The sequence below is a fragment of the Gymnogyps californianus genome, chromosome Z, assembly GCF_018139145.2.
Source record: "Gymnogyps californianus isolate 813 chromosome Z, ASM1813914v2, whole genome shotgun sequence".
Classification (NCBI taxonomy): Eukaryota; Metazoa; Chordata; class Aves; order Accipitriformes; family Cathartidae; genus Gymnogyps; species Gymnogyps californianus.
The window spans coordinates 19886347-20030525 of NC_059500.1; the positions used below are offsets into that span (position 1 = coordinate 19886347).

The 144179-nt window shown below is 39.5% G+C and overlaps 2 protein-coding genes across 5 annotated transcripts in view; one reads left to right on the forward strand and one right to left on the reverse strand.

Moving 5' to 3' along the window:
• Positions 1-2175: 2175 nt before the first annotated feature.
• PRDM6 (PR/SET domain 6) lies at positions 2176-75604 on the forward strand. The gene is made up of 7 exons (XM_050913555.1): positions 2176-2701; positions 11995-12302; positions 50597-50724; positions 54435-54559; positions 57691-58033; positions 68226-68402; positions 75490-75604. Exons 1-7 carry the CDS (start codon positions 2176-2178, stop codon positions 75602-75604), a joined length of 1722 nt encoding a protein of 573 aa, XP_050769512.1.
• A 44114-nt stretch (positions 75605-119718) lies between these two features.
• Positions 119719-144179, reverse strand: part of CEP120 (centrosomal protein 120) — a 41298-nt gene continuing 16837 nt past the window's right edge. For all 4 annotated transcript variants that reach the window (XM_050912992.1, XM_050912994.1, XM_050912993.1 and 1 more), the window contains 10 exons: positions 143467-143649; positions 141025-141121; positions 140783-140935; positions 140011-140100; positions 139432-139524; positions 137612-137773; positions 133844-133966; positions 132272-132370; positions 122558-122703; positions 119719-121874 (listed from right to left, as the gene is read on the reverse strand). In XM_050912992.1, the coding sequence (XP_050768949.1) occupies positions 121634-121874; positions 122558-122703; positions 132272-132370; positions 133844-133966; positions 137612-137773; positions 139432-139524; positions 140011-140100; positions 140783-140935; positions 141025-141121; positions 143467-143649 (1387 nt within the window). In that variant the 3' untranslated portion in view covers positions 119719-121633. The remainder of the gene's footprint in view (positions 121875-122557; positions 122704-132271; positions 132371-133843; positions 133967-137611; positions 137774-139431; positions 139525-140010; positions 140101-140782; positions 140936-141024; positions 141122-143466; positions 143650-144179) is intronic.

The following is a 144179-nucleotide window of genomic DNA, read 5'->3' on the forward strand; positions in this document are numbered from 1 at the left end:
AAATGTCCTGCCTTAGACACAGACAAAGTCTAAACAGCAGCAGCTTTCCCAGGCTCTGCGAGAATGAAGGGTGGGAAAGAAGTAAACTAGAAACAGGGTGGGGGGAATGGCAAAAACAGTTTACACGCGCCCACATTATGTTTGTAAGCAAGTGTGCGTTTACTGGCAGCGTGACACCTGACAATGAGGGCTCTTCTGACACTAGAGGGACGTTTTGGTGACATAAACACTTTGTGTATTTTGTCTTAAATGCATGGGATACTATGTACATGCGATATACGTAAGAGATAATAGTTCTCGTCTAGTTTTTCATACGGTGTAGGAAAGAAACTGAAAAAAACCTGTTAAATACTCACTGATATGTGAGGTCAACAACTGGGCAGCGGGGCGGAAAAAGCCAATTTTTAAGCAAAGTGGGAGAGCAAAAGTCGCTAGAGAAGTTTCTCGCCACAGGTTGCATCTCCGTCTGCATACTTCTTGCTCCGTGCTGTAACCGAGTACAGAGAGCAGGAAAGAGACGTGCTGGTGCTCGAGGGGACAAGGTCTGAGGAGGGAGAAATTCTGGGGCGGTGAGTTCCCTCATCTGAGTTGGGACCTCCTGGGGCAGGTCTCAGGTAGCCGAGGGGAACGGGAGGCAGGTCATCCCAGGAGACATGTTAGGTGCAAGTAGGTGGGACAGTATCAGGACAGCGAAACGGGCCAGGAAGGTCTCTAAAATCCACCTTAGCCCCCGAGGGACAAAAGGCAAGTGAGGCAAGGCCACGGCTCCCGGGAGCCTGGCAGGGTGCGAGGCGCTCGCCGGCTCGGGCCGCCGCGGGCCGGGAGCTGCCGCCGCCGACCCTCCGCCCGGCGCTGGGGACCGCGCAGCGGCGCGGATCCTGCTCAGGTCTGCGCCGGGCCATTGGTCCCCTTCCGCCAGGATAAAAGCCCAGCTCTTCCCGGGGCGCTGTGCTCCCGGAGCTGGGGAGGGAGACAGAGAGGGAGGGAGAGAGGGAGGGAAGGAGGGAGAGAGGGAGGGAGGGAGGGAGAGGGGGAGGGAGGGAGGGAAGGAGGAGGGAAGGAAAGAAAGGGACACCTTTAAAAGTTGAGCAAGGAACAAAGTGGGGGAAGTTGCCAAAAAAAGGGCTTTGCGTTCAGGCTCGCTGGTGACTTCCCGCTCCCTCCCCTCCCTCTCGTACACACCACACACACTTGTATTTTGCGCTGTCGTAAAACCCACGTGTCTAGCCCGGAGTCTGCCAGAGCCGAGCAAAGAGCCCGGGCGCGACTGCGATGCGCAGCCACGGCAGAGGGAGCCCGGCGGCTCGGAGCTAGCCGGCCCGCCGGTCCGCGGCACCTGGAAGAGGATCACCCCGCTTCCCCGTGGACAAAGACCAGAAAAGTCTCTCCTCTCAACCCGCCCTCGGCTCGAAGGCTCCCGGGGCTGCCTACACCTCCGCACGCCGACCGCGCAGCAGCCGCTCCGGCGCACCCCGCTCAGGTAAGGCAGCTCCGGGCCGGGGCGCCCGGCGAGGGGCGGCCCCGGCTCCTCCGCCTCGCCCGGCACGGCCAGCCCAGCCGGGGCCGCGGCGGAGTACCTTCACCCGGGGGTAGGGTGCTGCCGGGCCGTGTCCTCCTCCTGTAGACGCTGGTGTGGAAAGCGGGAGCCTTCTCCGGAGAGAAGGGGCTTGCACGTGTGTGCGTGGGGCTGAAGTTCCCTCCGCCTGCTCCTCCCTGTTGTCAACTTTGAGAGTCGTTCGCTCCCGCGGAGAGAGGGAAGGGAATGAAAGGGAAAGACACTGCGTGCGCCGGGGGCGGGCTGCGCTGCGCTGCGCGCCTTTCGGGGCGGCTGGCCCTCCGGCCGCGGGCGTGGGGGGCTGCCCGCCGCCGCGCTCGTCCTGCCCGCGCTCCGGGGAAGGCGGCGGGGGAAAGCCTTGCCGTCCCGGCCGGCGCGTTTCTCGCGTGTCCGCCCTGGGGCTCTTCGGGCCGAGGTTTTCTTCCGCCGAGCCTGGCACGGGCAGGGAAGCGGGGCCGGGACGGTGCCGCCGCCGACCCCGGACAGCCGGCGCGGGGAGCCCACGCGTGGGCCGGCGTGTCCGAGCGTGGAGAGCGCCGCGGGGTCGGGGCGGCCCGGCCGGGGCGGGGCGGGGGTCTCACGTCTGCTGTCCCCTTCCTCTCCGCTCCACAGGCAGCGCGATGCTGAAGCCCGGCGACCCCGGCGGATCCGCGTTCCTGAAGGTGGATCCCGCCTATCTGCAGCACTGGCAGCAGCTTTTCCCGCAGAGCAGCCAGCTCAAGAGCAGCGGGGCCCTCGCCCAGCTCCAGCCGCCCGAGAGAGCCGAGCCTCCGGCTGACAGCCTCCGCCAGCGCCCGGCCTCCCTCTCCTCCGCCTCCTCCTCCTCTTCCTCGTCCACTCCGTCTTCCTCCTCCACCTCCTCCTGCGTCGCCGCGGCGGCCGCTTCCCTGGCCGGCCTGACCTCCCTGCCTGTGACCCAGCTCCCGGTCTTCGGACCACTGCAGAGCTCCGAGCCCCCGGCCGGGGGAGCGCCCGCTCCCCTGCAGGGCAAGGACTTGTGCGGGGCCGGCAGCGGCGGCAGCAAATGCGGCGAGCGCGGTGCCGCTCGGTTCCGGTGCACGGCCGAGGAGCTGGACTACTACCTGTACGGGCAGCAGCGCATGGAGATCATCCCCTTGAATCAGCACACCAGTGACCCCAACAACCGTACGTATCGTCCCCCTTCTCGCGGTCCCCGACCCCTCATCCTCCGCCCCTCCCCGCACCGGGCCGGCCTAGGGACGCTCCAAGTTGGGGGACCGCAGTCGGTGCCTGCACCGCTCTCGCCATGGGGAGCATCCTCCGCCCTGCCCTTCCCTCCCTTGAGCTGCTTTTGCGTTGTTCCCAGTGCTTTCGGGAGGCGGGCGGTAACCCCTCGGTAATAGCTTTTCTTGTCTGAGACCCAGGTCCTTCCCTGGAAGGCACGCTTCACCGGGAAGGCTGCTGTGGGGGTAGATTTCTCTCGGAGGGCTGCTTAGGAAAATGGATTTAGAAATAGTTCAGAGCAACTTGCTATAAAGCCGGTCCTTTCTCGCCTTGCTTGTCTCACTCCGTTCCTGCCTGGGAAGCCCGGGCTTCGCTGAATATCAAGAAATCAATTACTCCTCCGAGCTGGGCAGGGGAAAAGTTGCAGTTTTCGTCAGATCGACTAGGGCAAAGTTTTCCTCCCTCTTATCTCGGAGTATCGTTTTCCTTTCAGACCTCGTTAACACCTCGCTGGTTTTAGTTTTCACCCCTACGGAAAAGCATGACATGGTCATTTAATTAGAAAAGCTGGTTTTCTAGACGAAAAAGGTCGTCTGCCTGAGTGTCAGAATTCACTTACGACTTGGTGGTTAGAAAACGTTTAATACTGCTGTTGCCAATTATAGAGGTTTGGGGTTTTTTTTTGGGGGGGGGGGAGGCTATTATTAAGCATCTGTATCGACTAGACGTTTGTGATTTTAGAAATTGATTCTGCCTGTCTTTTGTTCCTGTATCTGTCGATACTACGCAACCGAGGAAATTCACGGGCTGAAAATAACTAGATGAACTATATTAATTTATCAGATTTATTACTAACATTCAGAGCACACGGATCTGTCCCTGTTAAAACACTGGAACATGGCTTCAGAGTGTGCACTTTTTTCCATTGCTTCAAACACCCTCTCTTAGCCTAAGGTTTCTTAAAATTCTTCATTTTTGTTGTCCTTCCCCCCCCGAAATGTCTGTTTAAGGAAGGCTGTTGAACAGACAAACGATACCTCAAACCAACGATCCGTAAGCACATGCCCAAGCAAAACGCGGATTCGTTTAATTTAATTTCAGATGCGGAGTTTGTTTTGAAAGTTTCCATGAAACTCTGTTGTGTATTAATTAAACTGCGTGGATGCTAGCATAGTCTTAATCATTGTGCGTACGTCTTAAAGAGCGAGAGGAAAGCTGACTCTGAGTTTGGTGGGGATTTCCCCCCCCCCCTTCTTAGCATTGCAAATCTTTCTATATTGGATACCGACTCTGTTTTGAGCGACTTCCTCATGCTTAGTTTTACCCTGTAGTGAAACATGTTAGAGTATTTTCTATTCTCGGGTGCAGAAAACGTGATCTCATAAATTACATGCACTTAATGGAATCTGAAATGCACTTTTAATCGCCAACCGAACCGTTCAGACAATACATGTTTTACTTCTCGGAGCAGCTCTGTAAATCTGCAAGATAAAGGTTTTAAAAAGAGAAAGGAAGATAAAAAAGCGATTTGGGGGGAGTGTTTTTAAGGAGTGAGCGGAATAATAGCACGCCGCAGAGTCGCAGGCGAAGCCTGCATAGTTTCTTCCCGACCGCGATATTAAAGGTGGATTCGAGAAAGCACACGAGTCGATTGCAGAAAGGACGCTAGTGACTCGCGTCCGGCTGGGACGGGGCAGCGCTCGCTGTCTGAAGGACAGGGCAGGGTGCTGCCAGCACGGTCTCTCCCCTTTTTTCTGCAGCGAGATCTAGAAGGTCTTATCATTGAACTTGTTTACAAGGCGACTTTCGCTCCAGCGGTTATTAGTTGTCTCTGAGCAAAACTTTTAACCCGAGTGTTTCAACCTTCTGGGACCAGGTGCGTTTGCTTTGGGCAACTCGTTCTTAAATATAAAGAAAAATGCAAACTGTAAGTGAGGAAGGAGTACGGGAATTGCAGTCCGCGCCGTGCCACTCACTCCACTCACTCGCACGATCAGAGGCTCAGCAAAGCAAGCTGCAGGGCACCGGCCTGGCTACCCCTGCGCGGCTCCCCGAGTGCCTCGGGGGTCACGCGAGGAGTCCGTGGGCAGGCGGGGATTTGCAGCCGCTTCGACTCCGTCCCTCACTCCCCGTTCTGCACCGGAGGTGCCCGTTTGAGGGAAAGGAGGTCGGGGTTGCGGGTGAGGTGAGGAGCGATCCGACTATTAGTTTGAGTTATACTTGCTCGCTGCACTTCTGGCTCCGGACAGCCCCACCGAAGCTCCCAGGCTGACAAACCGGCGCCTGGCGGGCAGGGGGCTCTCCCCAGCCTGGCGCAGACACCCACCCGCAGGGCCCGATCCCCTCCCCGAGCGCGGGGCGCAGGGCCGCCGCCTCGGCCTTGCCCGACTGCAGCCCGCCGGTTTGGGACTGGCGGCAGGCCCCCGGCTGCTGGCTGTTTCTCGGCGTTTGATTTTACACCCACCTCCTTCGCGAACCGACCGAGTGCCCCGCTTCCCCTTCTTCCACCCCCCCCCCCCCCCCGACCCCCATCCCCCGCCGAGCATCCCCTTCTTCCCCGGGGCAAACCGCGTCCCCCCCCCGCTCCGCCGGCAGCACCCACCCGCCGGGCTCACCCGCTCGGGAGCGGCGCCTGCGAACTTCGCCCGTGCCTTCGGCCGCTCTCCGGGCGGCCGCCCCAGCGCCGCGGGGCAGCGGGGAGGCGGGCGGGCGGGCGGGCGGCTCCCGCGGGGGCGGCGGCGTCGCTGCCTCCGCGCCGGGAAAGCCCGAGGGGCGGCGGCGATCCCGGCTGTCCGCCGCCCCGCCGGGCCCGGCTCCCCAGTGCCCGGCCCGGCCCGGCGCCGGGCGACCGCCATGGGAAGATGGATGGGCGGCGGTTTCCCCGTAGACACACGCCTTGATCGTCAAGTATCAACGAATATGGCACGGTCGTGGGCGAGGGAGGGGGCGAGGGCCGCCAAGGAGCTGTGGGTTAAGTGTCTGTATGTAATTGTTTTAAATTGAAAGGGGTTTAGTTGGTGGGGGGGGGGGGTGTCGGGCGGAACCACAACCAAGAAACAAAACCCTAATTAAGGCCCTGCAGTCTTTACTCCCAGGAAAGTAAAGGGGATTATGTTAAAACCCTGATAATGTGGCAGGCGGCTGGGGACCGTTTTCTTCCCGGCTCTGAATCTGGAAGGACGAGGGTATTTCTGGGTGCTGGGGGAGGGGCGCTAGGGAGATCTCCTAGGGTGAGTTTGGGGGGTGCGGGGCCGGCTTGCTCCCGTGTAGGCTTGCCTACAGAAGTCTGCGACTCCTCTACCTTCACCAGAAAGCGCCAACCTGCCACTGTAATAAATATGCTGTGTAAAACTAAAGTGTCACGCAAGCAAGCAGTTTGCACGCCTCTTCCCATTCAATTTACGGGGAGACAGTGTATATATAACATGCTGTGAAGTGGATCGGTGTGGGGAATATTTGAATTTTTTTCTCTAGACTGCTGGTAACCTGTATGATTTAGCTATTTTACATCATTAGTTACCCAGCACCCTTAAACATAGCACATAGCCATACATTAGATTGAGGTTAGAGAAGGTGGTGACTGTTTATTTAGGGTGATAAAATGGTCCATCAGCAGTAATCTCCATCGATATGTGCCACCAGGAGATGAAGGATGAGGGGACAAGCCACAATTAATTGCCCTGTAGTTTTGTAGGAGAGAGTGGAGCCGGTGCGGACTGAACTTCGATCTCCTCTCCCAGAGCCTATTCATCATCTCTACATTGTATATGGGGGTCTCTCAGGGGCAGGGGGTGGCAAGGTTTATCTACACACAATATTCTCCTACCCTTCTCATACCTGACACGGAAATTTAATTCATTCATACCTTCAATCGAAGGCAGGGAAAATCAAACCCACCTCCCCCAACCCGCCCCCCACCCGCCTCGCAAAAATAACCCGACAGCCGCTCCGCAAGCGGGACGGTCCCCCCGACCCCCGTCCCACCCCGGCGCGCCTAGGCGGGCCCTCGCACACCGTCTTCCTCGGAGGAGCTGGCTCGGGGTGTGCCTGACCCCCGACCGGGGGGCTCGAACCCCGCGGCAGCTCTTGCGCCGGTGCGGGAACACCGCCCGGGCGGCCGGCGGGGCGCAGCGGGGGCTCCGCTTCGCCTCCCCGCGCCGCGGCGGCGGCGGCTCGGCCTCGGCCGGGGGAGAGCGGGGAGGCGAGGCGAGGGGGTAAAAGCCCGGGGAGGGGGGGGGGTGGGGGGTGTCGGGCCCCGGGAAGGGTCGGGCAGAGCCGGGTGGGGGCGGCCGGGACCCGGGGGCGGCCGGGAGCCGGTGCCGGCCGCGGCTCCCCGCCCTCCGGCGGCCGCTCCGCACCCCCGCGCCGCGATCCGGCCCCTGGGGCAGCAGGCTGGGCTCGGCCCCGCTCTCCGCAGCGAGTATTTAGAACAAATAAACAAATAAATAAAAGGAACCCGAGGGGGAAAGTGCATCTGCGTTTCGTCCCCCCGAAAGCCTGCCTCAAGTCTGGCAGTCTGCGAGAAACTGCGATTAATTTCGCAAAAAGAGATTGATGCCAGCTCGTCGATGAGGAAACTGAGGCACGAGGAACCCGTGAACCCTAGGAAAGCTCCTCCAGCCCTCAGGAAAAGAAAGGGTACTGTCTAACGCAGCCCACCCTCCCTCTTGGCTGGGTACCCGGGCCCAGCCAGGGACGGAGGGCCAGCCGCAGTGATTTATACTTGCAAGTGAGTAATACCGTGTGAAATGATGGCCACTTACACCGGATACCTGCATGCTTGTGGTGAATTATGAAGCAGAGGGTCAGAGGCCACCCTTCTTTAATACCAGCAAACTGCAGGTATCCTGTGTAACTGCACCTTTGAAGCATATTATTGCTGAGACAAAAATGTATTTCTTTCATTTATTGTTACAGCTGGTTTGCTGGTTAAAACACTATGTTGGACCCTACCTTTCACTGACAAAAGCTTTCTCCTCTCAGATTTCCTTTAAAATATGCAGTAGTAGTGTTATTTAGGTTGGAGAGTGTTTAGAATTATATTTGGGGGGCAATGATGTGTCCTTTCCCTTTTGCTTAGGTTTAGTACTTTTAAGTGTACTCACATGGAGTTATAGTGCTGGCATTACACTGTGTTCATTTTTATGGAGGCAAATAAACGATAACATATTGCACTCCTCCCAAAAGAGCCATACCAAACAGCTCCACTAGGAAATAGTTTAATTTTTTTTCTTGCTTCTTCCTTGCCTTAATCCTCCCATCTAGAGAGCATGAAGGTATAAAGTGAGAAACAGATCTCCTTCCAAAGAGTCTGGCTGCATCTGGGCCTGCAATGGAGCATTCCCACTGACCTTACCTTCTCCGTCTCCTGATTTTATCAGGAGACACTCTGCTCTGGCTGCAGTCCTCCTTGCTTTTTCCATTTTCAGCAAATCCCTCAATTTTCTCACATTTCTTGCTTCTTCTTGTCTTGCTTTGGGGCTTGACTGATGCTATTACAGCCAGTGGAAGTATTCATTTCAGTGGTCCTTGGAGGAGGTCTGTACTGACACAGCTGCTCTCCGAGGCCAAAATAGGAGGAAGGGCACAGTACGTCTCTCTTCGTCGCCCTGTGTGGCAGTCCTCTGGAAAGCTCACACTTGTCCCACCATGTCCCTTTTACATGAACTTCCCACATGCGTGTGGGTCTTAACGGTTGCCATCCAGTTTGGAGACTTTAGTGATGTCAGTGAACCACAGCACTTTCCCTCTCAACCCCCCCCTTCTTTTCCATGTATTATTAAGCAAGTTGGTGCACTGTATCACATCCTACTTTGCAGTATCCGTGAAGATGTTGCTGTTGATCCTTTCTGTGAGGTAGGGTAGTGTGCAAGTCCTGAAGTTCTCCCTTTTTTCCCCTATCTGATATTAAGGACTTCTTTCCCTTGTCCTTTGAGGCAGAGGAATCCACTACTTACGGTGACTGTCTTTAAATGGGTGGTATAACATTATTGAAAGTGTGCTTGGGTCGAAGCCTTCCACGCATCATTACACAAAAGTTAGTCACAGAAGACGAAAAGATGCACGTTAACTTTGTACTCAAGGCATGGCAAAATATGTCTCATAGAGCTTCCACTCCTGATAACATTTATGAGGAATTTTTTAGATTTTATTTGTACAATTGCATAAAAGCTAAAGATAGATGTATAAAGCATGCGACTAACAAGAATTTCAGTACTGCTTAGTATTAAAGACAGACTCCTTCCCTCTCAACAACAAGGCATAAGCCAAAACAGTTTCAGAAGATGTCCCATTTTCCAAATTTTCAGCTTTGGCAGGACAAAGGGAAAGGAACACAGCAGGAGATCAGATACTGCCGCTGCCAAGCATTAAGACATTACCAGTGTTTTAGGATAGTGGAAAATAAATATCACCATGTGTGACTTTCTGTAAGGGTAAATGACAGTGACACAAGGTTCATTTATACTCCTCACCAATTTCTTAATTTATTTTCCTTGAAAAGGTAGAAATAAAATGTTTTATCCACAGTCATGCACATGTATTGTCAGGACGAAGTGAAGAAATCCTTGTTCTAGGCAGGTACTAAAAGTTTTGTGCATGAAAAGCTATGCATATCTGGTGGCAGGATGCAGGAACTTGACACTGAAATTGCCTGAGTGGAGTCATGAAGATGCCTTAGCATGTATAATGTAAGTTGCTACAGAGACACGGTGTCTCCAAGAAAGCCATTAATAATCAGGTAGTTGGGAGGAGAGTTACGCATCTAGAAGATGGTCAAACAGTGCAAACAGGTTGGATTCAAGGGCTTGCCCTGGGTGCTAATTGACATCATGGTTAGATACCCTCCCTTTAAGTCCTCAGTTTTCCTGTCAGATGTTTTCTTTCTAACTTGAATCATAAGATGCTGGATTTATTTAAAGTGTACTCACATGCCAACCTGTTTGGGGTTGGGTTTTTTTCTTTTTTTCCTATTTGAGATCCTTTCCTGTAAGATCTCCGATGCCAAACTCCAATGCAGCCCCTGAGATCTTTGGGTATGCCAAAACCACAGGGTTTCTTTGTGACTGGTTTCGAAGAGGAAAGAAAAGATGTTGTGGTGATACCTCACTTTCCTACCTAGCTGTGGAAATAACAACAACAAAAAAACCCCCGGCATGCACTTGCTGCCTTTTATTCATCATGCCCGGGAATGGCCGTAGGAATATCTGCTGCATAATAATCTTCTCTCAGGACTAGCCAGAAACCTTTTCCCTGGGGTCCTGCAAATCTCATCCTCCAGCTACCTCTAATTGACGTGGCTGAGCAAGCAAAACCCCTCTGCAGTTGCGGCTTAACCCAACAAAAGAGCCGTTTTGCGACAGGGATTATATTGTCAGGGAAAGGCTTTAGCCCTCCAGCCAAAAGGCATTTTTTTTTGCCAATATGAGCACGGTCCCCACCAGGGGGCTGTGTCCTGCGGCTGCTCCGGTGTGCTGCAGGGCGGGCCAGGGCTCTGCTTCCCTCCGGCCTTCCTGCCCTTACGCTGCCTGACAGCTTCGGGACGGCATGGGGCGAGTTTCACATGCAGGCCTGCTTCTGCAGGGGCACCCATCAGAGTCATGCACAACTCAGGGCTTGCTTGCTTGCTTTCTGCTGAGATCTGTAATCGATGTTACGGGTAGAGAACTTGAACAGATGAGCACCGAGTAGGGACACGTGCATTTCCTGCAAGACTCAAAGGTGTAACGATGTCGAGGGAACTTAGCTTCCGCATGTAACTTTCAAATATTTTCATATTGCTGAATGCGTCATTTTTGTATGGTACAATTTAAAAGAGGATGACAGGAAACAGTGCTTAGAAAGTGTGTCTAAAATTGGAGAATGCAAATAGAGGCCATAGTTTGAAAATGCAGCTTTATTATCCTTTAGCAGCTTTTACTGAATAGAGAGGAAGGTTTTCCTTTGAAGGCTCTGTAGGAAAAAGGCCTACATAATACATAGTATATCCACCTCGGAAGGAAGAACAGCTGAGTCAGTCCCCCTGAGAATTAAAACTGTGGTTACAGGCAATCTAGCAAGTCTAAATCTGTGGCTTAGACCAAGAAGCTCCAGCCTCTATAGCGAATGCTGTGCTTTATTTTTATAAGAATGGGTGTAGGTTGTATAAAATTATTAGGGGAAAGATCCAGGACTTGCTACATGAGTACTATGGCATAGTTGTTGTTTTTCCTTTGTATTTCTGGAATAAATTTATATGAAAACCTTTACCATGCTACAAAAGTGAAATGTGCAGAAGATGGTAACCTACTTCAATAGATTTATTGTTATGTTAACTCAGCATACTTCCAGAGAAATGGATTTCCTGAGCATGAAACATTTTCCTGGAAGTTGTGCTCAGTGGAAACATTTAACCAAAATTTTCTTTGCTCAAAAAAGAAAAATCACAGTAGGATCTTCCCAAAATAGAGAAACACCATCCGTTATTAAGAGCAGTTAGGGAAATTAACATTTTTACAAACTGGTCTTTTTCATAGGAGCTGCTAACAAAACCAGACATGCTGGTTTTGTTCTTAGCCTCAGCTACATGTAACAGGCAAAGAACATGCATATCCATTCAATAGTTTTTTTCAAAGTTGTGCTAGAAATCAGTAATATTTGCTCCTTAATTTCAATTTAAAGATTAGATTTGACTGTAAGACAGTGAATGTCCATGCATGCTCCAATTTGTCATTCATGAGGTTCTGTTTTACTTATTTTATTTTCTAAAGAGACAGGCAGGCACACACAAGCTAATGTAAAAAGTAGAGCGAACGTTCATTTAAAATAAGGATGAAATTAAATTCTGTTCCAATTAAACCCTTGGGCTGGGATGTGGTAAGGCCAATGAGGGGGACTTGTAAGGCATTATGACTGTGTTTTAAAATGTCTCACCGAAACACACTGGGATGGTTTAAATGGGCTATTTATATTAGTCAAAAAATTAATCTTAAAAAACTGTGTTAAAATAAATGAGTCTTGGCAGGTCTGTGAACACACGAGGCTTGCAAAATGCCGCAGGGTTTCTGCTCAGCCTTTGGGATTTCTTATTAAGGGCTTTGGTGAGATTAAGAAAACCATCCTAAGCAACATGCAAAAGAGCATGGTGTGTATGAGTGCTGAGCTGCTGTGAAATGATAGCAAAAGTAGAGGGATCTGCATAATCTTGCCCATGGCAGTGATCGTGGTGGTGGCCACCAGCACCATATTGACAGTGTTGTTCCCTCTTTGCCCCACAGGATGCGACATGTGTGCTGATAACCGCAACGGCGAGTGCCCCATGCACGGGCCCCTCCACTCCCTGCGCCGTCTGGTGGGCACCAGCAGTGCTGCCGCAGCAGCCCCTCCACCCGAGATCCCCGAGTGGCTCCGGGACCTGCCCCGGGAAGTGTGTCTGTGCACCAGCACAGTGCCTGGCCTGGCCTACGGCATTTGTGCGGCGCAGCGGATCCAGCAGGGCACCTGGATTGGGCCCTTCCAGGGAGTCCTGCTCTTGCCAGAGAAGGTTCAAGCAGGAGCCATCAGGAACACTCAGCATCTCTGGGAAGTAAGTCGTCATCTTTCCTTCCTTGTCAAATGTGACTGTTTTGAAGTAGACATTGAGTGTAACTGTATGTAGTACCAGCACCGTTCGCTAGCTGTGAAAAAAACCCAACACAATTTAAGTAAGCTGACCCAGCAGATTTGAAAATGTAGCCAGTGCAAGCAAAAGCCTTGCTGCACTAGAGGTATCCAGAAAACCAGTGGACACCTCAGAGCTCCAGTTGGTTTGCATAGGAAGAGCAGATTGTTGCAGGTGCTGTAATGTGGAATAGATAGATACGGCCAGAGAAGGCTGAAGGTTACAATACCCAGTGCTCTTTACATTTTGACCTGAATAACAAGAGCTGATGGAGCTCTCAGGTCACAGTACCAGGTGTATCATCTATCTGAGTAGCACATGTGGGTTGAGATGGCGTATGGCACCATCGCTGTGGCCTACAGACAGTCCAAGAAAGCTGCTGAAACAAGTGCAGGAGCCTGTTGTACAGCCCTGCTATTTGCACAGTGAAGGTATTAGTGCTTGTTCACAATTTAGTTCAACTCTACTCCTGCACCGACCGTGCATTCCCCTGATGATGCTTTCAGTGCTTTTGTCTGAAAGCCTCTTTCAGCTCTCTGAAGATGTGCTTTTTTTGTATTTGTCACCATCTTAGAGAGGGTAACAGTGATAATTGATATGAAAACATTTGGGCTGTGATAGTTTGGTTTATTTTACGATGAACACTGACTGTGGTTTGGCAGAACAGATCATAAACCCGCTATTGTATTCCTTTGGCCATACAGGGACATCCATGGCTGTTACTGTTCTTGACCATGTACATTTTCTCCAGTGAAGCACTGGAGTTTTGTGCCTAGGTATAGTTTGTACACAGATGCCAGCAACAGCATCTTGTGGTAAGTTAATTTGGAAAGAAAAGAGAGTATATGCTCGTTTTACACACAGATCTGATAATTAATAGGGAACACATATAATCCCTGTGTGTGTCAGTACTTCTTATTTACAAAAACAGCCTACTGTCTACCTAGTCTTTTGCTATTCATTTCTTCTTTGCTTTGTGCTGGAAGGTGTAATTTCTTAGTTCTGCTTAGTCCTCTGTAGCTGCAGCTTCTGCTCACCTCAAGACTGACTGCTACGGAGAGTCAGTAGAAATGTGCCTGTGGGTCTGCAGGTGATATTTACTCATCTAGACAAAATCCGAATCTTCAAAATATAAGGGGAGGTGCTTGCTGGTTAGAAACCCGACAAGGAGTCCATGAAGATGCAAAGAGTTTTTTGCTGTCTTCAGTGGGTATACAGTAAAAGTGAATGGATTTTTAAAAGATATTTGGAGTTGTGAAGCCAGGATGTTGTATATAGCACTTGTTCACAGAAAACCTGTGAATATTTAGGTTGTCAGCTCTTTGGGACTGATGATTATCTCTTTTAATCATTATGTTCTATTTTTACATACTCTCTAGTATGTGTGACTTCTTTCCATGAGTAGGAGCTTCTACGCATTTCCTACATGCAAACAAATAGTAAATAACACATCAGGGTCTTTGTCTCAAAGTATTTACCCAAAAGAGTAATTGTGGCAAGAGGGAGATTTTCACATTAAAGAGTAAAAGATCAGTCTCAGAACACACCTAAATGTACTCAGTAAAATTGAATGACTTGCAATCATTGGGAGTTTTGTTTCTGCCTTCAGTGGGGATGGAATTTCTTTCTTATAGCAGATATTAATAAATCGGACTTAAATCTGTTCCTACCAAAGCCCAGTGATTATAATGAGAGCATTTTGGGATATGTTATTAATCAATTTTTTTTTATGGAACACTCTATAATGATGTTGGAGGCTTTATTTCCATTGTTGAGAGGGGTTTTGTGGTTTAGACTATGCTAATTGACAGAATATAAAATAATAAAATAAGCTTGCCAGATCATCAAGTTACATAAAACATTGAAATTTAGCTAAAATAAATGGAGTTAGGGAATTTTACGTTATCCTTAAATATTTACATTATAGATTTAAATTTTTTTAAATTATGAATCAGTTTTATGCAAGTTAAATTGCAAATATTAATAAAATCTTTTTTAAATAGGCAAGAATTTTTTAGTCTAATTTCAGATGAACTTAAAAATTGTTTTAAAGCAATAAAAGAAGGAAGAGTGTTGGGGTGAAAGCCAAAAGCAAAGAATAAAATGATGTTAAGTAAAAATAAGAAATAGTACTGATGTATGTGCCAGATTCAGACCGTCCATGGATGTCAGCTGAGTTTTTGTGTGGGTTTGCTCTTCTGTTCTTAACACACAACACAGATTTCCTGTTGGCTGGCAAAATGAGTGTGTGTATTTTAAGTGAATTATCTTAAAAATAACAATTAAATTTAGGTTTTTTTGGGGAGGTATTGTGGGCAGCTCATAGTCTTGGATTACTTCTCTTAACGGCAAAAATTGTTAGCAAAGAGTCACATACTCTAAGCTCTAGCTAAAAGTTTTGGCCGTTTCTCATTTGTTTTGTCTTTCAATTTGGTATGTTTTATCTATCAGATAACTAATGTTTAATAAAGAAAAAGTATAGCAAAAGAAAGTAATCAGAAAGTGTGTATGATTTTACAAAGCTGATCTATGAAAATAAATAAAAGCAATTGAAAGTATGTATCTGAATAGTCTGTATTCTTTTAGTCTACATGGTCTAACAGTGTGGATTAAATCACTGTAAACGTTAAAGGAATGTCTCATCATTGTCCCTTTATAAAGTTGTGGCTTTAGTCAATTCTCTTCCACCAATCTTTTCAAGATAGCTGCAAATACGAGTATGTCCACAAATCAGTTATTCAGCATTAGGTCTTAGGACCTTATAGAGAGAACTTCTCTTTCTTAGGACCGTAAATAGCATTCTAATATTTTTTCTCTCAGCACTGCAAAGTAAAGTTGATAGATATTTGTTTTCATTTACAATTCTTTGTTTTCAGTGTACACTAGATAAATGGAAGGGCTATTGCAAAGACTTTTAAGCATAGTTACTGATTTGGTGGCTTTTTTTATTCTCTTTGTTGTGGGAAACATCAGAAGCACTACATTTGATGTATTTTTCAACGCTATGGAAATATGCTTCAGTCTGTCTGCACAAGTGTTCCCACCATGCACTCAGTGTTTGCTTTGTATGTAATCCATACAGCATAACGTACAGCGATTCAGAGTAAATTACATACCATTCCATTACCTCACAACAGGCCTTGACACCTATGGGTGTTCATGGGAAATTATGGAGTTCTCTCGCAATCAGCCAAGATAATTTTTTATAACTTACAGAAAGATCAGTCCTTCAGAAAGCCAAAAATATTAGTCATTTTTAGTTGTTCTTTTTCCCCCCTTTGGCCCACTTCTATCCAATCCAGAGTTTGCTTGTATTTTATAAAAATACAATAAACTCTGATTTGTTTAAAACAAAAACAGGACTGGGTGTATTAAGTAAACACTCTCTTTGGTAATATGGGCATTTATTCCAGCACTGCTTCATAATATTTCTGATCTTTTTTCTTTTTTTTTTTTCATTTTGAAGTAATGAGAACAATCCTTTTGTTATTGCAAAGAAAACAGAGACTTTCTCAACAATTAGGTCTTACTGATGAGAATGAGATAATTTTCCCCTAATGTGTTTTCTAATAAAGAAGTGAAAAGGCACACTTGATTCCAACATATATGAAAACATTATCTCAATTATTAATGTGTCCTTACTCCCTGGAGATAAATTAATCTAGTTGCACATGGTTTCCCCTTTCTGTTTAATATCAAAATTTAATAAGAGTAGACTTAAGGAATGTATATGATATACACTTAAATTCTATTAGAATAAAATACAGAAGTTTAAAAGGCTTAAACATTCTAGTAGTCAACGTTTTTCAGGCTCCAAACTTTAAACTGTGAATTCTGGAAACAGCTAAATCGTCAATGGTCTTTTCCCCTGCAAATGCAGTTTAGATGAAGAAACTTTTACTGACATGTATCAAAGGATAGAATCTTACAGTTTCCTTTTCTTCATTCGCCTGATAAAGAGTTTGCTGTCTTTCTTGATTTTTTTTTTGTCAGAGGTCAAATATTTTTTTTTCTTGGAATAGCCCAAGAATATCAAATATATTATTTCACTTTATTTTAACTTGACTTAATTTAAGTTTTGCTTTTCTGGAAGAAATGTTTTTCCATATGTTAGTTTTTTTACGGGAATGAGCAAAATACACATACAGCAGGGCGTTCATTAGTAATTACAAAATGCTAAACCTGTGTTACTGATTTTCCCCTTAAATGGACAGGATTAACTGGCACTACTAGAAAGTGTGCATGTCATTTTAATAAAGTACCATTTGGGTACTTATTGGCCTTTTTGTGCCTCAACTGAAGTCAAAGAAAACATTGCCTTTGACTTCATCTGGACCAAGAACAGGCACTTTGCTGGGACGCATGTTGGCCAGAGTCCACGCAGCAGTACTGTACATTTCTGTACAAATTAATACGCAGAGAGAATCCTTACCTTTCAAATGAAGCACTCATTCCAGTTATGGTGATAGATTTGTATTCAAATTCTCAAGGCTGTAGTTTTGGACTAAATTCACTGTTACAGCAAAGCACTGGGGGATAGAATTATGTGCATGCCGTAGTTCTATTAAAGTGAAAATTATGTTTCTGAGCAATCCATCATCTAGTATTCAGGACTGCTTGTCAGCCCTGTTTCAAATATGTCATGTTCATGAAATTCAAATAATTTTGTCCTGAAAAAAACCCTTAATTATATTACTATTATATCTTAAATTATGCAGAGTAACAGCTGGTGCCATTCTGTTGTTGTTTTGCCTTTTCTGAGGATTTTGTGTGGTGTACCACCCTTTCATTTATTCTCTATTAAAAAAGCACAGTAATTTTTAGTTTTACATGGATTTTAAGTTCACATACTGCCTACTGGAAATATTGTTAATGTTGTGTTCAGTAGCTTGCTAAGCTGAAACTTCAGTAAGAGCACATTTAGCGCCACAGCGTCTTTAATTTATGTACCTTAGAAGAAAATTGCGCTAAGCTGCTATAAAGCAGCTTGCTAACATTAGTATTTCTGGATCACTTAGTATCACATTTTTGCAGATAACTTCTGTAAGTTATAGATTCCTTACTTAGGGTCAACTTAAAGCTAGTTTGATCCCAAATATAAAACCTATTTCATGTTGGATAATTCTTATTCTTAGAAAAGCTAAACTAAATCTTGATGTTTCTTTTAGAAACCCTGTGATTTTCATAAGACTTTTTCATGCCTTATCTTCGTGTATCTCCATGTCTTTGGTATGTTTATTCCATGTACACAAGGTATCTATTGTAGGCCTGAGCAGATAAATAAGCCTAAGCACATGTGCAACAAAATAAATCTAATTTGGCACAGGGACTGATTCTCTTCCTATTTAATGAAGTGAAGTTTGGAATAAACTTTGGTGGGGAGTTGGATACAGCCCCAGAATCTCAACTGTGTTACTGAAAACAATAATTCTGTGGACTGCACGGAACATGCACATGTCTGGACACACACTATTCCCAGAAAAAAAATATTTTCTAAATTGCCTGATCATGCAGGGACTGTCTGTTTTCCCATGGCACATATTCTCACCTTGGAGATTTTGTTATGTAATACGCAAAAATACTGAAATGGAACACAAATAAATATAAAAGCTCATTTCTGTCCTTATTTGACCACTGCCTTTCCATATTGCTCAAAAGTGATCCAATCACCAATATTATGGAAATACTTGACCTTTTTTTTTTATTAGTTTGTAAAAGCAATTTCCATTGTTGGATGAAATCTAGTTTGTGAGGCCTGAAATTACTCTTAATTTATGATACCATTAACAGTGAATTATTTCTATTGACTTTTGATTCAAAGTGGGTGAATAAAGGCAGTGTTTTAATGAGATATATGGATATCCAAAATGTGTTGCATACCTGATGCCAATAATATATTGGTTATAGATTTGATAAGCCGAAACTGCAGCATACGCTTTTCAGGGTGGTGGTGACGTTCAATATTTTGCAGAACTGTCTCAATCATGCCTTTATGCATTGTGGTCCCCCAGGTTTCATGGCATCAAATATGCATGAACTTTAAAATGCAGACTTTTAAGTAACTGCTTAATGTAAAAGCTGAAAAATTCAGCCCAGGGTATACTTTCCTTCCATGCATTTGGCACCTTTTTCAGATAAGTTACAGAATTCCATTATCCAAATTGTTACACATGTGTGACAGAGGTTGACCTTTAGTCATGTCAATCCTTTTTGTGTAGGCCTCGGGCTCCAGCCTAATGGCTCAAAGCCTGATTTACTCACTGTAATAAGGGCAGGAGGTCGAGCAATTGTCAGCTTGCCTGCTCGTACTCGTCTCAGAGCCTGGTTGAAGGATGTTAACACAAAGCTTTTCAAAGTGAATTTACAACCACCACCACTGACAGAGGCCAATCAGTACACCATAAATGTCAGGTTAGTGAGATTGAGCAGTAAGTAAAGTACTGGCAGCCCACTATTGGCTGAAATCAATTGCTTAAGGTTTAACTGAGAATAGCAATCCATGTATAACTATGTCTGCAGAACTGGCTTAAGTGTGGAGAGCAAGTTGGAGAGTGGATTAGGTAGAATTACCCACCAGCAACAGCCATGGCACCAAACCCTGCATTTGTTCTCCTTCCATACGAATCGTGCCTGCACTGATGTGATTCATGGTCAAAAAGTTGTTGGACCTGTCTCTTGGTTACAGAAATAAGATTATTCTTTTTTATGCATGGAAAAAAAGGAAAAGTAAAACAGTGTGCTATCTTACCTGGACAAAGAAGGCTAGGAAATTTTTTAATGTATTAATTCAGTAATATTCAACTATTTTTAGTCCTCGGTTCCAGAGAAGGCTTTTTCATGAGGAAACTGTGGCTTTTTGCTGTTGGCTTGTAACTGGAAACTATCAGAGAATTCACTAATGAGTGATTGTGTACCTGATGGTCTGAATATCCATGAGATGTAGTTACCCACAAGACTGAATGTTTTTATCATTTTGTGTAGTGACAGCTTGGACAACAATTCATTTGGCTTTGAAAGCATCAGCATTAAAATGTAGGAATCCATTAAAATGCTGTATGCCAGGGTTTATAAATTAGGCAATTTCCTTGATTATTGCAATCATTTACAAAATTGATTGTCCCAGTGTGGTATAGGCAGATTTCAGCAATGATCATTGACAACAGGCACATCCTCTAATATCTATACTCATTGTTCCCTAAAAGAAAAGCTACTCTACTACGAGGTTATTCTCCATCTCAAGGTCAATTATGCATTGAAAAAGTCTACTAATGTAGAAGATCACACATCTTTAAAGGCGAACCACATCAGCTATTTATAAACTGTAATGATAGACAGAACACGTATTTTTTCTTCTCTTTGTAATTTGTTTGCTGACGGCCAAGGCATTCACTTGAGTGTGTAGTGCATATTCTCTTTGTGATCTGTTATTGAAAGGTAAATAATTTTGGCAAATTGCAGCTGTAAATATTTATTTGATTGAAGATTTAAAAGTCGATAATATGTTTTATTTGTTGCATCTTAAAGTTCTAATTAACCAATAGATATAGTGTATAGTAACTTGATTTGGGTCAATTATTTCTGCAAGACATAATAAAGACATTATGTCACAAAGCAGTGACATAGAAGTTTTCCTATATTAAAACAAATACAATAAAGCCGCAAAATGATAGCCACCAACCACAAAACCACAGTGCTTTCTACTTGCATGAAAATAAGCAATATGCACAGTAAAAACCTATAAATACTAAACCTTAAAATGCAGGTCACTACAGGAGATTCTTTTTGCAAACTGTAGATGAGGTCCAGTCATAGCTGGCAACAAGCTAATTTGTGTCAGGCCTCATGCAGATCATGAGCTTCCAGGACTAATATCCTGGAGTTGTTAATTAGTCCTTGCTCAGACAAGATAGCCATTGATGTCACTAGGAACTTTGATTTAATGAGGTCTTCAGGCATGACTGAATAACACAGTATCACTTTAATCACAATTCTTAAAGCATTTTTTTCGAAGACAGACCAACCATTCTTTCATAACCGCAGAACCACCTGCATATTGTCTGCCACTGTCTATACAACAGTAACACGCAGTTAACATAAAGGTACCCTTGTATAAATACATTCATTTGACCTAAATATAATATTTTACTGTGAAGAAAGGGAGGATTGCATTGCCAGTAACTGTGTAGTATTAGGTAGATAAATATTAGCGTCAGAGAAAAACATTTTTTTTTGGTATCTTGTAAAAAATCTGTAACTCATAAATTTATTGTTTGTACTACATTGCGTATTTGTTGCATGGATTTAGCAAGATGTACGTAAACATTTCCATATTTTAACAGTAATTCAACCTGGTACTTTCTGTGTAGAGACCTACTGATGTATAAGCAAGCAAATTTAGTGACCCCAGGGCATTTCTAAAGATGTTTTGATTTCATCTGTGGAACTACAAAGAGGAGAAAAGTGGTTTTATCATGAGTACGAGAACCTCCTACTGAAATAGAGGCCATATGAAGGCTCTGTTCTTCATGTTGTTCACCTGTAACAGAGCCCTGAATTTGGAAATAGAGTAATGGTCAGTATTTGTTACAGTCATAAACTGGGGGGGGGGGGAAATTCTACATTAAATGAAGTGTCATGTATAAAGCAAATGAAGTAAGCAAATCTAGGGTTCACGATTTTTACCTAGGCTAATCTTTCAGTTGTGTAAAGGTTGGTATTTTTAAAAAAATGGTTTATATGTACTTTTTGCGTGATGCCATGTCAGCATTCACTGTGGAAAGCAGGGTATTAGTTTTCACCAATCTGTCAAAAGAACTTTTATAGCAATACAGATTGGTGACTGATACTATTTTTAGACCACCATTTTACAAAAAGACCTTAACATTGAAGTAAAAATAATTTTAAAAAAGTGTTCTATTTTCTATTTCTATTTCTATTTCTATTTTAAGTTGACTTGAATTCTGTCCCCATTTCCATTGCTCCAGTAAAAGAAGGAGATGAAAGAGATGCATGATTACTTAGAGAAAAATGAGGACTCGAGTATATTTTTTTTATTTGTAAGATCAGTTGCTAATAAAGCACATCTTCATTTCCAAATGGAGATGTGAAGTTTTGCTGAGCTACAGATATTTCCCTGGGTTTGTGTTAATTCATTTTATTGTGACCAGCAAGATTTCATTGACAGCTGCGGTAGCAAAGTGACATTTGTACACCTCTAAAAAAAATGAGTTGTCTTTCAGAGCAAACGTTCTGAGAAGTATTTGACATTTGATGGAAAAAAACCCCAACTTTTTAAAAAATTTGATTCTCATCCACGACATAGGGCCATTCTCCATTTCAGAGCAGGAAAACTGGTGTACAGGTTGGTTAGATGCCTCTAGATGGCACGCATTTGGAAAATTCAGGAAGAAACACTAACATTGCATCAAAATAAATGTTTCTTTTTAACTAATGTGAAAATATCATCAGAATACTTAAGCAAAACTGATAGGTTCCTGCAAAAATGTTTGATTTTTAACAAGATGTTTTTTTCATGCAGAAAAGTGGAGGGTTGCAGATTAGTTTCTGACCAGCTCTAACAGAAATGCACAAAAAGTTACACAAACTTACAAATTTCACTTAAAGCTGCTGTAACCCTTTGGGGCAGTTGGCAAAGTGTACCAAGCTAAGATCTCAGCTGTGTTTTCAGCAGTGTTCTCTTTTCCATGCTCCCAAGCCTGCAAATTGCTAAGTACCGTACTCTGGTTCTGGCATTTTGCTGGTGAGAAGCGCTTCCTGAGAAATCTGAGGTCTTGTTTCTGTGTTGGGACCAAAACTTTTCACCCAGCTGAACCTCTTCTGTTGTTCATGGACCAACAGAGTGGAGTTTAATTTGCTATAAATCTTTCAGCACAATTGAAAGTCAGGTAAGGAGTTTAGGAAGCTCAATTTCAGATGCAATTTTATCACAAAGATAACCAAAGTGAAGATGAACATTGACATTTCCTTAGATCATACGCTAATCATGAAGACGTTTAGGAAAAAAATGAGTACCTTGTTGATGTTGAAATCTTTGTAACAATGTTGTCTCATCTGAATTTAATTCTTTTTTCTTTTCTGATCAAACCAGGATCACATTCAAGTTAGGTGGAATAAAAGGTAGTTTTTTAGGAATATTAACTTTCTTGCTTGTTTGTCCAGAAAGGTACCTGTTGCATCCCCAGACTAGGGATTTGTTGAATTTCCAACAGTGAGAGTTCTCCAGCAGAAACCGCATGGCCTGGGCTCAGGGGTGCCTCTAGCCCACCATATGGTGGAACATACATTAGGGTAGGCTATATATCTGAGCTTGGGTGGGCTCAGACAGTAACTCTGGCTGAGTAGCTATTTGACCTTGGGGTCTGCCATTCCCAACAAAAGATGGCTGAGGGTCAGGCTGAGGTCTGTAGCCTCCCTTTCCTCCAAAGATTACATTTGTCTGTCTCTTTTCTTAACCTTTGTGGGTTTTTGTTTATTTAATAAAATGTTAATTTTTATGCCCTAATTACCCAAAAATGACATGTCCCAGAGGCAATAGTGTTGCAGAAGTTTTACTTCATTGTTTGAAATAGATTTTTCCTTTACTTTTAAAAGGCTAATTTGTGTACAATTTCATTGTTTGCTGCCAAGCCAAATCAGATGGCTTCTTTTTTAAAGACAGAGCAACTGTCGTGTTGGATCACTTTAAGGACTTTGTAGGGTCTTAATCTGCTTAATCCTTCATTCTGAGTTTATATTTCTTCCACATTATTACTTATCTCTTCTGAAATCTCACAGGTCCACATACTATACTTTATGCTATTAATTTCCACTCTATGGCCTGCATGTCATAGTGGCTGTATTTATGATCAGAAATAGCTAGCAATGCCTCTCAGGATGCTATCAATCACAATTTGAAATAACGACGATAGCCACTGAAGAAGTTTGCACAAGGCCTTCTCCCCTTTCTGAAGCTGAGCAGCACACTGCTCCCGTACTGCACCCAGCCACGGGCTGGTGGGTAGTTCAGGAAAAATACTCCTTTCTATGTCACATTTGACTTTCAGATCATCTGTTTTAAGGGATGAAAGACACCAAGAATTTAAACTTGCTGCTGCATCCACGGAGAAAACAGCTGGCTACAGTTATAGTTAAGCCAAAGCAATTCCACGTCTTGGCAATAATTTATGATTAGAGCCAACCTAGTGAAGCTACAGACCACCATGATATTTGTTTTACTATTTTTTACCTTTTCTTACTTTTGTTTTATTATTTTTTTACTTTTTTATTATGTTATTATTAAATTCTTATTCATTTTATTATTTATTACAGTAAAAATCTTACATTAAAAATGCTTTTTGTGATTTCTGAAAAGATGTGCATTTATCTCAGTGCTTTCTACAAAGAGGGCAAACATTCTGGTGTTTCCTTTCTGTGTGGAACGTGATTTAATTTATTTGGAGAATTAGCAGTAAGTTTGCTGTTGAGAGCATCCGTTTCTAGTTCTAGCTGTCATCCCACATTAACTGTGGAAAAAAAGTCTTCTCTTTCACAGGCAAAGCTTGACTGGATGTACAGTAATATTTTGATAGTTAATTCCATTACTTTATTTAAATAATGCTACAGTCAGTCATTGCAACTTGATATTAACTTATCTTATAAATCTCTAAAAGAAATAATGTTGAGAAATTTCTATGTAAGAAAGACTTTTTAGTGCAGCATCCAAGGATCAGATTGCCACAGACTGAAAGCCTGACTGAATTTCTCTCTCCTTCACACTCTTTCAAGGTCTCACCATAAAAATCAGAGCGCTAGGTATCTTATCTTCCACTTTCCTCAGCAAATACCTGTATCTATGGAGGCTGAAAAAGTGGACCTTTAGATCACAGGGAAAATTGGGGCAACAAACAGATGCAGGCTGCTAAAACAGTGTGTTTGAAGAAGATGGAGAATAAGGCGGCCAGGCAATGTAGTGCCAGTGAGTTTGGAGAAAGAGCCAGGGCTCTCTCAGACCGTGACTTGTAGAAGATTACTGGCACTCTTTCTCTTTGTTGTCGAAGATTACAGGCAATTTTACCACTCTCTCACAAACCAGGCTAGACTTGTCTCATGAGCATTACAGTGCTGATCTATCTATTTTTCAGTTTTTGAGCTGGCACTGTCTGATGATGAGTAGTGGATATCCCACAGAACATCACAGGCAACACGTTAAGAAATGATAGCATTCAGAATTAATCATTTTCTCCCTCATGTTCTCAGGGTTTTCTGCTCTGGATTTTTCACACTCTCTTGTTGATTAATTTAAATATTTTATCTAGTTTAAGGTTTAAAAAACTTGGAAATACTACAAAAGGTAACTTTGTGAATATTCTTGAGCATGCAAAGCTTTTGTTGGAGATCTGTTATTGTGTCCTCAGCATTGCAGTAGGAAATATGATATCACACCAAGGGTGGACCATGGGCAGGCACAACTGGGCACAAGCTTGCTATATCTGTGGTCTAAGCTGACCAGACAGAAGCCTGCTGTGGACTGGAAGCCATGTGGGAGTGTGTCTGCTAGCACAGTGCCTTGCCCAAGGGAACAAGTCCTAGCAAGGTTAATTATCTTATGGGCTGAAACCGGATTGTGCCCAGGCAGTGTTTATTACGATTAGAGTGAGCTGGATTTCTGTGCCTTCTGACATGGCTTTGTCCTGTGCCTGCTGGGGAAAATTTTTATGACTATTTGACCAACACCTCAGTAGATTTTCTGAAAACTTAAAGATAAGATAGGCTTCCAGTTTAGCTGCAGGTGATTTATCCTAGCAGTAATACTGACAGGGCTTCTTAGTGGCTCCAAGTCAATCATAAGCAAACGGTGCAATTGCAAATACCAAAGAAGGTCTTATATTGTGTGCTTTTGTCACAGTTTAACCACAGCCGGCAACTAAGCCTCACACAGCTGCTCGCTCACTCCCCTCACAGTGTGATGGGGGAGAGAATCCGAAGAGTAAAAGTGAGAAAACTCGTGGGTTGAAATAAAGACAGTTTAATAGGTAAAGCAAAAGCTGTGTGCACAAGCAAAGCAAAACAAGGAATTCATTCACCACTTCCCATCAGCAGGCAGGTGTTCAGCCATCTCCATCATGTGTAATGGTTACTTGGGAAGACAAACGCCATCACTGGTGATGTGCTGTGAGAGGCAGAAAAGGCCTTGACTCTGTATAAGCACTGCTCAGCAATAACGAAAACATCCCTGTGTTATCAACACTGTTTTCAGCACAAATCCAAAACATAGCCCCATACCAGCTACTATGAAGAAAATTAACTCTATCCCAGCCAAAACCAGCACAGCTTTATAATAGGGCAGTTTTGCACATACACACAAGCCAAGTCAGTACTAACATTTGCTAAAACTGCTCACAAATCCTATAGTTGAAAGTTGAATAGTTTCATATTAATGACCTGAAACCTCCTAGTAAACTTCACTATTTAAACAAAAAAAGAAAATCAATTGCTGTGCCTAACGGCGATCAATTGGGTAAGAATATTCTTCTCTTGTGTGCATGACAGCTACAAATAGTACAAATGGAGGCCTGGGTGCTGTAAGCTCATACCACAGTGTCACTGCATGATTCTGAGCTTTCATTTACTCCCTTCAACTTTGTTGGGAGCTGGTGGTGTTGAGGAGCTTACAGAAAGCATGGAGTAGCTTCCAAGATCAGGACTCCTGAGCTTTGTCCCAATCTCAGATTGCAGGATTTTTTAGGTCTTTTCATTCTGTGTTTCATGGTGATTGTACTTGCTAGTGAATAAAGAGACTCCAATGTTACTTTCCATTCCAGCAGAACAAAAATGGTAGGAGTTTCAAAGAGGGAAAATATTTTAAATTAATGTATCATTCTCTTCAACTTTCCATCCTGGAGGAGTCTGTTGGAAAGGCACCAGGGGATAAGGAGAGAGACCTTGGCTTTGTGCATGAGTATAGGAATTTCTGTTTGAGTTGCCCATGAGCATTATGGCATTTAACTCTCCAGCAGAAGGGTTATGGTAGCTATACATTTTATAAAATGAATAGTATCATGTGACTGAAATATCTTTGAGGAGTTACCTTGTGTCTAGAGACCACAACCAGAGAACTGTGGGAAAAGAGAAGAGAGTATAAGGTGGCTGTAGGTGTGATCAGCTTCTGGGAAAAAAGCCTTTGAATGGAGTTCTTAATGGAACTTACTATATTGTCTTCATTATAGAAGAGGTTAGAGTTGATTTGACTTCTTTGTATGGACACTTACATATGGAAAAAAAAAACCCTGGCAGACGGGCTTTTCTATTCAATGGATGAGATGGGATAGACAAAATATCACAGCTAGAAACTGAAGTTAGACAAAATGCATCTCAAAAGAAGAAGGTAATTATGTTTTGCAGTAGTTAAACATAATATCTTACTAAAAGAGACAGGTACCTTACTTTGACTCTTTAAAAGGTCATTAGATGTGTCCAGTTCTGCGTCTTTGGGTTGGATGATCTGAGCCTTTGCCTTCATGGTCTGTGAACCTCCAAACACTTTGCTTTACCTCCTAGGCCATACATAAGGAGAGCAAGACCACCTGCATCTTCCTTGTAGCACTTTGCATAAGGGTCCCATCTTCAGTGGGGCACTTACTGGGAATTTCTTCCCTCAGCTGTCCAGGTAGATTCTGCTTTCTCTTTGTTTTTTTGTGGGGCCAGAGAATTGTCACAGGTTGAGGTGTTAGTTTTTAATTTCACAACTAGTATATCTGTGCCCTGGATTGACTGCCACCTACCTTGCAGGTTTGTCATGATCTCTGCAGCTTCAGATGTGGCCATCCTGACTTGCTGGTTCATCTGGCCATTTCTTGCCTTAGCAATTCCCTGCCATTATGGGGGCATCAGGTACTTATGGCACACTGGTCCTCTCCCTTTTTTCTGTGTCTTTTCCTGGATGGAAGCTAATGGCCTATGAAGTATAGTCTGGAGCAGATGATTGAACAGTCCCTTCTGGCTTTAAAATCCATGAAGCTATGAAGCCAATCAAGAAAAGTTACTGTGTCTGTGTAAACCTTATCGAAACTGAGCTCTGCTCATTCTCCCAAGTAAGAGTTTCTGTGCTTATAAATTCCTCTCAGCCTCCTTTTCTGACAGAGTGCAGCACATCAGAGGAATTGTCTGATAAAGATGGAGAGAGAGGAGAGGGATTATTATAAAAGTGAGCCATGTGGCTTCTGCCCGGAAGTCTGCATATTTCCCTTATACATGAAGTGGCATATACAGACTGCAGCTTAACCCAGAGCTCCAGAGAAATAGTAATATGGAGAAAGAGCAACAATAGCTCTGAATTTTCTTGCAATGATCCCATTGCAACAACACTGAATGGACATGCAACCATATACCACAACCCCCACAGCTGTCACTTTGGCAAACCTTTTGATGAATTGGATCTTGATATTTACAGAATCTATTAAAATACAGCCCATCATGTGTTTGTTTATATGTTGACAAGATGATGTACACTCTGCAGGTCAAGGGTGATGTGAACTGTTTTGGTGTTCTTGTCAAAACAGCTAAAAAAAGAGCATTTAAATAATTTTTGTAGAATAATTGTCTAAGAATGTAAGAGCAACATACAGAATTCTTACTTTGAAAAAAATCTCTACTGATCTGACACAAAAATCTGAGCTTGTTATCAATCAAAAAGACTTTCCTACTTCTTCTCTAATACGTTAGAAAATTGGCAGCTTAGATAGAAAAACAAATAGCAAAATTAAACAGAAAGGAATTGATTTAACTACTTGGGTGGTTTATCTAGTACCGTATAAAATTTTTCACTTGGGCTTGTCACTTATTAAATACATTTTTTTAACAAATTAGGCTATAGAGCACATACAAAATCTTGCACAATTTTGCTATAAATATTCTAAGTCAGAAATAGCTTTATGAGGGTATGAGATGTATTTCTTTGAACATCATTCATATGTGTTTGATTTTTCTTTGCAGTTATGAAGAAAAAATACTGTCTGAAATTAAATCATGTCAATCTAGTTGTCCTCACAGATATGCCTTGTAAATCCAAATGTGGCTGTATCAAGGGTGTTACCTGTGTAAAATTGGGCTCCAAACTCATATGCTGAAGGATTCCAGAGCATTCTCCCAACTGTATTGTTATTAGATTATATTCTCATGAAGTGGGCTAAGAGCTAAGACAACTTATTGTAGAAGAATCTCTTTCCATCTCACATTTTCATTACTTGTTTTTTTCAGCACCTTGGAGTCATGTGCCTCAGAAATAAGTAATTCCTGTCCCAACATAAATCTAGCACATGGTCATTTCGGTGACATAAAAGAAATCATGGAAGAGAGCAGATAAAGAAGATGAGTTTCAAGGGAACAAACAATATACAGTTTTCTCGGATTTGTTATGTGCATGTTGTCAAATTGTTGAGGTATCCAAATGCTTCACTGTTTTAGAAAGGAATGGGTGCATTTGGAACAAAGAATGGAGCTCGGATGAAAAGCCTGAGGGAGAAGAAGGGTGTGTGAAGGTGAAAAAGAAAGAATGGGTGGATAAAAGGGGGGAAAGGAAGAACTGGATCTAGGCAGTGTGAGAAAGAAGGGATCAGGAGTGTTGCGGATGAGGAACACAAGGTGACTGCTGGACATGAGCTGTCCTGAGATGTTGTGCTGAAGAAGTGGTAGTGTTGGCCCTCATGTGCCCCTTGAGAAGAGGGACATGAGAACAGCTCGTGCTACTTTCAGATTTCCTTTTCCTAAAGGGAACAGGCTGTGCTTGTTTGGCTCTGGTGAAAGTTTATTCCTGGGCCTTGGGGTCCCTCGGAAAGCTGCTCCTTGTATCAGATCTGGGAAAGGAAGCAGAGTAGCCTGTTATTTTATTCATATTACAGAAAGGGGGTTCAGGGCTTTTCTGAGCTGAAATACTGCTAGCTTTTTTTTTCTCTTCTTCTTTTGTTATATATTTCTAAGACAGTTCTGGCAAAGAAAAGTGCTTATAACTTTGTTTCAAAATGAAAGCCAAGAGCCTCCTTCACATATCTGGGAACTTCTCTCTTCCTCTTTATTCCTTCAACTTGCCTTAACCTTGCTCCAAAAGCATTACTTTAAATATTTTTCTCCCCCCCCCCCCCCCCCCCCCCCCCCCCCCCCCCCCCCCCCCCCCCCCCCCTTTTTAATATATTTTCTGTTGGGACTGCCAACAATGAAGTAGTTAGAACTAGTTGTGAGAAAGGCATGATCATCAGATGCTAGTGCCCTTTGGTCACAGAGAAGCTATCTACCCTCTACAATGCAGTGTTGGGCTGAGTTATTTCTGAATGAGCTATTGCACCTGCATGGCACAATATAGCTGAGTTCTCAGTATTGTTAGCCTGGATGCATCATTGCAGTGTGCCCAGGTGTGACACATTAGGCTGCATTGCATAATGTTAGCAAGGTTTGAGATTCTGCTCCTGAAGCCACCCAAGTCAGTGATCAAGGCTCTGAGCAGAACTCAGTGTTTAGACTGAATACAAGATGTTAGTGTCCTAGAAAAAAAAAAAAAGTCTTCCAATTTACCTGTTGTGTTGAGCTGTTTATTATGATGGTCTCTAATCAGATGCCACAGATCTTTCAGGTGCATGATATGTGCAAACCTCAAATAAGAAAATCTGAAACTGGGTGACTTTTTTTTTTTAACTTAGTTTCGAGTGTTAAGCTCACAGCAGAATCAGAAAAATTCATTGTCAAACCAATGATAAAACTTGTGCTTAATTTTCTGGAAGCTTACATTAAGTTTTGATGTGTAACGTTTAAAGCACTTAAGCAGTACAGTGTAAAATAAAGGAAGGAGGTGAATGTGATTTGAAACTGAATGTATATGCAAAAAATCTAATTCTCTTAAACTTTATTTTATGTTGTTCTATTCTATTCTATATTATTCTATTTTTATTTATAAACAGCTAATAAAGGTTGCAGTGTTGTTTATACCCCTGTAAACTGGTACATGAATTACAGACAAGTGTCATACTTGCATTACATTTTCCAGATTTTCCAAGTTTGTCAGACTGAAAGCTCTTTGGACAATGTTTCTGACAGTTTAATTAATTATAATGGAAATATAACAAAATGCTCATGCCTTTAACTGTATTCTTTGGCAAGTATTACACTTTATGAAGAACTTCATAACTCTAAAAAGGAAAGAATCCAATATATCACTTAAGCTTTGCCATTTTTATTAATGGTCTTTGTTACAGAATCATAGAATCATAGAATGGTTTGGGTGGGAAGGGACCTTAAAGATCATCTAGTTCCAACCCCCCTGCCATGGGCAGGGACACCTTCCACTAGACCACATTGCTCAAAGCCCCATCCAACCTGGCCTTGAACACTGCCAGGGATGGGGCATCCACAGCTTCTCTGGGCAACCTGTTCCAGTGCCTCACCACTCTCACAGTGAAGAATTTCTTCCTTATATCTAGTCTAAATCTACCCTCTTTCAGTTTAAAGCCATTACCCCTTCTTCTATCACTACATGCCCTTGTAAAAAGTCCCTCTCTGGCTTTCTTGTAGGCCCCCTTTAGGTACTGGAAGGCTGCTATAAGGTCTCCCTGGAGCCTTATCTTCTCCAGGTTGAAGAACCCCGACTCTCTCAGCCTGTCTTCATAGGATAAGAAGCTTTCTTTTGTAGGAAACACACTTTCAGGCAAGAAGAATGAAAACAAGAAAGAAACAAAGAAATGTCTCTTTCCGTGTCATGCTAATGGGCTCTCCTGACCCTTATGAACGGATTAGCTCCCATTCAGTGAGTGTGCTTAGAAATAAGGAGGTATGGTACAGGATTTAGTCATTGGTTACAGATACATAATCCTTGGTGTTAGGGTCAGATGTTAAAAAAAAAGAAAACAGCCAAGTTACCTACTTGTAGCTGCAGTTGCTTCCACCAGAGGCTACTAAGCTGTTGTCCATGGCTCCCTGGTGGTCTGCAGGACCTTGAAAAACGTTCTCCAGTTTACATGGAGGACTGACTTCAAAGGAGTCTCACTAGGTGGTATAATCGTGAGCTGTATTTCAGCACCATCATGACAGATGCTTTCCCTGACACAAGACAGGACTTGCACCATGCCTGGTGTTGGCATTCCACTAGGATTTCCACATACGCAGTTAAGGATGTCCATGTGCTCATCAGACACTTGTTTGCAAATGTCATATTTGTGTAGGCGGGCACTCCATTTGCCCGTGAAATATTGTCATAGCTGAACGCCAAGTGTCAATATAGAGTATGGGCACAACTCACTTCAACAGGGTAAAAACTGGCCTTACTTGTAGCTGGTTGCACTGTCTGGATAATAAGATTATGGCAAGAGTCACTAGATGACACTATTAAGTAGTTTCACACAGTCTTTTTTCTTAGTGCCTGTGTTCAGTCTTTGAAGATATGCTGTACTGTCTCCTGTTTTTCAGTTCTTGTTAGTTTATACTGCTGCAAACACCAGGATGATTTTCTGTCTGATCAAATCTTTCTGACTAGATTTTGCAGGAGGGCAGAGTTGGTCCTTCATTTTGGACAACACTGAATATAATTTGCACCCCAAAGACCCAATTTTGACAGCAATGATTTCTCCTCTGTTAAGAAAGAGATCTACAAAGACCTCTGCCTTTGAAGAACTCAGAAAATAATCATGTCCACCATGTGACAAGGCCGTGGTGGCGCAGGGACTGCTGGGTGATCTGGTGCAGTGCCTTTGGAGAGAACAGGTCAGCAAGGGGAGCCACGGCTGCTTTACTGGAAGCCCACCTGCCCTCCCAGTTCAACCTGGTTCTGCCATAGAGTCATGGACTGTTTGGAACCACTGTCATCTTTCATGTGGAAACTATACTTCCCTGTGGCCCTTTTCCCGGTGGGAGGGGTAAGAGCCTCTGGTCTTAAGTAAAGCCTTTTTTTGCCTCCATCTGATAGGTTGAAATAGTTAGGCTCACCAGGCTCTATTATTTTATGCTGTCGTTTGCAATGTCAAAATTTTGCTGCAATGCAAGCAGTGGTATGCAATTATTGTCAGGCTCCAGACATACTGATATTCTTGCCACTCGCATACTATCTCAAGGCTTCCAGAGAGTGACTTGAGGCATCCCAGCCAGTCAAGTCTTGAAATTAAAATTGAGTGGAAATGGCACGCTTTTAGGGATTTTTTTTTCACTTTTAAACATGTGTCTGAAAAGCTTTCCCAACACAGTAGTTTTGTGAGCAATATGACAAAAAGTGATCTTTTTTTTCTTTTGCTTTTGCATTGCCCTGCTGGAATCATTTACTGGGTACGAAAGGTCATTTTAGGGAAGCAGCTTTCAGCAGCATTACAACCACAGCTCTCCTAAAACCTGCTGTTGCTGCTGTTCACTGTACCAAAAAAAAAAAAAAAAAGAAGAAAAGAAAAAGCTAGAAGTATATTTTGGAAAGAAACCTGAAATTAAAAAAAAAAAAAGGAAAAAAGAATTATATTCCTTGCATCATTTCTCCTGATTGGTTGACAGCATGCTTTCATAGTCTAGTCATAATGGTGGCTAAGAATTTTTAAGACTGATATGATGCTATACATTTACTTATATATGTATTTATACAAAGAAGCTATTCTTGTTTTGCTAGTCAAAAATGCACTATAATAGTCACACACGAATGTTAAGATGATAAAATTTGTTTATACAATTTTTTTTTTCTTAAAGAGCATGAGAAAGCAACCAATATAACAGCAATATAAAAATGGCTTTTTTGAGCACTAGTCTCAGTGAACTCCATCCAGAGTGTGGCAATTTATAGCAGGTCATATTTCCACTCTCAGTCACTAACATTCGATATTAGTAAGTTAAGTATCTGGTCTAAGTCCGTTAACCTTGCTTATTATGTATTGCCCTCTGATGGTGCCTGTTTCTCTCCATTGTCTCTACAAGGCCATTGGGTAATAAGGTTAGGTTATATACTTAGCCCTAGTTGGTTAATGTTATGTGAAATGAACCCTACCTTCAAGTCACTAACAAACTTCATTTTACACTGCGTGTGAACAAAGGAAATAATCAGTAGTGCCCCAATATTTATTACCAGTTTCCCCTATTGTAAATTCATTAAGGGCATGTTACATTGCAGCCAAAGATGTGTCTGCACCTCTGGGCAGATAGAAGCATTAATTGAGGCAGTTATTTCAGCCTTATGAATAAAGTAACTCCAGCAATACTGAGCTTACCATGGAATGCAAAACTCACAGTAAAGCGTGGTAAATAGCCTTAAGTACATCCCACGCTGCTGTGATTGCCCTGCTGTCATGACCCAGATAGCTAATATACACCTAGAGAACAGATTTTTCTGCATCAGTCCCAGTCGCTTTGATTGCAGTGTAGACATGCTCTAAAGCAGCAGGATTTTTAATCTGTGATTATACTTGATATATATGAAAGTAGAACTGGGCTGGTATCTTTTCCTATGCAATGCATCTGATATGTCTACTAAAGCAAAGGCTGCTTAATTTAAGCATTCTCTGTTTTGCAAATGCAGAGCCACCAGTGTTTTTCTTGGATAACATTTGTTCCCAATTGTAGCCATCAGAAGGTCAGAAGAAGTTCAAAATGTCATGATGGAGTTTATCTATTTGTTTGGAAAAATGATCTGATTATTGCCATAGCAAGTTATATTAAATTGTTTTGGTTGTATGATATAAGATTTTTATATTAATGCCATATTTTAGATGTATTTATAAAACAGTTGAGCTTTGACTATCATAGTTCAGATCTGTGCAGTTTTATAATTGAGACATTTGCAAATTTACAGTTAAAATTATTTTGGCAGGGACCAAACATAGATGCATTGTAAAAGAAAAACTTTGGATAATTGCATCATGATGGATCTTTTGAGTCCTGTTCATTTCTGCTCTCAATGATATTAAATCAATACAAATCTGAGGACTGACTGTATGCAATAAGTGAATGATGTATGTGATGAGGTTTGGATTTTTTTCTCATTTATGCGCACAGTATATGTAGATGTGCCATTGAAGTAGACAGAGTGTTTAAGCAGAGTTGCAATGTTAATGGCATGGTTTACCTCAGGTGTAAAATGGGAATTGCAATACATATCTTTTGTAAAGTGCTACAGTCATTTGTTATGTGAGGTAAGGTCTTCCTGCTCTTTCTCTCCCATCACCACGATCATTTAAAAATCTGCCAGCTATCTGCTTGGTGCTGGTTATTATTCTACTGACTTTTAGAGGACTTACGCCATAATTAAGAGACTGAAGCACAGACACTCTGCATTGTGGAGCATGATGCTTTTTGACACTATTTGTAGTCCTTGCATGGAATTTTGTGTGTTAAGAGTTGCTCATGTCAGTATGATTTTGGGTCTGATTCAGATCCTATTTACAATGTTAAAAACTTAGAAACTGAGGTGGTTTTTTTAGTGTTTGTTGATTTTGAACATTTTTAGAGAAATCGCATTTTAGATTGAGAAAATATGACGCAAAAAATGACATTTAAATTCAATGAATATAAAATGTATCTACAGCTGAACTATGTTATTGCTAATGATTTACCTGTAGTGATTGGAATTGATTTAATTCATAGTCATAACTATAATGCTAGGAAGACAGTAATCCCGCTTTCATTTTCACTAAATTTTATGTAAAAGGTATATAAGTTAAATCTCCTGAAATGTGGAAAAAGTAGCAAAAAAGTAAATGACAACAGGAAATGTCATTTTCTTCTTTCAGGACTGCCAGACATTCTGTATAATACAGGATATCCTGTATATATAGTGAAGTCAAATATGAAAAGCATACAGGGCACACTCTTTTCTGTATTGTCATGGCAACTGTGCTTTTCCAAACATGCAGAAGCCTAAATTTCCAGAGATTCAGGAAAACAGCAACTGCATCTGGACCTATTGCCTGTGCAATTGGTCCAACACCTGAGGTTTGTTGAGCGTGCACAAACTGTGCACGTGAATTTTCTGTCCAGCACTGTTCCAGATTTCACCTTCTTGCTACTTCACATTTCATGATGTGATTTCTAAAAGTAGTTACATACTTTTGGGATGCTGTCGAGAAGATTATCGAAAATGCAGATAAGTATTAATGGGGATCAGCAAAGGTCACTGACCCAATCTATATCTCACTGTTGAGCAAAAAGTACTGGGTTTTTGTGAGCATTTTTTGTCACCACCACACCTCTCCTCTACTTACACATCACAAGGCCAGATATCGCAGGACACCATTCCTCCTGCATCTGCAGTGACAGACTCCACCATACATTGTGCTCTTCCATATGCTGAACTTCCGGTGATATCAGCAGCAGTGCTACGTACGTAATAACTGAAAAATATTTAGATATCAGTGTCATACACTGGAATCAGTGTAGAAGTGGAGATTATTACAGCAGTGAAAGTTTTGGGGACAAAGGACACACATCCATACTAAAACCAGGCTTCATTAGTCCTACTCAGTGAGGAACTAGCCTTTAAATTATGGAATGCTCCTGAATGTACCTCATTATTAAGCCTCTGGTAAGTGTCTTTTCCTCTCAGTCAGTTTGTTTATTCATCCATGATTCCAAGGATTTGCTCAATTTTCTAGTAAGTATAATATATTTCCTATCCAGATGCCACATGGGATTACTAGACAATTTACTTATCTGGACAAAATAAATGTTTTTCCTTTGAAGCCTGGAGTAACTCACATCCTTCTCTGCTCTCTACTGGAGAACGAAAAGTGTTTGAGAAAAAGAAGCAAAATCTTCCACAGTGACATGCTGTCTTATTTTGTTGGATGATCCCCGGTATTTTTTGACAGAATGAGTCAGCAGAGGCTAGAATCATAGTGCATTAACCTCTCCCGTCTCACTCTTCCCATACTCCCAGTTTCTTGGAGAGTTTTTAGACAAATTTGAACAGGCTAAGATGACAGTCCTGGGATTGCAGCAGCTGTTTGGGCTGTCTCAGTATAGTGTCTTATCTAAAGTTGGCCGTGACTCTGTAATAGCAGTGACTCCCTAATGCTAAAGTACTTTTTCATCTTCTCCTCTCACCTTTTACTTTGATTTTTGGCTGAAAACTTTGGCCTCTTTAGTTTACTGTTGTTAGGTGGAGTGAGTTCAAGGTACTAAGCAACCAAGGGGTTTGAGTTTAGGAATGTTTTCAAAATAACTATAAAATATGAAATTTATGTTATCCACAATATGTTGGAGGTCAGTTTGCCCTCAAAACATAATGTCTGACAATTGTGCTTTCTTAGTGTGGGTTAGAAAAAGAATATAGTAGACTTAGGAAAACATCATAATTTAAGAAGTGACACATTTCAACAAAGACATAAAACTGTAGGCAGTACAGAAAAGAAGCAAAACCTTAGGAAACCATTACTTCATTAGGACAAATATTTTATGTCTTTTAAAAGACTCCTTATTAAAAAGGGTGAGCTCTAGGACATTCATGCTTGCATGAAATCATAAATCTGCCATTTGAGAAAAAGAAGTGCTTCTTTCTATGGATAAATTGATTTTTATTACAGCTTCATCAAATTCTTTGAAAATAGTTAATGTGAGTGTATGGCTAAGAGTCAGCACACAGTTATTTTTAATATTCTCTTCTCTTACAAGTGTAGTGGTCAAGCCAGTTAGGAAAGCCAGCACCATACAGTAAATATGCAGTCTGTGAGGCATAAAAAAGAAGCTGAACAAGGGCTCATTTGCTCGCTATTAGCAGGAACATGTTCCTCTTGAGGAACCCATTACATAAAATATACAAATGTACTCTTTTATTTCACACATTCTCCTGCCCTCTCTTTAGTATGCCTTCCCTTTCCCTTTGCCCTCAAATGTATGGGCTAATGTATATGACTTAAAGTTACCTACCTTCCCAATGGACTGGCAGCCAGGGGATACTAGCAGACCAAGAAAGGGCTTAGATTTTAACTTGTCTGCATGTAGATCCAGGGTTTATTTTTTCATGAATGGGAGAGAACTGGTAGAGCTCTGTACCCCACTGGGAAACCCAAGGCTTTTCTCTTCTGGCAGAGGGGAAGTGCGGCAATTCCTGCTTAGCTCAGGAAAACTGTGAAGTTGCACTCCCTATTAATCTCTTTGTATTTAAGCAGAGAATTTTTGTGATTATGCATGAGGGAGAAAGAGAAGGAAAGGAGTGGGGAAAGGTTACACTTTCATCGTGTTTTCTGGGTCTCCCAATTCATTTAGTCTTATCTGAGTCTTTTAGATTGCAAGCTCTTAGGTGCCATGACTGTTTTTATGTATGCCTTTAATAGCCTATCACTGGTGTACAACAGATAACTAGTTACAAATTGTGGGAGTTTTCCAAGGAAACCAATTTTTTTCCAGAGAATGCTGCGAAACTAAAACTGTTTGCATAAAAATGTCAGTTTCAGGGAAACTTCTGATGAATAAAACTTTGGGGAAAATGGTTCGAAATCATCTAAATATGTTGTTCTTACATTTTCTAAACAGAAAGTTCATTTCTCAGTTCAGAACTCTTCAGTTTTAAAGCTCAGTAAGCTTATAATGAAACATTTTATTATGGTTTATAAAATCTTGAAATAATCCATATTACTTTTTAAAAAAAAAAAAAGCAACTTGCTCCGAAACATTTTGTTATTGTTATTGCTTTACAAACATTGTGAGGTTTTGGCTCTATCCAGTAAAATAATTTTGCATGCAGCTCTGCTAAATAGTGATTAATTTCCCCTTTGTGTTAAACTTTGAGCATGGTGGGAAAATAATCAAAATAAGAACTGGTTTATTTTGCTTTGTTTTTAGAATTTAGACTTGGGGAAAAAATAAAACTTGTTTTGGATGAATCGTTTTACTCTTAAAATTTATGACATGGATTATAATCACTGACTCCATTGGTTTCTAATTAATTCATCTGCTTTGAGTTCCTTTGTAAAAAAGTCAATATTTAAGGCCAGTACACTTGCTGCTCAAACTACTCTCCTATTTCTGAAATATACCTGCTGTATCTGTGTTAGCCTACATAAGCTGTCTAAATATTTTCACTGAAAACTGTTTGGGACAAAAAAAATGCCCTTTTACCTAAAATTATTTTGGCACAGAGAGCAGAGTTGAGAAAGGCTGGAAGGATAAAGGTAAGCTGCACAGTGTTAAAGATGAAACAGAAAAATGCAGAATGGAATAGACAAAAAGCTGAACACCAACCTTTGCAGTCAGTCCTTGGTTTTCACTATAATGAGGCATTCTTGGGTATTTTTCTGCTGCCTTGATAAAATGAGGGACAGAAAAAAGGAGCATGATGAGACAGTGGCTGGTGGGAGAGCAGAGGCGAGTAAAGAGAATTTTCAATAACATTGGTTAGATATAGAAGACAAAGTTGGAATTAATAGTAAGAAAAATCTTTCTTAGTCTATTTAGAAACAAGGACAGAGAAGAACCATAATAGCATAAATTATATTCTTGTAACAAGGTGCTATACAGTCATGGAACAGCATAACATGTAGATCGAAATGTAACCATTTATAGAGCATATATATGTGTTGTACGTAATTTTAGGAGTGGCAGTGTTTGATTCATTCCAGGAACAAGGAAACATGCCTTCTGTTGAATTGCGAACACTGTTACTGTCAGCATTTCTGTGTTGCCTGGATATCTCCAGTTCCAGTACTGTCTTTGTTAGATACCAGATAGCTTCTGAGAACTGACTGAAGCCCTGCAGAATGTAGCTTGGCTCCATGCTAGCCTCTTGGAGAGAGGTTAATTTATATTTATTTGTAAATCTGTATCATTCTACAATTTTAAAAACTGAGTTCATGAGTTACATGTAGTGCAAATGAAGAGCAGGCTACAGCTTTACTGCTTATTTCTAGACCAAATCTTTCTGGACTATACTTTTTCTTGGCATGAATCTAGAAGGTGGATACCTAAAGGGGAAATGCTTAATTTTTGTTATCATCCATGTAATTTTCCAGAATAAGTGCTTCCATTCTCATCCATTGAGGCTCTCAGTCAGGTTTTAATTTTCGCAGTGTGAAGATGTGATGAGTACATGAGCAGTTACTCAGATTTGCTGGTCATAGTCTAAGACGAATTACAAAACACAGGTTTGCAACAATGAGCTTGCCAAAATCTATCAAATATCGATCCTTTTCCATGTCAGCAAATATGGAAATGAAAAGGATGAAGGAAAGCTTGAGCTGAAGAGCAGTTGGAACCTGTTGTGTTTCATCCACCTCAATAGATAGGCAAAATGTTGTAATGATGAGTCCACCCTTTATTTACAGTATACACAATTCGTGACAGTGGTTTTTATAACTCTAAAAATTACACTTAATAAATATGAGAAGATACAGGTTTTCTTGATTACTTAAACCTAAATGTTTATTCAAGCTTTCATGAGAAGTTCGTTGTAATTTAAACAGAGCTAGGGCTGCTGAACGGATGCCATTTTTTTGATGTGGACTCAGTACGCATGAAACAAGTTTTAATAACATCCACACTCATTTAACCGGTAAATGTATTCTACAGAGGCTTTGCTTCGGCATGGTTTGCCTACTGCAATCAGAATGAAACTGAAGTCAACTTTTCATAGGTAGATTGTATTTAAGGGTTTTACCCTTCATTTCATGTAATAAAATGATTGCTGACTTTAATCAAAAAATCAGAAGAAACGTGTGTAAATATTACTGTTGTAGTTCACAGCAATGCAGTATTACTTGTATCTTCCCTTTTGGTGTTGATGTTATGTAGAAGTTGGAGACACTAACACATTGTGGATATTGCTGCTGAGAAGGAGAAGGGAAAAAGATAGGCTTGAAACACAGCCTGTGAGATGGCACAAAGCCAACACACTGAAAAATGGCAAACGTCACATTTAACAGCTGGACGCAGAAATATTTCTCTTTAATTTGGAAGGAGAAAATTTTTTTCACAGCAGGGCACTCTCAAAAGAGCACAACATCAAAGAGGGTGGGTCTCCCCAGTCAAACATCATCTGGCTCCAGTGATGGAGCAAAATGAATGAACTGTCAGGACTTTTTTCCAGTGTGTATGTTTTTGCCAAGTGAAAAGTAAAAGGTTCGGTGGCTTGTTCTGATCACAGACCAAATCCTGATAATGGAAAGCTGATTCCCTAAAGTCTTCCTCTGATCAGCTGACAGGCAATGTCTGAAGAAGACCCCAGATTGATTGATGGTCCACTTTGTATTGATGGCCCCTGCCACCCTTAGAGATAAGTGAGATATGCCAAATGCTTAACAGCTCTGGAGGGCTCCTGTGATTGTGACTCAAGCAATGTTCTAATCTAATGTTATAATCCTCACAGAAACAAACTCTCTTCCAAAGAAACTTAACATGATACTTACCAATACCAGACCTGCACTCTGGCAAGAAAAAAAAACATTTCACATTCTCCACCATGCGTCCACTAGCAACACCACCACTACTCCTTAATGCACCCTTTTCATCTGCTTCTTGACTCTGACTTCAGCCCCGAAGAAGCTGCAAACTAACCATCACCATGCCGGTTTTCTGACAATCCTACAATCTAACAAATTTGAAGGAATAATACAGTATAGGCATTTTCTCAACATAAAAATAATGGTGACACAGTTTGTACAGCCATTACTCATTTGTTTTATGAGGAATCTCAAGCATAGTTTATCATATACTTTATTACTTGACCCTTTAATCATCATCTGGGGAACTTAGCATTCCAGACATTCCAAAATATTCCAAACTAAAAATATCAGTGTGCCTCATTATTTAAAACTCACAAAGGAACTAAGTATGTTTTCTAAAATATGTCATTTTTACTGAAGTTCCTCATTTATGGTGAGTCTTAATGAGACATTTAAAAAAGGATTGAAAGAATTATCTGTGGAGTCTGTGCTGTAGTAGTAAATGGGTGCTCTGTTGAGATAGGTGTTCTACACATACACTGTAAAGACAGTCCCTACCCATATTTACTTACAAAGTCAGAGTGAAGATAAACAAATGGTGCACAAAAAAAAGTATCAAAATCCCTGTTTTCTACAGCCATGGGATCAAGACACAGAGTTTAAGTACTTGCTGTAAGTCATGTGACAAATCTTTTTCAGAGCAGGAGCTGAACCCAGGCAATCTGCAGAGCAATTCCAGTGTCTGAACAGAGGTACTTAATGCCATTTTAAATCCTGGAAAGTGTCTAAGACATACAGACAGGGCTGACAGGTAAGGCACAGAACTTAGGGAGATCTGCCTGCCTTCTGGAGCAGTCACTGGAGGCTCAGCAGGATACTCAGGGCCATCAGAAACACTAGTGGAAACTTAAGTTTAGACACCTGAATATAACTCTTTGCACCCTAGTCCAGTGCCAAACCCTTATCAGTGGGTCACAACCGTTACACTAGGCAACAATGCTTTTATCAGAACAAAATAATGTTCTTGACATTGCTTGAAAGGGAGGTTACTTGTAGACAGGCTTTCATTTCAGAGGTTTTTTTTTACATGTAACTAATTTCTGAATTAGGGTTTTTTTTTTCAGTTCCTTCTTTCTCATGGAGTGCCCATGAAAAATGAGTCAGGAATTTCAAAATGAAGGTGGTGGAGGTCATAACTATCTTGTGAGCTGATGAGGTGATCTCCAGAGATCCCTTCCAACCTCACTGATTCCATGATTCCTTGAAGTGCCCCTGACTTCAAATGAGACCATAGCCTCTCATGGCACATGCAAAGGAAACAGAAGAATTCCCTGTCTCAAGGCCAGAATTCTGGCTTAGAAAGTAAGAGCAAATTAGATCTGCTTTTACCTGCCTAAAAAGCAGACAGGCATGTGGGGTTCCAAAGCATCAGAGTCCAATGGGACTTGAGTCCCATTGACTTCAGCGGCAGTTTGAAGTCTAACTTGATAAAGGATTTTTGCCTGTTTTACTACAGGATTGAGAGTGTCTCTAAGAGTTCTGTGCTTGAGAAGATAAGTACCTTTCTAAACTGGTTCTTAAAATGCCTAGGGGGATATGGTATTGGAGCTTTAAAAAATCCTAAAGGTAAAGAAAAGAATGAGAAGCCCCAAGTGCTTCAAAGTGAAAACAAACAAAATCCCTAATCTAGCAAGCTTCCTTTACAGAGTGATAGCTGTGCCATATATTCTATGTGCCATACTTTAATATATCTGAAAGTATCACTAAGCATCGAGGCTCGGATTTGTAAATCTAAAATCTGCTACCTTCCTGGAAGTGCTAATTCACATATAGACACAGTTCCGTTTACAAAGCTATGAAAATACAGTTTGGAACCATGTTTTGCAAATTTACTCAACAGAAATGACAGGAGTGAGGGATCAAAACCTGTTTTCTCCTTGTGCCACCAGCTTCATCTTGGTCAGCAGTAAGGTAAGCCCTGAGTCACATTTGAACAACAGACCTGCCTTGCTCTCCCTGCAACTTCCTTCCTTCTCACATAATAGAATCAGGGCAATTTAGAATGATTTCCATTTATGAGTGTCTTTTGGTCCTGAGTGATTTCTCTAAGGTCACTGAGTTATCAGTAAGTCACCTTAGGAGCTATGTACCCACTCACTTGTTTCAGCTGCATTGCCTAGCTTGATGCTGAGGAATGAAATCTGCCAAAACTTGTTTTTGTACGTGCTGCTTTGGAGTGCTGTCCTCTGTCGCATTACGTTTGTGGTTAGCTATTTTGCCCTTTTAATTCTTTGTCCAACTGGATGGGTGTATTGACTGTATGGAAATAGGCTGAAAGAACATCTCAGCTGAATGACAGAGGACCTTTCTGGAATATTTGGTTGCTTGTAAAAGAATGAAAAAGTATGAAACAAACACTTTTTAATTTCGCTTTGCAATGTCTAAAAGTTTTGAGAAGCTGCAAGAAAATGGCCAAAGCTCTGTCATTACCTTGCAAAGGAACCAATCATATTTTCAGAGGCACCAGGGGCAACAAAGGTCACCATAACTGTCTTGATCCCCTGGCTCAGAATATCGTCTTAGGAGCCTTATTACTGAGTAAATTCAGTGAGGCTTTCCAGATGAGTGAGGGTTTTCAGCATCAGGCCCTTACAGTCTTCTTGTAACTCCCTCCCTGATATGTGTACTGGGATATGCATCTACCAGCCAACTGGTGTGAGAGTCTTCTGTTTGGGTTATTTCAGCTTTGATCATTTGGCTCCCTGTTTTTAAACCATCTTTTCCTTTTTAGTCTATTTTTTTCCTGGTCTCTTTGGATACTGAGCCTGGATTGGCAACACTTTTTCTCTTCATGCTCCATGTCCGACATAAATGAGACTGCAGAGAACAACTTCAGTCTGTTGCCTCCCCATGATCTTCTGCTACCAGGGCTGCATGGGAACAGTGCAGTGAGCAGGGTGGAAACACCAATGCCAAGCAAAAATCCCTCCACAGCAGAATGACCCGTGGCTGGAGCGCCACCGCTTTTTCTGTTCTATCACTGGACCTGTCAGGAGAGTGCAAAAGCACACACTGAGGTGGCCATGTTATGTCAGTGGATACTGCAAGAGCACCAGTCCTTTACAGACCTGTTCGCATGTGTGCAAGTTTCCAACTTCGTGTGTGTTTTTTCTGCTCTGTGTCTTCCCCTTTTTGCCCTGTTGTTGAGTAACACTGCTTTGTGTTACAGGTAATTCTTCCCTATTCCAGGACCTCCATGGGCTAGTGTCAAAACAAACCATTGAGACTTGACTTAAAAAAAAAATAATTTAATGAAATCCACATAATCAGCAGGGCATTGCTCTCATGACACTTTCTGGAATAAGGCCCCAGTCCTCCAACCGCTTACACAGATGCTTGATTTCACACACGAGTAGTCCCATTGAGATCAATGGGACTACAACATGTGCGTAAGTGTTTGCTGGACTGAGGTCTAAGTGAGAGATGAAGCCTTTCACCTAGCACAGACAGTTCAAAACAATGTTTATAGTTTCATATGCTATAATCCTTTGAGAAACATTAAAACTAAATAGCTTTTAATATTAGTTGGCAAGCATTCTCTTTTATAAAAATTGCTAGATGACGCCTGCTAGATTAAAGAGAAAAACCATTAAGCAGATATTACAAGATGTACGCTCCATATCAGATATGGCTAATTGTAGAAAATTACTTTGAATAGCGTGAGCAGTTGAAGACCATTGGCTGTCAGGATATATTTCTGTGCATTTTCATAGAGGTGTTGCATCCCAGGGAGATTATTGCCAACAAATGTCAGAGAACATTTTAGTCTGATTTTAACCAGTGAGGCCTCCTGATGTTTCCTCCTTGCTCACTTATTTCAGATATCTATTCTGTTTATAGCAGTTCAGAATGTTTCAGTGCAGTTAAAAACATTTGGAAATCTTCATGTTAATTCAAAGTATAAAGAATTTGACACCATTGTGCATGTAATACAAAAATTGCAAAAGCAAAAATCATTCTTTAAATGAACTGTTACATTTCCTACATGGCAGCAAAATATTATCCAGTTATTTAAAAAAATAGAAGCACTTCAAAGTAACTAATTATTGACATAGATTTATTTCACATACATGTAAAGACTGTAGTAGCTAGCTTTCACTATCTATATAATAATAAAACCAAAGCGTTCTTATTTCATCATAAGCCAACAAGCTTAGATGTTATCTGTAGCATATTTATATTTTTAATTCTGATATCTGTCCATAAAGAATCTGAAGACATATTTTAAGTGGCAAAACAAATCAGTTAGTCCTATCAAGCAACTGTGGAATATATGAGAAGCATTTCTAACTAATGTCTTTGTGAAATAATGTTCATACAGATGAATAGGGAACCTGTCCAAATATTTCCGCTTATAGTAAAATGAGGTTGCTGACATGTATACTAGTATTTTTTTATACCAGTTTTATGTGTGTAGTTGGTTATTACAGATTCAATAATATTTATTAGACATCAAAGTTAGAGTTATCACAATGTGATGAATAGACATTTCTTTATACTGGCTAAGAATAATTTGCCTGTTTACTGTGTAGGTAATCTAAAAGATAGTATGTCATTTACAAAGTATTTCAATGTTTGAGATGTGGTCTTTGTAAAGGATGTGATTATATAATATTATTATTATCTATCAACATCAGTGTTTCTTTTTAGTTAAGCTATATTTGGAGACTTTTCCATGCATTGCAGTTTGCTTCTGAGTTTCATTATATTTCATATTTTCTTTTCTATAGAGAGACTAAGAGTTGTTCTTAAAATGTTTCCTGAATGGCCTGACTTGGTCACCAGGCTAGTGAATGAAAGGAGAAAGATGTGATGGCTAAATGCATGACTGTTTCTACACAGCTTTCTCATTCAGTGTGTAATAGGGAGAAGATGCACATTCAGAAGGGCCCTCCTCCTCTAAATCAGATGCCCAGCTCCTAGTATTAAAGACATTTAAAGTCTAAAAGCATTCATTCTTCAAGCAGTTGTTATCATCAAATATGAACCCAGCTGTAGTCTGATTTTCAGCCTAAACTATGCTCCTTAAATGTAATCTATTGAGGAATTTTGTCAGTTGTCTTCTCTCTTTCAGTTCCTGCAGCATCTTCTTCTGAACGTTTCAAACTTTCTAGATAATGAGGTCCTTTGGCAGTGTGTTGATTTCAAAGGGAGCTAGGCACCAATGTACTACACAGAATCCAGTCTAAATGAGTAAGTTGTCAAGTCATGCATACAATCCAGTTTGCTTTCAGTTTGACATGATTAGAAACGCTAACAAATAAATAATGTATACATGTCATAATAAATACTAGAGCCCATTGGCATTTCGCTTAACAATCACTGCCTTAGGCAAGTCAAATCACTGAATTTTACTGTGCACTTACCTGTGTGAGTCTTAGAGCTTTTCAGAAAAGTGACTGTTTGCTGTTTCTTCTGCTTTACATAGAACTAACCTTCCTTGTTAAGACAGCTGTAGAGCTCTGTTCTGTCAGTAATGCCACTGGACACTCTCCCCTAATCTATCAAAGCATAAGTGTATTCAGCTTTACTTACAGTACTAGTTCATTCCAGGGGATGAATACAGTGCTGCAAAACAAATTAAACAAACAAAAAAACAACAAAACAAAACAAAAAAAAAGAAAGAAAAGATAAAGAAATGGTAGTTTCCTTCAAAGGAAATATCAGATAGTGCAACCAGCCCAAAAAGGACCGTAGCAGACACACAAATGCTGGGCCTTTTTGCCTCTAACTTTCTTCTCTAAATGTCCAAATGAACAAATGGACAGAGAACACAGCCTGAGTGGCTGAAGAGCTGTGGGCCCTAGGGAGGAAACTGGACTCCAAGGTTTAGGATGCATCAGAAAGATTATGTGTCAGGCAGTGGGTCTTGCTGGCTCTGACAAAGGGACACAAGCAGAGCTGCTCTCTCTAGTGTCAAGAATAGGCTTTATAGGTCCAGTCTCAGAATGTAATCGTCCATAATTGCACACCTTTTACAGACTGTCAGCATAGTACCCAGGCTTATAAACATTGCTCTTTTTGGCATTGTTTTCAACTTCTGTTTAGGGTATAGTCACCTGTAGAGGATGTTGTAGTGTTGTTATGTCAAAAGCAAGGTCTCACAGCAGTGAGACTTGCCTAATGTAGAGATTATTCAGTTCTGATGTCCAAGCCAGTGAAGGAAGAAGCTTTCAGTGTTGCTGTGGCTTGTAGGTTCATACATTGTTATAGAAAGAATATGACTTGTATGGACGCTACCATATCTGACTGACTTGTCAGTCTGTTTGATCAGACTGTTACAACCTTTTTCTCCCTATTACCAGTAGTTTAGAGTACATCTGTGGCTTTTAAATGCACGGCTGATGAGTTATGAAATGTATGTACTCATCAAAAGTACTCCTTGCTATGTTGACTCTTCCCACTGAAGCCAAGGGTGGAACTTCTTGTGGGAGGAGAAGGCTAATGCTGAGTGATTTGAAAATCCTATGACCTTATGCATGTGATGTCAATGACAATAGCAGTGAACAGCAAAAAACAAGATTCTCACTAATGGTAAGAATTAATTCTTGCATGTTCTGTGGTTTTCTTCACATCTCTTTTGATGTCTTGCAACATAAAAAATTATTCTAATAGCTACTTTTACAATATAAATGTACATGCAAAGAAAAATTCCACTTTCAGGACCAGTCGTTTCTCCCTCTGCCTGCAAGGAAAATGAGAGGTCAATTAAATTGTATGCTAATACCTTTTTTATTTGACTAAATGGAAAAATAAAATGCAGGCAGAATTTCTAAAGGCACAATCCTTTAGCAGGCCATGGAAAGAGAACAAAGGAAAGCAACAGATAGAGAGGAAAGAACTCCAATGAACTAACCAATTTCGCTCTTCCTGTCTCTTCTGTGAAACTGTTTTTAATTGCTTCATAGCTTGGCTTTCTCTGCAGCTGTGCTATTACATTTGGGCTCCTTTATTCTAAAATTCTGTGACATCTATACCAGAAAGTGGAACAATAGTCTTTAGCATTGGAATTACATTTGCCCCCATCTATCCAAGTGAGCAGTATGTCAGTACTGAAGTAATTGAGAGTTCTCAGAAGGCTCTTTAGCGCTCTGCCTTGACTGTTAATACTACTTAAATCTTACATGGTCCTACCTAGACTTGGTATGTTGCCAGAGTGACAGCTGTTCCAGCAACTGCTGTTTATTTTACTTAGTAATGGTCGTTCATAGATTTTAGGGCATCACTTATATGAGACACCGTGTGCTTTAGAAATGATATTATTGTTGCCATTATGTGTTGCTATTATCATTGTCATTATAAGTTTCAGTATCTACAGCCTCCAAATAATTATCAATAACCAATCCAACAAGTAATAAATCCAGTCCTTCATATTTAGTTTATATTTGCATGCCATTACAAGATGAACCTGACCAGTGTCTGTACATTGGCATCCTATCTGCTTTTTCCCATATTTCCCTGTTGAAATGTATGCCTAGGTCATGAGGAGTGGCACCCTGTAATAAATTTCATCATATACCTCATGCCTTTCTGCATTTATGCCTTGATTACTGGGTAAACTGGTGTTTGTAAGGGAAGGAATATAAAAAATGGAAAAGAGAAGACTTGAATTGTGCTGGTTATACTTTGGACTTACTTTCTTGGAAGATTAAGCTGTTTCTGTTGTATTCTGAAGTCAAAGGATGAAATTCGTAGAACAATAATATGCTTCACATTGTAAGTCTCTCGATATGTAACATACCAGTAAACTACCCGTAAATGACAGGTTTTAATTTCTCATGTCAGCTCATGACTGTCCATACACACAAAGTTCTGAGTAGGTCCCTGTGTGTCCAGATACGGCTGTCAGTACTGATTATGGCAGTCGTCTTTGTCTTTCCTGTTTCGTATCATCTGGGGATTAGGAAGCTATCAGTTCTTTATTTATGGGAATTGTTTTTGCCTCACGTTAAGCCATATACTGTTATGTTAGTAGGTACCATGTAAACGAATAGATAATGAACACTGTGCTGAGACTGTTTGGATAGATATTGCCAAAATGGTCCCAGCCAAGCACTATTAGTTATTAATTTTTCTTTCTCTTCCTTTTTGTAGGCTGATTTCCTGTAAAACTTTTCCATTTCTAGTACAGATTTTTATTGTTTAGCATATTTTGCTCATATATTCAACATACATTAACATGTTTATGTAAGAATAGGTCCTTGCTGATATGTAACAAGCTACCATATATAAAAAATAAATGAAATCCCTGGTATTGGAGTATTTGTATGCCTCTGAGGACTCCTGATTTCTCTGACTTTATTCCACCACTCAGTGCATGTCGGGGTAGCATCTTTTGCTTCTCCAATCCAGGAGCATCTGGCCAGGTTCCACCTGGTCCTTGCCACAGGCACTCGGGAGCAAATGATAAGGATCTCTGTAGACACTTGATTTCCCTGTCTCTCATGCTCTAGTAATGGATATATTGCTCCTGATTACTCCCAGTCCCTCTTGGTCAAAAGCAAAAGCAAGGCTGGCTCCTGAATTTGAGACTCTCATGTTGTGGAGTAAAGAACTAGATTCTGATTCCTGTGTATGTTTTTGTGTGCATTGTAGGAAACACTCTTTCAATAAATCAGAAATATTGAATATAGTCACATGATTTCTGAGATTATTCTCTTGATATTGAAATAGAAATGCAAGATCATTAATTTCCTTGCTCTAGAAATGTTCAGTTCAAAGTAATAAATGTGCTTCCTCTTTAATTAGCAGAATGAGTACTTTCAAGATGACATCAGTTCAGGCTTATACAATTTCAAAAGGGATAACATTTTTGGGGTATAATTATTAAAGCAGTTGGCATCTGTGGAGGGGCAAAAGATCTGAAGATCAGGTTTGCTTCAGTTAAGCACCTAATTGTTCAGATGCATTTCTGAAGTTTAACAAAGTGATTGCGTAACAGGTAAAAATCTTGTGAGACCATGTGCTTTTACTAGGATTAGCACTTCCTAGATAACGTTTTTTAAGCAGTCAGAAGGGCAGGTGTGCATGAAACATGTATCTTTTCATTTCAGAGCCTCCAGAGCAATTTTATTCTTCGACTTCAGAGGGAGCATCCAGTGCCGAATAGAGACATAATACTGTCTTTTTTTAAAATTACTGTAACTGGCTCTCATGTCCTTAGCAGGGATGTCATGTTTAGGAAAACCATGATTCCCTCAGGACTGATTTCTCATTTACTACTTCAAAAAATTTTATGTCTCAGGGGAGCTTCTAAAGGCATCTTCAACTCTCTTTTTCCTTCTAGTCTCATTTGTTTTGGTATTATGAATCCTACAACTCCCTAATGTATCATGTGAGGTTGCTGAAGTACATGCTCTTGCTGCAACTGAGATGTGAAGGAAGGGATACTTGTTTAGGGATTACTACTGCCCCTTGCTCAGATGTTTCAGCCATTTCAATGCCGGCTTTACAACCAGATTTTCTTGTTTATCTGGCAGTTCATTATTTAAGGCCAGCCTGTCAAAATAGGTTAAATATTCTTTGGGAAACATGGTCACATCTTTGAGACACCACAAATATGTTTAATACAAAAAGATTGGCTTGATAAAAGAAACATGATAAACTTGCATCCCCCGAAATACTTTTCTGCTGTTCCATGTAGATTTCTAAGAGCATCAGTACACAATGACAAATCTCATGGCAATAAATTCCCAGCAAAGGCACAGAGAGACACCAACAAAGCAGTGAAAATGATTGCTGATGATTTGTTCTAACTACTTGACCTTGTGACATCTCCCCCAGATATATGACCAAGATGGGACACTGCAGCACTTTATTGATGGTGGAGAACCCAGTAAGTCAAGCTGGATGAGGTATATCCGATGTGCAAGGCACTGCGGGGAACAGAACTTAACAGTGGTTCAGTACAGGTAAAGTACATTTTGATTACTCAATGCAACAAAATTAAAATGTTTTTAGTGAAAAGTCGGACTGTAACTGTCACCAGTACTATTGCCTTCAGTTGCAAAGACAGTAGCAGGGCTTTTGTGAATGTGCTTTTTCTGGGCAGTACAAAAGCTGCAGAGCGTAGTGAGGATGGGTTTAACTTTGGTTGCCCTGAGCTGAGGCCATTGTAGTAAGCATGCTAGACCTGGAGCTCCTGGGAACAAGTACAGCCCCATGTCACTCGTGTGACCACCACACTGCACAGAGCCCTCTGCATGTTTTCAAATGGTCTGATCAGAAGCAAGCCAACACAAGCCATCTTTCACTCTTAATAAAGATGCATGTGCTACAGGAAGGGGAAAAATGGCAGGAGAGGAGTTTTGAACCCAAAGGCTTTCCGAGAGTGAGTCATGAGACACATATACACCTAAAGCTTATATGTTGAGTGCACCTGCTAGCCAAGATTGCTAGTGCTTATGCCTCTTACGTTGCTGACTAGAGAAAGTCAAAATGTGAAGAAAAATGTAAAGAAATTGTGGTGCGTTTTACTTTGTACTCGCAAACAGATCCAGAAAACCCAGACAAAGCATTACATAAATACATGATCTCAGCTATAAACAAACCTTTTGCCTCAGAATCAGAAGCAACTGCTTGGCCTTATTAAAGGTGGTAGGAAGCACATCAAAGAATGCCCTGAGCTTGCCAGTCGCAGTGAGCAATCCCAATTTTCGCTAGTTGCTTTAGAGAGTGGAGTTTCTTTTCTTTAGGAAGAATCTTAAACTTATTTAAGGTACCTTTAAAATTAAAAATAAAACATACAAAAGCAAGCTAAAATGAAATGTATATAAAGTTTGATTATCCCATAGGGTTCCAATTTAACAATGGTAAAATTGTTCAATTGCATTTTCAGCTTTTTTATTCTCTGGCCAGTTGACTAATAATGCTGCAGTTAAAAAAATAACAATCCTATTTATACATTACAAATCTTTTATTATACTCTTAAATATCTGATATCTATAGCTAAAATCCCATCAGGTTTTAAATAAACACACTGGATAATGAATAAAGATTGCTGTGATGAAAGAGTATTTTTGTAGGTATCTTGTGAACTATTTCTTAGTGTGGTGGTGTGTGCATGCACATATATATATATATATCTAAATAAGAAAAAAAAAAATATATGCGTACATATGTATAGATGACAAACCTAAATAAAAAGTGAGCATGAGAAAGTCATTACACATCTGTCAATATTAAGTGGATTTTACAACTCTCCTTTCATGATGCAGTTTTTACTTAGAGTTCCCTCTGTTGATCTGTTTTCGATTACTTCAGATCTTTATAAAATGAACTACAAAAACACAATTTAAAAAACTGGCATCCATCACCAGTGACTGCATCCAAGTGTAAGAAAATAGAAAAGTTGGACACTGAAAAACCGGCCTAATTTTTATTGTACATGGACGTCCTCCTCACAGAAAGTCAGCTGGTTTAAATTCATTCTGTTATGATTTGTAATATCTAAATGGAATTTTCTTCAAAGTGCTCTTGATTGATTGACCCTTAGCTGAACGTTTTGTTTTTATTTTGAGGCTGACAATAATGTTTGTTGGCATGTGTTCTGCTTCAACTGCGTTGGGACGCCATGAAGCTATCTTTATGAGTCATCCAACCACAATACTAAATACATGTCAGCAAAGGAAATATTATCCGAAAAGGGAAAAATCCCTTTGATGTACTTCAGCATGCAGAGATTTCTGCGAGTTTTGGAAGCTCTGCACGCTTGTAAGGGACGGTGTACGCTTACACTTTTTTTTCCCTGCCTACTCCAAGCCTCACAGACCACCCATTGCTCAAAAACAGTTCTGCTCTTTCAGCGGCAAAGTGTGTCATTTGGTTTTAGCACATTCATTTGCCGGGCTGCTGTGTTTATGTTAAGGGAAGCCAAACTGAGAGATGAAATGTTACAAGGGTGAAGTACAAAGTAGACTCAATTTTTCTCAAGTTAGGAGATGCTGGTAATTTATAGTGTGGCTCCAATTTTCATTTTTATGTAACAGTGGAAAGAATTAATGAAATGCGCAGCTCTGGGAAGAAAGAGAGGGAGAAGAGGAGAGGAGGAGGGGGAGGGAAGGAGAGGGGGAGACACAAAGGGGAGAGTTTTTGTCAGATATTCATAGAAGGGTAGGAAAACCGTTCTGCTTAGCTAGCAGTGCCCTCCTGAGACAGGGTGGCAGTAAGCGAGGAAAATAACAAGATAAATGAAATTTTTGCAGCTGCTAGTAAAATATTGAGAATCTGCACTTTTTTATTGATCTTTATGATCCTGTTGCCAAGAGCCACTTTGCGGTGACAAAATATGTTGACAAGTGCATATCTCACTGCCATGAAAAATGTGGTAAAAGATTCTCCTTATGTCTGCAGTGTTATACAACGAACAAATTGCATTGCTACAGCCAATTCTTTATAGAAAGTCTAAATTTAAGGCCTACCAACCCTAAACACTTTTATCTTGAACTTCAGGCTAATGTTTGTAGCAATTCTTCACTCAGAAAACCGGTTGAGGCCTAACATTTTTTTTTGGTCTGTAGATGTTTTTCTGCCTTACATAAGCTGTTATAAAAAATGGTCATTTCTTGGTACTTTGACTGTATCATTTTGGTATGTAATCCTTCAGCGAGAGTGGAGTGTTCTTCTTGTACATATTGAATTTCTATCCATCTCACAGGAGTGTGTTTTACTGTTCCATGTGAAGCCTAAGGGAAAAGCCACTACAAACTGATAACATTTTTATTTTATCTTGCGCCTGATTCTAATCTTCCACAGTTTTTGCCCCCATGTAGATCTGTTAACTGTAGAAGTATCACTCTGAAGCTATTTGCATCAGTGCAAGATCAGGCTAAGGCTCTTCTTTTCATGGTAGAGACTCTAGGATTTTTCCTTCTTTTTCCCTCAACTCCCAGTTCAGTGGTCTAGGAATATCCACAGTCTTTTTACACAGAGCAGTGTGATAAGATATCACATTTACAGTAACACTAATTTATACTTACTGAAGGATCATCAATGTTACCCTGATGTTCCATACAGGGGAAGATTTCATGGTTACATGTTCAGATTAACCCTATTTTTTTATTTCCCTAAGCCAAAGTCTGTTTTATGCAACAATCCAAGATCTCCCTTTTTGGTGGTATATTGCTGTAATGAAAGGCCACGTCACACTACTTCAACCCTCTTGCTAAAAGAACTTATTCAAATGAAAGAAATATTGTCTATTTACCTTTAAAATATGTTAACTTTAGCTTAGATGACAAATACAAAGGTGTTTAAATGGCTGAACTGTGTGCACCACTCTGATGCTTGTACTGTGTGAAAAAAACATAGCATTTCTAAAATCACTTTAAAAGGGACATTGCAAGAAAATATCCGTCTTTTCATAAAATGTTCCTGCTTGTAAAATCTTAGTGTTTAAAATCTGCTAGGTACAAAGTGCCTGTATGCTTTTTGTTACCCTGTGCTACAGTAATGAAGTCCTTCCCTAATGATAGATTTGATTTTAAAATAATCAGTAAGCTATTCATGTAGTTATCTGCAGAAATGCTTCCAAAAAAATGGATTTCTACTGTAATACTGTGTATGATAAGAGGAGAACGATCTATTCCTAAATTTGGCATTTTTTTCTTTTTCTCTTGATTAGGTCAAATATATTCTACCGGGCTTGTATAGATATCCCCAGGGGCACCGAGCTGTTGGTGTGGTACAATGACAGCTACACATCTTTCTTTGGAATCCCTCTCCAGTGCATTGCACAAGATGAAAATTGTAAGTTCTTCCTTGCATTTCTACGTGTGTAAGCCAGAATTCCTGTTTCATACCTAATCAGCTATATTTCTAGAGTATTTTAAGACATGGTAAATGAAAGTGGTTATATATTTAAGGTAAGCTTGATGTGTACAAAATAAAACCCTGAAGCTGATACACTTAAGCTGTGCAAAATCATGGTATTGTTACCTAAATAAATGGAGGTATTTGGAAGTGTGCAGGTATGTGCAATTAAATAGCAGATTTTCCACCATGGCAGCCCCACATAGCTTGGTAGTGTGTAGCATCACTCTTCCTTATAAGAGATTCATTCCTAGTCTATTCTTAACTGATTTGCTTGGCCCTCTCCATTGTTACCAGACCTATCACAAGACACTGTCTTGCCAAAACAGTAATGCATTGCAGGCCCATGAGGCCTCTGTTAGTGATTCTTCATGCTATTACCACTAAGTATGTTGAGACAAGCTTTGTCTGACTGATTGTAGAGATGAGATCCTTGTGGTTAAAAGGTAAAAGCCAGCTTCTCTAAATAGAAACTGAGGGTGAGTAGCCTGAAATGACAATGAACCTCCATACCATCCTGGCCATCCCCATTTCCATCCGTTCTTCTACCGCTTCTCAATATGTTATTTTTAGTTTGCTAGGAATCATCACAAAATTAAGCATGTAACTTATAACACAGACCCAGTGCAATTTAGTGCTGGATACCTTTGTCTGTAACGGGAATGGGTGATCCAAGCACGCCCTTCAGTTTCACTGTTTGTGTGTGGAACTTGATTAGAGCTTGCATCGAAGACCTCTCTTCCATTTTGACAGCTATGTGTATCTACGTGGTGGAAGGAACCAATAATGGATGCCTGATTGACTTTGGTCTAAAGTAGCCCTGTGGCTGTCCATGCTTAATCAATTACATATAAGATGTATTTTTTTGGTCAAGTACTTGGATACTTAAATAGCAATGCTAGGACGAACTCGTGTCTTGTAGCAACTTCAATACTGAACCATGCAGCAATAAAACAACAAGATAGCAGGGATTAAACTGTCAAAAATAAACATCCTTTTTCATCTTGAGTTTTCAAATCTGTTGGACTCGAGAAAAGTTTAAAAGAAATTTAATTACTGACAGTAATGTTTGCTGATAAAACTCATGCTCTGCAGTGTACAATATAGAAATATTATTTTTTCTTTCATGAGCTGAAGCTTACAAAACCTTTATTTGAAAAGCAAAGCATTATGGCTAAAATCTCTAAATATTGTTACTTGTTATTTTGCTGTGAGAGAAACCAGAGTTTCATCCACAGAGAGACTGACATGAGTAGATGAAATTCATGTCTGAGTATGGAGCCAGCTGCAGGCTGGTATATGACTTAAGTGCCACTTAAGTCCTCAGAGTAGACCTTCTGCTTATCTTCTGCACAGGGGTATTTTCACTCAGTACAAACTCTGCCTATGTTCCTTCGGTCTTTAATATCCTGATCTTATTGCTTCTGTGGACTTCTATGAATACAATTTAAAGAAAAAAAGTGATCTGTTTCTTGTGTGAGAATGTTGGAGCAAAATGAAATTATACAAATTGCCCCTTGTACTGAAGAGACATAGAAGATGTATTAAATGTGGGGAGACTTGTGATAGAGAGCCCCATGGATGTAACTCTATTTAGAAATCAGGTTCTCAGATACTCCAGAGAAGAATAGCCTAGGAAGGACTTCAACTTAAGTAAACTAAATAGCATGTAATATTATAATATTGGAGTCATTATGACTGATGGAAGATATTAGAACATAACTCTGTGAAGTAACTGGCATTACTTAAGGTGTTACCAAAACATTAGTTTGTGTTATATTTTTATTGTATATTAAATAATGTAGGATGATTCCAGCTCACAACTGAAATTTAATTCTCATATATGCTCTTAGAAATCTATCATCATGACTTGACTTACCTTAACAGAGTTGCAGTTTCTAATCACTGGCTTCGTAGGTGTTATGTACCTATGTGTGGATATATACGTGTAAACACTTTGTGACAGTAACTAAATGTGTGAACATATGTAGGCAGACATATGCATACAACATATTTAATATAAAAATCTCCATTAAAATATTATCTCATGAGGTTGAATGTGCCAAAATTAGAAAGCATGAGAAGGTATTGGGGCCAGGTGGCCTAAAGTATGCTTCTTTTTTGCATTGTAGTACAATCTTTCATTAGCTGACCCCATTTTTCTATAGGACCCTTGCTTCATTCACTGCATGATCTAGATGGTACTCAAGGAATGAGGCAGCTGTTCAACTTTCTTCTATATGTTTGACCTCCTGCCTTCCTTATCATGCAACATGCAAATTCAGCACTAAATCACTTCCTTGTGAGAACAGCATATCGCATTTGTTGCTGAAATATCTGAATGCCTCATAAGCCATAGTTAATTGATGATCATAAGACCTTCATGGGACCAGAAACAATTTTTGTTCCTATTTTGTATGTGGGAAACTAATGCACAAAGATATCTCTGCCTATACTTTGCATTGTCTTGTGGTAATCTAACTGGTATTAGCCTTAATCATACAAGTCATGCTGAAGTCACTGGCTTTGTACTGTATTGACTGTGGGACTATTTGTGAGATGTAATAGTATAATATCCTTAGTGGATGCCCTTTAAGAGGGTAAAAGGGAACTGTTGCTGCAGTAGATATTTAAGCCCTGTTGTATCTCAAGGAGTGTCCGAGCAAGGACTTCTTTCCTCAAGCTCTCAAAATTCATGCTTGTCTGTAATACAGCAATTGGACTTGCCGACTGCAACATGCAGAGTCAGGGTATCACAAGTGCAGCAGCATTTTCTTTCAGATGACAATCCCAATGTGCAATACATATATATCACAGTCAGGCTTTTCTGAGTCCTTTCAGTCTCAGACACGCCTTTGCATGTGTTTTTGTTTCAGTGTCACAGAATCAGCATCATCCATTCAGATCACTGTCTCATTCAAGCCCATTTTTTTGTGCATTGTTAAAATAAAGTTGTTTAATTCTAGTGTCAAGAAAATGGATGTTGGTATTTTTTTGGTGTCTCCCAACACTGTATTAGTTTTAAAGGCATAAAAAGGATCTTATTTACTTTTCTTGTTTTCTCCCAGTGAATGTCCCTTCGACTGTAATGGAGGCCATGTCCAGACAAGACACCCTACAGCCATTTAATAAAAGTAGCAAACTATCCCCTGCCACTCCACAGCGATCCATAGTATTTCCACAGACTCCGTGTAGCAGAAATTTTTCTCTCCTGGATAAGTCTGGGTCCATCGAGTCAGGATTTAACCAGATCAGTGTCAAAAACCAACGCGTTCTTGCAAGCCCAACTTCAACAAGCCAACTAAATTCTGAGTTCAGTGACTGGCATCTTTGGAAATGTGGGCAATGCTTTAAGACTTTCACCCAGCGGATCCTCTTACAGATGCATGTGTGTACGCAGAACCCTGACAGGTAAAGCCCAGGCTCTCTTTATTTCTGTATCTACTGATAGCCAGATCCACTGCTTTCTTCTTTTATCAAGCTGTTATCATTTCCAAAACCCAACCATTATTAGGAGGAGCCTGTACGACATAATTCATCTGCAGCTGTGTGAAGTAAGCTGATAAAAACCATTGCTTGACTTCACTATTTGTAAAACATTTGGTGCCTAAATGTGCAGATAAAAGGAAATAGCTAAGGATATAATCTTGTTTTCAGAATGGTTTGGTACATCTGATGGAGGCAACAAAATAGAAGGAAAATTTATGAATATCATAGATGGAAAAATGAGGTCAAGATAATTAAAAGTCTCTCTGTCTTCCAAAGATAATCTAACTTGCTGCTCAGTGGCTGTCACAGTCATTTCAGGGTTCACCTATAGTGTGCAATGTGTATGAACTTAATTAAGTACTAAGAGGTAATGAATTGGAATTTTTTGCTTAGTACTATTTTTCTTCAGAGCATGCAAACCCATAAATCGTGCAAAGCTGTCAAAAGGAAATACCTACTCCACTAGTGATGTGGAGGAAAACAGATGCCACTTATTCAATAAACTAATATCCACACAGAAGAAAAATGTTGACTAGATACCTCAGAGTCAAAGTTGGTTTGAAAGTTTGTCAATACAGAATTTTATGGCCGTGAACTGAGGATGAAATTTAGCTGAACAAGTGAATTAAAATTTCAGGTACTCTGACCGGTGGCACAGTAAATATAATGGAACCATTATTTATGAATCAAAGCTGGTTTATTTGACAATTTTGATAGCTGGCAGAACAAAAGACAAAAATCAAATTAATTCAATAAAAAAGGCTGCCCATGTTTTGTCTTTTCTTCATCTGTGAAGAAGGTTTGAGCAGAATAGCTGAATCCCTGGAAGGTTATTCTAAAAGCAGCATTTAATTGTGAATTACATTTAACCAAAACACTACCAAAAACTAGTCAACAGTGAGTCTGTGCGTGTGTTTGTGTGCATGTCTATGTCTCTTTGTGTACGTGGTTATCTACGTGTACACATATGCTTGTGTGATTCTGTGGGTGTGGAGATACTGGAGCATAAATCCAGTTTTCCAGGAAGAAATGTCAAGCATGCCAGAGGCAAACTAGATTCCATGCAAATCTTCAGAGCATTTAAAGAGTTGATAATATTGTGAATGCAAACGAGCCCTTTCAACATTTTCTGAATTTTATGCTGGCCTTTGCAGAAGCAAACACCATGCTAAGGAAGCTGTAGAACACAACTGCCAATTTTAAGTGCCACAATGTAGAATATAGGTCCCAAAAGGCCCACTCTCCTAAGTTTCATAGACTCTTATGTTTCCAGTAGTAAAGCATCCTAAGCATACCGTAAAGCATAAAGTGCTGCGTCAGGGAGTCTAGAAGAGGTATGTTGTGAGGCTTCCCCGTATACTTTTTCAGTGATTCATCCAACCAGGTGTGATGCCTAGATTTCATCCTTTCCTTCACTTGAACCCATGTCTTCCTTTATAAAGAACAAAGCTGCAGATAATAGTTAATGCAAGAAGAGTCTCCCCTAGTGTGGCTGTTCTGCACTCTAAGGGATAGTTAAATATTCATTTTGCCAGAGAGAGAAAATGAAGATAAGTCTATCCTACAATTAGGTCTGCCATCTTGGAGGTGAGAGAGCTGATTTTTTATTTTTATTTATTTTTATTTATTTTTATTTATTCTTATTTATTTTCTCTCAAGTATCTTGTGTCAAATATTGCCTGAAACACAGGCTGGATTTTAAGTCTTCCACCTTAGAAGTGAACACCCTCATTAGTAGGTTACTGATTCATGACGTCTTACTGTTTTGTCTCTCCCATGCCTACCTAATTTGTCCATTCAGAACAGCTTCAACAAGAAAGTGTAGAGCATTTTTAGCTCAGAATACCCTACAGCATAGTAGGAAAATTAGCTAGGTCAGAAGACAAGTTGGGTCCCCCAGGAGCAAAGAGAGCAAAGGGTGATTAGAGAAAGGACTCAGCAGATTTGGGGAGGATTGGGGTGGAAAGGAGGTAAGTAAAGACTCAGAGTTGTAAATATTGAATCCCAGAAGCTTTCAGGAAGATTTGAAACGTAATAGCTAACGCCTTTTTCTCAATATTAATACTGGCTAATTTAGCTGATTTCCTCTTTGGCTTGTTGGGTTTTGTGAATCCTGTTCTTAAAGTTTTTCTCTTGTGTTATATAGAGAGCATAAAATGAGCTTGCAACGGACGCTTAGGATCAATCTGTTGCATAAATACTAGATAATGCAGTGCTCTGTTCTGTGACACCTGTGTTCCGTCTGTACTGAAAAATGGCTTATATCTCTGTGTTTTCATTAAATAAATTGTGCAGACTCCTCATGGAGGCCAGTTTTGTAATGCCTTCTTTGTTCCCACGAGGTGTGCCATCAACCTAACTGCTGTAAAAGCATTTCCCAATAGGTATTCTTTAGAGCATTATGTGGGATGTCAGTCACATGAATCTGTTTAAGCTCACTGCAATTCATGTTTGAAACGACTAGCATAACTGTTACTGCAGATCATAACTGTCCTAGGATCTGGATTCTCATATCCCTGCTTAGAAATCATTACAGGTTGAGCTTACATCACGGGCAGCTTTTTGTCTTTTAGCGGGTACCAGTAAATCAGCTATTTAGTGATACAGTGGCTGGAAAAGAGATGTCTTTGGTTTCTTAAACGTATTGCATTTCTGCTAAGGAAAAAATCCTAAAGTGTTGTGGAAAATTTCCTGGAGACAAGAAAATACGGTATGATTTCTGAAAGAATACCTGCTTGCCAGCTTGAAGTATTGAGTGCAACTCTCTGGTTTGTATTTTCTCAACAATATCTGTAGCACCACCCGGGCTGATAAACAGCTCCCCATTTGTTGTCAGCAATTTGTGAGCACACCAGCCACTGTATCTTTGATGTGACTGAAGCAGCAGGGCCTGTCTTCTCTAGGAAATGACTTTAGACTATCTGTTCTGGCTTGGTATTTGTTTTTCAACAATGCTGATTACCTACAGCATGAGGTGCAGGGAAAACATCTGTGAATCTATACAGGAGTCCAATTCATGGACTGAAATTTGAGAAAAGCAGACTACCTGGGGCTTGAGAAATTAAAAAAAAGAAATTACTTTAAAGGCACATAGATTCAGAAAACATCTGAATGAGAGCAGACATAAAAAAAGGCCAAAATATACTTAATTCCATTAGGCAATAAGAAAGAAATGGCCCTATTTAACAGGCAGGTGATTTAATAAATAAAAATAATTTAAAAAAATGATGAATCCAAAATAGGGAGAACTATTAAAATCATCTACTGTGTTTGTTATTTTAGATTAAGATTAGGATTTTAATTTAAATTAAAGTTAACTTTAAATTATTTACTGATTTACTTATAATTTACTTCTCCCTTTCCACCAAGATTTTTTTAGCTTGCTATATTTTGTAGGGCTTCTCTTCGAACTTAATGGTAATTGGGGCTGGAGTGAGTGTGGGAGGTGAAGATTTAAATTCATCAGGATTTGAATTCTGGGACATTCTGAGCCTTTGGGACTTTTTTTAAGCCTTGCCCAGACAGCAGCAGTTTGAGCAACTATTTCTTGAAGCAGGAGTCAGAAATCTATTTTCTCTTCTGTTGCTTTTGGTTTTGTGTTTGTTTTTTTCTTCGCCCTGCTGCAGAAATTCCCAACAATCCTATCTGGAGGGGCTTCAGAAAGGGGTAACCAAAGGCCTTTGATCACAGTGAATCATTTTTAGAGCAATATTTTCAATTTTTTTTTTTTTAACAGCAACCACTTTTCTGATAATGACGCAGCCTCTTTTAATGACATCTTTCTTCTTTCTCACTATGATCACCATATTCAGGATGTATCGGTGTTGAGGGAAGGCAGATGGCTGCAGTTCCCAAGAGCTGTCTGTGGCACATTTTAATATACAATATGTACATCTGTGTGATATATATTCTCATTGATTACCATGTATTTAAACTGATAATTTGAGGGAAAACCCACTCTGTAAGTGTGTCCATGGCTGATAGATTGTGGATGTTATCTGGCCCCCGCAATTCTTGTTTACTCAAAAGATATAATTGTACTCATGTTTTGCTGTAGCACCTCAATATTAAATTGTGAGATGTATTTAAACACAGGAGCTTGAAGTTTGAAGTTGCCGATTCAATAGGTCCTTTTCTCTAAGGTCATGGCTCAGCCCATTTTGTGTTTATCTTTTTCTTTAGAGGTTCTGTGTCTTAGATCTTGATGTTCTCCCCAAGTCCATTAATTAATTTAAACATCTCCCAAAACAGACCCCAAAAAAGTAAATGTTGTGAGCAGGAGTTGTCTATTTCTGTTTATAGAGTGGCTGTGGAATACTGTTCAATTAAAGAAAACATCATGCTGAATTTAATGCTTGTTCTTGCATAATCTTTTCACAAAGGTTTGCAAACTCCCAGTACTCATATTTAATAACAACAAAGGGTGTACAGAGCAGCACCTCTCCCTGACAGCCTCAGAAGTTTGAAAATGCTTCAAGTGCACTAGCTCTCTGCTTTTGCTAGTTCCTCCACAAACATTTGTAAGAAACAATCCCAGAACTCCCAGTGGGTCCAGCTCTGCCATCCCTGCTGCTGCATGGGGTACCTGAAGTGCTCAGGGCAGTAGCCATGCTGCCTAAGGGGAACACCAATGCAGTAGAGGTTGTAGAGTCCAGAGGTAGTGAATGTAACCCACCCATGGCCACGCTAATGCTAGGGATGCTTCTATGTGCAAGCTAGCAGTATCCTTAGGTGTCACTTTGTTCTCCAGCCTCTTAGTTCAACTTGCTAGAAGAAGGCATCCCTCCAAAATACCTTTCCATTAGGACAACTGTGACCTAACTTGTCTGACTGCAGCTGTGCTCTTAATGCTGTGTGTTGTATGAAGGCCTGGTCCTGAAAGCTGATGCTGGCCCCATTTCAACGTGCCCTGCTGTCATTTTTTTGCAGAAGCTGCGTGTCCTGGTTTCGGCTGGGACAGAGTTAACTCTCTTCTTAGTAGCTGGTACAGTGCTGGGTTTTGGATTTAGTGTGAGAATAATGTTGATAACACACTGATGTTTTAGTTGTTGCTAAGTAGCGCTTATCCTAAGTTAATGATTTTTCAGTTTCCCATGCTCTGCCAGCAAGCAGGTCTACAAGAAGCTGGGAGGGAGCATAGCCAGGACAGCTGACCCGAACTAGCCAAGGGATATTTCATAGCATAGAACGCTATACCCAGTATATAAACAGGGGGGAGTTGGCCAGGAGGGGCGGATTGCTGCTCAGGCATCAGTCAGCGTGTGGTGAGCAATTACATTGTGCATCACAGTTTTTTTTCCTCCCCCCCCCTTCTTTTTTTTGTTATATTCCTTTTCATTACTATTATTATTATTATTATTATTATATTTCATTATTATTATTATTGTTAGTGTCATATTTTACTTTAGTTATTAAACAGTTCTTATCTCAACCCACAAGTTTTACCTTCTTTCCCAGTTCTCCTCCCCATCCCACTAGGAGTTGGGGGGAGTGAGGGAGTGGCTGCATGGTGCTTAGCTGCTGGCTGGGGTTAAACCACAACACTGTGGTGCGACAGCCTTCCCCCTATCACGCCATGAAACCCTGCCCTGGGTTCAATGGAGACCTGCGTCCCACACTTTGAGACCCTGACATCAATCAAGTTGTTTTTTCACTTCTTCTTAGTCCTCAATAAGGAGAAAAGCACTTTCAACCATATGTCAGGCTCTCTTCTTTCAGCTGGTGCTTTTCTAGCTTTTTCTAAGGGGAAAAAATTAGAGCAATGTGCTATTTTGTCTCCCTGATCTAACAGTGTTTCAATGATAGAGTTAGAGATATTCAGGAACTCCCCATTACAAGCAGCTCCTCTTCTAAGGATTGCACTGGGATTCCACATGCCCCTTGAAAACAGCAAATTCACTTCTGAAGAGGCCTCACTAGAAACCTGTTCACCATAAAGAAAAGAATTTGAAAATTCAGTGGAAAATAATTATAAGATTTTTCAGGATTCTAATAATTCAGACCATGAATTATTTGTGATGTAGAAAATAAGTTTGTATTGGCTGGATGTACTTAGAAGTCAGGAGTTGGAAAGTATATTGTTCTAGCAGAGGAATAGTACAAGATAAATAATTAAAGGCTATGTCACTTTTACTAAATGAAAATCTAAAAAGAATCAATCTAAATGTACAGTCGTCTGTCAGCAGCTATTCCAGGTGCAAAGATATGGATTTTTCTATTGTTATCCCTTAACGTGCTTTGTGCACGTTAAGGGATTGCCATCCCCTGCGCAAGACATGAGCTTTGGTGAGGTTCAATAAACCTCACAGGGAACGCGTTTTTTTTACTGGTCCTATATATGATGTAGTTTCACCCAGAGAAAATCAGCTACAAAAGTGAGAAAACTGTAAGATGGGAAAAGACATCACCAAACAGCAAAATCATTTAAGAGATTCTCTAAATTAGGGAGCAAAAAGTATTCTTGTCTGGTTTCATTTTGAAAATGTAACTTGAAAAACTTGGAAAAGCTCAAAATCTAAATAACTACAAACCCTGAAAACTATTACATTACAGTTACTCCTTTCTGAATTTCACTTTAAATGGCCTGTGTTCCTATAGTGGCCATCATATAGTCAGGGACTCTAGAAAAAGCTGGTGGACTCTACATGTTAGTAAACCTGGATAGCTGATTGATGGTGCATGGGGTTAATGACAACAGTGTAATTTTTCTAACAGGAGAATTTGCTTCTAAGTAAGTAGATTTCCTTTCTTTAAGCTCAGACAGGAAGACAGAGAACTATAAAAATATGTAGCTACGTGTTTAATGAAAAACATTAGAACTGCTTTTGATGGCTCTCAGCACATCATTTTCATCTGCACATTGCTATACATCAGTTTAGCTGTTCTTAAATGTAACTTAAAAATTCTATATGAGAAGATTTTGATCAGGCTTGATTTACACCTGGAAGGGCCTACAAGATCCTTTGTAGAAAATGCAATGATGGAGACATACAAGACTATATTGTTTCTGGTACATGATAGCTGGAGAACAAATTTTTATAGAAAAAAATATTTCTTCAGATAGTCAGCATGTACTCTGAGGCCCTGGTACACCTGTTTCATCAAAGTGATTACTTTCTTGCTTGCAAAGCTGCCTGTACATCTGCAAAGGAATCTTTTAGTTACGTAGGCTTTCACATATGAAGTGACTGACATCCATTTTGTTTGAACAATAATTTTCTGGAGCATCAACACACATCTGGGATGTGACACAGCTATGCTTGTATCCACATGGATACCTTGAAGCTCAAGAAGGTACAATATGTTCTTGGTTATTCCAGTGGAAATAAGTTTTTCTGGGCTGGGACTGCATTCAGTTTAGCAGCACATGTTGAAAATACAGCCTATGAAGACCACCATTTTTGTTGCTATGTCCCTGTTCCTTCTGTCTGCAAACCTCTGCTATAAAGAGGTCACGATCTTAATTCATTGTCCCAGTCCAGACCAAAGTGATGGCAGAAGACATAACCGCTACATCAAAGACAGGCCTGCTCTGCCTGTGTCAATGTATTCACTGAACTGAGCATCGGTCATGTTCAGTCCTTCTGCACCACTTTCATTTTTTTTAAAAACAACATATTGATTTTATTTTCTGCCAAGAAAAATTTCTCAGCACAGTAAAATGGTTACAAGAGAACAAAATGATAACTTTTATACTTATTGAATGACTTTTTTTGCTCTTAGAAAAAATAGTAGTATCCAAAAGTTGTCAAAATTTGGCATATTTGAATCTGCAATAGTGCAAATTAGATACAGCATTTTTAAATTGTTATAGTATTTCAATGCATTTATAGGCTTTCTTTCTAAAACGAGCTTTGTTTAATGTGTGCCATGAATCTAGCTTGAAAAAATTACTTATTCTGCCCATTTCAGTATTAATCAGAATTGCCTGTTTATAAACTGGACAAATGCATCCCCTGCAAAAAGAAGGGTAACTTCTTTAATAGTTGTTCTCCCAAGATATGAATGAACGGAAAAAATACAGTTAAAGTGATATAACAATACGTGATTTTTTACAGGACTCTTTTTCTTGAGTGAAATGTATTCTGAGTACATATTTTAATATCCTTTGTAAACAAGAAATTTGTTTTGAGCTAATGTGGGGGGTAAAAACATTCTACTTGGCATCACAATGTTCATTTACAACTAGTTTGGAATTTTGAGTATTTATAGACAAGTCATGGTGTGACTTTTCACTGTACGAAATTAATCACTTTGACTGTTAAAAAAATAAAAGATTAATTGGTTTTATGTAGTGTTATATCATTTATTGTGGTAGCTGTTAAAAATAGATAACCAGAGGCTAATAGATGTTAATGGTCCCTTTCACTATTAAAAAATCAATATTTCTTGGATACAGAATATCTTAATGTGTTCTTTTTGCTTAAAAGTGTTTGATTTGAAAATACCCAAACAAATAAGTCTGCATTCACAAATGATCTTTGTTTTACCAGCACTTGAATTTTCATGTCAAGTCTGATAAATGTTTTCTGTGCAAATTAATTGTGCACTTCAAGAAAGGAGAAAACTGGGCATGCTACTACTTGTCTTCCAATAAGAAAAACAGATATTCAGTACTTATTTTTTTCTTAAAATATTATTTTACATATATTCATGTATTTTTTTAAGGGCAACATCATCAAGGTTAAGTAACCTTTCCACAGCTTTTATATATTTCTTTCAAACTTGTGGGAGAGCAGTTAGATTTTCAAATATAAGTAATTAAAATTGTAAGCTATTGAGTTATTGACCAATACTGAGCTATTAATCAAGCTAAAAAATTCTACAATCAGGGTTCAGTGCTCTGAAGCACTGTAAAATAATAGTATTTGTGTTCAGTGATGCAAGTAGCCACAATTAAGCAGTTCACTTGACAAATGAGATAGTTCACTTTATTTTGCACTTAATTGAATTGTACATGCTTGGTCACCATTGTCTCCTTCCCTTTAGTTTTGGTTTCTAGCCATTTAAACATACACATTTATTAAAGAGAGAGCAATTAAGTTGCTGTTGACCATTGGCTCTAGAAATGCAGACATTAAGAGCTGTGCCTTAAAATGTTGTGCAGGGTAAAAATCATTAATATCCCTCCAGAAAAATTCTTAATTTTCTTAACAAAAAGTCTGATGAGCATGTAGGACTCTGTCACTAACTTAAATCAAATCTAAAAAGGAAAAAAATCCTGTAGGATGTTGATATTAAGTCACTTTTACCAAACAGAAATATATAGACATTTTTTCTTCACATTTTGTTTTAGTTAGCAATGGTATTTGCATTTCAGCAGTCCTGTCTCACCTTGCTGTCTTGTATCCTTTTCTCTCTATGTTTGCAGTCTGTTTGTTATGATTCTGAATTTGTAACGTATCAGTCAGTTTTGTTTGTTTGTTATGTTTGTTCTTAATAAACTGTGGTGTTGAAAACCTAAGTTCTGGGTTTCATTTCAAGATCACAAGAACAGCATTTTCAGTCTGGATGGGAGAAACGTGTTAATTAAATGCAAATATTTTCAATAGCAGTAAGAAAATAGAAAGGTAATCATAACATAGTGGTTATTTTTTCCAATGTATCTCATTGCAAAATGTGATCTTAAAAAACCTAGATTCCTCCAAAGCAATATGAAGAATTTAATTGTGAACAGTCACAGAATCCACCTAGGATATAGGCATAACAATCAGACATGCATTTGTAGATAAGACTGTAGCTGGCACCAACAGACAGAGGATTTCATGAGTCTCTTAGCTCTGATGTGTGAGGAGTTTTTTGTGACTAAGGAGTACCATGTTGAGTTTGAGAGAAATAAGGCAGGCATATGAGAAGTGCAGGCTCGCTAGCTTGCTGAATTGTGTTTTGTGGAGCATGATGCCCACAGACTCTCAGTTAATTCCTGCACAAGCATTGCACATTTGCTAAAGAAATCATGAAGTTTTGTGTATGTGTCTCCCAAGAAAGCCCCAGAGAAGTGCACCTGCAGTTCTCTTTGGAAATTACTGGGAAGATCAGATGTTCCTGCCCTATGGTTTCCTGCTCATGTCAATAGAAAACACTGACGACACGGTATTTCTCTTTCCCATTGCAGGCCCTACCAGTGTGGTCACTGCTCCCAGTCCTTCTCCCAACCTTCAGAGCTGAGGAACCACGTAGTTACGCACTCCAGCGACAGGCCTTTCAAGTGTGGCTACTGTGGTCGTGCCTTTGCTGGTGCCACAACACTCAACAATCACATCCGGACACACACCGGGGAAAAGCCCTTCAAGTAAGTACTTGAAGCCCGCAGCCTTTGCCAGCTGAGATTAGAGAGGGAAATGCATCTCTGCTGTTCACTAGCATCACTGCTCCTTACCAGCACGTGGCCAAGGTTCCCTTGAAAGCCAAGGTCAGATCACCAAATAAAACCGTTAGTGGTGTGGCTAAAATCAGAATTAAACCAGGCTTGGTTTTGGGTGCCTTGCAAGCCCTGAGCAATTTTCTCTCCTCTGATGAGAACTTGATTGTTTTAATTAAATGACAAGCTGCTGCCAGACAACCATAGCTGAAAATACACTCAAGACTGGGACAGGCTATGCCGTAAGAACATTAACATGATTCTTTGATGTCTATATGCTGAGGTAGATGGAGCTTCACATAAAAGCTAATTTGAATCTGGTTAAATAGGGAGGAGAAATATGCATCTTTTTTTAGTCTCGGAATCACTGCATAGAAAATGCAATTCTTGCTTGTGGCATAAGTTTGGTAAGATCATAATAATAAATTGATAGTGTTCAGCTGTCCAAGATATAAGAAAAAAAAAGAAGTCACCTGGTCAAGATGTTTTTTGATTAAACAGACTCTGCTTATTTCTGCAGTTTCTGTTCACTGAAATTAAAGCCAAGCATACACCTGAGTCTCAGACATTTTCCCTCTATGCTCACCTCCAGCCATAGTACAGCTGATCCAGGTGGATTATACCTTCTGTTGTGCAAGACTCTGCCTACCTAGCAGGAGATGTTCTCCAGGACAGAATACAAGTTTTCTGTATCTGTGTCTGTGCCTTTGCTGAACTGACAGGCACAAATTTTATGGCTATTGTACCTGGAACAATCCCAATTTGGAAAAAAAAAAGTATTAATATCAATGTATAATGTATTGATATCACTTCTTTTGGAAGCTACCTGATGTTCCTAGGACAAATGGTGTAGAATAAGTGTAGAAGAAGGTGTGTGTCTCTCCCAGTTCTCCAAAGACTGTATGTCCTCCGTCTACTTTTCTCCATTTGTCTTTCTTTTTCTACTTCTGCCGTACTGTGCTCTCGGTCTGGTTAATGTAAGAGAGCTCAGCCATGGGGCCTGTCAGAACCCCTCATAACAAGCTCAGTAGAGATACCAGTAGAGATGCTTTGCCTCCATATATGGTTGAAAGGAAGCATGGCCTCCATACATGTCTCTGCTGGGGGCAAGGGGACAGAACCAGGAACCAAATACTGCAAATATAGTACAGAAGAGCTTGCATACCAGAAATCATGGCTAGGATAGTGTTGTAGGTGGCAAAACACGGAAACTCAGAGCATCTAAACATCAACTCCTCTAGAGCCTGTCTGTTGAATGCTCAGAGCCCATAGAAAGTGAGCCAAAAATAGTGTAAGCAATCAGATTGATTTTATCTAGTTGCTGTGTAAATAGATTTTAGTAATTAATGGAAGAGGTTTCCGGGTCAAAATGGAAAATAGATTTCTTTTAATGTTAAGGTGTTACTTATGTGTAACCTTGTTGACTCCACTTAATTTTTTTCCTTAACATCCTGTTTTTGTCATGTTTCCAATAGATCTGCTATTTTGCCCCATTTAGAGTCATTATTTTTCCCCTTTGGTTTAGACATTTTTTTCCCGTTTTCCAAAATGATCTTGACTATGGCATGATTTCATTTGTGAAAGGGCTTAATGTATGTGCTACAATTAGCCAGTGGTCTGGGATCTGTTTGTTTGTTTTGCCCTGCTTATGCAGAAGTATTTAAGTATTCCGGGATGTATCTGCCCATTCTTAAAGCTGCAGGGCAGAGCAACAAAAAATGTGGATGCTTTGTACTGCTTCTTTATGGTGTATGGCATAATTTCAATCTTGTAAGATTTTTATTTAGTTTCTTCCTTAAACTCAAGAAACAGTAGTACCAATCTCTCTCTGGAAGACTTGTTGAAGACTTACTTGCAGTAAGCTGACTGGTAATTTCGCATAAAGCTAAAACTGGAGCTGCAGATCTTCCCATCCCTGCTAGTCAGATAAGGGGACACATACGCCCTGATCCTGCAAGCTGTTCAAAAGGGCAGATTTGCCTCCCATGCGGGACTGCTTGCATTTGAGAGAAGCGGGGCAGAAAACTTATCCAGAAATTGATCCACCCTCTCTGCTGGAGGAAGGAGAGATAGCTGCAGCTCATCTTTATGTCTCATCACCACTTAGATCCTCCTTTGAAAAGGAGGGGTCCAAGACCTGGTATTAAGTAAGCTTAGGAAAAAGCCTCAACAAATTCTGGTAAACAAGAACCATAAATGCGACAAACAAGATTTCTGTCTCTTAATCATGCAATTCAGATTTCAATGTTTGTTTACAAAGGGATTTTGAATGTACATTTTCCAAAAAAAGTGCAAAATTGAAAAGTCCATTGAGATAGAGTGTCTGTACCTCAAAAAAATCTACACTTGTGGTAAAGTACATAGTTCTGTTGAATAATATTTTTACTATTAGTAAGAAAAACCATGCATGGATAGTGCTAAATTACTTAAATTCTAGCGAAGTTATTTTTAAAATAACAGGCATAATTGTAAAAGTATTACTGAGTTCAATTTTGTAGGTGAAAATGGGCAGTCAGTTGGACAGCTAACTTGCATCTACTGTGAATGCAATCTCACTGTTTCTAATACAGTAAGGCAGTTATGTTTGTAATTGGTATTTGGACAAATTACAGTGTGCATGGATTAAGCAGGCAATGTCAAACACTAAGTGCACGTTTGTATGCATATTATTTTCAGCATGTGGTTTTAAAGATGGTGAACATAGGGTGACAATATTTTAAAATATTTCAGATTAATTGTTATTTAAGAGGAAGGCTGTGATTGGCTGAAATGCTTTTTCTGTGAGAAGGCGCTTTCTTTGTAGGTCCTGGGTAACTTTGGATGTATAGTGGAAGACTTTTCTATTTGCTTTTCATTACAGATAACAATGCTAAGTGAGGTTATCTGTAGTCAAAGCTTTAGCTGCATTGCCTGGACTGCAGGTCCAGTTAGAAGGGATTTCTTTTCATGTCATCACAAGCTATCAAGTCAGCCTCACCACTGTAAAGTTTTTGTGTATTCTTATCTTACTGAAGTCTCCGCTATGGCTGCTAGTCTGGGAACAAAGCTCTTAAGTAAATTAAAAGGTAGGAGGAAAAGGAAAATTACTGGCCATCCCCATTTTCTTAAATTCTTCCCCTCCAGTCTCTTCCATTTCAGCAAAATTAAAGAATAGTTAAGGGACTTGCCTGCAGAATCAGGGTTACGCAAACATCTAATATTCGGGAGTCAACCAAAAAGAATTAGAGGAAAGATTCTTTCAGATTGGGATAACCCAGGTGTTTTTCAATGTTTCTTACTGAAATGCAAAACTGGGGAATGTTCATTTCAGGTTGAATATAGATGTTGTACCTGCAGTGACATCTCAGCTTTGTCCTTTTTTTGTTTTTTTTTTTTTAACCCTTTCAAATGAGTTTAAAATGTAGTGTTAAATGTAGTTCTTGAACGAAACCTTAAAATGTTTATTTTGAAAATATCAAATGAAGATATTTTTTCCTAAATTAGAACCTCAGAATTTTCTTCACCCAAGGTCTTTCACAGAGGTTGACATAAACTTGTGAATTAAACCAATCCTGTCTATAATCCTCCATGTCAGTATTTTGAAAGCACTGTGAAGCAAACAAGCAGACCAGTGACAATGAGGGCTATCTAACCAAACTCGGAAAACCCAGTACCTTAGAAATATCCAAAACCCATTGTTGTTCATATTATTTGTGACTTTAAGAACCATTTTGTTTACCACCCCCACTCAAGCAAATCACACAGGGAAACCTTGTGGTAGAATGAAGTCTTGTGTTTGATGAGATTGAATGTTGTAGTACAACATTGCTCCTTACAATTAAAATGAAGGCGCACACACATTGTAAAAAAAGATAACATGGATCCAGTTTTCACTGGTGGCATCTAGTTGTGTGAGGACTTTTAAATTGCTTCTTTGGATCTACATTGGTCAGGGGCTGTTTAAATTACTCTCAAATGCCATCAGATGTCTTAAGTGGAAATTAAGTGGTCTCTCAGTTAATAGGTACCATTATTGCCAATACTTGTATCTACACTTCAGGCTTAACCAAAAATTTGGTGTATGTCTAATAGCTGGGCTTGGGCTCAGCCCCATGGCTACTTTGTAAGTGGTCACATAAGAGGTGGACTCTTTTTCGTTTCTGACTGTTTTGGCTGCTATTCAACCTTCCAACACAACATTAAACGTGTGGCTTGTAGTATAGAAACATGCACACACAAACATGCACACACATGCTTACCAGTCTCATAGACACAGGTCATTGCAGTGGTTATTCTGCTATGACACGCTGGGAAAGGATGGTTGATAGAGGGAAAGAGTACATCATAATTCAAAAGAAAAAATATTGCTGCTTTTCCTCCCATTCTTACCTACTGTGAGATAGTTATGCTGACTGCTGTGGCACTATTATCTTCACCTTTCCTATCAGTCTGTATCTGGCAACAACTCCTCTGGACCACATTGAAAAGACAAGTCAGAGGCCTAATACAGGTCCCTGTCTGTAAGCCAGGTACTTACATATCCAAAACTATAGTCCTGAAAACACTATCCACACCCTTTGCAAGTGCTTAGAAAATACTAGGCACCTGGGGTACTATCTGAAGGTTACTCAGGTACATGAGAAAGCCAGGGGAATTAGGTGCCTTGCCAAAGGCTTTATGCTGACTTTTGCCCAAGGGCTGTATACTGCAGGCAGCACAGCCCGACCAGCAGCAACACTTGGCACCCACGTCCCTCCTGCCCAAAGGGTAGATGCTTGTAGCAAGAGACTTATTCTTTTCTGGTCTCTCTTTAGCATCCTTCTTTCCTGTGTCTGTTTGAAAGTGTCCCAGAAGAGCCTGTAGCTGGGAAGTTAGAGCACTCTCACGGCAGAAGCAGTTTGTGGATAAAGGACAGGAACTCGCATTTTAAAGAAAGACAGCGAACCTTTCTCTGTGCTTTCAAGAGCAATGCAAGGTGCTGAGTGAATGCAGTGCCCAGCTCTAGCCTCCCAGGCAAGCTCCAGAAAGGGTAAGGAGGCCTGCCACAGCTTCATCATCAGCGGTTTTAATGAGTAACTCTGTCTTTTGATGACCTTATATATAGTCTTTCTCTGAGTCACATATGGCCCCTAGGCATCCCGATATAGTATATTTCATTTATTTGGCCAGGCACTTAGAAGTCAGGTGTTGTTACACTTGATTTTGTAGGTTATTTTGTAACTGTACCACTGACAGCTTGGTCAGGCAAGTATCCAAACCTCCTATTACTCAGCAAGCAAAGTGCTTGTCTTTGTGGACATCAAAATAACAAAACTATCAAGTTCAAGTAGATGGCAATATCTCATACAGAGTAAGTTAACCCCCCAGCCTTAAAATTGATTCTAATGCCTCTGTGATAGATAGATAGATATATATATGTATATAAAAATAATACCATAATTTGCCAGTTTGTCAGGCAATGAAAGGTAGTATATTTTGACACACTAATCCAGTAACTAATCAGTTTTCTAATAAACAATCAGCAGTACACTAATGTGTCATCAGCACTTCAGGAGCTCTGGAGAGTGGATGATCTGCACATAGACGTTAATGAATACCCCAAAAATCATTAAGTAATCAATACTTGTGAGTTATTTTCATTGAGCTGATAGGTCTGATACATTAAAGCTGACATTTTACATTTGTCAAGATCACAGTGCAGTTTTTAACAGTGGAACAGGCTGCTAAAAATATTCTATGAAAGACAATCAAAGAAACACAACTTAAAAGTGTTGACATTTTAGATTGGTACAGTAGCTTGGATGAATGACTCTGTAATGTCTGTGCTAAATGTTCCTGAAGCAGAACTTTCTTACTAAAAATTACTAATGTGAAGAACATTCCACAATTATGCATGTGTGTAAATATCTTTCTTTTCTCTTTTTTTTTGTAAGCGCCTAGATCAGTGACAGTTCACTTTCTATCATTCACATCAGCGAAGACAGAAAGATGAATATGAATTAGCTGAGCCCTTTGTTTTCCTCACTTCTCCTTTGAAGGTGAAGAATTCATTGTAGTGATGCTTTTATGATAATCTTCTTTGAAGATAAAACATCGCACAGCACCATTAAATCAAAGGTGGCTTTTGGAGCAAGCGCCATACAAGAAGAATCTGCTGCATCCATATTTGCGACTCATCAAACACCCCTATCTAGTGTTCAGAATGCAAATTAAGAGGGCAGTATTTGGGAGATTAAATACAATATATTCTCTTTCAGAGCAGGGATAGGGGATTCATTCCAAGCTAGCAATAACCCTCATCCTATCCCCTCCGAAGTTCAATGGCTTTGTTCATTTGTTCACACGTTATTTTTGTTGCAGATTATGGTTCTCTAAAGACAGGACAGCGTAGAAAGAGAGACGACGTAAAAGACAGTGAAGCAAACACTGGTGACTGTTATGAGTTCTTGCTCAACCCACAGATTTCTCAAATAGTGTGGATGTTTTCAGATAATTAAGTAACCACTAACTCTATGTGCTTTTTAAAAATGAACCCCACTGCATAGTCATATCAGCTAAACAAAGAGTTTTCTCTTGTTCTAGCACTGAACGATTATTGCGTTGTGATTTCTCTTCCTCCAATAGGCAATTGTGGATTTTAAATTAGCAGAAGGTGAAATTCTATTTGTCATCAATTTCTCCTAGGGGTTACAGAGCAGAAAACTGCAGACAAGCTGCTTCTTTGATGGCTCACTCCTAAAAATCTCTTTTTGTTCTTTATCTATTTGAACTGACAGTGATCAGAGCTACAGCAGGACAGGCCTCTCTGGAGAAATCACCTTCCCCCTGTCTATTGACAGATTCCTCTGTTCTGAATCAGACAGGCCTTGTCCCATCATAGGCATCAAGGCCTTGGAAGTAGCCACCAATTAAACCTCTTGAGCCAGTAAAATCTGAAGCCACTTTTGAGTGTCTGTTCTGATTAGGCAGGATGAGACAAAGCCCGTGACGCCCCCCCGAGCAGCTCCCTGGTCTTAATTTTCTCTCTTGCCTTCACCAGGTGCGAGAGGTGTGAGAGGAGCTTCACACAAGCCACCCAGCTGAGTCGACACCAGAGGATGCCCAATGAGTGCAAGCCAATAACAGAGAGCACAGAATCAATTGAAGTGGATTAACTGATTGACTGGTTGGAATTAAACTGCAAGGAAAGTCATGATTAAATGTCACGGACACTTAAGCAAAACCAAAGATTTCCTCTGAGCAACTTTCAATCAGTCCCAGAAAACCAAAAGCAGTAATAAAATAAGTAAGATGTTAAGAGATATTGATCCTGGCGTGGAAGTGAGACCAGGAAAGAGATTATTTATTTATGACTAGGGATGAGTCTTATTTCAATTGACAAGTTACTTGGGACTGTTAACATTTCAAGTCCTGCTATGTATTGCTTTAATTCTAAAAGCCTTTATAATTGTTATTTAATGCCAAAGTGAGGAATCTCAAGGGTTCTTCTGCCCATAGTTATGACTGAGAATGCACATGGACTTGTTTATTGTTGCACCTTTTTTTGTAGCATGACTCAAAGGACCCAGATGTAATCCATACATTTGGCTGGGCTGGGCTAAGTTGATCTTGACATGGCTATAATAGAAATTGCTGTGTGGGACGGGAAGTGATCAAGAGCTATATCTGGGTCAGTTTCAGCCTCCTCAGACCAAAGGGCATTTCATTTCCATAGTCTCATGCCTCACACTGTGTGCACTTTTCATGCAAGTAGTTTCATTCAACAGCATTGCGTTGGCATAGATATTCTGGGAAAAAAAAGGAAAAAAAAAGAAAAAAAAAGAAAAAAAAAGGAATGTTGTATATCTGCAAATATACATTATATAAAGAAGCCAGTGGGAAAACTATGTTAAACTAATAGACCTCTCAAATTCAGCCTAATAGCTATGAAAGACAGATGTGGTAGAAAGTATTTTAAATGTTTAAGATTCCAGTCTATGGGTAAATCGTATTATGAGGAGCAAAAAATCAAGATGATGTTTTTTGTTTAGGTGATTGATTAAGTAGCTTGCTGATTTCTAGGAAAACTAATCAGAAATCCAAGCTGTAGTCCACTGATATTTTTACTCCGTTGGTTTGGATCAAATTGAAAATGCTCCTGTATTAGATGAAACTTTAAACATACTTGGACTGAGTTTCAAAACAAAAGCTAAATCTGAACTCAGATACTTTGTAAATGACTTGGAGGCTTCATAGTATTCACTTCATGGAAATCTGCCTGGTACATTTGTGAATGTACTTGTGAAAGGAAGCCAAAATATTCCAAACATCAATGTAAAAAGCTCAGATGTTATTACATTGGTTCAATTTAACAACTTCCATATTGGTTTTTTTCAAGCTTTTATCCTTGATGTATTTCTGATTTCATGATTTTGTCTACTCAAAGAATGGTTTTCACTTTTAGAGACCAACAGTGTTTGTTTATATGTTGATTGTCTTGATGCTAGAGCTGTAGTTTGATAAAAATGTAAAAAAAAAAAAAAAAAAAAAAAACCACAAAAAAAAAGAAAAAAAATCCAAAAAAACAAAACCAAACCACCACCACCAAGAAGCAAAACCTAAACAGTTCTGAGGTCATGCTATATCACAAGGTAAAACTGTAAAATAAATTTGTGGAGATTATGGGGATTAAAACAGATTCATTCAGTTTTGCACCAAAACTGAAGTGCTGGGTGGCTCATAAGGGCTCAGTTGATTAAATTAAATATTTTAAAAACATTTATGGGGATGATTTTAAATATGTAGAGAATTAAGTATCCAATTCTGTGAAGGGCTAGACAGAATCAGCTACAAATTTAATAACAGGTTCAGACCATTTATGAATTCTGCAAAGAGCTCAAGCAGAAGAAGAGTGTACAGTAAAATTCAAACACGTTTAAAAGGAATTTAAAAGCTAAGACATCCTTACTTCAGGATGTTTTTTTATTACATTGCAGAAACTGCACTGCAGAATCTGGAGTTTCCAAAGCTTTGCAGGGAATTACTTCAGGAGTTACTGTATTTGTGTTTGGCCATAAAAAATGTAAAATATTGTGGAAAAAAAAGATTTTTTTATCATTGTTCTAGCAAGTACCAGATTATCTCATAAAGAGGCTTTGGCCCTGCGAGTTTTTCAGCTCTGTTTCTCAATGCAGAGATACGGGGAGTAAGCGATTCTGTCGTCACTTGCCTGATTTTATCCTCCAAACTATGAAAGATTCTTAGCTATTATATAAATGTGTTTGTTTGTTTGTTTGTTTGTTTGTTTGTTTTTTAGGCTCAAAGAAGCATGGGAAGATGGGTAGGAAGAATTGTGACTTAAAGGTGACTATTTGAACATTGTTTTGTTCCTAGCAAGGCTAATCAAACAGAAAAAAACAAAATTGGATCCTAAACCTTTCAGACCCTCACACATGGTAGTTCACACCTTCCTTTATTTAAGAGGCTTAATGTAAAGTAACATCTTGGTGGGGCACCAGCTTTTAGTTAACATTTGAACAGCAGCTGTAGATAATTTCTGCAAGCAAATAGATATTCTCACCAAAAAAAAAAAAAAAAAAAGGTGCAGAAATTTATAAATAGAGTAAGTGGGAAAAGAGATATGTCATGCTCTGAAAAGCTCATGTGAGCTATCTGTTAGATCACTGACTTGTGCTGTTGCATTATCTAACTGTGCTCTCCTGTTCAGGGATGTGGTTAGTGGTAGTGCAGAGCACTCAGCCTCTTGCAGAAAGGGATTTATATTTGAATCCTGTAGTGCAAATAGCACGTAAGTATGTGCTTACAGATATTGCAAGTTCCCTGCTGAATATAGATAGGCTTACTCATAAGTTTTTATTTAAACATGTGTCTAAATATTCTCCTGAATGAGCATGAAGTAAAGATCAATTATTTCAAGATTTTACTGGATTTTTAAAAAAATGCACCAGAGTAGGATTTCTGCAGAACTTATATTTTTCCTTCCAAATAATCCTTTCTTGTGTAAGTCACTATGTTGTGCCAGATGCCTAAGCACAATTTCAGTTATTGTATTATTTTATACATGGCAATTTCACAACAGATTTGGCAGCATACAAAAGCAATTTAGTGAAAACCCATTATTTCACAGTGCGTTTTTCTCGAGTACAACATTTGGCATTCTGTTACAATACAGCAAATGTAAAACTAACATGGACAAGCTAAAATACATCCTAGGTTTGGACTAAACAGAATCTAGTTCCTGTCTGCACTTCCCAAATGCTGAGTGAGTTTCTGTTCATGTATCGACAAAACAACCATACATTTAGGTCTATTATGAATACAGTATGTGTTTGCACACAGTAAACTGAAGCAGTAAGTGTAGTACAATTATCTTTAAATGTAGTGATTATGTGCCTGCCATTTCAGAATTTCTGAAGCACTTGGCATCTCTGTTTTGTAGTCTGGTAAATAAATACAGGCTTGTTTTTTTTATCATTTTATCCAACCCTGAACATGTTGGAAGTCGTATTTAAAAATTGTGCCTAGTTCTGTTTTTTTTTCAGTGTGGAATTAAATTTTATACATTCATAGAGTTATTCCTGTCAGGAAGATGTTAGGTCCTTTATGAACCTGCAGTTATAGACCCCAAATATGATCTTTTTTAATACAATTTGATTGTCTTCCCATGAAAGAAAGCTGATTTGGGAATAATGTAATAATTACAACACATTACATACTAGAAACTTACAAGCAATGACGTGTATACCTTTTCTTTTGGTAACATCATCTCTCCTTTTAATTACTATTTATTATTTGTATAGTGCCATTACATTATGTGATGCTGTCTTACAGCTGACAAAATGATGTGATTTCAAATGAATAAATAGGTGAAAGTCCAAAAGTAAGTCCTCATTGCTTTTGAGAGTCATCAAATGCTATGATTTTTTTTTTTAAATTACAATTAGAGCACACTTCTGTTCCATCCGAGTCCTTTCTGTGGATAAGATTCCAGAAAATAAAATATTCTGGGGCTGCATGAATTCTTTTGTTTATATTTTGTCTAGATTTTGGAAGTTTTGACATCATCAAGCCAATCTGAAAAAGTGCATAATTCCACCCAATAGATGTAGAGAATGCTGAAGGGGTCCTCTGTTGTAATAAAAGTAATAATGAAACTGTAATTAGAAAGGTAAACGGCTTGCTTGCATTTTTTAAAGTTCATAAAATTGCATCTTTTTTACTGCAAAGGACCAATTAAGTCATGCATGTAGCTGTATTCTTGTGATATCAACTGTAAAGATTACATTGTGTTTAAATGAAAATAACAGGCACACATTTAAAAAGAAGATGAAGAAATGTAAATATATTTGATTAATAAAACATTTCTATTACTGTATCCTAAGCCTTTGTTTTATGTTAAGATTATGTATGGAATTTTGTGCATGCTACGCAGAAAACCAAATATGCTTAAATGCGTGTGCATTGAACGCAGCCTCAAATAATCACAGTGCCTTGCTGTAGTTTTCATTATGACCTTCCAAAAGGGGTTTCCAACTCGGATGTTGCAAACTGGTTTGCAGTGTGAAGAGAGTGAGATCAAGTTCAGTTTTCTTGGTGACTGGGTCTCAGTACTCCTGCTGATGTAATGTTGAGGGCATAGTGCAGTCATATGCTCAAGCAATTTCTCAACCGTGTTTTGGAATTTGTTTGTATAGGTTTATGATGCAAATCGTGTCATATTGTAACCAAGTTTTTCTAATCTGTCTACTTGAGTGTAGTTTTTTTATGGTTGACGGCCTGAGTCTTGTTTAGTTACCTGAATCCTGATTTACAAGGATCACCATCTAGTGGACTAAGACAGAATTTCAAAACTCCAGTTGATGTGATGGCTGAGCTCATTTTTTAAAAATCATTCTAAAACCAAAGCTAAAAGCACTAACCATGACCCATTGCAAGGGACCTTCAGTGCCTTTTTTAGCATTATTTTGCTGCCATTGTGTATGTCGAAGAGCAGTGATTAGTTCACTAAGTCACCCCTTGTTCCACTTGAAAAAATACCAGTTGAGTATGAGAAAAATATGTCAGTTTCTGTCATTTTTCATGTTATATGACCTTTTACGCAAGCATCAGAACCACCACGGTAGAATAATTGTGCAAAACTACTGTACTTGAGAAAATACTCAGGTAAATTGGCCAGTAGACTGCCTGCTGGTTTGCAAGTAGCAGGGATAGTCAATCATTTGAGGTAAGCTTCTATACATCCAAGGAAAATTCTTTATAACAAGAAATTGTATTGAGTCACGCTGTATGAGATTATATCGCCAAACCCACATAATCTGTCATGAGCTAATGAGACACAAATGTCTAAAGGGGGTGGTGGGTGGAGAAGTCCTTTGGCTGAAAGCCCAATCTACGATATAAAAGAGTCCTGGTGTCCACATTCTTGCAGCTCTTCGGGTGCATGATTTAGAAGGGGTGAGGCTCAGGTCTGCTAATATTTTTCTCTTAATTAATTTACTGAACTTTTTTAGCTGGGCTGAGGGCTAGGAGTTTGCTGGCTTCTTACTTTTGTCCCTGTAGGTGTTCACTGAGATCTGGGGAAGAATCAATCCAGTATCAAAGTACAAGAGACCAGCGGAGCAAGATGGCATCAATTTTATTGTTTGATTGTTGGTATTTTTTATCCAAATAAAGTGGACACTTGCTCCCAGACAAATTTATGGAGATCAGCAGTGACCAAGGCAATGCACACACAACTTAGGTAGCTTCCTTGGCATCACTGAGCATCTGCCAGTTAAAACAAGTCCAGTGGCTGCTTAACGCCACAAACCCACGCTATACTTGAACTGATGACTCGCAGATGTTGGAGATGCACTCTAACCTCCATGTATTGAATGTCAGTTCTCCCAGCCTCAGACTCACTTCTTTTCCTACTTGCTAAAGGACAGTCAGCAAAACATTTTGACAGCAAACTTGGTCAATCTCATCTTCCATGGTTGCAGGGGATCTGATAGGCTTTTGGACTATGCTGATAATGGAGGGTGCTTAGCATACCGAGTTGTCTGGTGAAATAGAAATATACACCAACCAATGTGCAACAATAATTAGGTGCCTAAGAATAAGACCTGTACAAGCCAGTGCATTGGATGGGGGGTTTGTCTTTCTCCTCAGTACTTCCTGGTGGCCATCCTGAGGTAGATCACTGATCAGCTAGTCAAGAGAGAGCCATAGGTAGCTTCTTTGCTCTGAATCTGAATCATTTGCATAGGCATAAAACCAACTAAGAAGACCACAGATAGCTGGAGACAGCCACAGGTGGTTTCCCATTGATGTAAGTAAGGCCATCGATAAACTAATGCTGTAGAAGACCTAGATATCCAAACATGACTGGAATGAGTCCAAGGACATGGGGAGGGAAGAGGAACATATAGTCTAATATAAAAGGGATCAAAATCTTTGAACTCAACTAAGTAGGTCTCACCTTTGAAGACTACATTGGAAAACCTTGATTTTTTTTCCAATTTTTATTTTTATTACACATAACATAACTTGAGAGACACGCACAGTCTTGGAAAGCCATATTACTGAATCCTAGGCCATCCTTTGTAGCCATAGCTGGATCACTCTAGCTTTATCCCAAATGTCTTCTTCTCCACCAACCACAGCAGATAAGTCTTACCAGTACTTCCCCATGGATTTAAACTTTTTCCAATCTTTAGTCTTCTCCCCCTTCCATCTTGGCTGTCATCATTTCCATTTATTATACTTTTATTTTTCTCTTCCCCTCTGACATTACTGCATTCAATCATTCTCCTCATCTCTAGAGTTTCTCCAAATCAGCTTGCAAATGACTAAGGAAAGAACTTGTATTTGTTTATATTGGCACAAGAAGTCACAGAAATACATTTTTTTTTTTCTATAATCTCAGCCTCAATAGAATGAGTCAAACTGTAATAGTCATGCAGAGCTTTCAACCTGGAATTTTTTTTTTTAGGGAGCCAAGAACATTTTGGCCTACAGCACACACACTACTATTGATCAAATATTCTTCTGGAAGCTATTTAGCATTTTTTTTTCATTAGCCTTTTATCGGGGCAATTGTTTTCTGTTTTTTCCCATGGCATAAAAGGTAATTAGATAGCCCGTAAATTAAAATTTTCATATAGAAAATACTTTCTATCAAGTAAAAAAAGAGCACAATTAAATGTATGCACTGAGCCAACTTGTAATGTCTGTATGTTTGTCTGAGTCTTTCCTCACTTTCTCTTTTTTTTCTTTAAAACATAAAAAGCTAATTTCTTCTGCTTACACATAAGATCTTCAAGAATGGGGATAATATATTGCTGTAATACTGCACCATAGTTCTGCACAATGAAACGCTTCAGTAGTGTCTGATCAGTCAGTGATAAGAATACCATGTAACTCCCATTTCAGTTTCTGAAATTGCTTATGTGATGAAGATATATGTTCCACGAGTAGGGAGGCAGATACAACTGAAAAGAGTGTCTGATTCATTACCATCGGGTTGTTTAACTTGTTTTTATTTAATGAGAGAATGATAGAAAGGAGGCTGTACTGTTCTTTAACGGGAGGTAAGCAGATCTGGAAAGTTTAAGCTCTGAAGGAAATTTAGAAGCATATTATATCTGCCTTCAATCTTACTAGTTTTTCTTTGCTCTGTGCTAATAGTAGAGCTCCTAGAGAAAGATTTTCAAAGTGCACATTTTCAATAAAGATTTGTCAGATTGTTTTTCATTTTTCCTTCCCAGAATTTACTCTCTAGAAAAGTAGAGGGCTTGCTTGAAGTGGGGGGAAAAAAAAAAAAGATTTTTCTTCCATAAATTTTAGGAAAAAAAAATTTTAAAATGTCTCCATAAAATGGACTGCTTTGTGCATGATTCCACCTCTTCAAGAGCTCCTTTTCATCCAAAAAGTGTTTTGAGAGATGCTTCCTGTCTAGGCCCAATTACTAGAGCAAAAAATTATGAACATTTGTATACTACAAATCATGGCTCTCCATAGTGTCTAATGGTTGGTTCTTCTGTGTAATCTTCTTAGTAACATTGTTGACTTTTAAATTATTGTTTTACTTTTTACTGTGGCTGAAAAGATCATCTATCTCTTTCAGTCTCGCATGGTCATATGGTCTTAATTCACCCCAAGTCAAGTCCTAATGATGGTACTACATTGTGCAGTTTATCATATGTATTAACAAGTCATACTGTAGATTGTGGAAGAATTTTAAGCCATGTGTAGCTTTTCTCTTCCCTCTCTTTGGTTTGCCAGTATCTTTCTGGTTTAGGATTTTCCTGTGTTGAATAAGGTTGCTGGCTAGCTCCCTTTCTGCCAGCAGCCTAAGTACAAGGGCTCTTTGCCCACAAAATCCAATAGCAGACTCACGGCTACTTCAATATGCTTCTAAATTGACTTCAGACATAAAACTTCCCAGATCTGTTTCCATCACAGTAAAGGACAACATAGCCTCCTTTCTATTATTAGCTCATTAACTAAAAACAAGTTAAGCAACCCCATGGTGATGACCCAGATGTTGATTTTGGTTTTATTTGCCTGATTCTTGCTTTCTGTTGTGATGTTTACCATCATTGAAACCACACATTTCAGAAATTGCAGAAGAGAAAGGGAATCTGCATCACTGTTTACATATGGTTAATCTTCACTTCTTTGTGCCATAATTTGGTTTGTATCCCTCTCACTTTTGAATGTGTCATTAACAGCACAGGAAAAATCACAAGAACCAATACAAATTACCAGGTTGAATTAGGATAAAAGCCTTAATAAAATAGCACACCAAATATATGTTGATATAGTAAAGCCATTAAAAATTATCATTCCTGTTAGGGCAAAGCAGAGTTGTCACTATACTGGAATTTTTTTTTAATCCCTGCAGCTTTTATATATGTAGTAAATTAATTGTCTGTCAAAGTACCTTGGAGTGATGGCTTCATTTAAATTTTTTTTTGGGGGGGGGGGGGCTGTTTTTCACAAAATGCTCAACCTATTCAACCTACTTAGTGAGGCTGAGACGATGCAATCTATCCCCAAATCTATCACAACCATAGCTGTAGTCATTTAAAATAACCAATCCAATCATCCAGCTCTTGATTGTTTGATGTTCTTTCTGGCTTTACACTTTTGATTAAGAGGCTCAGCAAAGAGGTGAAGTTGCAGAATAGCAAAGGGTTCCTTGACCTAAAGAACTTGAAGTCAGCAGGTCACTTATAGTGACTGTGATTTATTGAACAATAAACACAGCCTCACCAAAACCTTTTCTTTCCTCACCGGCCTATTTTTGCAGGCATCATATTCTTGTTCAGAGGATACATGCAGAGAACTTTCAGAAAGGTTTTTTAATCTCGATATCAAATAAAATACATCTGTGATTCTACCTAACCATTATCATGTATTTTAATAAACTGATTCTCAGAAATGGGATAAACTAATAATAACAATCCATGTTACTGAAGAATTTTAGCATACTTTACTAAAACAAAGAAAAATATTAGATCTTATTTCATTAAAGAATAAAACTTCAGCAATGAGTCTTTTCTGGAGAGAACCACATGATATTTTGGTCAGAGAGTAAAGAGCATTTTTCTTGCATAAGATTTTGTTACTGAGGTCTTGTGCGTAGTACGAGAACAAGAGTTTGTAACAAGGAAAGATAACCAAGCCTTTTCAAGCTAAAATATCTTTTTTTTTGTGGGGGCATAAAGAAGAAAATAAATGAAAGAAAAAAAGCAACAGGAAAAAAAATCTTGATTGCATGGAAATAAATGTTTTCACTACTTTGATTCTTGGAAATGTAGTATGATTTATAACAATTTTAAGAGATGGCTTTGAAGCACAAGTAAATTAATCACACTTTACTAAAGATCTAGGCCAGGTTTAAGCAATCAAAACCTATGATGAGTTTTATACTATTTTTGTCTGACACATTTTTCTTAATAAGTGTCTCCTGTAGCATACAGTCTTGCTGATCTATGTAACTCATGGATGACAAGTACAAGCTCTCTTCCCTATGTATGTACAGGTACACATGCAGGCATTCATTCTCATTCTCTCTCTCCCTAATCTATATTAAGTCTTTCTTCTTCAAAAGATCCAAACTTTTCGTAAGTGAAAAGAAAATGGAAATGGAAGGGAAGAAGGTGATAAAATTGAGTGTTCATAAAAACAAGAAGGAAACTTTCTACTAGGAAATATTACTGTCTAGCTTTAATAAGCTTCACCAGAAGAACATGTATATATCACACATAATTTTTTCATTAAAATTACTTTTCAGATAAGTGCTTCATTTGTCTCTGGGTTCAACATACTGCATTTTGCCTTGCATTAAATCAAGGTAATCTTCCACATGATAGATCATCTGGCTGCTGTTCTTACACACAGTAGTACTTGGGACTTTTTGACAGTCTTTACCCTACGTTTAAAATTAAATGCTCCGTAAAGGAATGAAAAATAAGCTGCTTCTAACCAAAACCTTTCCAAGGGAGACGGATGACTACTATTCTGCTCCAAGAGGTTCCATTCAGCACACGCTGCCTCGGAAAGGACAATTGCACCCTTGCTTCTCTGCTGTCCTGCTCCTGGGGGTCTGTGAGCACTCAGTAAGCTCTGGTCCCTAACAGAGTGCCGAGCTGGCTAGATTCTTTCCTAAACGTAAAACTTGCAGAGCAATTAAAGGCACAGGAAGAGAAAGCCCACATACTGCATTCCATCCTAAACTCAACCACATTTAAAATGGACTTGTATATACAGATAAACAAAGAATGCCTTTAAATACCAATCATCTAACAAAGACAATCGTGTTTTCAGCAAGGAACTACAAGGTTTGGAAGCTCAAGCTTTCTGTTTATTTGTTTGCTTGCAACAGTGTTTTAAATGAATGCACCCTAATGCAGAAAGCTGGTAAGCCAGGGGCTGGCTCCACGTTTCGTTCAGGGGCTGTTTGTTTTCTGTGCCCACCCATGTAACTACAGATCTGCAGTGTCTGAGAGGAAATGTACCCACCACCAGTTCTGGGACCACTTGTGTGACATAATTTATGTTCGTAATGCTCTTCCATGGTACCCTTGTGTTTCCAAATGCTTAATGCTGCTAGGAGTAAATGATTTCTTTCCACTACAGCTCGAAGTGCCAGAAGGCAGGAGAAATTTAAACACAACTAAGATCAACATTGTGAGTTTACTTGGCCTTCACATCTAGCAACACAGTCATAAATTTCTTAGGCTTCTTATTTGAGAATTTAAAAGGCCCTACAGATTTGGCAAGTTTTCTATAACAATGCTTCTTCTATATGGCTTATAAATGTTGGAAATCCCAGGAGCTGCACTTTCCATTGTATTTGATCAGAGGGTCACTGTGTGACCAAGCACTTTCTTATTCAGGTGCTGTTTCACTGTTGACCGCTGCAATGGTGGCAATACCAAAATACCGAAACATTGTGGTTTAACCTGTCAGCATCTAACCACCATGCAGCTGCTCCCTCACTCCCCCACCCCGGTCCCAGTGGGATGGAGAGGAGAATTGGGAAAGAAGGTAAAACTCATGGGTTGAGATAAGAACAGTTTATTAACTAAAGTAAAATAAAATACACTACTAACTAAGAATAATAATAATAATAATAAAATAATAGTAATGAAAAGGAATATAACAAAAAAAAAAAAGAAATAACACCCAAGAAAAGACAAGTGATGCACAATGCAATTGCTCACCACCCGCTGACCAATGCCCCAGCAGGGATCTGCACCTCCCAGTCAACTGCCACCTGTTTATATACTGGGCATGACGTTCCATGGTATGGAATACCCCTTTGGCTAGTTCAGGTCAGCTGCCCCGGCTCTGCTCCCTCCCAGCTTCTTGCACACCTGCTTGCTGGCAGAGCATGGGAAACTGAAAAGTCCTTGGCTTAAGATAAGCGCTACTTAGCAACAACTAAAGCATCAGCGTGTTATCATCAACATTATTCTCACACTAAATCCAAAAGCCAGCACTGTACCAGCTACTAAGAAGAGAATTAACTCTATCCCAGCTGAAACAGGGACATGAAAGTAGCAAGGAATGGTGTCATTTCAGTTCCCAATCTGCTTCTTTCAATTATTGTTCATGCTTAGTAGAAATAGTTGCTCTGCTTAAACATCAGATCTTTTTGTCCTTGGAGTTACTTTTGTTTGTCGCCCCTGCTGGGTACACACGTGTCTAAAAGAGTCTTATGACTGACCTTGCAATACTTAAAAACCCAGTATCCCATTAGAACAGGGACACTGTCATTGGCAGGAGGTGACTGGGCATCATTTCTAGTAGGGTCTCCTGATGTGATGAGGATTATGAAAGATTCATGTCACATTTGTGCTGGCAAACCCTGACTCCAGCAGTCAGTCTTGTATCTGTGTCAGTGCAGTGCTCAGCCATCCAAACACTGATAGTTACTTCGCAGTCACCAAACTGCAAATCAATGCAATCTGTATTGCTGCACATCATATAACTAAGGATGTTGTTCTGTGGTGTCTGTGGTAACAGGCAGCCTTCAGATGGGCAACAAATAACACTGGTTTAATTCTGTCAAAGAGCCCTTTATTATAGTAAGTCCATGAAAGCTCCTTTACCCCCAGTTGGATTAGGTTTTCCTCCTTAAAAAACATACAGTGGTAGAAGTTAGTGAAGCGTTTTTCCCAAGTTGTGTATTATGCAATATGGAAAGTATTTCTCAGAGGATCCACTATTGTTTGCTGTGAGTGACTTAGCCCCCTAAGAAGGATAATGCCAGGCATTCGGGCAGTATGAAGAGTGCTTCAGCAGTACTGTCAATAAATACGACGACAGTAATGATTCCTTTCCCCCCCCCAGAAGACAAAGGGGAAACCTGTTCTAAATATAGATCAACATTATTATTGTTACTATTAGAAGTTTATAACTGCCTTAGATGATGCTATCTCAATTTCTGCTGGCCTACCCCTGTAAGGAGTGCAATCCCGCAATTACTGGGCCAGCGCCATGTTGTTACCTAAGAAACAGAGAAGTTTTTAAAAACTACTAAAATCCCTGGTATCTCTCCTTTCCTCAGTCCCCTGTGCATTTACTGAGGTGCAAGAGAACTCTGAGCCATAGACATATTTTTTTCAATCGCATCCCCAGACTTCCCGAGGCCCACGTGCAATGGAAAGGTTCATACAACAGATAAAGAAAAGCACAAAGATTGTCCAACAGCATCCATTAATTTCTTTCACCCCAATGGCATTGACTTCACTCTCGGCTTCATGAGTCATCATTTATGATCTCGGTAATTTACTGCAATGGGCATGAGATATACCACAAAATCAATGAAAACGAAGGCAAATTCAGAACTAAGATCAGGGCCTGTAAGTCACTAATGTTTGAAAATGATGGAGTGAGAATTATTACATGGATTCCTATCGGCCTCAACTGTCCATGGTATAACTTGCCCTATTGCAGCACGCACAGACGCTTTATTGTACAGGAATCAAGCTGCAGTCTCTGCTGAACCACCTGGCCTCCTTAGCACTTAAAGATGAACTGCAAATCAATTATGAAAATAGAGTTTAGTCCATATTTATGGGCTGAATGTCCCTACTAGCCAAACTCTAGGGGACATTCAGAACAGAAATACATTTCAGCTGTTCCTTTAAGTAATTTGTTTTCCTCTGTGAAATCCTTTTGATAATTCTTGGTTCCCTGCAGATATTTCCGAATACATCATCCTGTAGTACCACAAATACAACGAACCGTAGGGTAATGCTGGTGGCACTTAAATGTCTTATATCCGTGAAAAGTATGTTCAGGAAATGCAATTTCACTGTGAAAAGGAAGGCACACACCCTCAGTACTGGATGCTCCTACTTGTCATTCTGTGAGGGCAGTCTGGAAAGACATTTGGGCCTTATTCACTGTTTATATTTCTTTTTCAGATAAACTTAACAACATTAAGAAGCAGCTCTCCATGAAAATTGCACGTTAGAAGTGTTTGCCATTCTCTCTATTAGAGCAAACTGGCAATCAAAATAGACAAGTCTTGGATGTGTCATTAGAAATGGAAAATCATGAGCCATGAGGCCAAGGAATAGTATAGCTGCATCCCAATAGTGTTATTTGTCCTCGCCAGGAAAGCTGTTCTCAAATAACCCCACTCCCTAATGAGGTTATTATGGCTCATGTTCACTAAGGAAGACAAAGCAAAGGAATTAATTGAGAAGATACAGTTCCCATTTTTGCAGCATTTTACTGTTTCTTTTGCTTACTCTCAGTTGCTGCCCGAACTGCACAAAGCACATTCAAACACCATCTGCAGTCTGAAAGACTGTGTCAGTCACTCTCTCCCTCTCCTAATCCCAAGGTCCAGCTGGGGATCTGCTCACAGAACAAAACATGGCAGGAAAGAGGGGAAGGAGAGCTGGTGAGGGTGTGAATCTGATGCAAGAGAAGTGCTTGTTTCAGAAAGGGAGAAATAAGAAATAGGAAACAGATTAAGAAATAGAAATGGAAAAAGTTTGGAGAACACCATTGAAAAGTGTAGGCAGTGGCTGGAAGAAAGCTCTTCCATATGTGGAAAGAGTGAGAAAGGTGTACCATTAGGGAAATTCTTTTAAAGCTAATGTGATGGAAGAAAACAATTTAAAACCCAGTTCAAAGCCTTCATTAACTTACTAGAGTTTAAAACAGTCCTTCAGGCTGTGTCAGGGATAGGTGCCCTGCATGGCACATGCCACACTTTTAGCCTCGTTCTTCACCTGGACCAGGGATGTGGCTGGAGTGTGCAGAGGTGGAAAACCTAAAGGAGAGGGATGAAGAAGGGAAAAGGGGGCCATAAGTGCCTGGACCACATTGCAATTCAGGGTCAGATGGGTCACTGCTGCAGGCACCTGACCTGGGAGCCGGGTAGTGTTACCAGGTCCCTCAGGTTAGGCTGAGGCTTATCATTGGAAGGGTCTTCTTATTTTTTCCCCTACAATGCCAGAAGATGAAAGATATTAAGAACAAATAATTCCAAATGGAAAGTAACATAAAACCAGTACTTTAATAAGCAAACTCTTTTTCTTTTCTTTTTAATCATCTGGATACTAGCTCGGTTACAGAAGCTAATTGGATCCTTAAATCTGTCATAGTTTAAATAAAAAATGAGAAAATGGGGAAAAACTGAAAAGCAAGTCCAGAGTCGAACAGTTATCGAGGGTCATAGGACAGAAGGAACTGTTGTCACCCATTAATTTTCCCTTGCAGGCCATCTTTTAGGAACAAAGTAATTCTCACTGACTTCATTGAGTTTTCATACATTCTCAGAGTTATGCAGCTGCGCTTGTTTGTCGGTAACACAACAACATTTCCTGACTCAGGACCTTTAGTCCACCTTATTGAAAGCTATGCACATGCTTCACAGAATCATCTGATAACACCGACAGCAACATTAGATTGGTTCATAATGCTGCAGGACTCTGAGGGATGCTTGGATTTATATTCTGTGCCCTAACTGTAAGATCTCTAGCCAATATTTTGAGATTATTAGAGGATTTTCATAAGGGAAAACATGCTTTTGGCAAAACCACAACGAAACTTATCCTTTTACCTTCCTTCAAGGTTACTTTTCATATAAATTTGTTTGTTACAGAAACCAAGAAAAAACTAGAGAATAATACTTTTTGAATATTTTCTTCCAAGTTCTGAGTAAAAAAAAGATAAAAGGGAGTGGAAACAAATTATAATCAATATGTTTCATTTTGTACTGCAGAAAGCAAAATGAGTCTGCTAAGAGACTATGCATAAGCTTAAGCAATACCAGATGTGGTACAGAGAGAAGTATTAACTACTCCTCACAGTTTGGAGTTTCTTTCAAGAACAGGTAAATTTGATGGGCAAAAGCGTTATGCCAGAAGAAGCCAGTTAATGAAGCAGAGTCAGACCTGTTAAAAAACAACTACGACACAGGGCTCATGCAATTTGTAAAACGTTGTTATCCTTTGGAATGACGATTCTGAACAAGAGAAATATAGACGTTATTTTTCACAGTTTTTCTGAGTTTTCACCTAGCAAAAGGGAAGTTTAATACAGTTCTCTGAGGACATGACAGTGGTTGCATAAATCACTCCCCTCTTCAGCCCCAATCAGACTGAGGGTACGCTGTTTTGTAACCCACTCATTTGCCAGGCAGGATCCAGAGGGCTCAGCCTGCAAACTCCACATGGTAGAGGAAAGCAGGGAGAAAGCACCCACTGCAACCAGGCTCCCTAAGGGATTTCTACCGCCTACAACCCCCCTTTCTGGGCAGCCACTGTGGGAGTCCACCTGTGCTGCTGCATTCCTGCGGTGCCCGAGTGATCTAGAAGCAATCTGCAGGCACTTTGGAGGTTAAGTGTTTTGTTTTTTTTTTTTTTATATTATGCTATCTATCTGAACTGCTGTTGCCATGTTATTGCTATAGTTTTGTTTTGGAGACTGTTCATGTGTGTCTGTATATTTTGATGATCTGGGAAGTGCTACTGCAGTGCAAATACTAAATTACAGCCTCTATTGTGTTGCATTATTCACATGTCATGCGGTAGTCTTTAATTCTCACCTCAGATGAAAATCAGCTTGGATGGTGGTTAGCAGCTGCTTCAGATCTGTCTGAAACACAGGCTATCATAGAAATAAATAGACACGGAAATCTCTTGTGCCTAGGTATACAGAGAGGTGCTGGAGAGCTGTCCAAATTCTAGTATGTTTCATCCAGACAAAATAAAACATCAACAACAACCAAAAAAACCTCAGATCAACCCCTTCCCTTAAATGGCAGACTTCTCTGGACAAACTTTGCCCTTTTCACTAGTTCTAGATTGTGTTATGAATACTACAAAAACAGACTCCAGGGAACGATCCTTCACAGACAGGCAGACAGGCTAAATGAGGTAAGGTTTTTGCCAGCTGTAATTTTTCTGATCTGTGATCTGTGCAGTATATTCTAAAAAGCCAAAAATATCCACATACTCTCAGAGGATAGGTCAGACCTAGATGGAAGGCCAAGAAAACTCCACAAGTTTCAACTTCAGAGCTGGCCAAGATAAGGGAGCTCAAGCTTATTAGAGCTCCAGCTCTCACATTTGGTTTCTTCAAAGCCCCTGTCTGCAGCTCTCATCTTTTCTCCCATCCCATCCTGTGTGAGCCACTACAGACTCCCTCTGTTTTTAACAAATGGTGACCAAGCCCAGCAAAGCCTCTAACAGATGCTGGGCATGGAAAGTGATATGAAACTGCATGATAATGCAAAATTAGAGTAGGTAACTCAAACATGGCTACAGAACAGCTTTTAAAACCTGCTGTATGACTTCCATAGGACAGCAGTCAGTGAACATGTCTGCTCCAGTTTCAGGGCTTGACTCAACCTTAGTGGAAGTATGGACTCAGAGAGTTACACCAAGGGTGGACTTGGCTGTACATGTAAAGCCTTTTAAAGGCTTCTCTCATATTTCCTCTGTAATTTAAAAAATGCACCCCAGTGCATTTTAATACTGTTGCAGTAGGTCAGCAGCCCAGCAAAACACACAGAATCCCACTAAATGTAATGAATTGGAGTCATCATTCCCTACATATATATTTGTGACAGGCCTGTATTTGTGTGGTCCTGCTCACAGTTGGGAGAAAGTACTAAATAATTCCTGTGTATTCACACAACTTCACTGCCGCCAGAACTTGTTTACCCATTGACCACTCCCAGCGCGTTGCACAGACTGTATTTCTTTCAAAAGGTTCATTTCCCATCTTCCACCTCACACGTATATTTGAGAAGTGATTATTTTGAATCATGTCACTATAGCTGTTATCATCCTCCTACTTCTCCATGGTTTTATTTGAAGAAAAATGGAGGTCTTTATATAGGAAATCATATCTAAATGGTATTCAAGATATTCAGCCTGAATCCTGCAGTCCTCATTCAATCTTTATCCTGGCACAGCTCTTACTCAGGTCAATGGGCATACAGCCTGAATAAAGACTAAAAGCTGTGAGACGGGGCCCACTGGGCAAAATTACTAGAGATGGACAAATTAATTTGTGTAGACTAGCAATGAAACAAAATCTGTGCTCAAAACCTAGACCAAGCTGAAGCCGGTCCTTCGTGTTTAGCTGTGGGTACACCTTTTGTGAATATCCATATTCACAGCTTGGGTCCCTCCTTCCTGGCCTCAAGCATGTGTGAATTCCTATAGCCATCCTTTCTTCTTGCCATGGTGGCCTTGTCGCAGGAGAAGGCTTCCTCCCTGAAGAAGCTCAGTTCAGCAGACAGGCAATTCTGGGACATGAACAAGGCAGCTCTCACCGCAGGACCTGGGGCTGGTCTTCTGCCTGAGAAAATGTTGGGTTTTTTAAAAAAAATTTTTTGAACAGCCCCCCCAAAAAACAACCATCTGGATTTCTGGTAAACGGTGATTGAAGTACACATGTCTTCCCATTGCTGCTTCTGCTTTTCTTTTGCTCCTCTCATCTGCTCACACAGCTCTGCCAGGCCCCAAGAGTTGCCACCTCCAAGGCTCTCTCCGGAGGTCTGTCCATGCCTCTGCAGCTTGCTACCTAGGGCAGAAAATTTACTTTCTTCTGGGTCGGGGTGAGGGACGGAGCTTTTCCCTCTGCAGCCAAGGCACAGGAGAGCTGTGGCGAAGCATCACCAGCCTGTGCCAATGCGAGGTGCTGGGAGTTTTCTTCTGGCTAAAGCAGCACATGCACACTGCTTTGGCCTTTGTGCTTGTCTTGTGCCCAGGAGTGGAGGTAAGACTGTAATGTGCTTCTGCTGACAGCAGGACCATCCACGACAGCAAGATTGCACTGCAAAAACTAGAAAGTTCAGATGAAATCTTGTCGCTGTGAGAAGTCCAGCTGTATTTTGTGACCAAAAACGTTTAGGCAGGCCATAGAAAAAGCATCAGACCTGTGAGTATTTAGAAAATTGGAATCCGCTGCGGCCTGACTTTTGCATTTTTGCTAAATGTTGTAGTACTCTTTGTCTGTGTGCTTTATAGGTAACAAAAAGACTGCCTTAGCTAATTTTCATGCTCTCCTGGTGGAGCTAAAGGACAGCGGATCATTTATATAATTTCTAGTTGGAAAACTTCGTTTAAAAGTCTGATTTTGTGGTTGAGTGACTGGAAAACATTCATTAATATTTTTGAAGGTATTGGAGACAAGTACCATAAATTTGATTTTCAGATATTATGGATCTTTGGTGATAAAATTTAAAAATAAATAATAAAGCATCTCCTCCAGATTATTTAAACTGCAAAGGCAAATGTACCTGCTATATATTAACACTGTCAGCTACCTAGGCATTACAGTGGATTTTTAATGTGTTTCATCAAAACACTTAAAGGCACTTTTTAAAATATATGACCCACTAAATAAAAAAACACAGGACGTAATCTTCAAGGCACACTGATTAATGCAAAATTGACTTGAACAAATGCAGCTTATGGCCATAGTCCAGGAAGCTCTCTTGGTGCTAAAGAGTTTCATACAATAGTTTTCCATTTTCAAAATCACATCAATTTTTACTTACAACGTTTTGAAAACAGGTACAGCAACTTTCAATCAACTGCCCAGCAATAATTTAAAATCCCTTACTATTAAATTGTAAAAGTTTGAGTCATGGGAAGAGGACAATACTGAAGAGAGCTGATTTCCTAACTGTCATCACCCCCAGAGCTGTCAGCTGCTGTGCAGTATTGCCTGTGCGGAGATAGAGATGGAGTGGGCCAAATTATTCATTGCGAATAAGTTATGTGATGAGTTTGTCTCTCTTTTTTTTTTCTGTTCACAGACCAATACTGATTTCTCCAGATATCTTCTTGACAGATAGTCCCAAAATATTTATGCGAGCAAAATTCAGAGCAGCATTTGTGCATGAAATACCCATGGTGTCAACTGATACTAAATTAGTATATAACACTAATCAAATCATATGAGATGCTCTCTGCCTTACCTGTGCAGCACCGCTTTGAGGTAAATATCTGTAATTCTCTTCTGTAATTATTTCCCGTATTAATCTCTGAATGTCTGCAATTAGTAGCAGACACCCCACCGCCAGGTATAACACAAGCAGATATAAACACTGGCTTTCTACCTACAATAAAGATTTAAATTGCAAAGAGCTTAGCAAGCATACAAATGTTGGGAAAATATAGCTAAATATTTCCTGAATAACACCTTCATGTAATAAGACAGTCACAACATATGCACCCTATGGTCAGTCCTGGGGCTTCAGCTTCAGCAGTGAAATCACCAGCACTTCTGCAGACTGCAGCAAGAGGCAAGGTAAGGCTCAGCCAGGAGTGGCAATCGGCTTCTGGCTTCCACTTGGGCAGGAAAACTTAATATGAAATGGGAAATTATGGCACCTGCTCTGTGTGTTGGCTGGAGCCTGACAGAAGCACCTTGTGATGATATCGGCACAAGCGCTTCAGAGAAAGGATGTTTTTCTTCTTGCAAAGCCAGCAAGAAAATCATTCAGTGTATGCACTACCCATGATGCTCTTTCCAGAGGCCTTGAAAATGCTAGAGGAGTTCAAAGTGCAATTTTTCCCCCCACCCAATCTCATGTTCTTCCTCTTCTTTGGAGGAAACAGAGGCCTGATGAAGACATCCCTCACAGGTTCTAAGAGGTCACGGCTGCCTGGTGACCTGCTGGTGGAAATCGGAGATAGGCAACATGGAGGTGTTATTTGAGGCACCTCACACATAAGTGGATCAAAAAGCATTAAAGCTCTCATGAAAGTGTTCACCACATACAAAGAAAAGAAAAACAGGAAATGAAAGAGAAGCAGAGAGAATAAAAGTTCAGACAAAGTTTTCAGGGTTCCAGCATCAATATTCTTTTTATAAGACAAAGAAGTTTGAGTCATTTTTTATGAAAAGAAAAGCCTGTTTTATTGACTGATGAAAGCTTTATGATAGCTCTATGATCTGGTCTATAATTTCTAAATTGTTCCTGAACTTCTCCCTCCAGAGAGTCTCTGACGGCAGCCTGGGGAACTCGCAGCCTCGGAGTCTAATAATGTCATAGCCACCACCACCCCTCTGAAAGAGGGATCAGGGGTACGAGCATGGCTGTGTCTTGCTCGTTCAACCTGTACTGAACACACAGCGTAGGAAAAGACATGGGCAGCGTGGTGTTCAGCGGGGCCTTTGCCAAACAGGAATGATCTTCCACTCTCGGTAAGTGGAGTCGCTGCAAGACTGCTGTAGAGTTTGGTCTTCCAGTGGTCTGTTTCCCATGCAAGGAACAGACTCATGTTTTCCTCGTGTTTTCCACGTGAGGAAAGATGGACATGCTAGAGACAGAGCAGGTGAACCCTTCTAGGATGAGGTTTGCAATGGGGCTTAGAAATGGCTAACATTCTCCATGATCAAAGCAACATATATGCAGTTGGGGCTAATCAGAGCCATTATCTTGTGAAATACAGGCTGTGGCTATTTCAAGCAATTTCAAGAATGAAACTGGCTGCTTTAAAACCGATGGAAGGACATCATATGCAAGCAGCATGTACGCTGGGAGTGTAGCAGCCTACAGGGTTCCCATGTCTGAAGACCAGGAAAGCTTTAAAACCTACACTTTAAGTCTATAATGAAAGACTTGCCCTCACTGGGTTAGGCCTTTCAAAAAACATGCGGTAAGGACATTTTCTACTTCACAGTGATTCACAGCTGCCTCTGGGGGCCACTACAATAAACTGGAAGAACAATCTCGCACATCACAGCCGAAGTAGTGGGTGGGAACCAAGGGTCATCCCATCAAAACCCCATTCTCAGCTGTGCTGGATCACAAGAGCTGAACACTGGAGTTAATGCAAGAGCTACAAAGCTCCTCTTTGCACAAAATGTGTGTTTTAGATCCCCCCACCACCGTGATATAGGAACAGTTCCAAAGAAATGACACGGAGGCTCCTACGTGGCTTCAGCAAAATGTGTAGGGGGGAAGAGAAGATAGAGATGATATATTTTCCTGCATTTTCCACTAATAAGTCTCCAGTCTATGGGAAATCGTTAGGATGTTTTTGTGCACGTGTGCTGTGAGAATGAATGCATCTTTCCTCACAAAGAAAAGTTATTGCTTTTTTGTGTTGGCACAGTAATAGTTAGATGTGTCGTCCAATTTACCCCAGTGCTGTAAACTTTTTTCCTGGTGATTTCTGAGTTCTTCTGGGCTTTGCACTTGTGAAAAACTGGTAACGTTATGCATATTCTGCCCATTATTTTATACAGGGAGGTTAATGAGTGCATGCAACATGATAACTATGGCAGAGAACCTCTGTGGGCTGTTGCCAGCTCAAACACCAGTTGATCCAGACCAAATAAAGTTGTTCTATAGCATCTTGAACTATGTGATGCACTCAGAAAAAAAAGACACATTTCCTTACAGAAAGGACTTTACAAAGGGTGTGAGATTTCTGGGAGCCCTCAGGAGGCCCTGGGGCATGGGTGGTGCCAGGGTGCTGAAGTGCACTCCAGCACGGATGAGGACTGAAAACTTCATGGTAATGGGGTGTTTGGCCCCGAGGCTGTACTCGCTGAGGGATGCTGCTCGCCTTGTCCATCCCCACCAAACAGGACAGCAGTGGGCTCGTGCTGCAGAAAAAGGTCAGGGCTGCCTTTCTGCCTCCCTGCTGTGCACACACAGCACCAGTGTCTTCGCACTGCTTTCGGCTCGTCCGAGCTCAGTGAAGGGAGCAGTCTTCAGCTAGTCAAGGGATTCGTTTTTTCCCAAGCTCTTTATTACCTTTCACCCTATAAACCAGTTTTCATTTCATTGTAGGGCTATAGGCATGGATTAAAGACTCTTTCGGTGCAACTTGATAAGTGCACGGGACGGTTCTTAAGCTCAAGACAGCGGTCTTGAAGCTCTCGCCAAACTTGGCTTGGGTTGCTACTCAGACACCCTTATGTTCATTATTTCAATGGGGAAAAATGAGCTGGAAGTAGCTAAACTTATATAATGTTTTTCTTTCCTTCCCCTGCCCCCATTCCCTCCAATCCTTACATTCTTTTGTGTTGTTCAAGTTCCCCAGTGCTTTATACAAGGATTCAGAAGTCTGGTTCTCTGGAAACAATTGTTATGTCAGCTGACATTAACACAGCGAGCACTTTAACTATTTTTCCAACATATCCATCAAGTGCAACGGCCAAAACATTAATTCTCATTATGCTTCAACAAAGTTTCTCATTTTCGTCTAATTCTGTCACCAGACTGCCTCCATGCAAGACTGCTTTACAAACATATCAAGTCATTTAACTAAAAGGACTTCGGGAAGCTTTATTTTTAGTGACTTTGTGCCTATACATTTGTGGATGTTCTAGGCCATTTATGACACAAATTTGAGCCCCTCCTGTCCTAAGTTAACAAAAACCATGTATGCTTTAAATCAGCCAAAAAATGTAAAATTATATATTGCCGTTACTAGCTTGGAAACTAGGCATAACCCTCTAGGATCATCAGAAAATACAGAGAAAAAAATAGAGACAAACTCGCTGCTGAAACCTGGATCAAGACTTTCTTGCTGCCTACAAGTGTAAGGTCATGTGGGCTGTCCCTAAAGATTCATCAGACAGTTTCAGAAGTCTCAATTCTGAATTTTTGCTCATTGGACAAAGGAAGACATTGTTCAAGGACATTAAACAAGGACATTGTTCAAGAAAGTACAAAGGAAGAACAGTTGGAGTATTACTTTTTTTTTAGTCTTTATTAAACAGTTACAGATATGTATCACTTAATACTGAAGATGGGTAAGTCTCATGTTTGAAAGCTCCAATGTTCAGAGCACTGACAGTGTTGTAACTGGGCTGGTCTAAGGCCATAATGCATATGAAAATGTAACCACTAGTAAATAATGAATGTCCACTATAAGATATCACAGTTTCACAGTGGGCAAAGGCTAAAAAAATACCAATAATATCTCAGATATTATTATAACAATTGATAAATGTTCCCATTTTAGAACGATAATGCAGTAAATGTATTAAGCAGAGTCTGTGCTTACTTTTTAAATGAAGCATGCAGCCCCATCTAACTGACCAAACTGCATTTTTACCTTCAAATATCACCCAAAAAATGTGTGTAAGAACTACAGTTGAAGGAAGTAAGATGCTGATCATGCCCCTAGAGAGAAGAATCATGCCAGATTAACTCCCATGTCCTTTCTCGGTACACTGAAGATTTATAAAATAAATTCCCACCAACATTAAGAGAGGTTAGTATAGGTAATTGACCTTGTAAATCAAGAATAAAATAGAGGCTATAATGTATAATTTTTTGAGGTATTTATCACTTTGCTGAGGCAGACAGGATTTGAGCATGTAAATCGTTATAATGGTAACAGTAATTCTACATCCCCAGGCCTGTGCGGCAGCAAGAGTGCCCCTGTGCCTGCAGGGAGGGCTTTCTCTCTGCACCCCCTCACGCAGCCCCGGCGCTGCTCAGACTGAGGGCTGGGAAGCACTTTCCCGTGGTCCACAGAGACCAGCACAAATAGGACAAAGCGGTACACCGAATTGCATTGCCTTTTTCGTGACTTCTGCAAGTGCACATCTAATTTTCTATGCCTTTTGATCTGCTCACTATCTTCTCTAGATTTCTTCCCAGCTCCAAAGGATTTTCTTTCCTAAAGGAGAAGGTATATTTAGGTTATTCTCACTTCAATCCCATATCATGATAGAAAAATGACATAAGCCATGGCTGAATATATATTCAGAAGATTTCAAAACATTTGAAGTGGGATAAAATAAATAACCCTGAGACAAATGACATGTTAAGGTCTCCAATTCTGCTAATATACTCCAGAAATGCACAATGACTTTAAGAACACATTGCAACCTTCGGATAATTGTTAATGCACGTAAGTGTTTTGCAGGAAAAAAGACATTTTGTGTTATCTGCAAAAAGCCCTCTTGAGTAAGAGTCCATATCTCCAGGTATTTCTTTTAAAGGAGAACAGTTTAATAAAAATAACAAAGCTAGAAACCAAGAACATTAACTTTCACTTTGCCTAGCTACACGCTAGTACTGTTGCTGTAATTATAACACAGAGGTCATTCCAAAGGAATTACCAGCCTTCAAATGATATGAGACAATTATTCTCCAGGGAGTCGGACAAATTTGTAAGACAAATACAGTTGAAATTTCAGACATCAATCTCTTTTTTACCATAGCATGGGAACAAGGGAGCTGTGAAATGTAATTTTACCCTAAGGCCCAACAAATGATCGCATTAAAATGATTTAAAAAAAAGACTTTACATCTATTATATCTTAGAAGTGAATGTAGTGTTAGATTTTTCTAAGGCTTCCTGTGAATAATAGTATTTAATAGAATCTGTAAAAAACACTTTACAGATGCCCATGTTGTTCGCTAGCCTATAGGCAGGCCAGCTGGGCAGTCACTAAAGGCAGCCCCACGTGCAACGGCATGGGTGTTAGGTGCTGTGGTGGGGAGCAGCGCGGTGCCGGGAGCCGGCTCCCGCTCCCCGTGCAACCTCCTGGCTGCAGGGGCTTGGGTCAGACCCTGCTGCCCCACCTCCCAGCTGCCACATACCTTTTCTTGCAGTAGCTCTGTACTGGAGGGGGTTTCCCGAAGCGGCTGTGTTTAACATGCCCCAGTATTCCCCGAACTGGAGGAAGCTGAGCCGATTTCATGCACACCTGTGGCAAGAAGCTGTGCTGGACGGGAGCCTTGCTTCACTGGTCCTGACAACCGCAAGTGAACAGTTTAAGGGAAAAAAAACTTCCACCTATCTCAAAAGCACCCTGAAGGGCTTTCAGTGATCAACCCCCAGGTGACTGTGAACCACAAGGGCACCCACTGATAGTGTGCATCGCCTGAGAGCGTAGGAGAGGTAATAAAACCCCAAAAGGTGGTAGCTGTGGACCCACTGCTTTCTACACTTCAATCCATCAGATTTACATCGCCTCCCATCAGCTCGGTTTGACAATAACCCTGCACGGCTCAAGTCCATCCAGTAGAGAAATTTGCAATTGGTAGGACCCATCCCAAAATTGGCTATCCCCTCGCATGTGACTCGTGTGCCCAGGCACACCACTGCCAATTTTCATGTGCAGAAAGCAGCAAACCCTCCTGCTCCTACTCGCATGGAGTCACTCAACCTACCTTTTGCATTTACACAGCGCCAGTCATGCCAGCATTGATTTGAGTGGACTACTTATGTGAGCTAAGCAGGATTTAGCCCAGTGTGTGTGCCGTAGTCAAAGTGGTGAAGTGGAAAATGGATATTAAGGAACTGCTCTTTGGCTAAGGTTTGATTTACAGAAACCTTTAACAGTCTCATTCTTCGGATAAGTGCATTTCTCCAACTGCTATTACTCAAGAAAACAGGCTCCTTAGAAATCTTTACAGCCGACACATTGCAATGTGACCTTGTGCAGCTTGGCAATGCAACTCTGCGTGTTTTTATTGTATTTAAATAGTACCATTAGTTTTATTCATATGTGGAAGTTAAACTTTAGCTTCAGTGTCATTCTTGCATTGCACATGCATTGTGTCCATGTGTGCCCATTTAGGCACAGGGTTTCTGCGGAGCAGAAGAGAGAAGGGGGGTGTGAGTGTGTGAAGAGGGTGCGTACATTTGTGCACATACTTGTATCCGTTTTTTCCAAGGGTGGATTCCTGTCCCTGTGACACCTGCTGTCAACAGCTGTCTGAATAATCTCATTAGCTATAGCCTCTGCAAATATTTATTTTTACCTACTGACTTCCATTGATTGTACAAGAATGCTTCCCAAATGGAAGCTGACAAATTAATGAGAAATGCAAACACATCCTGGTTTAAATGAGTGCAAAGCAGAGCAGCATCTGTCTGATTGATGAGAGTGATTGACTGTGGAGAGCTGTGCTGAGCTTCTTTGGTATTGTGGGTGGGGAAAGTGGTCGAAACATTGCATTTCCATTTACGAGACCAAATCATCTCATTCTACCCCCACAACAGTTTTCTAAGGTACTGTAACTTTCCCAAGAGATATAATGAATTGTTAGGAAAAAATAGAAAACTAGCATGATGAGTGATAGGCATGTCAAAGTTGCCATGTGGTGTCTCACCAGCAAACACTTTGTCCACCTTATTGTGGGAACACTTTGAGTGCCCCAGCAAGTTCCCAGAAGTATAAAAAGTTATGAGTCCCTGATGCTACATAGTTTCCTAAGTTAGCTTTAAACTAACACGCTGTTGTATTATTAGACAGGCAAAAATGAAGGGAGTAACACAAGCCAGTAAAAAAACCAGAAATGCATATACATATTCTGTACATACACATATCTTTTATTTGACTTAAATTACTCTTACCCCACAACACAGGTGGCAAATCTTTCATCATTTGCCTCTTGTCTGTATTTTATTTTAAGGGCACAAGAAGTACCATTTGCTGAATTTGGTGCCATTACACTCAGCAGCCTCGAGGGCTGGGAGCAAAGTGGTGGGCTCTTGGCTGAGAGAAGGAAAAAATGAAAAGCAAATGTCACTGTACGGCAATGACAGAACACACGGAGGCACCTGAGGGAGGTGTCACATCAGGTCCAGAGATGATAAAACAAAATTGTGTAAGATATTGATAGAATCATAGAATGGTTTGTGTATACAATCATAGAATGGTTTGTGTTGGAAGGGACCTTAAAGATCACCTAAAGTGAAGAATTTCTTCCTAATGTTCAATCTAAATCTACCCTCTTCCAGCTTAAAACCGTTATCCCTTGTCCTATCACTACACTCCCTGATAAAGAGTCCCTCCCCATCTTTCCTGTAGGCCCCCTTTAAGTACTGGAATGCTGCTAAAAGGTCTCCCCAGAGCCTTCTCTTCTCCAGGCTGAACAACCTCAACTCTCTCAGACTATCCTTATAAAGGAGGTGCTCCAGCCCTCTGATCATCTTCATGGCTGTCCTCTGGACCCGCTTGAGCAGTTCCGTGTCTTTCTTACGCTGGGGGCCCCAGAGCTGAACACAGTACTCCAGGTGGGGTCTCACAAGAGCAGAATAGAGGGGGAGAATCACCTCCCTCGACCTGCTGGCCGTGCTTCTTTTGATGCAGCCCCGGATATGGTTAGTTTTCTGGGCTGCAAACACACATTGCTGCCTCATATTCAGTTTTTCACCCACTAATACCCCCTAGTCCTTCTCCGCAGGGCTGCTCTCAATCCACTCGTTACCCAGCCTGTATTTGTGCTTGGGATTGCCCTGACCCGTGTGCAGGACCTTGCACTTGGCCTTGTTGAACTTCATGAGGTTTGCATGGGCCCACCTCTCAAGCCTGTCAAGGTCCCTCTGGATGGCTTTCCTTCTCTCCAGCGTGTCAACTGCACCACACAGCTTGGGGTTGTCGGCAAACTTGTCGAGGGTGCACTCAATCCCACTGTCCCTGTCACTGACAAAGATGTTAAACAGCATCAGTCCCAATACTGACCCCTGAGGAACGCCACTCATCACTGGTCTCCACTTGGACATCGAGCCATTGACCGCAACTCTTTGAGTGCAACCATCCAGCCAATTCCTTATCCACTGACTGGTCCATCCATCAAATCCATGTCTCGCCAATTTAGAGAATGGATGTCGTGTGGGATGGTGTCTAATGCTTTGCACAAGTCCAGGTAGGTGACATCCGTTGCTCTTCCCTTATCCACGAATGCTGTAACCCCATCATAGAAGGCCACCAAATTTGTCAGGCATGATTTGCCCTTAATGAAGCCATGTTGGCTGTCACCAATCACCTCCTTATTTTCCATGAGCCCTAGCATAGTTTCCAGAAGGATCTGCTCCATGATCTTGCCAGGCACAGAGGTGAGACTGACTGGCCTGTAGTTCCCTGGATCTTCCTTTTTTCCCTTTTTAAAAATGGGAGTTATGTTTCCCCTTTTCCAGTCCACAGGAACTTCCCTGGACTGCCACAACTTCTCAAATATGATGGACGGTGGCTTAGCCACTTCATCCATCCGTTCCCTCAGGACCCACGGATGCATCTCATCAAGTTCCATGGACTTGTGTACCTTCAGGTTCCTTAGACAGTCTTGAACGTGATCTTCTCCTACAGTGGGCGGTTCTTCATTGTCCCAGTCCCTGCCTTTGCCTTCTGTGACTTGGGTGGTGTGGCTGTGTATTAAAACCAAACCTAAACTAAACTAAAACCCCACCTCACCAGGTTCTCTTGCCCAGGACAAATAAATCAAAAGTTTTAAATAAAAAACTGTCATGCCTCTTCACTGCCCTGATTAGGAGGGCTAGCTTCCTACAAATATGGAAGAAGTCTTTGCTCCTTACTCTTTCCATCATTATCTGATTTAGGAGAATCTTAAAGTGTGTATCTATCACTTTTCTTGCATGTAATCCTATTTCTTTATGACCATTGCACACTCTCAATTTTTTCCATCACCATTTACTCTATTCATATGAAGTACTCATTTGCCTGGAGACTGATTGGGGGCTGGGGTGGGGAATTACCTAAAAGCTCTGGAAATGTCAGTCTTACAATAGTCAGAGCCACGTATGTCCATAAGCACTCCAGAATTCAATAGAAAGCAAAGCAGTTTAAAGGAACTGATTTTATTTCTTTTTCAGATAGAAAAAGAGGAAAAACTGCAAAGAGCCATTGAAAGACTGTTTTCACTGTAAACGAGTACAAACAGATTCAAGAACTGCTGTACTTGGATCAAGAGTGTATCTAACCCATAGCCAACCCAACAGTTTAATTTTCAAAACTTGGCTTCCAGTATTGGAAGCATGAGATCAAGCCAAGATACATCGCCAGTAAAAGGCTGGAGCTCAAAGCCAGTGTTGAATTACAGAGCCCAGAAGGTTTACGGAAGTGTTTAGCGAAAATTGTTTGCAAATGGGTTTAGAAAATTTTTCTGCCTCTTGCTGGCTGCTTCAGGATCTGGCCCTGTTAGAAGAGCTGAAGAGCTCTCCTCCCGACATCCTGGCGGAGATACGGAGGTTCTGCATGTGGGCAGGCAGGATGCTTAGTGCCCAAACCGACATCCTCAAATTAAGCTTGAGAGTCGTTCTGGAACATGTGCTTTAGCCAAGGCAAGTGTTCTCCAGCCAAAGAGGCTACTTGGCCCCATCCAGGCATAGCTGGATGAAATGTAAAGCCCTCCAATACAGAAAAATGAAGTTGCATGATCTAATGGTCCCTTCTGGACTCAAATATTCCACCAAAATTGGCATATTTAGTGCTTTTTTTCTGTTTATCAGATGCACTGTTAAGTGGAATAGTTCTACAAGGAATAGGAGTAAACTATGAACACAGAATTTTGCCCTGAGCAAAGCAGATTTGTATTTGATTTCTCAGCTTTGTTCCTGTATCTGATATCCATTTAAAAGAATTTCATGGGGCCTGCAGGAATTGTGCTAATCAATGGGCAGTAAATTTATGCTTTTAAACAGCTTTGTTGTCCCCATACCCAGTGCAGTCATCACTTACGTCAGGACTTGCACAGGAGTGGTTTTGGCACTACCTCTGTTTCAGGAAAGCCCTGGAAGTAGGTTGCTTATTGTTACATGTGTAGTCCCAGTTCGTTTCAGAGCAGAACAGAAATACAGATACCCAGCAGGATAAGCAGGTCCTAGAGGTCACAGAGAAACATATTTGCATCTCATTGAGATGCACTTATTTCTGTTCCCTCACTCAGGAATACAGGCAAGTGCTTTTTAGTGAAACTAATTATGTTTGGCTTGTAACAGCATCTGCTGATTCGTGATTGCTGCTTTCTGGTTTTTTTTCACTTGGAATCTCTTTGAGATTTCCTGCTTCTCTTTATACTCACTGAGCTCATGCATTCAGTTTAAACGAGGGGAAACGTACTTCTCAAAACCTACTCCTCCCTTGCAATGAAAGCCTCGAGTTCGGTGCTGTATCTAACATCCGTAAGAGCACATTCACTGTGCCGTGAAGGTAGAGACATTATTAACTGTGGATGAGGTACCTTCTGCCAAAAGTCCCTAGGGAATCTCTCAGAAGTGCTGACATAGCTCAGATCAAGGGTTTTCTATGAGAATTTCTTAAAATAACTCTGGGGACTCTCTGAAATCGTTCAGCTGGGTCCCTTTGTCTGTGAGAGCTATCATATCAGGAGGTATTACTGTGTATGGCTTATTTCTCTCTTCTGCGTTTGTTCTGCTAGGCCTGTTTAGCACCCATTTGTTTCCCAACATGATGTCCCCAGGACCCAAATTAATAGAGGAGGACTTTGCTGTACTGACAACAATGCAATAGGATTTCTAGTTTTTTTCCTATTGAAAGACTGAACATTGCACCGATGAAAGGCAGCTGCTGGTCCCAGCCATGCAAAATGAAGTCCTATTTGTGTCCTTGGACATGTATAGGGAGATGTGCTGCAAGCACTCTGCCAGTATGAGTTACCAGCGTCTTATCCCATTCTTTGCTCATTTTTTTCCTGAAATTCTCCAAATGGCACCAAACCAGCAAGGAGAGTCTAAGGTGCAGATATTTGTACTTCTTAAACGAGGCAAAGTGCTACCTAGGCTGGTAGCACTGAGCAAACAGCCTGGCATCTGTCATCAGCCTAGCCTGCATCACTTTGAGGGATGTGAACCAGTGAACATTTTGTTTCATGCTCAGCTTGGTGTGCAAAACAGATTCTGTAAATGATACGGTTTTCACCGAGGGTGTCACCAAAGTATCTTGGGCTTTTCCCACTGACCACAGTCTAAAGGGGCCTCTTAGGAACTTGAACAAGCATCTGGGGGGTGAGACATCAGCACTTGAGCTATAGACTTCTGCTGCAGTCTGAGAAAAAGTCATTTAACCACTCGACCTCCACTTCTCTGTCATAAAAAGCTTACCCTCCTCTGACCCTGGGCAGGATGCAAAAATACAGCAGAGAGGAACTGTGCACTATCAGCACAAAAGCAACAGTAGTGGGCTTTGAAAACCAAGTGTCAGCTGGGGCCACGCTGCTAAATGCATCCTGGTGATCGCTGTGTGGCGGCACTGGTCTCACTCCATCCCTCAACTCACCCATGTGACGCTCAGCATCGCTTCAGCAGCAGGGTCAGCCCCTGCTCCGAGTTTTTAAGGAGAAGATGCAAAAAAGTCAAAACTAATAATCTCCCTCCCCAGCAAATAGTTCCTCGTTGAAGAGGAAAAACCCAAGGCAAGAGAACCCTTCCACATGAGTAATCAACACTGAGCCGTGCTGGACAATCTCTTAAAGCTGAAACCTTTTAGCCTAATGACGAACAAATGAGACTGTCCCAGCAACACTCCATATGTTTAAAGCCAGCTATGCACTTAAGTGCTTTCCTAAATAATGGGTCTTAAGGAGGCTGATAGTGGTTGAAAGATCCACTCGCTGATCACAAGTGTTTTCTGCTAGTGCAGTTTCTTCTCTCCTTGAAAAAAGGCATGTCTGATATGATGTGAAAGTTAGGTTTAAACTTCAGTGATGGGCTGATCGGCTGCCTGCTGTTTTACACTGAAAAACACACTGCATGCTTACCTGCAGTACTGTTCTCTCTAATTGATTCTTTCTTAAAGGTATTTCCCACTCTTCCACCTCCTTCCTTTGCTCTGATTAACAATCGTAGCATGATCTCATCAGGTCTCGACAAGTATTGATGGGCCGCAGTATCATGAGGCTAATAAAGTGTATTACCCAGTATTTTCTGGTGACACATAAAAACTCCCTTATGAAAGATGCAGGAGACAGAATATAATATAAATGCCTTTCTAGTAACAGTAGAGTACTGCGGGCCCCGCAGCGGTGGGCACCGGTGCATTATTTAATGGAGCTCCTTGGGGCAGCAGTGCCCGAGCACGTGGTGGGGAGAGGCAGGGGAGAGGGTGACGGGGGCCCAGGACTGGGGACCCTGCTGTGCTGCGGCCATGGCAGAGGGGATGGGGTCGGGCAGGACCGGGAGCACTTTGTGGGAAAGCAAAACCCCCAGGCACCCTCCCCGGGTGCTGCCCCGGCACCTGAGCAAAGCCCTCCGAGATCAGCAGACCTCTGCGACTCTGTGTCTGCTGCCTCCACTTGCAGTTGCTGTTTTCTTTTCTCTATTACCTCCGCATTGCCCTGTTAATATGAGAACATTATTAGAGTACAATATCAAACATTTGCTGTGTAAGTCCATTCCTGTGAAAAGGACAGGTGGAAACATACATCAGGTATTTTGCTCAATTAACCTTCCTCCTATTTACAATTATTCCCTGAGTGTGTCAAACATTAAACAATAAGGGTAAAAAGGCTGAATTTTTTTCCCCTCTCTGCCACGTCATGACACAAGTGTCAAGCCCAGCAAAGCCACGTGCTGTGAGGGCAGCAGTGTCAGTTCAAGGCCACGAGCAAAGCCATGGTCCCAGGTCTGCAATTCTCTGCTGACCCCTCTGGACCCTCAGCTGCACCGAGGCTGGTGGATTCTGGTCCCTGTCCTGGGGCAGGGTGATGGGGCAGCCCCCCAAAGACTGGGCAAGCACCTCTGCAGGTGCCCTGTTTGCACCAGCCTCCCTGGGATGACGTGCTTTGGGGTGATATGCTCATGGAGCCCCGGGGGAAGCTGGGCTGAGCCACTCTCCCTGGACCCCCCTTCAGGAGGGGTCTCGCAGCTCTCCCTTGCAAGGTAACCCCGAGCCTGTCCCCTCCCCTCCCTTCATTTGGCAGTGAACTGATTGTTCCTTATTTTAAAAAAGTGCAGATCCTGAAATTCACATTGCTGAGTGGAAGGCAGAGGAGAGTCACAAGGTTAACAACCCAGGGGCTCTCTGGGGCCACTCTTGTAACGGAAGAAAAGAGAAAAAAAATCCAACAAGAGGCGCAGCAACAAAGAAAATGCCTTTTCTATCTATCAAGCCCTCTTTCCCCAGACTCTGTGAATGCCTCACCTCCTGCACAGTCTCTGAATATAAACTTTGCTCAGCACACTCAGGGTAATCTTTTCACATCATAAAACTTATAATCCTCCTAAAGTGGTTTCCTAGGGTTTGAGGTATGATGCACTTATCAAATAACTGAAACAAATAAATCAGCTTATTTAGGCTGTGGTCAGTGTGTGTGTAGCTCTGTGTACGCAGGGAGGAAGCCAGCGCCATACCAGCATTTGTATACATTAGCAACAAAGCTGTCTGTGACAAGCTGTCCTCTGCACAACTAAATATTTAGTTGCGTATCATAAGTAACTTCTTAAGCGATTAAAGCGAGAGGGTGCTCTCTGTCCACGCTGGCGCGGGGAGCTGGGGCGTTGGGGTGAGCAGTGTGGCAGGCTGGGGAGGAGATCCCTTGGTGCGGCGGTGCAGATGCGGGAAGGGAGGATGCCCATGGCAGCCTCTGTGCACCCACGCTGCAGGGCCCAGGGACCCGGTGGTGCAGCTGCACTCCTTGGGGACAACCCCGGCTCCAGCCAGGGATGCGCGGCCTCAGGGACGCTCTGCTGTCACTCATCTCTGCCTAGAAACTGGCTCCGACCAGGGTCCATGTGGCTTTCTTACATATTTGTACAGAGTTCAAGCTTTCAAATATTTGTTGCTAGCTTTTATTGGTGTTAGAGCAAGGTTTATTTTTAACTGGGCCTGTATTTGTGGATTCCCGTGGTTGCATATTTTTTGCAACTAATAAAGCAATTTCATATTTAAGAATTATAGACTATATGCTTCCTGTTCAATATAAACACATTGTTAATAAACTCAAAACCTATTAGCTTGTAAAAATTAACTTTAAACAACATCATGCTAGAAAAGCTATCCTAAACTTGCTCCCTGTATGTTTTTCTGCATATACAATAAATGCTTTCTTCAGTGTTCAAGCACCATCACAATAGCACTCACTTAAAATGTTGGGGTTGTTGGGATATAGATACATGCTTAACAGAATATCTTGAATTTGATATTTTACCTAGGGAAAAAGAGAAGGAAACCAGACTGCCTTAGGGACATGGGCCCAGTTTTCGGACGTGTGGGTTCCTCCTCCTCCTGCTGCCTCCTGCCCCTTCCCCCAGTCTCTCGCTGCCTGGCTTTTGCTCTCCGGAAGATATTTCAGCTTTTCCTTACTCTGAGGGGGAAACTCCAGAGGCAATTTGAACTATTTTCAAGAATATTGACAACGTTTCTGTTTCAGTATGTGCCATGTGCAGGCAAAGGGCAGAGCAGGACTGGGCTGTTGCCCCACGTGAATGAACCACGTGTGGGAAGAAGGTTGGAGGGGTCTGATGGCAGCGGCACCCGGTGAGCAGGGATGGGGCTCCCCTGCAGCCCCCGGCGCCTGGCACATCATCCTGTCTCCCAGCCCCCTGGGAGGGGAGCGTCTTCCCGTCCCAGCCCTCCCTCGGGTGCCTCAGCCACCAAGGATGCTCCAGCTGTGCCAGGGCCGTCCTGGGCACCTACGGTGCATTTTGCAAGGGCCAGTGTGGGGTTTGGGCAGCAGCTGCCATGGGGAAGGTAGAAACTCAGCCCTCCCTATTCCTTGTAGAGGTGTTTGTTTACACCCAGATGCCAGACTGACAAAATGGTTTCAGCTACCAAAAAAAATGCCAAGAGTTTGCTCTGGTGTTGACGGCGTGGAGAAACTTTTAAGACCTTGCTTCCATGAAATGTTTCTCAGAGATTTTGTCACTTGCATCCGGGAGAGCAGCATGAGGAAAACAGTAGCACCATCATCTTCTTTTCTAGAACATACTGGGTTAATAAGAAAATTAAAGCTCAAATAAATATTCACCAGAAAGTAATTTCAGTCTGTCATGGAAATAATCTACATTTACAAGTTATCTAAAGTAAAGTGAGCCGTACTAGCCTCCAGCAGCTCTGAAACCATTATGAATTATTGAATAAGTCATCTTTTTTTTTTATCGTTATTGACATAATGAATATATTTGCTTGAAAACATCCGGAGCTGCATAGGCATAGAAGTATTTATGAGCCTGCACTCTTTACAGCACTGTTTTACAGGGCGCTGTCAACTGCGGAGGGGAAACAGAACGGAAGAGAAGAAGGTTTCATCTCTGAAGTTCTTGTCAGCAGATACAGTGCTTCAGTCAGCCCCATCTCTACATGTCCTTGTCTTCATGGGCCACAAAATAAAATGTAAAAAAAGATCAAGGTGCAAATGGTGTGGCTGGATTTACTATTTTTTTAATGGTTAATTCTTGAACTACTAACAAATCTGCGGTCCTGCAAACTGAAATAATACTGCTTTTGGTAATGCAGAGCAGCTTAGGCTTTAAGTTGCCACCAGATCAGCTCTGGAAGTCATAAAAAATTAGAGAGCTTGGGACCTAAATGCACTGTCAAAGTGCCGGGAGACTTGTCAGGCAGTGTTGAAATCTTTGCATGCAGCAGCTGGGGAGAGGGACAGTGCCTGCAGCCACAGCAGAAGCTGCCGCTGCCAAAGACACTTTCCCAAGCGTTGGGTTGGATCTCCTGTGTCACAGCATGCAGTTCCACAGAGGAAGATCTGCCCAAATGACATTGAAATGCTAGGTAAAAAATACTGTGGTGGGAATTGCTGTGCAAGAGTATGCCCACAAACAATGCAAGTTGAATCAGTCCTGGCTGGGCACATTTGCGATTGGGACATCGTGGCTAAAGCCGGTCCCAGCACCTGATGGGTGCTTGGGCACCCCCGGGGCCGAACGCTGACATCTTCTGGGAGACTTCAGGCTCCCCTCTGGACGCTCCAAGCTGTAAAGTACTTGGGGGAAAAAAACTCTTTCTGCAGTAAAAGCTGCATTATATTTTTTGCATGTCTTCTTAGGCAGTAAGTATATCATCAGTGGCTCTTCAGTTTCCCCAAGTAAAAAAATGAGCAATTACTAGCTATGAATTCACAGGAGTGCTTGCTATAAGCGAGAAAAAACAGCAGCATATTTTAAAGAGCGCTTCTCCCTGGAATGCAAGCCCAGACGAAGATTTAGCCTGTTTTTTTAATTTAAGTCTGGTGGAACAACATGTCATACCTCAGACATTGACAACAAATCAGCCTTTATTCAAGTGTGAAAATTAAGGCATAAATTGCTGGCTGCTTAGCTCTCAAAACAATGTCACATTACAAGAAATGTGATATTTTGAAGAGAAACAGGAAAAAATTTATCAAAGTTTTTGTTATTATTGCATTATCCTCCCGCTTGATCTACTAGCTATAGATACTTGGTGTCTGCTTAAGTGCTTTCCATTCTTCCCATAAGCAAATTCTGGTTGAAGACTATATATCATTTTAGTCTTGATCACTGCTAGTCTCAGTACCTCATTACAGCAGAGCACTTTTTGAAACTGAGCTATAGCCCAGATAAATGATTGTATAAAGTTTTAAATAAACATACAACATTTATGTTATGTTGTTTCACAGGGATGATTTATAGTCATTTTCTTCTTCCAGTCCTGAGCTCTGGACATAAAAGACACTGAGCTCTCTGCTGTTTATCCAAGCTAAATCCTCTGTTTGTTCTGCATAAGCGTTCTTGATTCTTTAATATATTGCAGGCTTTAGCTTCAGGTTTATTCCCTCTGGGATGGTGGAATTAGATACATTAACTGACAAAGATAAGGTACGGACATTGTAGCTTAATAGCCATTAAAATAGATACTGTGATAACAAAAATGGAGCCAGAAAAGGGAGTCGAGGTTGTGATATTTTAAAAATATGTATTTATGAGACTTAGATGAATAAATGCAAGATTTCAGAAATCTCCACGAGGAAACCCCCAAATGATGGTGGGATTTTGTTTGGCTGGTTTTTATTTCATAAGGATAAAAGAATCAGAAATGGAAGATATTTTGAACCAGATTACACATTGCATCTCGTGTCCCCAGAGAAAATTTTGTTTCTTCTTACTAAAATGACATTATGTAATCTGGATGCCGAGCCACTAAAATACTGCTCTGTGCTACAGAAGAAAATTAAGAAAGTGTTGTAAGATAAAGCAAGTCTCTCTGCCTTAAGAAAATCTGGGTGGATTCTGTTTACCGTGTTCCTTCTTTCATCACTGTATTTAAATACACATATATATATACACATGTTCAAACCGCATAGGGGTAGTCTGTTTACTTCATACTGCTATTCTTCATCGTAGCCCTTGTTCCTCTGTCAAAAAAGCAGACAACACTAAATACTTGCTTTCTCTTCTTTTGTGAGCTTAAATAGAACAAATTTTGAGCAAAGCCCCCTAAAAGTTGCTTTGTAGTTTGACTCAGTATTCACTCTTAAATTTTTGTGTAAAAACAGCGTTTGCATTTAAAGACCTAATGCTTGACACAGAAGAAAGATGTTAAGAATTATAGTCTTTAATGTGACATACCCTAAATCATCTCTTGCCATAGTATAAAAGTTAAGCTAAGATTTTAGAGGTCCTAAATGGACTTTCATTTTTTTCTAAGTCAGGATTAACTGGTGTATAAGTAACAGACTAGGCGCTTTCACTGCCAAAAATTATCTAACTAAAAGTTCGAATCTGGCAGTATAAACAGCAGCCCTGCCTGTACTCATACAAACTTGTTATTTTGTGGTACACAAGTTGGTATGTTGTCCGTGCTCTGTAACAGATTGCATTCCATAAAGCATGAAATGCGTTTTTATCTGAAACTTGAGCGGTAAAATAAGCAGCAAGCAAAATAAAGACATGGGCAGTAAGACATAGGCAGTCTTTTTTTTTTTTTTTTTTTTAATTCTACAAGCATTTATTTTAGCTAAGATACTTTCCTTTTATAGTGGTGGGATATTTCCAGGAGTAATGGTGCAGTTGTTGTGAATGACTTATTCAATGAGCATGAGAGGAAGGGCAAAAACTCAAAAGAACCCTCAGCTTTTTGTGAAAGACCGCATGAGTATGCACAAAAACTATCTTTAAAAAAACCAAACTTATTTTCTGTAGATGCTGCTTTTTTAAAAAATTATCTGATCAAGATTGCTTTCAATATAAAGTATATAAAGTAACACGTAATTTCTCTGCATATTTAATTACCAAACATTTTTTTATTATTTGTTGTAAAAAAAGCACCCCAAGTTATTTGTTTGCTGGTGAAATCTGCTATTCTCTTCATCTTGTGTACATGTGGTAACAGGAAAAGGGGAAAAAAAAAGGCGGGGGGGGAGGGGGCAAGAGTCCACTCTGGCAAAAAAATGGAAATTTGTTGCTCTACAGGGAGAGGTTTAGGTTTAGCAAGCAGCAGCAATAGTGTCTTTTCCCTGTGATGGCAAGTGCAGTGGCGCAAAGCCGCTGCTTCCTCCTCCTTCTCCTCCCGCTGCCCTCTGTGGCCCGGCAGCCCCTGAGTTCCTGTGCTGAGTTCCAGACCTGGATGGAGAATTTGTGACCATCTCGTGGGCACAGCCACGTCTGGCAGGGGGGGTGTGGGTGTCCTGCTCGGCAGCGGCCAATTGGTTTCACACCCTTTGAGAGTTATTCGCTAAGTCTTGGCCTCCCCTCACCTTCAAGACTCATTTCCAACCGTATCTGTCATGTTTGTTAGGATAATAAGGATTTGCTTTTATTAGTATTTCAATACTAATAAGTCACAAAATGATTTTCCTATAAAAGTTTTCACTAAAACCCTCGCAATTACTTATTTGCTCAATAGATGGGATATGGCAAACAATGCTTGACCTTTTCTTTTCCAAACAGCTGTAACAACCAAGTATTAACTAGCTATTCATCAAAACATCAGTATAATGAGGAATCACCTTCATTTTACCAAGAGAGAGGAAAAAGTAAACAGTACTCCCCATGCCACGTACCATGGGCCTCGTTCAGGGCAGGCCCAAAACTTCAGATATTTTGCCTTTTTTCTGCCCTCACCAAGTGATTTTATATAACTAATCTCTTAAGGAGATTAGCCTAGCCTTTCTTGGAAGGCTGCAGCCTTGGACTTCCTTAATTTCCCTAGAAATTGCAGTTATACACAAGGATTGACATATTTTTGCTTTTTTCTAAAGCTTTTGGATGAATTGGTAATTAGCCAGAAGAATGAAGATACTGATTTATCTACCAAAAAAGAGCAAAGCAAATAGCTTGTACTCAGTTGCTGAAGAAGCATCCCAGTAGAAGCTAGTAACTATGCCTTTTAGGGCATTAAGAGGACCGTATACAGCACAGATAGTCTGAGTTTAAAGCAGTTTGTGAACCACTTACACAGAAAAGCTTTTCCCACATTATTCTCATTTTGCTGATAGGAAGTGGAGGCCCAGAGCCCTGTTCAAGATCACTCAACACTCCTATAACCAAGATGGGCAGAGAGAAACCACAGACTTTGTACCCAACCCTCAGCCTACCAGTGGGAGCCCCTTCATGAGTGATTCAGGAGATATTTTGCCATGTTGCACCAAGTACTGCAACACAAGCTTTTGGTCAGGATGGCAAAGCATTGCTTTTTCCTTACACTGTGTCAGAGAGATAATGTCTTCTAAGATGTCCTTGTACTAAGCCTACCTCTTTCTACTTAGGCTATTACAAGCCACCTGCATTGATGACGATATATGTAAATGAAATAGGAATCAGTAGCATAAAAATACTTATTCTCAGGTATAACTTTAAGACGATTTTAATGATTTGCTGTATATATGCAATAAGAAGATACAGTCATGGAGTAAAAAAAAAAATCCATCTGTTCTGCAACATGTAGTAGGACGGGACAGGTAGAACTCACTGTAGAGGCACATAAGCGTGTTGCTGAGGTGTGCAAGTTTTTCTACAAATAGCAGTGCCCTCTCATGGAGATATACCTACCAATTCCTTGTGGTAGTGGTGTGGTCTTGCTTTTTGACATTCTGTTTAATTTTTTCATTTATTTTGGGTTATTAGCCCCATTTCTTCAGTACAATAATTGGATTATTATCAGAAAAGTCAGGACAAATCAATAAGCTAGAGTATTTAAAACATCATACGCATCCACATTCAGGACAACTTGCTATACAAGCATCAAAAATGTTATGTAGTCCAAACAACATATCCTCTACATCGCCTCAATGGTTCCTGTAGCAGGTAGGCTCTGTGATTTACACCAAATATGCGTTGATATTCATGAAAACATACCCGCAGTATTGGCTTAAAGTGCTGGCTATAAGAACAAACTATTAAGCTGTCTTACCTGGATGAGAAGCATCATGTCAACTTCATGCCTGGTATGAACGGGACTCAAAGTTCACGCGTGTGTGTCTGATTATAAAGCAAGTAATAGCTTATGGTGCTTTTCAGCCCTGATCTGGATGACCTACTGTATTACAATATTAATCTTGTTGCCAAAAATAGCCTTCTCAGGTGAACATACTGATGGTCTGGTGCCCTGTATGACCAACGTCTCTTAACACAAGATCAATAAAATTATTTTGTGTACCTCCATAGGTGAAAAACAAAACAAAAAAATCCTCCTCACCTATGGTAAACTATTAAGCAAATACAAAAATATTGAAGACTTACCATTACCACTTAAACCTAAATTCTACAAAACATTAGCTTGATTCCCTGCTCAACTCAAAACTCAATGATTTAATTTTGCTGCCCTATTTACATTTGTAAACAAAACTTATGACACTCATCATAAATTATAGTCCTCCAGCAATTTTTACAGGTTTTTTCATAGTACAGTTAAAGCTATGAGCAATGTACAGTAACTGTTGAAACAGTATTAAGCTGCGGACTGTTCTACTAGACTCCATCTGCCCCAGTAAACCCACTCTAAATTTTGATGCCATATTATTTTGTCAGTGCAGTTATGTCTCAGTAACTGCATCAAAACCCTTTGGTCAAACATTCAGTAACACTACACTTCCATAATCATCTACTCTCTATGTATATTGTTAGAACCAAACTTTTTGTAGTAATACATAAATTGTTTAAAATGCTGTCAAACTACTACAAGTATTTCACTTGGAAAAAAGAGCACTGGACTACAAAGTAGTGGGTGTTACTTTTCCAGAAGTTTTATTAATGGGGACTATTTTAGTCTTCAGTGATGGGGAATGACAGGCTGTAGCGTTTCTTCAAGTTAAGAATAGAAAATAACTGTACTTGCAAGAATTCAATTACTCTGCACTAAAGCCGCCATGGGGTTACTGTACATTTATACATCAGAAAGTCAGTAAATTATTTTTCTATAAATTAGTCTCTCAAAGTTGAGATTTTTTTCTTTCTGTTCTGAATGCCAAACTCCTGACTGCTTCTCCACCACAGAGACTTCATATCTGGATAGCCGACATCTGTAAAAACATTTCTAATGAAAACACTACTAATACAACCCCCTGGAGAAACAAATGAAATGAGATCTAAGTATGCAGCCGCCTTTCTACAGTTCTGTCTTTAACAATAGCAGGGCTAGTGCTTCCTATCCAAGCCTTGACACAGGTCATGATCATTTAGGCACAGTAGTAGCAAAATAAATAATTGCGTAAATATGTAGTAACTGGTATAAATACTTCAGTAGCACTTAGAAGATATGATAAAGGACTTCTGTCTTTAGTTGTGCATTAAGGTTTATCTTGGTGGATGGAAAGGAGAAGCATTTAAACTGCAGTGAAGGAGAACTATGGATTGAATACTTGAAAACTCAGTGCCAGGCATAACATTGCTTCTTTTCCACAACAGCAGTTTTCAAAGTGTGTTAGTGTTAAAAGTGCTGGATAACTGTTGGATAACTGCTGAAATATTACAGAAGCAGCGGTTATAGCTTCACCCCAAAACACAATATACTGGAAAGATCAATAATGTAACTATTTAAATAATCCAGATTCAAAGCAAAACAGTGCCATCTTATTTTTAAAAGAATTTGTTGTATTTTTTTCATAATGCATTCCACTGCTTAAATCAATAAGAATTTAGAGACAATTTTTCTGATAAACAGTCAGAAATTAACAGGGGGAAAAAGGTCCATTTCTCTGTAAGAGTTGTCAAAATCTTAGCTAGTGCTCCATATCAAGGTGTATAAACATATGACATCCAGATTTGCTGCCTTACTTTTAAACCTGTACTAAATGATTTGAGGCAACCCTCTGGTAGTAAAGATTGGTAATCTTTACTGTAAGATTAATTAGCACATACAGAGACAGGAGCAGATCCTCTGCCTGAAGACTACCAGAAAAAAGAACAGTGTTTCTAAATGCCCTCATTTTTAGATGGGCTAATGCTTTTCCTTCAAAAGACTGGATTGAACAAATACAGGATATAATCAAAGTTTCCTTATCCAAAGCCAACTGCAAGTTCTGGCCCTGAATTGTAAGGCAGATGAAAGCTGGAACTGATTTGGCATGGAACTGACAAGGAACAGCCTCCCTTCCCCCCGCCGCCTCCCATTTACTAATTTTTATGGGCATTTGGGTTCACAGAAACATATTGGTAAGAGTACTTGTTTTGAAATAATTCCATCAACTTCCCTAGTGAAATCTGGGTGCACTAAAATCAACAGCAGGAGTTTGCCAGAATGCCAGGAGGGTCTAGCTGTTGCTCCTCTTCTCACCCCCTTTTCTAAGGTGTACAGAACCAGGACTGAACCTGTCAACACAGATTTCTTTTTCAGCAGTCTTTTTATGCTGGGTAAATTAAAACAAGCTCGTTATCTCATGCATCTGTTTCAAATAGCACTTCTTTTGCCATGAAGAGAGATTAAGATAAAAATTTAAAAGATTTTTGATTAAAAAATGGTATTTGGTCTTTCCACTGAATAGCTATAACCTTTAAAATGGTTTTGAGGCAAGAAAAAGGCAAATGGAACCCAACGTAAAAATATTTTTAAAAAGAGAGTAATACTGAGCTCATCTCTGCTATAGATATCTACCACAAATATAGATTTTTTTTCTAGGAGTACTTCAGACTGAAGCACAGACATATTGTACTAAAAAGAAATTGAAACATTAAGCTTAAAGTATTATTAATTTTCGCATTTCAATACAAACAATGAACATGAAGAGTAATGACCATATAACAAAACAGAAATGCTAAGTAAGTTTTTTTAATAATCACAAAATTCATGCTTCTCAGCTTGTAAGTAGTGATCTTTCAAATGACAAAATGGACCCAAATAGCTTAAATTATCAGGCTTATAAAAACAAGTGTTCTACTTTTTATTTTACCAATACTTTGATTTACTAAAAAGAAAACTCACCCGAGCAGTTTCTTTTTAAACCCCACAGCAACATGACTTGCCATTTTCTTTACAAGCCATGGAAGAGACTCAATTAGAAATCAGAAAGTGAAATTAACTTTGAAATTGTCAATTTTATGGGTTCAAGCACTAAAGACTGTCATACTACCGGAAATAGTAAACAAAAATTTTTGTTCAAATACATAGTCAAAAAATAAATACAAAATCCTTAATATTTACTTAAAATTTGAATTTTATTTAATAAAGTAACACACCTGAAAAGTCACAGAATACCAGTTCAAAAAAGTCACCAGTTACAAAAATTTAGTCAACATAATCTTTTGATCTTTAAGTCTAAGGCACCCTCCAGCGTTTGAAGAAGAAACTACACTTCCAGCAAGTGAGCGAGCATTTGAAGAAAAACAGCATGAGCAAGTCTTCCTGTCAAGACAGAAGCTCCCCGATTAATTTACAATAATTGCATATGATCATGCATCAGTGATATGACAAAGCTATAACGTGAAAAAGTTGTAAAATTATTTTTCATGGATTTGTATTGTATTTATGAAGGTGTTATTTGCTTTCCTAGTGGAGAGGGATCTCTTTAAGCACACTAATTTGAAAAACACAGGAGTGTGCAAAGTATTACAAAAGCATTTCTTACAAAGTCTGGTATTGGTAAATGATAATTCCTCACAGAATATGATCTCTATGTTTATACAGCTTGTTTAGAACTTTTCTAAGGAGCCTAAACAAACAGTTTATTTAAAAGGAGATACACCCATGGTAGGGAGGAGGAAAAACAATGCACCTAGAGGCAAAGCCAGATACAATATAGAAAAAAACATTTTATAATTAATACCATACAAAACAGGAAGGCCACACATACAGCCATGTCCATGGAAGTTCACTGATTTTAAGTTAAAAAAAGGAATTTTTGCATTGCTATCTTTGTTCATTCTAAAAGTAACAAATCTTAAGACGTTTTCAGTACTTGACATTCAAATAGAGAAACATTTGTGCCTACAGGACAGAAAAATGCCTATGGAAAGGACAGTGTTGTAAGTTACTGTTGTTAGCTAGATCCACACAAATTATTTTAAAATTACTGAAATAGAATGAAGGCTGGAAACCAAAACTTTTTGAACTGTGATTATGCACAAACTAACATTTCTTGTGGGTTTCTCTTCTGGCATTTGACACCTTGACACTGTGCCCTGTTTATACTCACACAATCAAACGAAATCTTACATACAATTTAAGTGGTAATGAGATAACATGCTTTGAAATATATGTAACTGGAAAGTGGTTAGGTCTTGATTAAGGGAAACATCTTTACTTAGAAAAGCTCTTGTTTTATATATATGTTCAGAATTTAAAGTGTATAAGTTCATGGAATTAGTGCTTCAAGTATCTTTCCTCATTAGGGATGGATGTAAGAATGCATGCGTATTTCTGAACAATGTCTTCACCTTCTCGGGTTCACCCTTACAGGCCTATGTGCAAAACTGCCAGGGCAACAAAGGGATTTTCATCCTGTACAATCAGGCTAGTTACTTAATATTTGATTCAGTTTGTTTCATAAGGTTTGAGAGTTTTCCCCCCACACACTCAAAACCTTGTCTCTTATTTACTACAGAACTTAGTTATGTTAGCTACAGTTGGAGAAGCAAAAATTGACTATCTTGTGATTTAGTAAAAAAGTGACATTTGGTCAGTGCTGCACTTCAGAATTAAGAGTTCTGTCAGGGAAAACAGCTGATGTCACTTTTCCCTAGTATAGCTGAAGAGATCTTTTTAAAAATTGAAAGAAATTATGACAATATTGACCAAAAATCTTAGAATGAATATTAAAAATATTACAAATAAACCTAGCCAGGGTGATGCAGAGAGGTAGAAAACATTTCAGAAGAAAGTACACAAGATAAATATATTTACATACATATGAGTATAAAACCATTAAAAAACAGCCATCACCCCCGTAAAACTTACAACTGTGGTTAACTTCACGTTGCAAATATTTACAGACTTCAAAAAGAGCTAACAATAGTGTGCAAAATCAAGCATGGTCTTACATATTTTGCAAAGTAGTACAGGTTTATAAAAATCACTCACTGTTCAGATTTTGGCTCTTTTTAACAACTTTTTGTATGCTTTTATTTAGTGATGTTCCTTTTTGCAATAGCTTCTCTGATTTGACGATCAAGTTCACTTACAATATGGTCTTCATGATTATATACTCCTGTTCTCAACAGGGTATCCCTCTCTTCTATCAGACGAGAGAGATAACCATCCATGTCCTCATTTAATTTTCTAGAATGAAGACTATCCACTCTACTAGCAAAATTCTCTCTAACATCTTGCAATTGCTTTCTCTCTTCTTCTTGTTGCTTTAGCCTGATGTTGACAAAATGGAAAGAATCAGAGGATGAGTCATATTAAAAAACACTCTGATTATTTTCATATTAAGTCTTCAGGTTATTTATCTACTGAAGTACTTAGTAAAATAAAGACATCTATAAAAGGTAACAAGTTATCCTCTGTCTAGGGAAAAACAACTGTAAGTAAAAGAAATGTTAATGTAATACTTAAATTCGAACAATACCTTTTCTGTATGCATACGTAACTATAATACTTGCTACCAAAGCTCCTATTTTGATAATGCAAACAGCACTCAAATTAAAAGAGTTCAACATACAGAACTACTGCACAGTTTTTGGGGGACAACATTAGGTAGATTTAAAATTTTAATGTATTCAAAATATGAATAGTACATACCTCTTTCTTTTCTTAATGCAGCAGTTATCCCTAGAACTGAAGGTTTAAAATAGAAAAAAGCCTGGTACTGTACAACTATGACCATAACAAAAAACAGGGTACAGTGGCCTTAAACATAGATTTTCTATACTGCAGTACTGTCGAATTTTATAAATGTGCAATCTTTACCTAAGGGACACTAAACTGTGTTCTTTCACTGGACTGACAACCAATTATAACCTTGATTTAACTGAACCTTCTCCTATTTTGAGGCAGACGGCAACAAAGGCGGGGGGGAAGAAATCTTACAAATGCTTTTATACCTGTTAAGTTCATTTCTGATATCCTCCAGCTCTTGTCGGTCTGTCTTCCCCAGCTCTTTTTCTTCTGCTGCCAAATAGCGCAACCTCATGTGCTCCAGCTCTTGTTGCTGCTTTTTAAGGTGAGCCATTGCATTTTCTTGTTCACGCTAATGTGGTAAGGGGTGAAGACATAACTCAGTTGACTATGTGATTACTTGTAAAAGTGCTAATTATAGTGACATGAGCAAAACTTCAGGAATGAAGTCATGACAATTAAGTCTCCAGCAGTATTAGAAATGCAGGAGTTAAACGGAATGTCTTAGCTGTTGATATCTATAATGCAGAAAGACCAGTGACTATCACAATTGCAGTAAACCTGTCCAGATTGGATCAGCTGAAGTCTAGTCACAGGTATCTTCCCATTAACAAAATAGCAAAAATGTTACAAACCCTTTTACAAACTCTGGCTTAAGCTAGTAAACATAAAACTTATACTTGTGGAACTGCTCAAGATACTGAGATACATTCCTTTGCTATACGGTATTTTAAATCATAACTTTTTTTTGAGAAATAAAAACCAGAAAAATGCTAAATACCTGCAGGAAACTTCCATCATCAGCCCCATAGTGCCTAGTGTCAAAGCTTCAAGAACTACTTTTTGAAATTGCAATTTGTGGTTAAAAAATAAGCCTTGTAAACAAAACTGTGGTGAGGTTTCCTTTTACATTTGTCTAGCTCTATGCAAAACTTAGATAACTTATTCTGTGGATTTAATCCAATTGATCTATCCATTCTAGAAGTTCACTTGGTTCTATTTTTTAAGATCTATCCAGACACTGTAACAAAACTAGGGTTAGAGTCCACTACCACTTCGTGACATTAAAGTGTCTTAATGAGAAGCGTGGTCGTCTCTCCACTTGTTTTCCCTCCCAGTCATTTTCCATATGACCTTGCGCACTAACTCAATACAGTTAGTCTTACACACTGAATGAGACAGAAGACCTGAGGTAAAACGGCATTTCCTCCTGTAGTTAAAAAATAAGGCAGGAGGTTACACAAACATCCTGGATCTAGACATATTGTGAAGTGCAAGGTTACCTTTAATTTTGACATTGCTTTCATCTGAAATATTTGATTGTTGATACAATCAGTTTTATATTTATTATAGGGGTAAAAAAAGATAATTTTGTTTGATATGTCTGAGCACATTCATTATACAGTCAACCTAATAATATTTGGAAGAGTCTAGCCAAGCAGTTTCCTGAATGTCAGTTACCAGCATCTTAAGCACGCCTTGTTGATGATCAATAAGTGGTAAGAAAATCTGAATTTCACAAGGAATTGGTATAAACAAAGACACTAATTGTTAAAGTGAACAGGCAATGCAATAGAGAAGTACTTGACATGAAATCATAGCATGTATGTAACCCCAAAATACTTTATTTTTATACTAAATCCACTACACTACCCAGGCAAATTAAATGTTAGAACTACAGTGAGACACGCCAGAAAGCCTGAAGAACAACATGTTAGAGGGATACATACTAATAATAAAACCAGAAGCAGGAATCCTGCCAAAGAGTCTACAGCTGATAGATGATAGAAGCATAAAAAAGCACTCGGGGAAGATAAGGCCATAGTCCTTCCTTCCCCATCAAGAGTTCATTGCAGAAGAACATTCCCATGTGAGAGGCACCCTTTTTTATGTGGCACAGGTTTGAAGGACAGTCTCAGACCGAAGTAGAATAGGTTTTAGAACAGGAATCTACAAATACATATAGAAAATATTAACAAGTCACTACAGCCAGCTGATATTTATCCAAGAGTTTTCAAGAGTTCCAGGGAAATTCAAACAAAGTTGCAAGACTAACTGGAGGTGTAATCTGTCACTAAAATTAGCGTTGACACCAGAGGAATAACTATTTCCCCATTTTTTATTTGATTCTTTCTTTAAACAGAGGCCTTAGGAATATCCAGGAACTACCAGCAGGACTTACTTCCACAGTGGCCAAACTGGTCAAAACTATAACCAAAACCAAAACTAACAGGATGTATGGGTACACCAGGAAGAATGAATCCAGCTTTTGCAGGAAAGTCACAGTTCCAACTAGTCTTAAAAAAACTGAAAAAACCCACCACACCAAAGAAACCACCTACAACCAAACACAAAACTAAGCTGTCACAGCAGAAGTCCTCTCAGATTACTCAGGGTTTAGAAGACCAGAGAAAGGATAGCAATTGATCATTTCCACAACAGCAAGAAGGTAACAGTGGACTCCACAAGAATCTACTCTTTGATATGTTCATAAATGAGGAAGTCTTTCTGGAATAAACAGTTTGCTACCAATGCAAATTTATCCAGTGGGAAAAAGTGGATTTGAAAGAGTGGGATATTATGGGGACAAAAATATGAATTAGTTTGAAAAGGAAACAGATAAATTAGGAATACATTCACTGATGTCTGTTAAACACAACAGCCTGAATGCAACCGCTGGCTCATGATGTACTTAACTAATTGACTGAGGGCAGCTGGAGGATATTCAAAAGATATCCAAGCCTGGTTTTTAGATCTTGTGCATCTACTGCTGGCCTCTGTATGGGCTAGACTGATATTTCAGATCAGTTAGCTAGTTTGTTTTTTTCCATCCAATGAAAAGCACTGGCTGAAAGTCAAAACTAGGTAAATTCCAACTACAGACATGATTCAAGCCACTAAAACAGTGGAAATTAATCACTTAAGCAATATACCAAACATGTTAGGAGCTTCTTAATCACAGGTTTTGAATTAAGATAGACATTTGTATTTTAAAAAATGCTACAGATCAAGCATTACTATTGAAATATTTAACAAAGAACAGACAGAGGATGCTTTTTTTTTTAATAACGTCCCAGCAAATACCACAATGGTATTCTCTGGTTTCTAAATACCTAGATAGGCAACAGCATCCAGACAGTAAAGCCAAATTTCAAGTATATAATGGGCTATGAGGAAGAATGGAATTATCTTAACTATTTTGATAGTCGTACTTATTTTGAGTTGTTTGCTTTGCTAAATGCAAGTAGGAAGATAAAAAGCAGAGCATGATCTAGTCTCAAATAGGTTGGTATAAAAACAGTACAACTGAAGTCATAGCACAAGTAAATAAACGGACAGCAAATCTGATTATCTCAATTACCCAAAATCTAGAAGTATGAGGACAGGCTAATAATATTTACTCCTTTCCAAAACCATCACTATTCTTGCTGCTCTCATTCCATCTCTTAAGTTAAACCCTTTTCAAAATGAAGCAAGTTAAAATATAGCTGTTTCAGAAAAAAAAAAGGTTGAGATTAATACCTTAAGGCAAACATAAGACCTACAATTTTGAGTATGTTATATCTCCTTTGTAAAGTTCTATTTAGCCTCAGGAGAGGAGTTGTTGCCCTGTACATGTAGAACAAGTCTAGAAATTTCTACTTGTCTGTCCCTACAGGTAAAGAATCCAGTAATTCAGTCTGGTGACTAGCTACTTTTCCTGATCAGACAAGTCTAAAGAAACTTGCTATACATATCCCTGTAGTAGATACAGTACAGCCTGCATATCCAAGTTCTGGTTTTGGAATTTGTCTAGTACAACCTGGTTCTCCTGTTGACATTATCTAACAGTGTAAGAGTCTTGGAGGCCACAATAAATTATATAAGAATGCAATTTACAAGCGAACTGCCTCACCTGCAGGAAAAACCCTCATTATTGTGGAGGATGAGGCTGACATCTTCCTCTTAGATGATGTCAAAAATCTAAATCTTTTACAGAAGGGAGGACTTCTAACTGCCATTATCTCCTTTTCTAGCCTTTCTACCTATGCTGATTTGTAGATATGATTAGCTTCAGTCCAATGCATTGTTGCAGATGGTAAGGCAAGGATCAACTTCAGAAAAAAATCTCCTTGCTCTGCAGTTCAGTTTATTCATGCTCTAATTGTCCCATTTTACACTAGGGCTACTGTCATGGGAAGCTGGGGTATTAATGTAAGTCTGTCAAATTTGTGTGTCTCAGTAATTCTGACAGAAGTTTTTTGAAGGTATGTTGGGCAAACGTCACCTGAAAACTAAATACTGGAAAACTAATGCAAAACAGAGTAGCACTTATTACTAGCACAGTAAGACTTTAACACACCAGCAGAAAATGACATCCCTGCCTACTAATGAAACAGATTATAATGAGACAATACACACAAATCAAATAGCTGTGACTACACTGAACAGAAGTTTTCTAATCCAGTCCTTCAGTTTGTGGAGTGTAATACTCAGATCTATAAGGAAAGATTTTGAAAGTGTTCTTACAGTTGCAGCTTCAGAGGAAAGATAACTGTGCGCTAGCCCTAACAAGCACATGGGACTGCAAGTTTCATGGCAAGTTGATATGTTACTATTTGAGGCAGGAAAGTTCAATGATCCAAAGGTTTCTGCTGTTCAGCAACATGCTCACAATGGCAATCTGATAGCAAAAAAAAAGGCATTTTAAACAAACTCAAAGTATACATTAGAAGAACATATACTGAAGGTTAATAGAACAAAGTCTGAAGCTCAATCAGACCAGAAAGAAGACAGAATATTCCTAATGCTTTCCTATTGATCAGAACAGGGAAAAGAAGAGATTAATTTTAGTCCTATAACAGTGAAAGTCAAGAATTTCTGTAGCGTACCATGCCATGACCCTGAATAATGACATTTAAGCACAACAATATTAAATTAAAAAAAAAAAAATCAACATTTTCTGAGGCACGATTACCCTAGCATTCAGTTTAAGACAGTCCAACTTGGAAAAAAAAAAAGACATGAAAGCAAGTGAGAAGGGATTTTGCAGATTCATTTATGATGGATCCTGTGTGTAATTTAAGTTACACACTTCATACTCTAATTTTCAAATGTCTTTCCCAACATTAGTCTTTGACTCCTTTAAAAGTCTGTCATAACAATTTGTAGGGTGCATAACAGCAAACTTGCTCTATGTATACCATTTATAGCAGAGCAACAGAAACCCATTTCCTAATAATCCATCAATACAAGAAGATGGCAAAGAATGTACAATTGTTTGATAAGAAGTGAGGCATGCTGATTTTGAATTAGTTTATATACAATTTTGTTATATGTTAAGGGACTATAAAAAGCTTGTCTTTTGTTATGATAAGAGAGAAGGAAGGATTTCTTACTCATCAGTGATGAAACTGGTGCCACTTTATCAGAGACATTCACGTATTAAATCCACTTTTTCCATCACAGTTTAACAATTCATTGGGCAACAAGCACTTTTTTTTAAACCAGAGAAGGAACTGAACTCTACTGCATAGTAGTACTTGAAATGTAGCAAAATTTACTGTGAGATCTTCCAAAATGAAAAAACACTTCTGCACATTTACAGTATTAATAAAGCAAAGTCCAGCATTTCTAAACCCACTTGTTACATTATCATTTTATTCTGTGTACACTTAAAAACTAAGTTATAACTGAATACAAAGTATTAAGTGTACCTCAGTGTACACAAGTTTATACATACATACTCACATGCTTAAAATTCTCAGGCAAGACTTTCTGACATACTTTACACTTCCAGAGATAATATGCTCCTGTAATATATCCTGACGTAAGGAACATTTCAAATTTATTCCCAACTGCTTATTGTAGCCAGTCAGGCTGTTTTAAGCCTCATTAAGAACTATTAGAATTTTAAATTTTAAAAACTTCTAGAATTTTGCATTTTTAAATTTCAGGTAAGGGAACACTCCAGAATCATCAGCTGCTGGACTAAAGGCAACTTTGTGGATAGAAGGTAAGACCCACTAGAAACTCAGAACACTTGGAAACTTTACTCTTGCATCACCACCTAATTATCATCAGCCACTATCCCACAGTGAGGCAGCCACAGACGAACCAAGATATCATGTGCAAATTACTCTGAAAATTATTTTTGCAATATACTCTTAGTTGGCCCAGGTTCCTTCTCCTCCACTACTTTCTCAGTACTGCTAGTCATGCTATTCCTTTTGCTCATTTTCTTCCCTCTTCCCCCTCGGTGAAACTTATAACCAATATTCCTCTCTTATTAATTTGATATTTTGCCATCCTTCTCTTACATCCCCATAAACAAAACAAATCCAATCCAAACAAAGTCACATACTAGTTATCAAATCATTTACTTCAATGATTTACTACTTTTCTTCATTAGTTTGCATCTCTAATGTAGTGCTTGAGACACAGAATATTGTTTTAGGAGCTCACATGGTGGGAACTTCAATCATGTTTTGAAACCTATGGTACTACAGGAATATCAGCATTAAATAAAAATTAACCAGTAATAAAAAACCTCAAAATTTCAATTATAATCAGATCATAGAAGAATCCCTGCATGCCGCCAGGTGCTCTAGTTAAGAGGCTCTTCAATCAAGGAAGCACAATCTTTATTTTGCCATAGCTGCCTATAAATCCAAAAGGGAGATGTAAACATACATACACTAGACTAAACAATGGCTAAATAGCAGCCACTATTCACTCTCCCACTCACACATACCATGCAAGTCTGTGGGAAACACTTGCGATTGAAGCTAAGGAACTCAAGTAAAGTTTTCTGAAAATAACCCAGAGCTGACAAGTCAGTACGAGGGCCTGGATGGTTTCAAGACACAGTTTTTAACCAAGACTTGGACCTCCAACTGGTTTTTTTTGTGCCTTTTTTTAAACAAAGATTTACATCCCATCCTTGGCTAAATTACTTATAAATTAATCAAATTAATTACTGAGTGGATACGCAAGACACCAGACAAGACAGAGTGAATGTCAGCCAGCCAATATGGTCTATGTTGTTGTAAACAAATGTACCAGTGCTGGTTTTAACAGATCTGTAGGGCACAAACATTAAAAGACTTAAAAATATTTCTCCCAGAACACTGAATAATGTATGCATGCACATTGAGATTTTGGTCTTCTAGATTATAACAGAGATTATCAACTGCTGAAAATGACATTTCTGCCAACTTTTTTTTTTGATACATTGTTTCTTGTACTCAGACAGGTACTGAATTTAGTATCTAAGATCTCTATAAGCATGTATGCAATTTTGTGTAAATGGTTTCATTGCTCTCAGAAATAACGCTCACATACATAAAAACTATGGAAGTCTCATTTGTGTAGTATTGAGATCTCCCAGTCAGCAAACTTTGAAAGACAGTTTTTGAAGCCTCTGGAAATGATAAAAACTACCTGGGTGCATACATACATAGCTAACTTGTTGACATTTTTGTCTTCCTAAAGCCAAACAGGGGTATAATAAATGAAGTATGAATACACACTTGCACTGAGTAACAAAGAGGGAAGAAAAGCAAGCTGGGTGAAGTCTATTTTCACTCAGCTTTACAAACCGTGTTTAAATTCAACTAACTTCTGTATTTTGTTAAGCACAGGTAAGCATGATGTGTATGTGTCCTCATGTCCTTTAGATCTTTTTTTGGTTACCACTGGCACGGTGTTTAGCATTCAAAACCCTAGACATGGAGAAGTTTAGAGCATTTTCTATTAACAGTCCCATACTTTTCTAAGTTATGTACTGCATATCTCATATTCTGCAAAATATAAAACCATCACAGATGTGTGCTAAGAACTAGTTCCAAAGTAAAAGGAAACTTTTTAATTAAGGAAACATTGACTTTTATGGTTGCAAATCAGAAGAGTATTTTACTAAATGCTTAGCCTGTAGATTATGCTTCTTTAATTCACAAATTGACTGTACTAGGTCACCTTTGAGTAATGGAAATCTCTGTTTAAACATTTTTTTGGCAATATGCACAAAGCATTAGATCTCATTTCCAAGACTTACCAGCTGGGTTTTGTCATTAACATTTATTAACAATCTAAGATATGGCTTTCAGCGTCTAATCCTCACTACACAAATGTTTTGTATAGTTCTCTAGAGAGCTTTGGTGTGACAAATTACTGGCACAGATTACAGCCCTGTGGCTATTCACCAGAGGCAATGCAAAATTAACATGGTACTAATCCAATTTAAACAAGAAATTGGTCAAACTATGCACAATTGCACAAATCATCTGAACTAAAGCAAATCTAGAATTCCTGAAGCAACAGTTTCCAAATTTAAAACACAGTAAACTGTTTTCGAACAGCTCTGCTTCAACTTTTATTTGGCTCTTTAAAGTCACTTAAATCCTTTATCAATAGACTAAGTATAAGATGAAGCACAGGAGTATAAAAACCACAAGAAACTACTTTGAAAGGGTTTGTTCTGTAGTAGAAAGTTTTAGATAGCATAATTCACTGTACAGGCCAACTTATTTTATGGTTCAGACTTTCAGCAAGAAGGTCACCTGAAACCATCTACATATGTTACTAAATTCAGATCATCAGGTCTATGGTGATGAAATTTATAACAAAAATCTGATAGTGATATACACTGGTGTTAATCTGGCAAGCAACAATTTTCTCTTATTCTACAGGAATTTTTAAATATGGCAGTAAGAAAAAATAGCCTGGACATTTCATGGCTGCTGAAGAAATCTTAATAAGGGAGATAAGATTTATATTCTTCCTTCTATCATCTTGTCAAGCACGGACGTTTCAGAAATTGAAGATGAGAATTCATGACTCACTAGGCAAAAAAGGGCCAATTTGAAGACAGCAAATAAAGATGAGTTTTTAATTATTAATAGTGATTATACAGTACATTCACTCTCTTCAAAAAGAAATACAGATTAAAAAAGGTAATTATCAATTAGCAGAGGGTGGGCTTAGCTTCTTACTCTCCAAAAACTGAATAATCTAGCAGTACGAATGAAGTACGAACTATAATCCTTAAAAATAATAACACTTTTCCTCAAGCAGGAAGTAGGTGTGAATACAGGTAAACACCTTTTACTAAACTTCAATTCTGAAGCTTTGTATCTGTGTCAAGGTTTGTTCAGCAACAGGGATTAATGATTTACTAATTGTTTGTCAAGGCTAATTGAAATGCTTGCCATTCTTAAGTTTACTGTTTAGCTAATGTTTACTCTAATTCATGAAAGACAAGCGATGACAAAAAACACAGAGGCATATGGATTCAGTGATGATGAAGCTGCTATTCCTGCAAGTTTGAACAGAGTATTTTCAAGTCATATGTGTATGACTAACAGAGCTTGTGTGTGTATATATAAAACACAGCAGTAAAAAAAATGCCATGTTAGTATGAGATTAGGATTTCCAGAAGCAGCAGAAAGTTTCGCTTCCCGTTTAAATTTTCTGCAAGTTTACTTTGTTTTACAGCATTCAGTAAACCTTAAACCATTGTTTCTAAAAGCTAAGATTGGTTTCTCATCTTTACCCTTCATTCATTTTACAATTAAAATACTGAACAGTTAGGACTGTAACTGACCAAGATGGCTGGGACAGGAAAAAAATATTTTCTCTGGAACTGCTGACTGAGCATTATTGGGAATGAGATAAATAAAACTTTTCTTTTATAAATCATGCCTGCTTTTAGCTATGCCAACCTTCCTTGCAGACTTGAGCCTTAGTCTTCCCTGGCTTCAATGTCAAACTCAAATCAGTTTTGCTGTTCTCATTTTTGTAAAAAGCGTAGCTCAGAACTTTAATTTTGCAAAGACAAACACTAATAAAATGAAAACTGCCAGTAGTTAACAGTAATTATAAATAGCTTCCAACACTACATTAACTTGGTTGTCTCATACGACAGAAGAAAATCTGGATACCTGTTTTAACCTTGCAAGTTCTTTCAAAGCCCTTGTCCATTGTTGTTTGTAGTGGAGCTTTGACTTGGTAGCTGACTCTAACTTTCTTTCAAGTTCAACCTAAAAGCAATTAAAATCATATCAGCTGAAGCAATAACAGCAGTAACAATCACTGAAAGATGTATATATACAAAGGGTCTGGTTTAAGAAAAGTGTTTATGTAGTGTAACATACAACATCATCTAAAGCTGTTACATAATATAACATAAATATTATGGCACATGAACATTTTCTTGTTTAAAATATAGCCTTATTTTTATTGGATAGCCATCTATACAAAAAGAAAAAGATTAGTTTTTAGCACTAAATCTGCTGATGTAACCTTTAAATTTAAGATTCTCAAATTAGCAACCCCCTCCCCCCCCCTTTTTTTTTCCAAAGTAAGATTATAAACACTAATTTAACAGAAACACTGATGGATAAATTTTGCCTTTAAAAGGTGTGTAGATTTTTTTTCTTTCCTGCAGCTGATGGAAGATATGTGCTACATTCTTTTCTCTGAAATAGACATCTGTTCAAACCATTCTTTAAAATCTATGCATCCAGTGTGAATCTTTGATCTTACTACCTAAATAAATCTTTAAAAAATGTTACACACTAAAAAATTCATTGCATTCTGTGCAAAAAAGTTTAGTATTAAAAGGCAAATGAAAACAGTTATGAAGCACACAGAACACAGTAACCTGAGAAATACAGCATTTTTAATTAACAACTCTGAAGCAGTGATATTTTCTTTTAATCAGACAAAAACTATTTACCATTAAATTTGTGAAGATCTTAAAGTACTGATTTTTTTTTAAATCTAACAAAAATAGGAAATCTAAAAATATTTAAGCTAAGAGTTTAAGAAGTCTGTAGAGACAGAAACATATTCTGAATCATTTGTTTGCATTATTAGAAGTTATTCAAGCATACAGTAACATGCAGACTGGCCATATAACTGAGTGCATTTTGTGCCAAGAAGCCTGGTCCTATTTTTCTCAGCTTATTCAGTCAACAATTTGACTCAAACCTCACAATAATTCTGAGCATAAAATGCCCATATTTGTGGTTTTAATTAAGCAAAATATCCTCTACTGAAGGCACGTATGGTTTCTAAGAAACCAACTTATGACAGTGATTCCATTCCACTGTTAAGTAATACAATCTCTTTTCAGAAATACGTAAAAAACCCACCAATGCACATAATGGAATACCAGTCTAAATTAATCCTCACAAGAAAATCTTCATCTTTTTTCAGTTTTATAAACAGAATGCTCAGAGTCCCCACCATAAATCATGATGGTAGCAATTTAAATATATAGGTTAGGTTTTTTCCTGCCTTCGTCTCTTAACACTACTGCTTCCCCTACAGAAATAAGGCTACTCTTGGCCTTACTTGTGTCTGAATATTTAAAACCTGAAGAAATAGTTGGAAAAAGTAAAACACAATGGACAAATTAACCAGTTTATCATGCAAGATTATTCTACATGTCCCTTATCAGTGAATGGACCATTGTGATGGTTTTTAAAGACTAGAAAAATCCAAGATACCTTTTCTAAAGTGAGAAGATTTATTTCTGACTGTAGCTGGATTTCTGGTTTGCTACTTTGCTGTTCTTTGTATTGCTGGAACTCCTTCTCCAAAATTTTATGCTTATTTTCTGCTTCATAAAGCTACATTGAAGATATCAAGACATAATGCAAGTTAGCAGAAAAGCCTACTCACAGACAAAGAATTAGGTTACAGAACTTAAGTTACTCCTTAGTCCCTGGAACAAACATCTTACTGTCAATTACCCGATATAAAACAGACACTGAAAGCTACACATTCATAATTAATGATTTCTTGATGATGGCATACAGCACTGTTTTAATAAGAACAATTTTAAAGAGTATCTTTGCTCAGTACTGGAAGTAAAAGCAAGTCTGTCCTCATATATGGAAGATCAAGATTTATAAACATTGCAAGTCATTTTAGAAATGTGAACAGCAGAAGAAACACAGAAAATAAAGCTATTTAGATTTACACACATCTTGTAAAGAAAGCCTACAGTATTATCTACTATATAAAGTTGTATTACTTACTCAATTTCACCAGCATAACTTGTTTAGGAATGTCTGGAAGAGGAAACAACTAATACTTTGTACAGCCAAATAATGATTTAGAAGAAAGGTTGAAATAGAAAGACTTCAGTGACTAATGATTTAATGCTATGTACCTCTGCCCTCTGTGTGTACTTCCACAGTTTCATGAAGATTTTATAAAGAGAGCGCTTTGTTTTTCATCTTAAAATAGGGAATTTGAAAAACGATGCCAATACTCAATTACTTTGCTACAAAGAAACTAAGCAAATGTTTAACAGCTTTTTTCATTATACCATATTAAAAATATTAAGAATTTTTCGTAAGACATTTTCTAAGAGTAGCTTATGTTCTTCTTCTGTTAAACATTATTCAACTATAAATACCTTAATATACCTAATGGAACTGATGCATTCCATTACAGAATATGATCCCAAATGCTGCACTTGTATTTATGGTCAACTAGTTAATGCAAGTATTTCCATGAATTGTATCCAACAGTTTAGAATACTGGCTGAAAAATCAGTATTGATCAATACAATCAAAAACCAGAAATTTGGAGATCTCATTTCTTTTTCAAAGTCTACAACTTCTTCTATTACTACATCAATATTTTAATTCTTTGGATCTCCTAATTGGGCCACCTCTGTTTTTCTTCCAAAATATTGCTTTTTGCATCTATTATTTTTACAGGATTGATGTAAGAGAGCAAAGATGCTTCCTAAGGAGCCATACAAAAGTGTAGTCACTGCAGTTACTTTTCACATATAACTGCAATAGCCAACTTTGACAAAAGATACTACTGTTCATCACCTTCCCATTTTTACCAATTTTTTTTTAGAGCAGACATACAGACATGATGCCGATGACAAAGACAGTAACTAGTTTATTTAGCCATGAAAAACGCCAGCTCTCCCTAGAACTTCTACAATAATGTTTAATTTCTTGTTTGGTTCTGAAAACACTTTCGAAGATTGAATTTCTCATGAGACCTCAGGTTGTGGACTGTTAGGGGACTGCACAAATCATACAAATAAACCACAACTTCCTTGTTCAGGAAGTAAGAGTGATGTTCTTCAAGGCAGATGCTTCAAGGATGTTCTCTTGCACATAGTGGGGCTTGCCACCAAACAAGTTAGACATTTAGAGAACTCTACAATTCAAGTGTGAAAATTGTGTATTGACGCATCTCCTTAAAAGGTAAGGAATAAGTCAAAGCATATTGTTCAGAACTATTATAATTTACTCTAGAACTTTCCTTGTTATAAAAACCCAAAACACACAAACAAAAAACCCACACCCAAAAAGGTAAAAAAATGGGTCCATCAGAACTGGTAGCAACAGGAACTTTCTGCTTGTGTGCATTACAAAGGGAACCATCCTACAATGAGACTCCAAAGCAAACAAAAACCCACCCCACCTCCAGCAAAGCAAAACAAAAAAAGCTTGTCTTATGCAGAATATGCAGTAACAACCACCTCATACTGAAGCATGAGAGAGTCAAAATAGCAGGAACAGCACAGAGAAAGAGAGCCAGGATAATCAGCTGGAAGGAATGGCCTTCATACAAAGCAAGACAAAACATAGCAGGGCTTGTGTTTGGAAGAGAGACAGTAAGACAGACACCTAAGGAATCAGGAACAGTTATGTTGCACAGGCACTAAAGGATTCTTCATAATTATTAAGCAGCAAACTTAACATGAACAAAAAGAAGTTTTTAAATATACAACACATAATTAAATTTTACTACTCACTGCCACAGGATGTTGCAATGCTAAAAATAGAAATACTTTTTAAAAGGGATCAGATGAGTTCATGAAGAATACTTTCACTGATGGCTAGTAAATATGAATGCTGCCTCTGGCTGAGGGTACACATAACGCTTGATGGTACTGCTGGATATACCAAAATTGTATTTTCTTATTGTCCCATTTCTTATTTTCTTGCCCTCTAAGTCCAACCATTGCGGCAACAGAACGCTGAGCTAACTGGATCTTTGGTCTGATACAGTATGTCTGTTCTGAATAGGAACAATAAAGTGATTGTCATGGCATTGCAACCTAGCTAAAAAAAGTCAGTGGCAGTCAAAAGAATGAATTTGGAAGATGACTCCTAGGTGGTGGCATTTGGCTGCTTGAGCCTGAAGAACTACTGGCTATCTTGTCTGGACTGACACAGCATTGGTGGCTGCCAACACCACATCTACGATGCAGAAGTGATCCACTTACCACTTAGAAGAGGATTGCATTCTGCAGTTTGAAACTGCTCATCTCAGTTCAATGATTGTTCAGTAGAATAGCCAAGATTAGCAACTTCTAGATTAGCAGCATTTTTTGTATTAGCTATATTTTAAAAGTTCACTGTACTGTGATTAACATATGTTGACGTGAAAAGTAGGTTAAATATCAGTGTTTAATATTAAACTAAAAAACCCACAAGAACCCAGGACAAATCCTCCTAATACAAAAATACGCCTTTGGCTGATACAGTTCTTCAATTAGTCAAAGGCATTGTGGGATTATCACTATCACGTATCAGAAATGAATTACTTGCTTTGGTGCTTTTCATATACATAAATGCATTACTAAGATTTAATCTACTTAACAACAAATTAAGTGTCTAATTTAACTGCTTAAAAAAGCTAGTACTAACTTAAAATTTTACAGTATGCTTTAACAGTCAAGAAAAATAGCTAGACTAGCCTTGTTGTTAGTGCAAAAGCTAGCTTACAGTACAAAAGAACGTGGTCTAAGTTTTCTTGGTTTAGTGAAACTACTATTTTCAGACTAGAAGATCACAATAACAAGATAATTGCCCACCCCACCCCAATAAGGATAATAGAAACACTCTTTTGCAATGGAAGAATAAAGTGAACTGCATAGTCAAACTACCTAGATGTTTTGCTAGATGTTAATTGCCTACAATTTATTAAGTTACTGAAATGTATACTGCTGTACATGTTCTACATGTAACGTATGCTTGTAATTGCAGTTTGATTTTCAGTGTTGAAAAAAAACATATTATAACCACTGCACAGCAAATTGGCCCTACTACTGAGCAAGACTGACAGAGATGGATCCTAGCACGTAGCTCACCAAACAACAGAGATAAAACGTTTATTGCAAAGCTGCCAGAATGCGCTTGCCTCAAAAACATTGTCCAACTTAGTATAATTATTTTAAAAAATGCTCACTTAGATAAGTAAATGGTTGAGGCAGAAAATTTAAGTGTACTTACCTGCTGCTGTAAGCGAAGCTTGTCTTCATCCAGCTGTTTGATTTTTGACCTTTCTAGCTCAACCTGGTGTGCACATTCTTCTCTGGCTCGCCGCACAGAATCCTGTAGCTCCTGCAGATTTCGTTCATGCTCTGCTTGCAACTCCTTCTTTACTCTTTGAAGCTTAAAAGTGAGACATCTATTTTAATCCATAGGTGCAACAGCTTTATTTTAAGAGCCTTTCTTACAACTGTTACTAGTATACATGACAGAAAAAATGGTTATCCATTTTAGAAATTAAACAATAGAAATTCCATTGTTATCTATGTTTGCTATATACTCTTTTATTGGCTTTCAGTTTAACTAATGACCTGCAAATTACTATATTTGGGCTACAAATAGGGCTACAAATATACTCTTGCCTGACTATTGTAAAAACGAAGCTATCTGTATCTCTACTGTACTTTCTACATGGGATTGCTTAAAGGCAAATTTTATATCCAACTTTCCACTACAAACTAAAAAGCTAAATATACCCCTTCACTGCAGAAACAGTGAAGTCACAACTACAGCCAAGATGCCTTTAGATCAGTAAGATTGCACTCTTCAAACTGAGCATATTGAGAGAATTTCTCATTGAGCTAAACAGGAAAACACTCCTTGACATGTTTGAACTGTCTAGAAAGATGTTACTGGCCCAGATAACTGCTAGCTGAATAGAAACCTCTCCAAACAGCCCATTTCTCAAACTATGTAATTGCTAAATGAACCCTACATCATTTTGTCTAGACGCTTTTGGAATCCACTGATTTTTATTATCTCTAAACCCCTCAGGTCAGAATCTCACTAAATTTAGAGCAAGTTTTGAGACAAACATGTATGAGATTCAAAAATACTTTTACTCAGACTGAAATGCATTTGGCCAAACCTAATCACCAGATTTTTTGCATAGATGTTAAAGTCAGACACTATTTACAGCACAAGCTGCATCTTGAGGGGTATAGACAGCCTGAGTACAGAACAGGACACAGGCTCAACCAGCCAGTCCCTGTGCTGGGAGCTTTAACTTTGTTCACAAGCACAGGAGGGACTGATATGATAAAAAGATTGATCTGAGCTACAGGAGGAAAGAGAGAGATTGTTGGACTGCTAAATCACCACAGCAGTTTACCTATATAATTGTGAATTTGTTCTGAAGTACAAAAATAGGCAGCTTATTTTCTTTCTTTCTCTTTTCATACAACTAGCTTCCCTGAGGACTTGTACCCCATTTCCTCATCTTGGGGGTGTTCAGTGAGATCTAGAAACAGTGGTAGCTACTGGTTTCTCCCGCATCTTCTTTGGCCCTGTCACTATAAAAAAAAAATATGAAATAGGAACTCTATCAAATTGCTGGATAACAAAACCTGGACAATTGCAGTTCCTCCAAGCTCTGCTAGTCACCTTGTCCTATTTCAATGGTTAATCTGGCAATTACTGTTTGATGTAATGCACTCGTGTACACATGTACAATGTTCACCTGACAGTACTAAAATTAAAATTGAGATATGCTAATGTTATATAAATGTCTCCACTGACACTCTAATTCTGTTAAGAATAGAAAATTTACAGTTCTGTAATTCTAGCAACCCATTTAAAAGTTCATTGAATTTCCATTTCAGTAAAAAAAGTGTAGTTGTAACAAAACTTGGCTTAAATTATTAGTGTTCCTCTATGTATCAGTATGAATGTGGCTATTTCAGTTATTATACATAGGTCACAATTGTCTCTATATGAAAACTCAAACCTTATAGAAATAGCTCATGCAATTGCATTGTTTAAAATGACCAAACACTTTTTACCTCTGATTCAGCACTAAAAAGCTGTCGTTCTCGCTTATCTAGATCCTTCAGGGTTTTCTGAAGTTGTTCTTCCAAAACAGTATATTCTGCTACCTAAAAGAACAAGAAAAAAAAAGACATTTTTTTCTTGCAATAATGTTTTAGGCAGGCGAAGAATTCACTCTTGCTATGGTATAAAATATTGACAATTTTTGTTTGGAAATTTACATATGAAACACATCTCCAGCTCTTAATAAAGAGATCACGATGAGAACCTTTCTTTGTAATACAATAAAAGGCTAACAGGTTACCATGCACAGTTGGGATGTAGAAGTGCTTTTTGACCATGCAAGTCAAAGGCAATTAAAGTTAAAAAGCCCCCAAAGAAAGCAAGCTAACCTAAAGGATTTTTAACAAGTATTCTATGATTAAGGGCTACTTCTAATTTTTGGCACTGTTGTAGACTAGATACATGCATACCAGCAGGCGTGAAGACTAATCACAGACCCTTTGTTCCATGTTACAGTTGCGAAATATCTTGTCAAATTTTATAGTGATGTGAGATTTACAATGAGACTTTCAGCAAATATGTTTCCTTACCTTTTTCTTTACTAATGCTTCTCTCTCTCTATCTCTTTTCTTCCATTCTTCTGCAAGTGCTTGCATATGGGCCATTTCCTTCTTTTTAAGCTTTTAAAAACAAAAAAGAAACAAGAACTCCAAACCAGAAAACCAAATCAAAATTGTTGGAAGTGCAACTTTAAAGGAGAAAGTACTAGCACAACTAAGCCTTGAAGCAAAAGAATTAAAAACTAGGTTTTGTACACTGACTTACATAACTCAATGTATGATTCTGATAGTGAAGATATTTCTTACCCATAAGTACAAAATGCAAAGTAAGTCCAAGTTTGAGAAAAATATCCTAACAAATAGACATCTGATTCTCAGTATCTTTTACAACGAAGCATGCGACTAAGAACACCTAGAATGACTTCAAGAGTAGAAACACAGCAATGGATTTTGATTGAGAATAAAGAAATGCATTGTTAAATATTAACACCAAGAATTTGAATCTTGAGTAACTACTGTACTTCATAAACAGTAAGGGGAAATTGTGAAGGGGGTATTCTGTATTTCACTACCTAGCACCTACTTCAGTCACTTAACAGAAAAAAATTAACTTTCTTCCTTAAGAGTATGGAAGATATTTGTGTGTATCTGAACTTTTAATATTCTGCATGAGCAAAATTTAGTTCTTATTTGAAACAGTGGCAAAGTTTAAGAAAAATACAGTTAATATTCCTCTCACCAATTCTGCTAAAGCTTCTCTGGTAGTCATGCAGTTTAGGAAATAAATAGAAAGAGGAAAAACCTGATTTTCAAAAATGTCCTCTTGCATTTCCTTCCACATTTCTAACTCCAGTGCTGCTTTGTATTCAAGAGTTTCTCGAGGTTCTGGATGGTTTTCTGGGGCACAACGAGGCTGAGTGTGAGGGACATGCCGTTGTTGACCAGCACCTACACACTGGTATAACAACAGTGGATTTTTAACTGGAAACCCAACTTTTCAAAGAAGTGTTCGAGCAAAAAGGATAAGATTTATGTAAAATTTACTTGAGAGGAATCTGACACCACAACTTCTTGCATTTTCACAAGCCCGTAGTCTTCCAAAGTGATAGCATACGAAAGCTCTGCTATTCTGTTGCCTGACCTATAAATAGCATTAGAATGTTATTTTAGTGAAAACTGCCTTAAAAATACAGAAAGTGAGTTGTAAGACAACACACAAACCAGCAAAGTTGAAGTGCTAAAAGGTTCTGTGTAAGCTCAGAGACTCTAAACAGTTGCCTACGTGAGAGCCCAAACATGCTCTCCCATGTATATTGTTTTAACTTAGGCACTCATTCCTATATCTACAGTAAGCTTTCTGACTTTAACAGATAACTTGTCATTGGGAACCTATTTTACTGACAGCTTACTATAACCAACACATCCTTGTAACAAGAGAACGATCCAAAATTTCACCTGCAGTCTTAAATCTTTCTAACAAATATACCTGTTGAATACAGGTATTGCTGCTGACTTCGTTCTAAGATACTCAACGAATTTTATTAGTTTTACTTTTCAAAATGTTAACAGTAACTTTCTAGTTATCTACAGTATCATGAGTCACATAGGATGTTATGTGTGGTAAGCCATCCTTGGGTTACTAAAAAACACATTTCTGGAAGCTTCAGCACAGAAAACTGACAACTTTAAAGCCACTTATAGGTTAAATATCTACCTGCTTTTGTACAGTGAAAAAATGTCTAGATAACATTTTAATAAACTAATTTGAAATCAGTTGTAGTTTCTGCTTAAGTAGAACAGTTTGTCTCTAGCTGTCTCATCTCTAATCATAGACAAAATGTAGTAAACAAAGGCAGTTTTCTGCACAGAAAGATATTAAGAGAAGGAATATGCACAAATCATGTAACTGAAAGTTATCACTAGTCTAACATGAAGGTACACTGCAGTGTGCACCTGCACTTGGTCAGAAACAAAACTATCATTTCAGTTATAACTACTCAATGATGCAAAGGCAATTACAGAATCACTTGAAGCCTGGAAGCTGCAGAATTAGGTATCAAGCAATTTGCAAGAAAAGGCTGCAGGAATCAACCATGGCTGTAGTTTTTACACAAACTCTCTTCCAGCAAATATAAAAAGACAACACTAAAATATTTCACAAAGGTGCAATCTTCTACACAGTTATTTGCAAGGGGAAAAAAAAACCAACACACATTTGTACTTCTTAGGTATGCTAACTTAAAAGTTAACATAAATTACTGCATTAAATTCTTACAACTTTCTATCAGTCACTGATTAAAAAACAAAACAAGATTCCAGGTAGTGGACCTCAGACTTCTCAGTAATTAAGTCAGTTTAACCTATCAGTGTAAAAAGAACATTACACCAACAAGAGCAAAGCTAGAAAGGTATCAGAACAGCAAGATGCAGACACCTGATTACATTTTGAGAATGCCATCTAGTGGTTATTAAGTTTTGTGCAAAACCAGGTTTCCTTTTAACACACTTATTATTAGTGAAAGTGTGAACCTTAATGTACAGTGAGATCATAAAGTAACTCTCCACAGAATCAGGCCATGCTGGCTTTCACACAAAAAAGTTTAAACAAAAGTCAGAGATCAATTCTATCAATTTGGGAGGAGGGGCGATATCAGTCTTTGTGATAGTAACCTGAAGTTTCCTGTGTGTCAAATATAGCATGTTTTAATTATCTGTAGGATTAGAGGTTTAAAACCAACCTCAGTCTTAATAGCAATTAAATTTATTTCTAAAGGCATAATCAAGTTCCATTATCACACAGAAAAAGATGAGGGTCTAGACACTGATTGCTAACACAGCTCACATCTTCAGCGATGACACAGGACAGAAGTAACTATAAATTAAGTTTCTTCATATACATAAAAAAGAACATCACTCCTCTATGTAAATGAACATTTATCTTCAGACAGAATATTAACAAACAACACTGCTCCTTCTGATGTACACAAACTCAAACCCCTGCTACTATCACAGGGTATAATCCTGAAACAGGAAACCTCTCCACTCTATGGATATATCTGTCCTCCTAACTTTCACTGAAGTCAGTTGCATCTAAAAGCATACTACGGTCAAACAGTCTTAACTATTTTCTGGAATATCATCAGCAGCTTTTTGTAATTGTTAAGTAACTTAACCCAGGAAAGTGCCTCAATAACATTTTATCCCTTTATTTCTTTAATCTGTCTGTGAAGCTTACCCAAGACCATGATTATATAAAGGTTTATTATGATGACTCTGGTAGTGGTGTGGGGTTGCACAATATGCCTGCGGCAATTTAACTTTTAATCTCTTGGATGCCTATTCCCACCCCCATATTGCAGTACTCTGCAGCCTGTTTACCTATTCAAAAAGGTAAACAGGAAGAGCTTGCCCTTTTTCAGGCAAATACTAAACACACAATTTTTCAAAACTTGCTACAGAGTAAGTAATTTTTTTAAACAGTTTTACCCTTGTGCTGCTGTGACACTGACTGTTTCATTACAAGTCTGACGCCAGCATTGTTCACCATTACCACCCAAGAACCGGGTTTTTTCCAAAGCCAAAACATTTGAAAGCTGAAGTCTCGCCACCCCTAGAAGTAAGTCTTTAGCTGTTTTATCCTTGTGCCACAATTCAACCAGCAGAGGTAATCTGAAACAAAGAAGTGATTTTAAGTGTCAGGCATCAACACAACAGAGGAAGTATTACTGTTCATTTGGGAAAAGGACCTCATGTTCCAAAAGTAAATTCCCAAATCAGCGATAGTCACAATTGTCAAACAATGAGACGGGTTTACTGCCTCTCACTCACAGAGGAATGAGACTGACTGACTTGGTATCTTCTCCATCACTTACTTTGGTCAGATTATCATTCCTTTCTCCACTTATTAGAAAGAACAACGCTGCAGTGAAAGTGATTGACTGAATAATCTCAACAGACCTAGATCATCTTCATTTATAAATACCTATAAATAACTTTTAGTCACTGCCACTCATAGAATACATCTCCTCCAACTCTTCCTTCAAAATATCACTATTTCGATGATTCTTTATTCCACATCCTAATCAGCTATTGAAAGCTGGTGGGACTACTGGGAAAATTGTGCCACAGACCTCACTGTACTCAGCTTCCCAGGTATTTGCTGTATTTTCAAAGATATCGGATAGTCATTGTGTATTAAA

Coding starts and splice junctions, on each gene's coding strand:
- PRDM6 (XM_050913555.1), top strand. CDS start 2,176: ATGCTGAAGCCCGGCGACCCCGGCGGATCCGCGTTCCTGAAGGTGGAT. Junction 2,702..11,994: donor CACCAGTGACCCCAACAACC/GTACGTATCGTC, acceptor TTTGCCCCACAG/GATGCGACATGTGTGCTGAT. Junction 12,303..50,596: donor ACACTCAGCATCTCTGGGAA/GTAAGTCGTCAT, acceptor CATCTCCCCCAG/ATATATGACCAAGATGGGAC.